Raw genomic sequence first — 144,179 nt, forward strand, 5'->3', positions numbered from 1 at the left:
AAAGCAGGAGAAGCCCCGCATTGTTGCCGAGTCCCTAAAACATCCATCTGGATAACACAATCGTGTTTAAGAATGAGAAATAGAGGGCAAAGATTATTTTGAAGTGCGAAATTAACAGACTCTTCACCTCCTGCCAGGAGAAAACTTTCAAGGCTTCGAGGAATAAAGAAAAGGACTCAAGGACCTGAGGCACCTGAGATCTGCCACCAACACAGCTCCGCAGATGCYGGAGACCTTGAAGCGAATACGTAGGAACCCAGCACCACCTGCGAGGAAGGGGAACGCTGAATCCCTTTGCAAGACGCCGGGATGCCATTGATTGCCAAGACAATAGCGGAGAAGCTCCCGGGGGTGGGAGATCACCGGAGCTGCCTGGGCGCCTGTCCACAGAGCATGCAGGGTGCGCGAGCCTCCCGAGCGGGACCGGGGCTCCCTCGAGCTTGGGCACTCGGGTGCATCAGCGAGGAGATAGGGACAGTGGAAAATAAACGCTTGGGGGGCTGCGTCATTAAGTCTGTAACAGGACAGTTGGTAAACACATGAGTAACCTAGCCCAAAATCTCTCGAAAATCTGAATGTAAGAGTCGCCATCTCTGATCCTCCCGTGGAGCATTTTTAGCACGCATGGGCCGCAGGCCCTCAAAGCTGCTCGTTTGCCCTTAAGTTTGTTCCTGTTGGTCTCTACAGGTATCCAAGCAGACCACATTCAACAGCAACATTGCAATGGTCTCAAAAATCCCACCGTTCATGGTGAAACTCTTCCAAACAAACATGCCTCGGATGTCTAGAGAATCGTTCAGACTTTACAACAACTCCGCAGCAGGTATCTCTGGATTAATCTTTTCTTGCATAAAATTTGGCCCTTATACCAAACTCCGCAAACAGGAAAAGCCTCAAGGGACAAGTCCACGACTGCAAGACATGGTGCTGAACTTGCTTGTGCATGCAATGAGGCTGAAAGTAAGGTAAGTTGAAGCAGCAGAGAGAGAAAATCAAAATAAAATAAAGACAGGAGCTGGCTTATTTCCATTGTTTGGTGCATTTGGGGATTTCTTTTTTCTTCGTGAAATGCATGACTTGGGGTAAAGGAAGTGAAAATAACAGATCAATACAAATCTGTCGGTTATAAGACATAGGTTTTGCAGTGCCTGCAAGAGGAGGCTGAAAAAGGTCAAACTGGGAAGAGCTGGCTGACACAAGTTCGGCTGCTACACAGAGGCTATTTTTCACCGAAAGTGGAACGTGTGAAAGGTGAAGCTACGACTCAGAAGACGCCGCTGCGGGACAGCATCTAGAAGCTCATGCTTCTCAGGGTGACTAGAAATAGGGAAGGATCCAAAGCCCACTGAAGCCAGTGGAAAAGCGCCCTTTAATTCCAGTGGTCTACGAACCAGGCACACATGGATTTGGCTAGAAAAATATTGTATTTAGCAGTGTTGTGTAACGGAGTAACTCAAAGTAAGCTATTGATGGCAATGGACCTTGAGGTTTTATGGGACAATGGCATTTCAGCTTAAGAAATGGAGTGCAAAGATCACCGTCAAGAGTGGATTTGACAGACACCATTTCACTAAACTAATTAGAAAAAGGAGGAAGGTAGGAGAATGACAGCTGCCTTTTAAGATAATAGGAAACCTGTCTCTTTAAATGTGCTGTTTTGTTCCATACACACCAGGCAGGGCTATAATCAGAGGAGCAGCGGGTCGGATTTAGGTTCAGTACAGTATAATTCCATTGCAGGGACCATCCAAGAATACTTTGGCAAGCTCAAATATATTGAAATTGCCTTGGCTAGTGGCTTGCAAAATGGCTGTGGAAAGTCAAGATAATTAGAGCATTGTGAAGAGGAGAGACAGTAAAATAAAGGGTAGAAGACAAAAAAAGACATGCAAATAAAAAAAGGATTACAGACATGAAGAAAGTTACAGAACAGAATAATTTAAAGGAGAAAGGCGTACACAGCAGATTGGAATCGTGTAATTTATATAGGAGGAAAAGGACAAGCACAAAGTAAAAAAAMCAACAAAACAAAAACAAAAAACCAACCCTGCAACATATTTAGATTAATAAATAAATTTAAAAGCACCAAGAAAAAATACAGCTGAGAGTGACAAGTTTTCTGAATGGTTTAAAATTAGAAATCGAGGAAGAAGTGCTACAGGAGAAAGTTGCTGCTTTTGGAAGCAACCTTTTAAGCTGACCCTCTCATGTTTGGCCTGACAGGGAGCAGGACAATCCAGGTAATAAAAAAAAAATCAGTTATGCAAAATGGAAAGTCTTTCRCTGTCGAAGCACCACCACGATCAATGTTAACAAGCCTGACCCCCATCCAGCAAAGTGCTTGAATCTGTGCCTAAAACATGTGCACATTGTAGACCCATCCACCCCTGCAATTACATGCTTACGAATCCTGCTTAGTCCCACTGTGTGTGTATCCTGTGTTACTAGAAACCTGAGATGAATATTCTTTGTAAAAAAACTCAAGTCAACAGGAATTTTGCCAGCAACTACAATGGGAAAAGTACTGTAGGCATCTATTTTATAAAAAATAGGCACGGCACTAAAAGCAGTGCGCTGACGACATTCTCCTGGTGCTCTCAAGCTTAAGAGTTGTTCTTCCTCCTATACAAAAGGAAATCATGTATTCATACTGTACTTTTATATAGGAGAATTAGCTTTCAACTCTGGCATGTGTTTGCCATTTAAGATCTAGTTTCATAGTCCTGGTTTTAACTTGCCATTTCTTTTGTGTTCAAGTAGCCAACAAAATGCATTTGCATAGGCTTTTGGGTCTACCCAAACACAGTAATAAAGATTTTTTTCTCTACACAAGCAAAATTGTACATACACATATACATATTACACGTACACGATATTTATACATATACATACCATCAGCACACATGTATATATAATCACCCTCCTAAAATTCAGTTTCCCACAGAGGAAGCAACTTTTATGATTAATGAGTAGCATTATCACGTATATTGTCATGATCAATTGCCAAAGCAAAAACGATAAAGAGTTTTTGAGAACTGAACATTGCACAGTCCTCAGAAAGCAGAAGTGCCCGAGTTAAATGTTAGAAAGAGTGGAACTGGATGGACATGACCTGGCAGTGTTTTCAAGAAACCTAACCTTGCCCCAGCCGCTTTCCAAATCTCCCTTGAACAGGTCCATGAGTTTGTTCATCGTTTGACATGAACCACAACTCCCTGCAGATGTGTAGCAGCCCACTGACTCCTTCCCTGAGCATCCACCGATGCATTTCCTCTTCTATATATATACACTGGGTAACTGGCATTTTCAGAGGCTCGTGGGCCTGATCCTTAGCTGCTGTAAACTGACAGTTTCACTAACTGCCAAGCAGCATCGCTATATCCTAGGTGGACTTTGGGTCTTGCAGATTGCTTTTGCTCACTGGCTGAAACGGGAGTAGGTGAGGAGCATGATCCTCCTCGTGTCAGCCTTCCCAGGCTTTTGGACGAGCGCTCACAAAGCTTTGGTTTGCTAATATTAACTTTTACACTAAAGCAAGAGGATGGGTAAAGAAATTGCAAGTCAAAATCTTCATATTGTGTGACATACATGCTCTGTCTTCTAAAACTAGAGGAGCAAAGCTGCCATCTCATCAGGAACTAGATGCTTATAGATTACTAACAGCATTCACTATTGCGTTAGGTAGAGTACATTTATGGAGCAGAAGAACTGCACACCTCCCCGATATACGACAACCACTAATTTATAGAAGTTTAGGAACATTAATTTCAAATTTGGCATTACTAAGTTTCCTATATCTTCCTCTAAATGAGATTGCTCTCACCATGGACAGAAGTGGGATACACCAGACAGGTTGATGGTCCTCCCAGCTTGGAAATTTCTCTTTTTTCTGATCTTACACTCATTTTCTATTCAGAGAGTGTGAGAAAGCACCAAACTAAAGACCTTCGCTCAAGACCAGCCCTGTGGCCTCCCTGCGGTCACTGCCCCGACACCCAACGCAGCAACGTCTGCCCAAGGGATGGCATCCCGCCGCGGGGTGGCTGCGGCTACTCGGTAGCTGTTTCCTTTCACAGGCTACGACAGGCAAGGGAACATGGGGAAATATTTCTCACCTCCCACCACGGCAGGGTTAGCCTGTGCTGAAATCTTAATGTGTTAGCAGGGAGTACAATGAAAATTTCATCGGACAGCTGTTCCCCTCCTTCCTTGCGACCGACTTGTTTCTGGCCCTCCTGCAAGCTCCTGCTGCCCGCGCCAGCGGGCACAGGGGTCCTGCGATGAAACGTTTTAATGTGCAATGTGAAAAAAAATACTACCTGAAAATGCCCGCACATGCAGCTACCGACGTAACAAAATTTCTCCCTGCTTTCTCTTCATCACCATAGATGTGCTTCATTATTAACTTTTCATGTGACAACTGTTTGTGCATTAAAAATGCTTCACAAAACATAAATATTGGAAGTGAAGACTTATAACAGCTCATATTATTGGGTTCAGCCTTTTAAACGATGGTGATGAGAAACTGGAACACAAAATAGAAAGGTCTGTTCTCACCATCCTATCCCCGTTTTTGATTCTTCAATTAAACCATTGCTTTTAGCTCTTCATTTTTATCAGTATTATATAAAACTAGGACAGAGTAAATGAAAATTTATAATTTATAAACAATCTGGGGAAAAAAAATCACTGAATTATTTATGGCACTTTTGAAATATGTGTTTGTTACTTGTACAAAAATTAGTTGTTAGGTCTTAATCACAGTGGTGCCACAAATATGTTGGAAATTAGGACTCTCAAACCTGCTTTTTTGGAGAGAAAAAAATTCTGTAACTCTACCTACAATTGGAAAACCAAAACCAAACTGATTCTGAATGGTCTGGTTAAACAAGTGCCAATTATTGAATAATTCTCTGACCTAAACAGAAAGTTATTGTATATGGAAAGACTTTTTTTCTTCCAGAGAATGCTTTATACCAGATGCCCTTTCAAATTGTTTTGAATTCTCTGTAGGCAGTAGATAACTAAACCTACAGACTGTAGTAATGGCAAAAAGGAAGCAATCAAGTTGGCCACTTCTAGTTAAGAGTCATGGAAAAGGCATCTGGTCTATATGAATTGCAGACTATAAGAACTTTGACAGTTCATAGACCAGACTTAATTTATTAAACTAAGTTTCTAATATAAACAGTAATTCGTTTCAGGCACTGACACTGAAGGTCTGGATTATGTGAATAAAATATCGAGACCTCCATCGGCCTCCTGAAAAAAGGGTAGTTTTGCCGTGCAGAAAGAAAACAACCAAGGGCGCCTTCATAGCTGACGTCCCCGACGTGACCACGTTGCACCGGCCCTGCCAGCCCTCGCAAGCAAGGCTCAGCGCCCAGGGCCAGGTCCCATCACAACGATGCGGGCATCATCAGTAACTGCCTTGATGCTGCACACTTGAGGCATTTCCAGGAAGACAGTTATTTTAGAATAAACTGGGGCACAGGAGCTACCTTCACAGTCATGCACAAAGCTCCTCCAGCAGAGCATGAAACTCTCGAAGTGAAGCCACTTAAACCAGGTGTCATCTGCGTGCAGACACGTGCTCCTGGGGAGCAACTCCTCAACGGCAGTGCAATGTAAGGCCTGATACGGATCAGTAAATAGTCCCATGAAAATTTAATAGCAAATTAGGCAACTAACTGGCTGTCCGTACTCAGGTACAGTTATACYATCACGGCAGCTTCGACCCAATTGCCCAATGCTTTGCGGCAGGATGAAGAAATTAGGCCAAACAGAGCACAGGTCCCACCGAGTCACTGCAAACTCTTATGACTGACGTTAGTGCCTTCCCTGGCCAAACTCAGACCCCAGGGAGAAACTCTGCCAGGATGGGGGGTCTCCGTGGGAGCAGCAAAGGGGCAGCCGAGTCAACTTGGGGGCTCGCGGGAATGAACGGGGCAGAAAAGCGAAGCTGTGTCCTGCTCTCCTACTACCCCATCATCTTCTCCGCTGCTTGGGAAATACCATGTCTGTGATTTTCCCAGGGCCTGAGCATGTGTGTGCCAGAGGACCTGCCTATGCAGGTACTGTACGCACTCGGTGTATGATTTACCAGAGACCTTCACCGTGTTTGCTCAGCCCCGACTTCAGGCAGACCCTGAAGGAGCCCAGATCAGGAGGCAGAGTCTGATTTCAGCAAGTGTTTATCTTTAAGCACTTAAGTAATTCAGGTGAATGCAATAGGACTATTTCACTGCTTAAAATTAGATAGGTACATAAACAGTTTCCTGGATCTAATCTACATTCATCTCAAGTTTCAAGCACTGGGCTTTGCTGTAGCTTTGACCAAAAGTTTGGTCATAACTCAGAAATCACACACAACTATTTCCTTATGTCATCAACGCTGGGCAAAGACAGAGTATGAAAAACTTCAGTTACTACCCTCCCTCCCCCCGAAACTTATAGGAATGAGTGATTAAAAGAAAGCATTTGGCTTCCTTTGCTATAGCAACATCTAACATAGACACTGGCCAGTGCATTTGCTGCTGGTGGGAATAATGAGCCAACCTTCCCGGTGGTGGAGGTGTGAATGAAATTGCACAGCCTCCTCGTGAAAAGCTGATGTCAAGCCCTGCGTTGCCAAGCGTGCTGGCAAGCAGCAAAAGGTAGGTTTTGCGATGCACTTTGCTAAGACCGAGCCCCTGCTGCATTGCCAAACCGAGTTAATTGCCTGATCCCATATTTCATTCGACTGAGAACGACTGCGAATGTGAGACAACACAGGGTCTATAAAATCATTAATTGAATTACTATTGTGAAATAAGTAGCGCATCAATTTGAATTCACCATCATCCCCCTCCTCTTTTCCCCCTTTTTTTAGAGACCAATCCTACTGTTGATATGTGCATATCTTGGAAAGGAGGCTCAATAAATAGATGTGCTATTCTAGCTAAACAAATTTATTTTTCCAGCTGTTCTTCTACTGAATTAGTAAATTGTAATGTTGACTTCAGACTAGCTTCCCCATAAAATATATGCTGGCCTGTATATTATATTGGCACTTCTTTTGCAACATCACATTAAGGGCTGATCCAATCTGTATCCAAATCAATAGGCATCTTTGCATTGACTGTAGTGAGCTTTGGACCAGGGTGCAGTATTGGTTCAATATATATTTTATGTTTCATCACTGGGTTGTTAGCAAGGTATTTGGGCTCTATCTCTTTGTCTGGCTTTCTAGGAGGTTTCAGGGCAGCACCTGGGGGTACGCGTGGGCCCAGAGTCCTGTGCCTAAGCCTGTGAGCGCACCTTGCGCCTTTCTTGTACACACGTGTGCGGTTGCTCCGGCATTAATTGAGCATTGCTCGTTCGGGAAGGTCAGCAAAGGAGCTTTTGTCCAGCATCAGTGCTGCAGGCAATGAGAGCTGGGACAGCTTTTTAAAGCTTGTAGATCAAAGAAGTTACCATTTAAAACAATTTGAGAGCAGTAAATGAAGACAAGAACGTTTGTTGATGCTACTCCTCCCAACCCGAGAGGAAAAATGAGTCTGTCCGCTGTAGCGTTGATAAATAAATGAGGATGTTCACACTTGGATGTTTAACTTTTTTGAAAGATTGGCATTCTCCCAGCATGAACAAAATCAGCTGTAATAATATTAAAAATCAAGTCTAATCAAAAAAAGTAATCAAGTCTGAAAAGTAAATCAAAGCCTAAAACCAGAAGCACTAGGTTGAGGAGAGGAACATGAACAGCTACCTTTGTGTCACCAGCTTTCACATAATAATAATAATAATAATAATAATAATAATAATAAAAATGTTTGAGATAAGGCTCACACTGCTGTGTTTGGTTGCATGGCTCTGTGCTGGGGGCTGCCACGGTGACTGGCTCCCTGGGGTGCCCGGCAAATAGTGCAGGTGCTGCAATAAGGGCAGTATTGCCTGGCCAGGGTGCGTATTTCAAGGGATACCTGTTGGCCATGGAGTTTAAGATCCCTCCTGGCCGTTCACAAGGTTATTGCACATTGCTGCCTCCGGAAGGGGCTCCAGCTGCTTCCGCGGTGACTGCCGCCGGGACGCAGCTCCTGACGAGCTGCGTTTGCAGCCATGGTTGCAAAGRGGGGCGATGGAGGCAAACAAAGAAAGCAAAGCCCTTCCTACTTTGTTCTCCGTGATAAATTAAAACCAAACAGAAATCAGAACAAAACTTAAAAAACAACAAATGTAGAACAGATAACATGCTTTTAATGTCCTGATGCGAAAGGGATCTAATACCATTTCAGCATCCATCAGACAGTGAATTTTGCATGTTCCCTCACAAAGAGTGAGCATTTTCAACAGCTTTTGCTTAAATTAAAATGACAGGTTACCACTGCACAGTGTTGTTAATCTTTTCCTAAAAGCCTAATGTTACTACTTAGTAGTTTACTAATAAATCAGAGAAAATACGTAATGTCATTTTGGTTTAGATAGAGATGGATGACTTTTTAGTATTTGCGAAGTTGTAAAACAGGTACTGTCACAGCATTCAGCAAAAGGAGTAATAATTTGTGTCGTAGCCGTATCCCTTTCTACCCTAAGGCCACGACGCATTACACTATTCACGTGTTCAACAACAATTCAACACTCTGTCGTACGTACTCTGCTAGTAACAGGCTTTCAGCTGTCTTTCATGCAAGATGTATTAAGGATGGCTGCTAATTTTCATATGTTTTCCTTTACTTCAATCCTATTTTTCCTGATTTTAACCTTTCTTTCCCCTGAAGACACCCTGGTCTTAACCTTTTAGGAATTTTTTTTTACATGCCTCACTGCTGCTGTCTCCCTGCACTTGCATTTTGCTGCCGAGGTCCCTCTGGCTCGTGGATTTACTGCTTTTGGTGCCGTACGAGTGCGTTTAAATTGGCAGCCGGGATGTAACCACATCCTCCCCTTCTGCGCGGTGGTTACAGGAGACGACAGCGCACCTTCGCTGGTGCATCCGGAGAGGCCGGGAAGCGGAGGAGGGCTTGACCAGCTTCATCTATACTGACTGCTGGTTTTATTTTACTGCCCAGGAGATGGCTGACAAAACCGGGAGCAGGCAGAGCCCCTGCCGGGAAGGGGATCTCGTCTGCCCTGCACAGGCGCTCGCTTGCAGGTCACCGACGATCCCCCAAAGCTGCATTGCAGCCCTGGCCGCCCCGCTCCGGCCGCCCGCGGCAAAACCCTTCGGGCCGCAGCACTCGCCCTTCTGGGGGTGTTTCTGCAAACGGCTCCTCTGCTTCGCTCGCGGCGCAGGTGACACCATCCATTTTTCCAAATCGCGGTGCCTCGCGGGAGGGAAAAGGTGCCCTCGAAAAAGCCACAAGTAGAGCAGAAAATCCCTGATGCTGCTGGCGCGCAGGCAGCGAGCGCGGCTGCTGCAGGCCAAGCCCCAGCAGCATGGTTTGTACCTCCCACGCCAGATCCCAGCTATACCCTTTGGTGCCTCCGAATTACTGCTTCCTGGTCATTTGTACCCCCCTGTATTAACTTATAGCTTTGCTGATGTGCGGAAGCAACTACAAGCATCAAGAAGCCCAAATTAAATGACTATTTTCATTTAAACTATAATTCAGGATTTTGTTCCTGTGAACTATGCATTTTTTGCTGCACAATAGATGGCAGCAGAGAAAAAAGGCTGAGACTAGACAATTTATAGTTTGGAAAATGCAGCTGATTTTTTCCCTCCCTCAAATCACCATACAGTATTTGTTGCTTTCTTCTCAACAGAGAGCTTTCCTAGAAAAGGCAGTCTGGTGCGGATGAGGCTAGATGAAATAAAAGATTCATGTATGAATAATTAACATATTGGAGGCCTCACTTGAACTTGTTGCCTTACCCAGATGAATGAGTTAACATGTTTGAGATTATTATAAAGAGGGACTATTCTGCTCCAGTAGATCAAATCAGCTGAAAATTATGAAGTATTGCTGCATATATAAATATATGCTCGGGACTTAAAAATAACCCTTCTACTAAGTGTAGCTGTGCTGGAGTTCAGCTGCGCTGACAGAAGCAGCAACAAGATAAGAAAATTTGGCATGAGTCATTCGGTTTGACTTTTGCACCGAGATGAGATGCAAGCCGGGGAACTTGCTTCATACAGGGCAGCCGCCACAGGCGCGGGTGCTTCTCGCTCCCCCGTCGTCACTGCGCGGGGACAAGCGGCCTTGAGCCAGGCAAAGCACCCTGAGCGGCAATGCCACCCTGCCAAGCGCCGCCGCGTAAACACGGGGGGCTTGCTGGCTCGGTCCCTGTTTCCAAGAGCCCCACGGCTCCCTGCATGGCTGCGACAGACTCTCTGGCTTTTTCTTTCCTTTTTCTTTCRTGTGCAAAAAGCACTGCCTGCACAGGTTTGTTCCGTTTTCCCCTAATTTGCCCCAAGAGCAGCTCTAGCCCTAACATCCCTCCAGCAAAATTTGCATTAAGCACAACCCCCCCCCCCAAAACAAACAAACAAACAAACAAAAAACCCAACACAGGTACCACAGATGGTGCAGAAACGGCCAGCTTGCAAAGAGGAGGGGCAAATAGGAGCCCCGACACCGGTCCTGGGCCAAGCTCCTGCCAGGCTGCAGCTCCCTTGCAGAGCCGGGCAGGGGAAGTAGGGCAAAGCCAGCTAAGGAGTCCCCTGGCTGCAAAAAAATCAACCCAAGACATCCACACTGAGAAGAAAGCGCTTCTCAACTGTAAATATTCATGGTTTACCATATTCTTTTTAATTTAGCAAATGCTTTCCATGACTGCCTATTTCTTTGAAAGCTAATTGCCGCAAAAAGGAGCCTTCCTTGTAAATCGACATCAAACTTGCCCTAACCACGGGAGGGGGAGAGAATTTAATTACAAACTTTAATTCTTACCTCGGCTCTACTAATTTTTAATTGTGCCTAATAATAGTGAAAACCAAGATGGGAAAAATGCAGGAGATTAAAATCACCGCAAAGAAATTGCTAGATTTCCTATGTGAAAGTATGCAGCGGCTTTTCTGCGCGTGCATATCTTGATGTACCCCGCAGCACTGCTAATAAAATAAGGTTGGCAACGCAAACCGTATCACGACTTCTCCATGGCCCCATTAGACGAAGCCCTGCTGATGCAAGCGGCACAGAGACGAACCGAGGCCGCGGGCTCGTGCCAAGACGCAAGGAGCCCGATTTCTCAAGAAGTTCAGCTAGCAGGACCCGCGGGGCAAACCGAGCGACGGGAGCGCGCAGCGCCATCCTGCTCCAGCCCCGCGCCGGCTCCCCGCGCCGCACCCTTGCTTTTCCAGCGAACAGGAAAGGTGCAGCGCGACCTGACGTTATCCAGGGCACTTTGAAAACAAAAATAGATGGGAGGTATTCCGAAGATGTTTCTGCCTATTATCTCTCGGCTTTACAGTGCTGTCAAGCAAAATGTCTTTTTTCTTAAGTCACTGTTTAAACATAGACCAGACATAACAGGGCAGAGAATCTGTGCGCAAAAACGCCCGATTTCCCCACACAACTCTAACTGGTTATCCAAATGCTGTGCTTGGGCGGGTGCTTTCTGATTAAACTCTCCTGTTTAGCAGATAGTTAAGGAATCCGGCAGGAAAACCTTCACCTGCTAACAATATTTTTTCACTTAGATCTGTTCCTAAAGCTTATTGCCACATCAAATCCTGCCATAGAAAATAAGGAAATGTTAAAATTAAGAACTAATGTTCACATGAAAGAATTTTTTTTACTATTTCCTTCAGCAAACCAATGAATGTTTAACAGTTGAAATTGCTTTGAAACAGCAATAAATTATTTCATGCATACATGCCAAATATTAAAACCAGAAGGTTCCTTAATATGAAGTCACTGGTACCGAAATTCATGTTTGCCTTTGTTAATTATCTACTTGTTTATTAGCTTAGTTTCACTGAAGAGCTGCTGATATCCCAGAGTTCAGGATTTTGGAGCTGTTCACAGGATGTAATAATACAGTTTTATTGGGTGCTTGTTGAGAAAGCGTTTTTGGTTGTTTGCGCTCACGCAGTAAAACCGCCGTTTCCCTGAACCCCCRGGTGCCGGGCAGGTTGGTCGCGGCTCCCATCCTGCTGCGCCAGGGCAGTTGGGGCGATTTTTTATTAGTGCATTGCGTGCCCTCTGCACAGCAAGCTGCTCTAGCCCGGGGCGCTCTCCGGGAGGAGGACAAAACAGCGGCGCAGACTCCAGGTGTATATTTTCGTTTACCGACTCATTTTTATCGCTGAGACTTCGGATTTATATCCTCTGACTTCGGCTCCTGGGATCAGGACAGGGCACGAGAGTCAGCGTCCTTTAAGGAAGAAAAGCTTCCCGTTACACCGACTGCAGGGAGAGGCTTGAAAATGTCAGGTGCAACACAAACGCCTCCACATCTTACCAGCTACAAAGGCCTCATGGTCTTTAACCCAGTCTAACCACTTGATGCTGCTGCGGTCCGACACGGAGCGCGCCGGCCCACGAGCCTGCGCCGGCCCGGACGCGGCTGCAGCCAGAGCCGCGCGTGGACGGGACCCCCCAGCTCCAGCGCGGCACCTGCCCGCGCCATGGCCCTGCTCTCGCACGTCGCTGCTGACCACGCGGGCGACGCGGGCAGCGGTGGGCGAGCCTCCGCGGCCGACGGCGAGCGGTAATAGCAGAGCGCTCCTGCTGCGCGGCTGCGTCAGYGTTTCCATACCAAACCCCTAGTTGGGGGAATTTTTAAACGTGACCATAAAGTTTTGCTCTGGGCTTTAAATGTGGCTTTAAACCAAAGGCTCAGCCAAAGCACGTTTTCTTCAGACTTAAGTCCCCCGACGGATCAACGTGGCCTTTCTTAAAGAGATACCAGCATGAAGCTTCTCCCTTTGCAAAAGTTTTTCCATTTCCTCAGCCAAGACACACTCCATCTCAAAGCTGCCGATTGGCACCAACATCGCCCGGAAGCTGGTCACAGCCCGATGTGGGCGCATGGCATCCCACCGCTCGAGGCCAGCAGGCAGCCAACGGGTGTCCCTGCCTGGTATTTTGGTTTTAAAAGCCTGAGACATGTTTTGAAGCCCAACTTTGTCTTTTGCTGTTCAAAACCCATGGAAATTTAACACAGCCTTAGAGCAGCCCAGCTCAAGCAACCCCCTGGAGAACAGTGATCGTATGGGACCTCCTCTGGTGCCTTCTGGAGGYGACGCAGGTCCCACACTGCCACCCCGGTGCAGGGCGCTCGCTCCCTCTGTGTGGGATGGTAACCAAGCCATAGGCTACTAACAGGCTTTGGGACGTGCTTTTATGAAGAGATAATCATTTTTGGGGTACACGTGGCAGATGGGAGTGTTAATGCACAGTAATAGGAGCTAACCTGACTGTATTATAATGCAGTAGCTCCACAGCTAATGCCCATCAGCACTGTGGGCCATTTACTTTATCATAAAATAAAATTAATTGAGTGAAAATAAATTGCGGAGGGAGACAGAAGAATTTGAGACTATATACATGAAACACATGATAGCTTGAATCTCCCGTGACACTTATCTTCATTAGGGAGGAAACTATTATTATTAATTCTCTCTTTAAAAATAAATACCCTGAAACTTGCAACAAAATTTACCGCCCGGGTCTCGGATGCTGATACAGCAAAACGAGCACTGAAATTTCTTTTTCTTTGAAGAAGGACTTTCAGACTCAGCAAAACGTTATGGTAGACATAAGGCAGGTCAGTCTGTGTCACCTTCCCCGGGTTGCTGTCCAAATAAGTGCCTGGCCCGCTCCCCTGCTCTGCCCGGCGCGGGGAACCAAGCTGCGCAGGTGAGTGCCGAAGCAGCCACTGGCCAAGGCCCTCAGCTGCTATAATTAGATAACGCGCTGCAATATTTCTAATGGAAAATGTTCATTTGAGTGTATACGTGCATTTGCCAAGTATAGTGAAGTAATGACTTTGAGACTTATTGATAATACAGTTATAATTCCATGTAATGACCAGCTAAGCAAAATGATACAACCATCTCCCCTTCATCTATTATGTTCTCGTCCACAGAGACTTCTCAGTWAAGGGCTGTTTATTTCTGCAGCAAGACATAGACCAGATATGCAGAATAGAAACCTTCCTATTAGGACCTCTCTAGGATACTTTTTTTCCATCCCCAAGTCATTTAATGGCATGTAATTTTGCGTCTCGGCTTTCGCTTTGTTGCTGAGAAGTAAGAGGCAGAGATTTTCCAGTGGCCACCTCTATGGAGCAAGACATAACACGCGTCACCTGGCCCCCACTGGGGAAACAAAACCTCTCTAAACTTTCAAGGAATCAAGATTACTCAGGAGAAGCATTTATTTGTTTTCTTAAAGGTCAGGCTGAAATTCTCATGAGAGAATTTCCATGTGCTTTAGTGATGCCCTTCCAGAAATCAGCACTACTTAGGGTTTCCCTGAAAAATAAACAGGCCAATAGATTTTTTTTTTTTTTAATCAAGGGATTTTTCACCCTGGGGATCCCTTGCAACTCATGTCTGGCTTTTGCAGATTGTCTTTAAAACTCTTGTCTATTCAAAGCAAACCACATAGGCGACTTCTCCATCCGCCAAGCAGCAGCTACAGGTCCGGCTGCCCGGCCTGTCCTGCACATCGATGCATATCTGCAATTCTCTGCTTAAAACCACTGCACTAAATTCCTCCTAATGTTTCCCCTTTCACTTAACTGGCAACAGGAATTAAATTAGTTGTCACCAATAGATGAAATATTCAACTTGGCCATTACAGGGCTGTGTGATAATAAATCTCTGAGGTACTGGGTGGTAAGTAGGGACCCTTTACACTTGAAGTTTTATTTCTTCATTGAAGACTTCATATACCTTTTATATTATGAGTTTGTTCCCAGCTTTCAGATACCTGTAGTGCTCAAGATTCATTGGATATATTTAACAGAAATAGCCCTATTTGAAAGAGTTTCATGCCACGCAACCAGGTGAACACACAGGTGTATAGAAGAAAGCCTAGCCTGGAAGAGCTAACAGAAAATGCAAAAATCAAGTCCTCCCATGGCCCATTCCTCACTCTTCYGTGCAGCCTTAAGCATTTTCCAGGCCTGTGTTTCTCAGGGTGAATCATTCAACCACCCTGCAGCTGCTTCCCTATTTGTAGGGTGGGAAAACCATCAAGCATGTGGCCATCGAGCACATGGCCAGTAGGTGTAAGGTACACTCTTGCAATGACTCCAGGTGCAGAGCACCCTTTGGACCAGGTTAGACCCTGCTGCACTTTATCAGTGCGCTGGCCCAGTCCCCTGTGCAGGTAACAGCTGTGGGACTATACTGTCCTAAGTACGAGCAGCGCGAGGTAACAGCTCAGCCGCGGCGGTAGCGCTGCAGTCTTTGGGCATCGTTCTGGACACGCAGGAAGACAGATAAGATGCAAGGGATGTGGTTTAATTAGGCCACAACTTTATTAAGTTAACTCATGTGGGATCTATCCAGCACAATTCTTTTGCTAATCACTGCCACATGGCGGCGGGTTGCCATCAGCCCTCCTCCTCTGCACAGCTGGTAACCAGCCCCGCGCTGGGCTCTGCCACCCGTCTCACACACCAGAGGTAGGCAGTGATGCTAGCAGGGAAGCGGCCCCCGGAAGAGGCGCCATCGCAAAGCTGCAGCTACGGCCGGTCCAGCGCTGGAGCCGAGTGCCCCAACTTGCTCGCATGAGGCGAGCGGGGGACTCCACGTGTCTCGCTCAGGCACCGGCTCTGGTGCCAAGGAAACACAAGACACTACTAACACAGAACGGCAGCGCACGGAGATAAGTGATCCCAAAGACACAAAACGGAGGAGAATTAGAGTCATGTCCTGGAATACGATTTTTAAAAATTATTTTGACCCTGAAAGAAGAATGCATCTATTTTAGCGAGGGAGATGTGTTTCAGAGGGAGAAAGGACCTAGATTTCTTCCAGCTATTGTCCTTACGCTGCACAGCGGCCAACATTTTTTCTTTTTTTTGACAAAAGGCAGACCACCTTTCTGCATTAGAGCATTTAAGTGACTTTAATCACCCAGTTGTGTGTGTTTGGGGCAGAAAAAGACACAAGCCTGAATGCAGAACAGATGTTAGGCTGCATTGCCAAGCTCAGTGCTGGCTACAGACCTGCAGCAGGTAAAGTTTTTCTTGTGCACACACTCACAGTTGCACCATGCAACAAACATGTCACCGTGGAGCAGTGGTGCTTGTACTTGGATACAAAACTATTGCCTGTGCACGGGCCAGGAGTGGCCAGTTTTTCACCCCTCTCTACAGGCTGAGAATGCCATTTTCCTGGCCAACAGTCAAAGCAAAAAAGTGTCCTCCAAGAGGCGTTGCCAGTTGGACGCTAAGCTCAGCGCGTGCTGCGCAGGACCAGTGGTCACCCGGTGAACACCAATACGCAGCAGATGACCAGAGAGCTTTCCAGTGATGATCTGACCAACATACCTTGCCTTGAGATACCTTATTGAGGTGGAACATGGCACAGTATTTTCAGTGTTGTAACTTCAACTAAGCATGTTTGTTGTGTTCTGGATGCTTCTTTTTCTATAAAACGTCTGCGGGCAGAGGAAAAAGGCATCATCTGTTGCACGAATTTGTTGTTATATGCTCATTGCTCTGAAAGAGGCAACATTTGAGCCTGTTATACCTCGCTGCAGTGAACCCTGGTTATCCTGCTTGTGATACTCTATGTAAAGGAAGATGAGTGGGAGTCATACATCTCTGAGAAGGTCCATCCCTCAACACCAGCCATTTCAAACAGAAGAAGCTGTTTCCTGTTTATCCTTTTGGATGTTTGTTTGGGTGTTTGGAAGACATGAAAGAAATAACTACTGCCAGTAAGCTCCAGCAGGAACGCATCTTACACTTGCTCCCCAAATCCTGCATTAAATTGGGCTCTCCCAAAGGTTTTGTGCCTTCCCAGCCATGCTTCCAGCCTCCTCATGTGCTCAGCACCCCGATGAACAGCCAAGCTGTTGGAAATACTGGCACTCGCTTGACTGCTGCACGTATTTGCTCAGTATGAATACAGTAATATGCCTGTCACGTTTCTCTAGGTGACACGCAGCTTTCTCCCATGAACAAATTGTATTCTGCTGTTTGGCTGATGAACTAGAATAATTTCTGAAACACCCAGAAACCCCCAGATTTCTGACCAGTTCAGTACTGAACCTGCTGAAGGACCAGAAGAGACTCTGCCCACATTTACCCAGCTATGTTTTCCTGCCCAAGAAAAATTCAAGATGATGGGCGAAGCAGAGGAACTTGTAGCCCTTTCCCTTTGGGACAGGCTGATGTTTGCGCTCCAGGGTGGAGCCATTGCTGATGGCACCCTCTGTGCCACCGTAAATACTAAGTGCCTTCTGCTCCCCTTTGACTGGGGCCATTTCCTTTTCTCCAGGGACTGTCATTAGCGAAGAGGAATAAGCGAGGAGTTTATAGATGTGTAGGGCAAGACCCCTGGCTGTGACGGCCTTTGAGGAGCGCAGTGGGACACCACCTGCCCAGGCCTCCTCTCCATCACTGCAGGTGTCCACAGTCCCCCTGGTGGCCCCACTCAATCTCCTGTTCAGAGGCAGCGAGCAATGCTGCAGCGCACCCAGCCCATGCAGAAGCAGGCGAGCAGACAGACAACGACACACGTGGCACGAGGAGGCTGCTCCTTGTAAAAACCACAAAACCACCATGCAGCCCTCCCCATCCTCAGCAATAACCCACCCACCAAATCTGCCCAGGCCAGCCACGGGCAGGCTACAAGCACTGCTTCACCCTGCGCTCATGACGCTGTTACCCGACACTCCCCTCTCTACCAACTCATGTCTCTGCGTCAGTGCAAGCCCTTCAGTGCAAAGACCATCACTTTATTATACCTTTACATCATTACAGTACTCTGTAGCAGCTTCTCAGCCCAAATCCACTCAACTACAAGTGCACGCATGCTTTGAGTGCTGCGCCTAACGCAACGTGGCCATCATCTCTCATTGATGCAATGCCAGACATGCACAAAACCAATAAATCCCTAAAGGTCCACAGTCACCATGACTTTATTCTGCAAAGAAGCTGATCTACCAGATTTGATAATCTGAATGCACACCTGCATCAAGCATCATTCAGAATTCAAGGGATAGCCTTGAACTCAGGGAACAGCTACTGTGCTTTTGACAGAAAGTTTTCTTCTTGCTGTAAGTACACATTTAGGGACACACGGCCAAAACAAAACAACAAGTTTTTGCAGTTTTACTCAATTGTTAACACCTTCTGCAACTTTGTTCCCAGACACTGTTTTAAAGCAAAGGCAAATTGAGCAGTACTAAATTGTGCAGATTTTTAAACGCCAATAATATGTACATCATGTATTTATCTTAAAGATTTATGGCTCTATTTTGCCCTCAGACAAGCAGAGCTAAACACCACGCATCTGGGGACTTTAACCACAAGAAAATTCCTTTACCCAAGGTCTTTGCAGAATTTGAGCACTGGAGGATTTTATACAACCCTTTCCCCTTGCTCAATTAGAGAGTGAAAGCAAGAAATTGCATTTAATTTGATTACAAAAGTTCTTCCCAGGATGGGCAAAAAAGATACATTCTTACACTCACTCCCCAGGAATGTTATCTTCCCTTCAGTCTAGAACCAAATTCAACAGCACAAAGTTTTACTTGGAACTTTTTTCCCCCTAATTCCTCTTAGGAACTTTTTCCCCTCCAAGTTTCTATCTAAATAAGGTCACTTGGCGAGCACACGAAGTCAAACTACAAGGATGCGAGACCATGAATTGCAAGCTAACTAAATTTTATCCTTTATCCGGACAATCCTTGGCATTAGCTTGTCGATCTAGTTATATTATTTAGATGTTTACTTCTGTTAAAGATGCTTAGGTTTCATAAGCCTGCCAGCGTGAATATAATGGAATCGAGCCTATGAATCTTTCTTCTGCATTTTTTTTTTTTTTAAGTGGTATACACCAGCATTTTCAGGATTGCATGACTGCTTTGCTTATACAGAGCTAATGATACGTGGCCAACATGGCTGCCCATGTTGAGGACCTCCTCTTCCATCCCAAGTGCTTGTTGCCAGCCAGAGCCCCACTCTGTTGATGAAAGGATCCCGTCAGCGTTCCTTAACCCACCACAAGGCAAAGCAAACCTGCTTAATGGCTAACAGAGGTCGTCTGAGCTAACCTGGCTGACTTTGCTTGAAGCGGAGCAGGGCCCGCATCCCAAAAGCAGAGCTATGGGACCAGCAGTGTCCAGGAAGCGCATGGAGGCATCTCCATCCAGGGTGGCTGTTTGCCAAATCAGTCCCATCCCCTGGAGGACAGGTTTTATTGTCACCTTCACACCAGCCTCTCCCTTTGCTCCTTGTGTTTTATGTTGATTCCACTGAGAGGCATAAGGCAATTGAACAGCAGGGTATTTTTATGTTGTGAAGACCTGTCCATTAGGAACAATCAACTCTTATTTTTAAAATTTATGCTCTGTACCTCCACTTGCTGGAAGTCAACAAGATCACAAGAGGTGAGAAGTGTTATCCTAGATCCTCCAACCAGTTCCCAAGACATCCAGTCCCTCCACGCTCATGTGGTTGAGGCAGAAGCTCAGGTCACCCCACTGCAAAGCAGTCATGCTGAGCCTATTAGCTCGCCCCTATCACATGTTGCACCACGGGTCAGGGCTAGGACTCTCAGACTACATCCAATGTGTTTTCATCCTTCAGTTCAGAGCAACCAAGATGAAAGCCCACCCCTATGTGTTGCGTGCAGGCAAGTGAACTGAAGGCCCTCAAGAAACATCATTGTTCCTCAACTCTAAACGTGTTTTTGCTCTGCTCTTTCATGAGGGTTATTTCTTCTGTGCCTCTGCTAACTCTTCCATCTCTCCCCAGAAAAAAGACTTCCCTGTGCTTTTGCCTGCTACCCTCCTTTGGGTTTGCTGCTCTGTAGAAGTCAATACAGCTAACTCCTCCACATCTATTTCTGTCTCTTAACAAAAGTATTCTCATGCTTGACCAGAAAGCAGAGATATCAGAAAGTGGACAGAAATTTTACTCGTACTTGTAGCATCCCTTCCTTTTATTTCGCACATAGTGTCAGGGATACCTCTTACAGTCCACACATTTCATCCAGTGTATAACAGCATGATTATTACAATATTACAACCCAAAGCAAGACGACACTAATACCACATGTGGTATCCGCAAAAGCGTACAGTCTCCTCTTGTTATAAATCAGCCTCTTCTGTGTGCAGTTAGCACTCCCTTGAATTTATTTTGCTTGTATATTTTCCTTCTGTGTCCCTCAAATACGAGCCTTCCCCTCTTACCATAATGGAGCATTTGCTGAGAGACAAATTAACCTTTATCTCCAAGCAATTAGAAATTCCCAACTCTCTCAGACCACACACTGTGAGCAAGAAGGACAACGAGCCAGGGACTTCAAACACTGAGAAAGTGAGGTACATTAGCTACAAGAATGTTTATATTTTGGAAGATCAAGATCTAATGTTGACACATCTGCTTATTACTATTTTTTTTCCTCCTCTAATGCACAAGTTGATGATGTAGTGGGTTTTAACTTGGGAGACATGGCTTCCAAAATAGAGGGAAAGATGCACAAACACTTTATTTGCTTTGGTCAGTGCTGTCATTTGTACACCCCCAACGCCAAGAGACACGCCACGTGCCCAAGCCATTCGTCCTATATTCCTCCAGCAGTCATTTTACTGACGCAATATCGGCAACTTGTCATTATGTAGGCATTTAATCTCAGCTGGCTATTTTATAACCATTGCTTTGTCCCATCTCTAAAATTAACATGCAGCATTAACGTTTTTGAACGTGACTTTAAAGCTTTAAAGCGAATATAAGCAGAGATAGACACATATAAAAAAGGTTGACTTGGCATGCCTACAAGCCTTCTGAAATGGCAAGCATGAAGCTGTCTCTTTTCATGGGGTACAGTACATGCCTTGGAACTGTTTGATAGTTTTAAAATATTTCTGATGCAACGGGTTGTAATGCTTTCCAGATGCTTATACAGAGTGCAAAAGGTAACAGCACAGACACTTCAGTGTTTTACCTCTCTCTGCGGTTCTTCCTATGTTAAAAGGAATGTTCTCATCTTATCTCTAGTTTACTAGTAAATACGGRTTATTCACTTCCCCTCGTACTAAACTGAAAATGTTGTTAAATGTACCATAAACAAAACTTACGAACTTTTTTTATGTGATTAAAATGGTCATAACTATCTGATGTTTCTTGCTGATTGAATCTGCCACTTCCATTTACTAGGAAAATAAATAACACATGTTTGCTGTCTTTCTAAAAGGTTCCTATTTATTCTGTGGTCATTTCCCACTTATGATATTTCCAGCTTAATTTCATAAAACAGCTTTTACATGGCTTAAAAACAAAAAAGGCTCTTATTGTACATTGTCTTCAAAATATTTTGCCTTTGAGCTGTGGGCTTTTATTTGTAGGAACAACCAACCACCCTGTCTGTGAGGCCTGTATTCCTCCAAATTAAAAAGAGAAACAGCTGTATGTCTTATAAAAGTCTGCAGAACTTCGGCTAGATACCGTCGCATTGTTTGCTTCCCTGTCTTCCCTCAGGATACGCCTCCCAAACCTGCGCGCGAGAGAAGAACACAGGTAAGAGCCAAACAAGCGTTCTCCTCTCCGTGTGTGCATGTAGACACGAGTCATCCATCCATCTTCAGCAAAGTGCTTATGGCTACTCCTTGGGATGCCCTTAAGATTTAGGGATGTAAATGCGAACATGGATTGTGCGATAAGACGTGATGGATTAACACCTGAGCTGATTCGATTTTCCAAGCAAGGGCTGCAGCACCTAGCCATCATCAGCATAACACTAATTATGGCCCATTCTCAGCATTTTACTGGGAGCCTTGCGACAAACAGCATTTTTCTTCCAGCCCCAGGCTGCTAAATTCAAGGGGTCACTTGAACATCTCAGTTTCACACCTCTCTCTCTTGACTTCCCACAGGTGGCACGAGGGGGGGAAGTGTTTGCAAACTACTGGGTCTAGCTACAAAGAAAAGCTTTGAGAACAGGAAGAACTGTAACCTCAAGGCTCAGGATTAAAAAAAAAAAAGGGGGGGGCAAATTTTAAAATAAAAGATTCATAGTTCTGTTGAAGGGGGAAAAAAAAACCAGTTTGATTTAGCAGCCTACTCGAGGATCTGTGAATGCTTCGGGCRGGCAGCCTCTGCCTGCTAGGCGTGTGCTCTCCAGCCTCCTCAGGGTCCCAAAAGGCACCTGCGGGAGCGCAGGCTGGCCCCGTCCGCCCGCGTGGGGACACAAGCCGCGTCCCAGCGCATCGGCCCTCGGCCRGGCCTACCTTGCGCGGGGCTGCAGGTTTTACGAGACGGGCTGTGTTGCGCTCGCACATAACAATGAGCAGATTTGAGCCCTAAATCTGGAGAGCTCAACAGCTGCCCCCAAGTCAAACAGGAACAGAGACAATGCATAACTGAAACGGCAAGTCATGGGATAATTAAATTATTTGTGACAGTAAACCAAAATAGAAAGAAACAAAAAAACTAAAACAAACAAACAAACCAGACACAGAGCCATATGCTCCCATGTGCTGCGTGCCGCAGAGCGCGGGGAGTCATTGCAACGTGACGCAGGGACCCCGCGGCCCCCAGCCCGCGGCAGCGCGCTCGGCTTGGCACAGCCGGCAGCACGGAGGAAGGGGGCGCGCGGGCGGCGAGCCCCGCGGCGCCCACCCAGCCCACCTCGCGCAACGAAAAGACTCTTTCCTAACATTGGAGGGGCACAGAGCAACACAGGTATCTCCTCTGCAACGACACCTCTGCTAGGCACAATGGGGTGGTTGGGCCAGCAATGCTGCATTATTAATATTAATTTTAATTTTGTCCATCCACCCAGGACGGTGCTGTGCCTTATCTATCTCCAGATTGGCGTCTGGAGGGCCAGACTCTGCTCCCGGGAGCGTAAACCCCCAGTCTCGCCACTGGTTAAAGGCCTCACCGGCCTCAATGCAGTCCTGCCTGCCGGTGCTTAGCACGTGGCTGTGCTGCTAGGTAGAGCGCTGCAAATCCCGTTACTGGTCCGGCTCCCAAGAAATGCGAGGCCTTCACGATATGCTCTTTCCTGTACATTAAACACCATTCAGCACTGAGCAGTTAATGCTAGCAGATGGTAGGTCTCCAAAAAGTCAGGTTCTTGTGATTAAATTAGAACGTTTCTATGATTTGTTAAATGAACTAAATTGGGAAAGGGAAAAAACAGCAAACCCACAACTAAACCCCAGATAACAAACTTGAGTTTCTGCAGAAGATCCAAACCTGTTGGGAGTCTCTTGGACAGACTCTTATGAACCTCTCACAAAGTAACGGTTCGCCCTGAACGAGGGCGCACATGAAGGGATCGCCTCGGATGCACAGCCAAAAGCGGCGGATAGCTCCTGCTGCTGCGAGGGCTCCCCAGGAGTTTCCAGCACCGTTGCTGTAGATGCTGGTGGGACTCTCACACCACATGGGCAAATGATGGAGGAACTTGCACTGGTGGGAGCCCGGTGCTGGTGCAACAGTTGCATTTGTACAGGTTGTGCGGTGTTGTACCAGCTCTGGGGGCCTTTTTAAGGGAATAAATGTCCTTGGGTTTGGGCATCAGCATTATGGGTTAGCTCTACCACATTTCCGAGGGCTGCCATGAGCTCGCTTGGCCTCACTCAAGTCCCCCAGATGGGACTTCAGCAGCAGCTAACGCCCGGCACACCTCTGCCACCAAGGCCTCAGCAGAGGGGCTACATCGCTCCCTAATCAAAGCGTATGATAACATGGAGAGGTCTGTTTCTATTAGACGTATCCACAACTACACGAAAGAAGTTGAGCAGGGCCACGGAGACCCTCCTGCTCACTGCCCCCTCCCTTTCTCGCAGGGCAGCGAGGGAAGGCGAGCCGGCGCCGGCGCCTTCTCCAGCCTCAGCCCTGTCCCCGGGGGAGCGCAGGAGGCCAGCGCGGAGGGACGGGCAGGTTGGGGGGGGGGGGTCGCAAAGGGGAGAGGACGCTCCTCCTGGGCACGCACACCGTTGCTGGGTCACACCGTTTGCTTCGTGCACACGCATGCATGTGTGTTAAAACAGATAGTTTGCAGAGTAGGAACATGAAAATATGGTAGTGTTTACAGGCGACAGCAGTCTCCACCTTCAGATGTTAATTATACATTAGAACTGGACAAATTATTCATTGGGAACAGTTTGGGCTGAGGGGAAAAAAAAAGCAGTTGTCTCCTCTAAATACTGCAACTAAAGCCTTTGTTAAGGGCACTTAAAAATATACAATGAATTTTTGTGCACACACTTCACAACACGCCTGTATTTAATGATCAGTGTGATCAGCAGACAATCTCAAGAGTTTATGTACGTACCAAATTTAGCTTGTTTATCAGTTGCTCAAAGTTGCTCAGATTTTTTTTTTTTTTAATTATTATTACTCCTAACGTTATCTCTGACATGCTGGACCTGCAGCCTTTGGCTCCAGTTTGCGGCCCTGGGCCTATCCTTGTCCAAAAGTAAAATTCACTGGGAGCTTGGTTACTATGTCCCAAGCAAGGATTTCTGGGTTTTCTAAGATAACTTCCAGCAGAATTGAGCATTTATCAAAGAGCATCTTCACACACATGAAAAAAAAAACCCCTTCCAAAACGCTGTCTGCTAATAAGTCAGCAGTGAGCAGCCACATCTTATTGTGGTTCAGGTTTCTTAATCCGCCGTGTTTTCTCCCACTGCAGGCTGAACTCCGCACTGCGCAGCGAGCTCCCTCCTCCAGCCCTGCCGTCCGCCTGCAGCCAAAGCCCTCCTCGTGTCGCCTGCCCAAGCGCACGTCTCGCATGCTTGGTTTCTGTTCTTCGACAGAATTTTTCACAAGTGCTGCAATCCCATTTTTACTATGAAGTGCACCCAGAATTATTTTTTCCATGGGAAGAAATTACTGCTTCCATTAAAATTTTTTTTTAAGTTTTAACAAGACAAGACCCTCATACGTAATTTGTTTGATGCTTTAGAGAAAAGAAGGGGAAAAGAAGAAAAGCAAACAGACGCAAACTTTGGGAGGAAACCTTTTCGTGAATTAAAACAAACACACACACACACACACACACACACACAAAAACAGAATGAAGTTAGATATTTACAACTTAATGTTTAAGTCAGCAGAACAAAAACTCTGGTTTTCCTTATTGACTGTTAACCACAATAACACAAGACTTGCTCAATTTCATCTTTGTTCCTTTAATATTGGGAACTTCTTTTTTATTTTATTGACTAGGAAACATCCAGTTTTCTGACTGGAGCCTATTATGTAAAGAAAGCATAAAAGGACTCATTACTTCTTAACTACTAGCAGGGAAGCGAGTAGAGTAACGGTATTATTTTCGGCGAGTTCAGCAGCTGGTAACATTAGTATTTCAAACAGCGCATTTATAGTATCCCATATCCCAGACGCTTTGAAACACCACTAATGCAGGATCTGACCAACACATCATGCATGCATGCACGTGTGTTGATACACGCTACACACAATGCATTTGCATAGTGGATTTTGCAGCATCCCTCTTCAATTAACTGGTAAGGTGTATTTTCAAGCACAAGCATTTGGATGTTTTAGGGATTAATTCAGAGTTATTTTCCATGTGCTGCTGTGGCTGTAGCCAGACCCAGCTTGGCACAGCCCCCACACAGGGTCCTCCCCAGGCAGAGGGGTGCAGCTGGGTGTTTTCCCCAAAATCTGCCCCGCCAGGGAAGCTTCTTGGGGAGAAGGATGTTTGGAGTAAAAAAACCCAAAGAAACAAAAAAACAAAAAACCCCAGGAAAATATGGGGAGTACTCGATGAGACAGCACATCCTCCCCTCCCTCAAAAGCAGCCCTGGTGCCTACCTCCTGCGTGCATGCCTTATGCCAGGGCCTCATTTTTTCAGAGGCTGTCTAAATATTACATAGGTTTTGAATACAAAATTCAAAGTTTTTCTTTTTTTTTTTTTCTTCCCCTCCTTTAAACCCGCACAGTAATTAAACCAGCGGGTTAAACAGTGAAAGAGAGAATTTGCCTTGGGGCTGCAGGCGTTGGAATACCATCCTCACCAGAGACTAAACACTGTAAACCACACGGCGGGTAGTGGATGGGCATTTTAAAGGAGGTAAATGATAAACAGCGCTGAAGCGTAATTGGGGCTGTTTGTTGTGCAGTCGCTGATGAAATGCCAGCAAAACTGAGTCGGTTCAAAATGACATGTTTATGTGACATCAAAGAGTCTGAGCTGACTTTACATTATATCTGTGACAAATGTATATATTGGATCACTGTTTGCCATTTAGACCTTCTCTGATTACTTTTCATTGTAAAGAGAAACATTTGCGATTCTGCTCACTTGGTAAATCTGCAGAGTGACTTGTTAGCGACACATGCAGAGAAAGTTGTTGAAAAGCCCTTCTGGGCCTACCAGAGTAAATATGTATTCACACACCCGATAATGTGCTGCTTCTTGTTGCCTTAAAGACGAATGCAGACAGGGAGGCAGAGACGGCAGTACGCAGACACGCGCTCTTCGCCAAGTATTTGCACTTTAGACGTGGGAAAAAACCCTCCTCTGGGCTGTGCAGCCCTGCTTCGCACCCCTCTTGCCCTTGGGCGTTGTGGGGGCTCGCGGCCTTTATGGAAAAGGGTCTGGGGGATTATCCCTTGTCCTGGAGAGCCATTTTCATCGCTGAAGCTCCCGAATCCAAGGGCCCTGCGGGATGCAGCACGGGCAGGACTTAGCAGCGGGCCGAGAGAAGGCAGCACAGATGCGGTGTTGCAGCTGCCGGCTGCTCCGAGAGTCCCTGCTCAGGGCTAACTCCTGCATCTCAACTCTTGCAGGATGCCCGGTCAACTGAAAGCCTGCAGCATGGACAGCCTTTCCCCTGTCATCTCTCTAATATACCTCAGTGAGGCAGGGTAAGGGCTAGTGCCTCTATCCTGCCAACTATAGGGTAGTTCTCGTACTGAAAAAAGTCTATTTTCTGGACGGTCTGAGCCCATGGGGGATGCCGAGCAGCTGCAGTGTTACAAGAGTGTGCTGCAGAGCTGCTCCGGTCAGGGCTTACAGCTGCGACTTCCCCGGGAAAGGTCCCCGTGCCGCACTCATCCCTGTCCCTCCAGAGCCACGACGTGCCCTTGCTGAGCACCGACATTAGGCAGAGCTGGAAATTGCCTGTCCGGCTTGCAGGGGCTTTTCCTGGCCCAGCACGACCTTCACTGAGCCCCATCGAGGCAGCTCCAGCAGTGCGCTGCACCCTTGCCGAGAGGCTCTGGCCAGCACCCCAACGCTCCTGCCGCGACCAGGCACCCCGAGGCACCAGCTCACCCGGCAAACCTGGCTGCGTCCGCGCGGCCCGAGGGAGTGGGAGGAGAGATCAGTCTGCAACGGAGCTGGCTCCAGATGCGGCTTTCTGCTCACAGCCAGCCAAAAGGGAGAGAGCTGCAGGGGCAATCTGAGCGCGTTATCTCTGCGATTAGTAGGAATATAGAGTATCAACAACACCCAAGCACCCAAATCAAACTTTAAATTGCTTCCTCAAAACCCCCGTGCTCTGACACAGGTGATGATTCACACTCGCACTGCTCACTACTTGCAAACTCTTGGAAAATGCACTCCAAGCCCAGGAACAAGCCACTTTAGGAGGGAATTGCACTTCCTTCACACGAGCCGCATGGCCTCGCCAGGGTGCTCGGCCATGGGGTGACAGGCAGCACCTCCGGGGCGCAAGGCGTCACAGAGCACGGCCGCAGCCCCGTGGGGAACGCCTGCATGCGGGGCTAGCAGCTCACAATATCTGAGCACGCCGCAAAGTTTTTCCTCCCTCCCTCTGCGGTTCAATGCATAAACAGAGAAGAGATTTTCAACCTGCTTCCTATTATTTCTGTTATGTTTTATTCTTCCTTTCCTTTCTGCCATTGCCAGCCATGGTCTTCTGGCTGGCAGGGAGCAAATGTAGCTGGTTGCTGGTCACCTACCAGCCAGGGACAGCACTGCTTGTCGACCAGCAAGTGGCAGCTCTGCTTCCCTCTGCCAGGGCAGAGACTGTCCAGGATGCGCAAATCCCAGCCTTGCGCGTTGCAGAAGCCTCTTCCCGTTGTCTGGCCAGCTTCTATGCTTCGTTTTGACTCTGTTAACTTTTTTTTTTTAGAGCATGTTTATGACTATCATACACTAGGAATGCACTAAATATATAGCATACTGGAGGAAGGAATTGTTTCTGGGGGAATGTATAATGTGCGCACGCAGCTCGGTAACACTACCCCCTTTCCATTGATAAACTCGGACAGATTTTAAAAGCAGATATATTAGTAAGTGTTGCAGGGAACAGACAGTTGCATAGCTGCCGCCCCAGAGCTGGGCTCAGGAAACGCACCTGGCTCTGCGACAGCCTCGCTGCTGCCTTGCATGGGGTCACCCCGCCACGGGGCACAGCCAGGAGCACTAAAGAAAGAGCAAGTTCTTAACACTGAAGAAGAGGCCTACCTTTGCCTCTGCTTACAGGCTCGCCCTTGTTACCGCAGGTCAGCAGCGGCACCTGCAAAACTGCTTTTGCTCAAGGGAGGAAACGAGAATCACGGCACTGACCGCTGGCTGCATTTCGCTCACTCAAGATGCGATTCACACGGATAAGGAGGACGGAGGCTTGGTTTGTGTATAAACTAATGGCCATAAAAAAACCCACACTGCAGCCTGGTGACTGAAAACCCAACTGTGCTCTGGCTCATGCATCATCATTAGCATTTCGGCAGGGCCCTCGGTGACACCTGCTCCGGGAGCGCTTCCTGCACTTACACCTGTGCCCAGCGATCTGCTGATGCCTGGCAGATGTCACCACGGTCCAGGCTGTCCTGCAGCCGACCGAGCCTGCAACAGGGCCTGTAAGCACAGACCCCATCGTCAGCTCTCCATTTTTCTACCCGTACCAGAGCGCGTATCCTTCTAGCCCACAGCATCATGTACCACAGGGCTGCAGCGCCACCAGCCACTGGCCATCACTGGCAACAAAACCCTGGGCTGTTGTGCGAAGTTTGCACGAGAGGCAAACAGCTTTTCCTCATCCTTGCGCTCCGGCACATACCCGGCACCCCACCGGGTGGCTCTCGGTGGGCGCTGCCCCTGCACCCAACCCTTCCTGGCTCCGCCGCCCCATCCCGTGGGAAACGCCACCTTCCCGGGCACACGGCGGCTTCTTGCCCATGCAGGGGACTGCAGGATTTGGCCTAATGGGAATATTTACTGGTGGGTTACAAATAATTGTGCATGTTGATATGCGATTGTTAATATGTCTGTTGATATTGATTAAATAAGGAGTAAGATGTTTCCCTTTTCTTTTGCGTGGCACTTTGCCGATTCGTTTCTGGCTGCCTGCAGCGCTGAGCGCTGAGCAGCCAGAGCGACTGCCAGCAAACGCTTGGCCAGGCCTTCGCCGAGTGAGTAAAGCACGCCGAGGCGGCGACCACGTGAGGCCGGGACTCGGGAAACGGGCTCCTGGTTTGATTTAGCAAGGAGAGACTGGCCTGCACCGAAAGCCTCTTGGGTCCTGCTGGGAGAAGCGTTTCACAGCAAAGCATTTTTCTGGGATTAGGGATGTTTTGCTAAACTTCTAGTTCTCCCATCCCCAGACAAAGCGGGGATCCAACGTTGATGCCTCCCGCAGCCACCTCATTTCTACGCGAGCTTGCACCAAAGGCGACGGCTCCTGAATAACTGTTTTCCCTCCTGGCATGTCACCACGGGTATGGCAAAATACAGGTTCATACAAAGCAGCATGCGAGAGAGCCACATGCAACTTCAGCTGGAAACATATGGGATGAAATGACACTGGCGTTCAAAAACATGTTTTTGTCCCCCACCCCAAGTCTGCTTTCATAAGGAGACAAGATTTATGCAACCATACCATTCACTTTTCTGTCCCTTCCAGTGCTGCTGGACTCTGCTGGCTAATCACAGGCAGAACAGATACACAGAGGAATCTCAGAGTTACTTGAATTCCTATGAGTTTTGAGAAAATAGGTGGAGAGACTCAAACAACTGTCCCCTCCGATAAATAAGACTGCAGCGTGAAATTACCTGTACTATTAGATACCACAGCTTCTACATGGGAAAGCAATATTATGAACACCCCAGCCACATGGAAAGCTTTAATCAGAAGGCAGACAAGATAATCGAGCCATGGGAGAGACAGCCAGAGGAAAGGAGGAAGAGGGAAAAAAAAAAAAGGATTCATAAGTTCTGCTGCTTTTGCAGCAATTTTTTTTCTTCCTCTTAAGAACTGAATAATCAAGTGGCTCCTTTTCCAGCCTTCTGTTCACATGCTCTTTTTGGATTGCCTTTCCCTGGAGGCTTGCACACAGCAGAGAGGTGACTGGCTTTGCACTGCGCAACGAAGAGGAAAGCGGAGGCTGAGCAGTGCCCAGCGGACATTTCAGCAGCCGTACGGCTGCCTCCTCAAGACGGACAGCGGGAGGGAGCAAAAGCCGCCATACGTGCCAGCTCATACCTGCAGGCTCTAGCTAACGCTGCTTACGGAGAGCCTGGTGTGAACCCAGAAGCAGCCCAAGCCCTTCCCCTAGCTGTGACCGGCGCTCCCGGGGATCGGGGCAGCCTGCAGCCCTGGGGCAGGCAGTGCAAAAAGGTGCAGCTATTAGCAACGTGTTAAGTAAAAGGCTTTTTGAATAGAGACAAAAAGCGGTTGCTGGACAACGGTAACCAAAGGTCCACTCCAGCTGTGCACGCACGGGGAAGGGGGCTGTGGTGGCAGCCCCCTTCCTGCTGTTCCCACGCCGGCTGTGACTATGGACTCCGCCAAGCAGTGGTGGCGTGTAGCATCCCACATTTTTGACGCGCTGCCCAGACGCATGGAGAACCGGATCAAGCTGCTGGAGCCAGAGCTCAGCAGCTTCAGGGCCTGTGGGGCCAGGTTGCAGATGAGGCCATGCGCCAGGCCTGCTGCATGCAGTCACGTCACCCAGCACCGCTCACAGCGCCAAGGAGACAGGGAACCACCGAGCGCCCCGTCCAGCAGGTCACACACGGCCCCCAAGCCCTAACACATGTTCTCAGTGGGGCAGCAACCGCAGCAAGCAGAGGGTAATTTTTTGCCTTAGCCCTGCATAGGCAGGAGCACAAGGAGTTTTTTGTCCTTCCTAGTGCCATTGACGCTCTTCTCCAAAATATCGGGCAGCCCTTAAGAGTAGCATATGCCTGAGAGCTGCCAGGACTGGTTTAACGGGGGAGTGCGCACCTCCCCTGCCCAGCTCGCGCCCCGTCACTGCATCTCCCCTAACCCGACCACGCTGGCACCTCTTCCACAGCCATCTCTGGGCTTTCTACGTGCTACTCCCTGCACCGCGACTGCTCCCGTTCCTCCTGCGCGTCCTTCCTCTTCTCCACCCACACACCGACTAGCCAACCGGTTCAGTCACCGCATCATTCCTCCTACCACTCACAGCAATTTGGGTAATACCATGGATATAGTGCACAAAACACTCTCACATATTGTGGTAACAACCCACTCGCTTATATTCCCCTGCAAGTTGTAAGCTCTTTGGAACAGAAATGCGGCTGCTCCTGTTGCACAATATAGACACGGCGCAGGACAAGAGCTTGCCCTGTACACTCAGGTGGAGAGCCGAGGCACCACCATTTCCACTAGGCGAGTTGTGCCATCAGACCTGCAAGCTACAGCTTGGAGAAGACCGATGCCATGAGCAATCACGAGAGCCTGGAACTCCGACTTCCCCCAAAATGCTGCCCAGCCCATCCGAGGCAGACGTGGAGGGCCTGAGCTCCCATGGAAAGAGGCCACCTGGGGCTCAGTCCCAAAGAGATCACTCACTTGGCCCAGGGACAGCAACTATGTGTTTCTCTTAACTGGGGTGTCCAGTAATCCCCAGCAAAGCCATAGTTTAAAGATAAAAAAATAAAATAATAAAAATAAATAAAAAAAGCGGCCTCTACGACTGATTTTAAATTAACTGTACTTTTCTGGTTATTTTCTTGGTCAAGAAAGTTGATGCAACTGGCTTACTACAGTTTTTTTTATCTGCCTCTGGAACAGAGGCAGTAATAGCTTTGCAGGTGTGGAATAGGTGTTCTTAAATAAGGCCCGTACCTTTTAACAGAACTTAATTGGTCCTATYTGCAGCTCCCCTAAGCTGTTGAACTCTTTGTACACCTATGCTTTATGCATAATGACTTTTCTTTCTGGTATCAGACAGTAATCATTCCAGAAGGCAAAGATCTCAAAATAACTACAGTATATGCATACAGAATACATTTAAGAGAAAATCTAAATTGACTGTTCAGACCTTCCCTCACTTGCCAGTGGATCTTCTCCAAACAGAAGGCTTTCCAAGTCGGCGTAGGAAATGCTAAGATAGCATGCTTTCCATATTGTGTTATCGGAGCGTCTTCCAAAAACTCAAGCTTTCCCATACAACAAAATGTCATGAAGAAGGTTTTACTCCAGTCTGCATATCGCAGGCTGTACATACTGCTTCAGCTACTGTAACGTTGGCAAGCAAAGCTTGTAATGACTTGAAGTACAGTTTAGGATCAGAAAAACTTTGCTTCAGAGCCACTTGCTCATACTGTCTGATTTTCATTACAAGAGGATAGTGCGTGTGTGTTTTTCCCCCCAGGAATGAAGACGGAGATAAATGTCACTTCAGAATATTTTGGCTTTATACTTTTACTACACAGCACCTGATTAATCGAGCTGCTCTGGTAGCTGTGTTGAAGGAAGGGGGGAGGTTACAGCATCAGGGACCAAGGTCAAGCTGACAGTAGCAATGTTTTTCAGAGCACAGTGAGAATCTCAGTTTAAAAACCACAATTTACACCCAAGTGGGTAGGCTCCCCCTTCCCTCCTGCTAATGTGAATATACTTGCTTCCACCTCTGTTTTTGCAGGGACAGTAAGAAGCAGCCTCTGCAATACATCCCTTCAGCACCATTGCAACCAAACTACTGGAGCTGGGTTCAAACAGCCCAAAAAGCAACAAACAGACCACTGTTCAAAAATCAAGCACAACAACCCAGCAAGAGTACCACAAACCAGCTGCAGACACACACATACATGCACACACACAGCCTCACCTGGCAGAGCCTGGGCTGCCCAGTGTCACCAGCTGGCACATGTCCTCCTGCAGCAGCAGCCAGGCAAGCAGGGACCAGGACAGGCAAACCAGCCCTCAGCCACACCGCAAGGCATGCAGCAAGCCCCAGCCTTGTTTCTCCAGGCCTCAGTTGCCAGCAATGGAGAAAAATTAGCTTGCCCAGAGGGTAACTCAGAGCACCTGAGGGCAGACCTGTCTCTGCTGCGCTGACACCTCATGCAAGGGCAGCCGGAGCTGCGGGAGTGCCTGGTCCTTGGGTCAGCACCTGAACACAAGGGGAAAAGGGAACAGCATCTCACCAGAAATGGAGTCTTTGGCAAACTGATTCAAGCTAAGTTTTGAGTGAAACAAAATATTCTTTAAAGGCTTCAGTAAAAATACACTTACCCAAATAAAGTCCTCCTTTTCCTTTCTTCATAACTGTCAAAGAACTTGACAAATACAATTGGATCATATCGGTCAGCCAAAAGTGTGTGTCCCGGGAATGAGCTATCTGCAGAAGAAAAGAAAATTACCCAGTCGGCCTTGTCCCTCCCCACTCACAGCAATGGGCTTGCCACGAGCCCCCTCTCTGCCAGCTCTACTACTACAGCCCCAGATGATCCCAGCTCAGGGCAGAAAAAGGTATTTCTGCAGACACAGCAGGCATTACTGCGTGGGCACCAGCAAAGTGGCCCCACGTGCCCGGGAGGGCCTCCCTGGGCCCCGCCGTGGAGGCAGAGCTGCTGGTTTCTGCTCTTTTGACTGCTTCAGCTTGGTGTGCAGCAATTCAGGGATTCGGCCCCCGGTTCACTTTCCGGAGCATTGGTCTCCAACTCCTATGAGTTGCACACTTAAATATAAGCACGTGTGCAGATACACTTACTTACAAAGGTACACACACATAATTTGGCTGAGTGACTCTGACCAGCTCTGATCAGACAGGATAGCGTAAAATAGATCTTTCTATTGGTAACACACAGTAATGAGTAAATACATGCTATTTTCCAAATGCAGGCACGATGCGCGAGATCTGTGACTTGTGCGAATCACAGTAATTTCACTGAAGTGGCTGGTCCTGCGGTGCTCTCCTCTCCCACCTGCCCAGATGCTGCTAGCCCTTCAGAGTTGCATTTTGGCAGCACAAACCATGCCAACTTCATGCGCGCACACGCTGCTCTCGAATTCAACTTTTACCTCTGTGAAACAGCAGGCGCTCTTCAGAAAAAAATTAGAACACCCCACTCCCAAGGAATAAATAAAAGATGCTCTTGTGAGGAGCAGAATATGTCCAGGCGCCAGCGTTTGTTCCTTGCCCGCAGCAAAGCCCAGCGACCTTTCCAAAAGCCAGGACCGCGGCTACCGTGGCTCATGAAAACACGGCGCTCGCCATCCTACGCTGTTATACCTCCGCCTGCCTGCTCAGTCAGCGAGCGGAGGAGCGCGGGAACGCCCGGCCGCGTGGGTGATGGCAGCACGAGTTTGGGGAGCCTAGATTATTCATGGGTGATAAAAACGTGGGCGAGTTATTCAGGCCATCTCCAGGGTGGGCTAACAAGGATTTATACCACTTTACACCATCAGGTAGTTAGCCTAAACCACAGTCTTCAGAACAATTCTGATGTAAAATTAATTTTTACTTTAGAGAGGAAAGCTCTTGGTTTCGGAGGTGGCGGTAGCAGGATGAGCCTAAACTCGCTGTTGTTTCAGACCCTGTTGCCAATAAAGCCAACGTGCCAAAAACAGTGAGTCCAACTGCTCAGGCCTGGCATGAAAAATTAGCGTGCATCCTTTCAAATCCCTAAGAATCCCCTAAAATGACTGTTTCTTATCAACTGCACCGTTGTGTTCTGGCGGCGTGAGGTCTGTCGGGTGCGAGATCCATCAAGTTACCCAGGCAAGAGAGAAAAGCTAGGGCTTTTAACCTGCGTCCCTTGCGGTGTGAAGAGGGAGGACGGCACGGCGTGGTGCGGCGTGGCCTTGCCCCAGGGCTGCCAGCTTCTCCCGCCGCTCCGCTCGCTCCTCGCCCAGCCCCACAACCACCCCGATAACGAGGAATAGCAGTCAGGCCTTTACATTCAGCAGAAGCCCACGTATAAACAAACACCGTGGTATTCTTCAGAGGCTTTTTTCCTTATGAGCCCAAACCGGGAGGTATTTTCATCAGCAAAGTCAGAAATTGCATGATACTACAGAGGCTGCTATTTATTATTCCTGCTCGGTAAATGGTTTGCTCACTCAGCCCCTCAAGAAGACCTGGAAAAAATTTTACAAGTCATTAAAATTGAGTTATAGCTTCCAATTTTTCTCTTTTACAAGTAGCAAACTCTTTGTTAGAGTAACTTTTATTTTATAAAGGGATCAGAAAACAAAAACAAAAGTAAAATTCTCCATGAGAAGCTCCACGTAGAGACATCTCCTGGGAGCTGCTTGAGAGACCATTTCAGTTCTGGCTCGCTCTTGGAAACAGGTTCTGCAGAAATCTAAGATCTGGTACATAAAGATTTCTCTGCAGGGTAGCATATAACCAGCACACATATGTGCGCACACACACAAACACACACAAACAAATAGCATATCTCTACTGGAGTAGGAATTGCGTTTCCCACTTTTGGGGAATTTTGAGGGGGTCTTCTACTTCCAAAGCATCACAAAACCCAGAAGCTTTGAAATGCACTGCGAAATGGGATTAAAATACACACTGCATTGTGGTAAATCTGAAACATCTAATGACAATTTTGAGGTTCTTTCTTTCATCTGTAGTTACTGAAAACCAAAAATTTCAATATGAAATATCAAAACATTCCCGTCCCCATCCACAAGGCTGAAACCAGCTGTCTCCGCCTGCTTATAACACTCTATTTCCATGAAATGTTTTCTTTGATGAAACAGCATTTTTGCGATAGAAAATTCCTGACCAGCTCCAAGCGTAAGTCAATACGTCACAGCAAAGAAGTCCAAGCTTAAGATACAAGCTTTCATATGCTGCACCGGCCATTAGGAAATACAGCTTTTACTCATAGGCTGAACTTGGTTGGTATGCAATTGTTGAAATCTACCCTAAAAAGCAACTATAAATATGGCATCCAAGCGGAGCTGGCTTGATCTAAGCTTGTTTACCTCCTGGGGCTGTTTCCTTTAGAAAGAGTTTTTAGCTAAGTTGGAAAACCCAGCCATGGATTTGCCCAGTTCCCCGCTTCCTCCCTGCACACATCCTCACCAGGAGCCTGTCGGGTTTACCACATCCTATGGGAAAACTTCTCGAGCATGTCTCCAGTTGCTATGTTAGCAGCATGTCTGTAACAGCCAGTGCAGCCTTAGAGCAATCATTTAATCCTTTCATGCCCAGATATAGAAAGCTTCCATTTTGCTTTCCAAGAGAGAAGTTTTTCAAATGGAAAAAAAATCTTTTTTTTCCAGTGCTGAGGGAGAGTGCAGGGAAATAAAACGTTTCAAAACAACGAGCTTGTGCTATGAGGTCAGTTCTGGTGAACTGGCCAGAGCGGTGGTTTTAAGAGCAAAAGTGGTCAAAAAGGCGCGTCTGCCCCCGAGCCACGGGCGGTTGTAAGAGCCCGTGCCCACACTGTACCTTTGCAGCTTGGAATTTAGATGCAGCATTTCAGGGGTTTCTACAGCGAAAGCAATTCTGCATTAATAGCGTTTTTGTTACTTGACCATGTGTCTGCATTGGGTATTGGTATGTGCACAGGACACGGAGAGTTTATTGGGGCACCATTTCGCGGTTACCTGCATCCCCTYGGCATTCGAACCGTTAATGCCTAAAACTTAGGTTGGCGGAGATCCTTCTTCTGTTTGATGGCTCAACTGAAGCTTGATGTTTATGGTGGAAATTGTCTTGATTTCTTTAGATGAGATGAGCATCCATGGAGTTTGAAAATGTGTTTTAATTAAGATTCTGCTAAATTCTACCAGACACCTACTTGGAAAACAAAGCAACTGAATAATTAACTCTGATGAGAGCAGATGCTGCTCTAATGACAACCTGTTACTGCTCAAGTGCATCATTAGTTGTTTTACTGTGTTCTTTTAATATGTCCAGAGATCCTCAGCTAATGAATATATTGGTAGCAATGCACCTAAAATAGTTCTTCACTGTGGACTGCTGCAAGGAAAAAAAAGAGATAGCCAATGAGTGGAAAAAAAACCTCAACTGAAATAGTGTTTTCGCTGGTCTGCGTTATGCGTGCTTGAAAGCAAACACTTCTTCAGTTATCCTTGTGGGATTATTTTAGCCATACATCAAGTGAGGCTTACAAATTGATGAGAATCTAATGATGCATTTATTTACAGATGTGCAGTTCTGTTCCCTGTTATGTTGCTGAGGGGTGAGACGAACGAAGGCTTTTTCTTTCTCCCATGTAATGTGCACAGTTGTGCATTTGACAAAGTGACTAGAAAAATACCACTGGCATGATTTTACCCTGTTATTTCTAGCTTTCAAAAATAAGTCTATATCATCTCCTAAAATATAGATGAAAGGATTCAAAAATAGAAAACAGGATATTTATAGCTAAATAACATATTTTAATGACACACTGGACTTCCTGCTTTCATAATATCTTGTGGTTTAATCTTAAAGCATATATTATTTTCATATTAAAAACTGTGGGATTCTGTTTTGAACTATCAGCATCAAGAAGGATTGGTCTGACCATGAAAGTAATGAGATGATGAAGTGCCTAAAGTAAGCAAAAATGTCAAATGGGAGGATCCAGTTCATATTTTTATATTTCCTTTTGCCCCCCATTTTTTTTAATGTCAAAGCCATCCCTTTTGCCTTGAAATAATTAAAAGAAACACTGAAGAATGCATTGAGGGCCTCTCCAAAATGTTATTCAGGGCCTGTTGAGCCACGTAGCCACCAACTAGCAAGTGAAAGGGCACCAAGTGCCACATGTGTGCAAGGCTGACAAGGTTTGGCTTGCCGTGGCACGCAGCAGCGTGCGGAGCTGCCGTTCATCCCATCCGGGCCCCCACCTCACCGCTAGAAAGCAATGCATCCACTGCCACTTTGTTAATGCTTTTAAGCAAGTTAAAAGAAAAAAAAAAAAGACACCAAAAGTATGTGAATATTCACACACGTTCAAGAAAAGAAGTCAGCCTATTGGTTTCACCCAGCATCTCACACTGCCTTTATAACAATGCTTTACTGCAAACCAGCTTACTATATTATTAATAAGGAGGGGGGGGCAGAGAAAAACTTTAGCCTTAACCAGTTTGCTTTCTCCCAGGCCCAGCTCCCAGCTGCAGGACATATAGCTTTATAGATCACCTTTCCTACTTAAAAAATAGAGGGGCCCTTTGAATTTATGGGACTCACAGCTGAATACTATGCCTTTTAGAGAGACCTCTTTGGATCTGATTAATTAGTAATTGGGGTAGGAGCTATGCACTTCAGTGACTCTTGCTGCCTTGATTGTAAATCGCAATCTGGAGCTAAATCTCAGCAGGTCACATTGCTGTTTTTGCTGTGCCCCAGTGACACAACTGATTAAATCTGTGTAAACAGTGTCTTTAAAGAAATGTTTTTGGGGGTTGGAGGGCTACGTTCTGTTCAGAAGGAGAATTTGTGTTATTTATTGCTGAGGATTCTGTTTGTTTTAAAGCATTTTCATCAATTGTCAGTTGTCCCCATAGATCATGCAGCAAACTAATGGTTTTAATTTGGACTTAGAAAGCTTGCCGACTGCGGGGGCTTTTAGACAGAGAGTCAACACGCCATTCAGACGTGCATAGCCTAGGATGAGAAACAAGCACTAGCCTGGGTAGCTTTGCAACGAAAGAAAGGACAAGGAGGGTACTAGAGCACATTTTTTTCTATATATTTTCCTACCTCCTGCTAGGAGACCCTGCAGGACCCAATGGGCTGGCTGCTCAGCTGGTGTGGGCAGTGTGGATTGGTTTGTCTCTGTATTTTCGGCCACGTGAGCGGGGAAATGCAGAGCTGTCTCGTTTGCAGGCTGTTTTGGTGTTAGCGGAGCAGCCTCAATGAGCCCGTGTGACCCCCAGCTCCCAGGCAGGGCTCGGAGGGCCAGTGCACAAGCGGCCCTGGTTTTGCACGGTGTTGGGTCCCTGCATCGCTTCCCCCCATGAGGCGCCCCCGCTCCTCCTCCCGGTGCTCGGCGCGGCCCTGGACCCTTCCCGTGTCCTGGCCTTCGCGCTCCCGCCTGGCCTTGCGTGCTGGAAGAGCCTCTCTGTGGCTCGCAGGCCCGCTCATGGGAAACGTGTGGCTGCGCCGCGCTGCGCACGGGGTCCAGAGGCCGGCAGTGGGAAGCCCTGCCCACGCGAGTGGAGCTAATGCTTGTGGCTGAACGACTCAGAGCAAACCACACCAGAAAGTGAAAAAGCAAATCAGGATTGCAAGGGGCTGAATGAATGTACAGCTTCTTCTCAGTGCCTTCAGCTTTTGACTTTTGAGCATCTCTCGCCTAACTACAGCTCTCCCCCCGTGCCAATCCACGCAGAGGGACCTGCTGTCTCCATCTCCCTTGGGAAAGTCCTCRCACCCAGAGAGAGCGAAGCAAGTGTTACCCTGCGGCTCTAGAAGAAATGCTCACATGGTGCCTGCCTTTGAAGTCAGGCCATTAAACACTTGATTCTTTTATTCCATTTAATTCTCAAATGTGTATTAAAAAACGTGTGAAGCAAACCACTGAGTCTGGCAAATCATTGACTTTTCTCTGCTCCAGCTTCTTTCTAGTGAGTGCACCTTGGTGCGGGTGATGGGCGTTTTTCAGACCACTACCCTTGGATTATCTAAAAACAACTGCCTTTGAAGAGACAAGAAATCACGTGCAATACACTGTAATACTGAACAGCTGTTTTCAGATGCTGTTCGGGAAGGAAGCATATTTATCTACAGTTTAGATGAGTTGGAATATTGTCCATGACCTTGTAGTGATGTTTTAACTACTGCTGTATGACGGAAAAGCCAGTCAGTGCTCTCCATAACATTCCTTAAGGTGAAAAGGAGAGGGGTGTTTACATCCACTTGCGTGCTACATACAAATCCATGGCTAGGCTGCCTATTTGCACTTGAATTACCTGCTGGCTATTGTGGTTGCACAGGATCTAACCTACTTTTAAACAACGTAACTAAGGTCTTTTAAATGCAGACGTTCAAAACAGTTCTAGAGAATCCAGCTGTGGCTTAAAAACAGGGACTTTGGTCATGGAGTTGAAGACAGAGTTACTGAGCCTGTGGACAGGACCTTGGTTGAAGATGGTACGAACACCCATCAGCTGGGCACAGCCTCCTGCAGAGCTCTGGGGCCTTTAAATTGCTTTTGGGAAAAGCAGTGGAGCTGGTGTAAAGCAGCATATCTCCGAAGGTTTGCACCTCTCTGTTTTGCTTTGAGCTGGCCAGGGAGGGCAGATACGACTGTCTGCTGTGTAGGCGGAAACCTCTGCTAGAGGGGAGGAAAAAGAGACAGCCGGGGAGCCAACGAGAGACAGCAACACCCTTGCAGCTGCGGGGTTCAGCACTCCCAGCCCCAGCCCCGGCTTACTGAAAGCAGGAGACCCAAACCAGAGAGCAAGGGGGGGAATGAAATGTTCTAACCCCTCCGCTCGGTGAAAATGAAACTAGTCAGGGAAGAGTGTCCAAAATCCCATTTCAAATTTGGAATCAGGCTTGTGCAGCCTAATCCAAAGTTTATTCCACTACGGACCTCTGGGATCTGGAACACAGAGTAAAAATCATGCAAGATCAGAGGAATGTTTTTGGGTGGATTTCCAGCAGTTCATGATTTTTTTCCACCGTGGTGTTGCCACAGGAACACTTTCCCTTGTGTTAATTTGTTACTTCCTCTTCTGAGTCCAGAAAACAGCAGTAAGCACAGAGCAGCAGAGTAAAATCTACTAAACTTTTAGAAACCTCATATAAATAAGTACTGGTTGGGTAAAAAGTCATGTCAGGCCTTATCTCACCTGAAATTTTTTGCCCCATCAGACGTTTCAGCACAGTGCTGCAGAGTGCAGAACTGGAGCGTTTGTGGTGATCTGGAGCGTCAGGGAGGTTGTGCGTCCCCCGCCGGGCTTGTCATGGTGAGTGGTGGGTTCACGTCAGTCAGCTCAAGTAGGGAACTAGATACAACTCCAGGAGCATTGTTTGGAGCCGGCATCCAGGATAGGTCCAATGTGGAAATATGTGCAATTTGCAAAGTTTAGCCCTGAATTTTGGTACCACAGACCTAAAGAGGGTTCAGATCCACTACTGTCCTCGGGACTGAGATTGCTTCTCCTCAGATCGCTGTCTCTTCAGATTGCAGCTTCTTATTGACATATATCAAATAGCACTTGATGCCACCAAGTGAGCCTAAATCCCTGAGGCCAAGACACTGTGGCCATGGCCAAGTGCAGTGATCAAGCCTTACTTCCTCCAGAGGCAACAACAGGTATGGCCCTGTGATTGAAATGTTATGCAAATGCCACTGATGCTTACCAAGCCCAAAGAGGCTGGTTCTGACCCTTCAGCAGGGGACGGGCTGAGGAGTTTCTTATTGAGATGCACAGGGCATACACAGTGTAAAAGACATAAAAGTGTCTGCCAGAGGGTAAAGAGCAGGCGACAGGCTGGGTAGGAAAATTGTTCTGTCTCCTGAATGCTTGAGCCAAGGCTTTCCCTGCTTGCCTCTCCAGCCTTTCCTTCGGCTCTTCAACGTGGATTCTTCTCTCTCTCCCTCTCTCTCTCATTTTTCCAGGGACAGAGGCCCAGCTGCTTCCACACATAGTAGTTTTTATGTGACTAACATCTAGGCTTTGTTGAAGACATTAGGGTTTTGCTACCGACTTCAGCAGTCATGTCTGGAAGAACTGGAGCATATGTTACACTAACTGCAGGGCAACTATTCACTGTGCATCTCTTAATTGCATCCATACAGACAAGATGTTCTACTGCACACGGTCAGTTCCAAATGAGCAGGAATCTGGCTAACGGAACTAGACTTCTCCAAAGCAACTGTAATTGCTAGTCCTTACTGAGAACCTTATTCTTGCCAAATTTCAAGTTTTTAGCTCTATCCAGTCCTGCAGGATCCCTGTCTAAATAATCATGGTTGATTGCTCCTGGAGTTGTGTGAACATTCACAACAGCATTTGTCATCTTCTCATTTAGTGTTTTTCTAAGAAAATAATTTTGCTGTCAACAAATCTCTTTCTTGAATGAAAAGCTGGTAGCTAAAGTAGCATGCTTAGAATAGGAATGGGTTTTTGTCCTCACATTTGCCAAACTCAGTGCTGCCTCAGATCTTAACATCTAAAGGATCACAGTCAATTAGGGCCTCAGAAATGTGTGAGTTGATACTCAGCCAGTGGCTACTATCAGTATCCCATGATAATAATAAACCATGAGGCTGCTTGATTTTTCTTCTATTCTATAAGAGCTGAGCACTATGAAAGACTGTTCAGATACTGGTACCTATCATCCAACTTTTCTTATCTTTGTGTATATGACCATTTCTGTTAACTCTCTTTTTTCTTACGACCACACCAAGACAAGCTTGACTCACTCAAATCCTGGTGTGCATTTTACGGTCAAGAGCTGACAAGAAGTTGCTGAATTCTGCGCAGCCTAGATTGAACTGTTGAGCTGAGTTTAACTGTGTTTCAGATTCTTTGTGAACTGAAATAAAAGCATAGAGCTAAACCTGGGGCATAGAAGAACAGGACAAATATTCAAAAGCAGCATGCAATTTTCATTGCCCCAGTTGCTGGACAGTTCAACAGCCTGCAGTATGAGGAAGTGTGCCTCATGTATTTGAGAAGCAAGCTTTTAAAGAAATTATTTCCAATTAGATGTTCAACATTTAAGCTCTTGCCATTCAAATCACTAGGGTTTCTGCAAAGATTAGACTCTGTAAGCTGTCGGTAACCATTAGATTATTTATTGTCAGCTTCCTGCAAGATTTGCTTTTTTGCTTCTATGTCATCTGTGGTAGCTGAATCCTGAAACCACACTCTTGCATGTGACACTTCGTTGTATATCAGTATAAGCCATGGTGCTTCATTCTTCAGCATATTTAACAAGGTGAATTTTATGTTTTTATGGCTTTTTTTCATGCTGATTCTTGAGAAAACAGAGCAAGCATTTTAACTGCAGAGTTTGTGGTAGGCTGCTTTTGTGAGTGAGAATTCACATCAGCAGACACAAGGATGCGCTGCCAGTTTGTTGCTAGGTCACACCTGGCTGGGGGAATTCAGCTGTACTGTATGTTTATTCACTTGGAGCAGAGAGTCAGCAGGAGGTGCTGCGCAGAGTGCACATTTCCCTTCTTTGGTAAAAGCACTTTTACTGTCATGTTATATCAAGTCATCCTGGATTAATATCTCAAGCAAATAGTTTTATAACTTTTGTACCATGCAGTTAAAAGCACAAGCTGTTTAACTTCACTGCTGAAGCAATAAATAGCTATCAACATTGGGGCCCGTTTGCTAATATGCTTTCAGAACAAAGTATAAATTAATTACTCCAGTCAGGAATGCCTAAGAAGAGTTAGATATCAAGATTTAAATTAAGCATTAATAAGAATATAGAAGAAGCCACTGCAGTTTATCAAGGGTAGTTTTCTGATATTCTTTTTTATATATATGTAAAAGAAAATGTAAGTATGTATATATACTTATTTTTTCAAAATAACAGGTTTGTTAATAAATAGCTGTGAGCAGTAGCAGCTCTAATGTTTTTTTTTTTAACCTGGGGGGTGTTTAGCAGGCAGGAGTAGGACACTTCCTTTTCCATGAGTGTGGTGCCAGGCTTAGTGCTGACATATGCCCTCCTGCTCTCTGGGCTTAGTGCAAAGAAAATAACTCAGAAAGAATCACTGAGGTGACCATTGGTGGTCCAGATGGGGACAAACTCCACGCACCTCAGCAGAAGGGCCACTCCCTGGTCTGAGAGGTTTTAAAACAGGTGCCATGTGCAGAGACTAGCAGTGATCCAGGTATTTTGCAAATCAAGAGATACTGGCTGTCGCTATGCAGGCAAAAGACATTTGACTGAAAAAGACTCATCTCAGCATGGATGGTAGGTTTCTTTGCATCCAGGTGACCTCCCACCTGTTTGAGGGGCACAGGGCTCAGCCTTTCTGGTTTCACGCAGCTTTCCGAAATCGCAGATGGCACTGTTGGCTGTGCAGAACTGGGCCCTGATCCTGCAGTAGATCTGCAGAGGATGAATTATTTGGACTGCAGATGGGTGTATGTCTCTGCTCACAATATCACATTACAGGATCACGGCCATCATCTGGAGCTTCTAAAAACAACGTTCCCTCATCTGTTTTCCTAGCTGATGCATGATATGTATTTACATAGGCTCTCATCTGAGGAAGTTTCATCATCTCTTGCGTAGGAGAATGCTGAAATGATGTTTGCACCAGATATATTCCAGATTCCACACATGCTTTTCAGTAGCCCAGCATTGTCCTTCTGCAGGAAAATATGTTAATACCACAGTGAAGTAGCGTAAAAGTAAAAGTAGTACATAGCTCAGTGGAGTTTTCCAGTTTATTCTCTGATTTAAAAGGTCCCAGGCTTCAAATATTGGTACAGTTGCTCAAGGACAAATAGACCCACAGAGAACAACAGGATTATTCGTGTGCTCAAAGTTAAATCTCTGCTGTAGTGTTTTTGGTACTAGGACATTAGGCAGGCTCACCAAGATGTCTAAGAGCAGGATTAACATTAAGGATGTGAACTGAAGAAGGCAATAGTACCATTTACCCACTTTGATTTCTTGAGTCAGAGTTTAACCACAGAGTCAGAGTCTAAGCGACAATCACGGACTCAAAATCTAGTCTGAAATTTAGGAAGCGTGTATCTTCGAGCTTAGTTAAATTGAGATGAGATACATGGGCTCTCTTTCTGAACTGAGGCCTGCAAACCGCTCTCAAGGTCCATGAAAGCTTGGAGAATTTCAGTCCTGCCTGGGTTCTCAATCCCCGGCAAGCAGAGCAATAGGGAGCCAGTGCACATGAAATCTCTGTGACTGCTGGCTGCAAAGTACGAAGCTTGGGAAACTGGAGAGCCACAGGGTAAGAGCCTGCTCCAGAAAGAGTGGAGACCAAATAGATCTGGCAAAACCAAAACAAACAGCTCCCCCCCACAACTGTTAATTTTCAACAAATCAGTAAGTTCCAGTATGTTCAAGCTGACTTTAGGCAGCCAGCTACAGCAGCAAGCACATTGCTGGAAGTACACTGGAAGTAGCTGTTAGAAGAAGCTACTTGCTGGACTCCGCAAAAAGTCATTCAACCTTCAACATTTTTTGACACATGAAAGTTTCATAATCGTATTTTACCTCCTTTAACCTAGGTACAATGGAATTTATATAGAGAGACTTCAGAAGACTCACAGAGAATGATAATTATTGTGTTTTTCGTACCAGTCTGGCAACGGCTCCCCAAGGACATGGACTTTGTCAATGGAAAAAAGTGTAAAATGACAAAAGAATGCTTAGGGAGGATATTTACRGTAGTTTCAGCCTGTGTCCCTCATACACCCAAATCTCCCAGTAATTTCAGGCCCAACCCTTGTCATCCAAGAACACAATAAGAAGGAATAATTTATCCTATGATAGCAGCTTGAGAGGGACCTGAATAGACATAACAGGCACCAAAATAATTTATTTTGACATTTGTCCTAAGTTTCTTGCTAAACTGTTCACTTCCTAAATTCTGAGGGGAAAGTGGCATGCACAAAGGCTGGGAGTTGCGATAGAGCTAAGGAGATGGACACTAGAGGAGGATAAGCACAGTTTGCTCAAGGAAAACTTTCTGAATGAAGTCATTCACTTATGGTTTGAGAAGAAATAGCTCTCATACTCTTGGTGCCCTAAAGAGTTCTGCAGGCACACTTTATTTTATTGCACTTTGAAATCTAAAGAACTCTTCAGGAATGGAAGGTTAAACGTGCACGTAAGTGTTCATGAAGCTGGAGCCGTATTTGACTAATTTCTCCTAGGCTGATAATCAAACACTAAATAGCCCTAACTCTTGGAGCAAACATTTCCCCCTAAGGACAAACCTCTTTACTGAGCAATAGATCAGGAGCGAGCTGGCACTCTGGAGTTCAAGGCAGACCCATGGTAATTAATTCAGTTAGAGCACAGCAATTCAGAGGGAGCAGAAGGATGGCAAATCCCACCCTGTTTCCTAACCTTCCCCAAAGGAACATATTTATTAAAAACCCCTAAAATCACCTTTTGATAACACTGAACAGCCTGTTAGGGGCCCATTAAGGCATGCAAGGCAGACCCATTTTAATCCTTAATACCACTTGAAGATTATCCATTTTAAATGGCCTTGCAGAGCTTATCATAATGCTGTAAACCATTAAAAAGTATTAAAAAGCACTGTTACATCTATCTGATGAGAAACATAGGCTCTTCTAGCCTGTCCAATACAAACACCATATCCCTGTGACTGACGGATGGTGATTCCAGTTATGGTGATCCAGATTCTCACAGCACAGAAACTACCTGAGTTTCACTGAGAGTAAAGACGATATTAGAGATGCTCGGGTTACTCTGCTCCTCCAGTTGAATGCATGGATCTCATTTTGCTTTTCTCCACAGAGCACTGTCAACCAAAACCCAGATGGCTAACTCACAACTGGCCATCCTTCGGATGCAGCAGCTCCACACTGCCCCTAAACTCAAGCCACTGCATCGCTAACATAATTTGGCTGGAAAAGGAGAGAAAGGAAATGGAGCAGAGTCCAGCCCTCACCAAGGTGCAGTGGAAAGAAACTGAAATGCAGGTGGGTCTGGTTGCCCGAGACTCCTGGGCATGAGGAGGACCCCAGCTGTGTTAGCAGCTCCCATGCTGCCTCCTCCTAACTGCTGCCTGAACAGCACTGGGGAGAGAGGAATGAGCTGGGAATGCTGTCCATCTGGGTCTTATTTGCCCTGCTGTCTGTGTCATCGAGCCTGCGGAGGAGAGATCGGCAGGTAAGGCATCTGTTGACTTGACTTGTTGACTTGCAGTTGCATGATCTCATCCCTTCTTGTTCCCTCAGTTGCCTTCACTAAATAAATGAATGTCAGATTTACAGAGCTAAATGATAAAGGAAAAGAAGCATGAACTCGGGAGGTAAGTGCAGCATTGCACGTCTTACCTTTGAAGTAAAGAAACCCAGGAGAGCAGCCACAATGAATGAAACAGCAAACAAGGCATGGGACAAGTGAAGGGGTGTGGAAAACGGGGGGCGAATTACCGAGCCTCAAGCCAGATAAGCAGGGAGTCTCACACAGCAGCACTGACAACGCATGTAAGGCCTGACCTGCAACACCAACCCAGGTGGGTAAACAGAGAGGCATTCAGGCTGAAATTGAGCAGATAAGAAGTGAGGGGAGGCTGCCAAACTCATTTTCGCTGGGGATCTGAACCACAAGTCAGTCCAGGTGACATTTTACATATTTTCACCATTGTTTTTGTTTAATTTGTGAAAGCAATTACACAGCCAATTGAACAGTGTAAAGCAACTGCTGCAATAGTCAATATTTCAACATGGTATAGAGCAGCTCAGCTTTCCCAGTTAGGATATTCAGGCATAGCCCTACGGTATCTGTACCATCCATCACTGACATTGCCATCTGGCTTACCTGAATCCTCCCCAACTACAGCTTGTGCTGAACAAACCTGACTTTTCTTCAGGCTCCTTTTGAGGTAAACAAGGCAATGAAACACCTTGCACTGCTGGCGAAATGGACAACATTAGCCAGCATTTCTAACTCTTAATTGAAGCGTGACAGGGGACAGCTAAGTGACAGAGGAGACCAAATACACTGGGCCTCTGGGTGGTCACTTTGATGTGGATAATTGATGGCTCACCCTGTTGAATTACACAGTGTAAACATGTAATACTAGACCCCTACAGGACTGCTTCGCACTCGTGTCACTTCAGCTGAACTACTCTGATTTTCATTGCTGTGACTGAAATCAAACCTGTGTCCATGGTCCCATTCCTCTGCTGGAACTGAAGGGTGCAATTCCAGTGACCTTTCCCCTCCCTGGACTTCCAGAGTTTAACAGCAATTGGAGATATTCCTGCTAAATTTTCGCCCACTAAAACTGGAAAGAGAGAAATTTCAAAACTAAACTTCTACTGTATAGGTTTCTGCACTGTATTTGTAACTATGGAAATTCAGGATCTAGCCAAGCTTCAAATCTCCTTTGCTTCTTTCTGTTTACTGCCAACGCTCCTCCTCTCCAGTCTGGTTGTCACTTACCTTGTTGTTGGTCCAGATCTAGATCACTGCTTCTTTCTGATCTGCTGTGGTACTTCTGCTCATGACCACTCTTGCTGGGAGGCAACTCAGGTGCAGGCAGACGAGAATACAGTGGGAAGGTGTGTGCTGTAAGTGGAGCTTCAGCAAGCGGGACAAGCTTCAGAGTGTCCCCAAACACCAAAGGAGCTCAAGTATATATTCCCATTTCGCTCAGTCTGGATATTGGCAAGTCAGGCAGGACAAGGAGAAGCAGGAATCAGACATTTTCACCACCCTGGAAGATGACACAAGCAGGGAATGCCATATTACTCACACAAGGGAGAAGCCAGGAAAAGGTGCAAGAAGTACTGTGAGGAAGTGCAAGGAGAGATTCAGGCCTACTGATGGTCTACATGATATATGGAACAATAACAATACCCAAGCTGTTTCATGAACAGTGGAACCAATTAATTTAAGGTCTCCAAAGGTTCAATATCATATTGAAGACTTTATCTGAAGGGGAAGGAAAGACTTATTGGGCCTCTCTCCTACCCAGCTGCCTCCTTTCATGATGTTTGTAGGAACTTCTTCCTCTTTCACAGCTGTGCTAAATAGTTGAAATCCACCATGGGGCTCTCAGGTTATTAGGGGACAGACACACACATCAAGTGCCAGCTCAGGGCTTCCCAGTAGCACAGGCAAAATGGCATCTCACTACGCTGGGGCTGTGGGACCATGGCCGGCGGGGCAGGTGAAAGGAGAAGGCTGGAGGAAGGGCTGGGTCTGGACAAAAAGCAAAGGAGAGCTCTGCATGGCTGGAGCAGCTGACCGAGGGCCTCCAGCCTTTGTCTGGGGCACAGGGTGGTGGGAGGCTGGAGGATGGGGGCAGGAGTATGCTGCATGGTGCTCAGTGCAGGCAGAGGACATGGGCAATATTCCCCAATGAGTTGAGCTGTGTGCAGGGCGTCGGGAAAGTTTATCTTGCCCAGTGCGAGTCCTTGCTGGACAGTGCTCTCCCAAGAGCAAGACTGGTGCAAGGTCAGCCAGGGAGCCTAGAGCAAAGCAAGAAGCTGAATCCAAAAGTGCTGGACATGCTCCCTTTCCTCCTCGTTCTGGTATTCCTTATCACTCTCCAGGACCCAGGCAGACATTTACCATAATGCTCCCCGCTCAGGAATATAAGCATCGTAACCTGGATGGGTTGGTATTTTTTGGTGTGCATCTGAGTTAGAGAATTTGTGCATCAGTACCTAACAGATAATAAACAATTTAGAGTGGATATCTAAATAAGAGCTACAATATTTGAGTTGGGCATTGTGCAGTATGACAATCACTAGTCAGAAAAGACACAAATACAACAGCACTGTGTCCCAAACATTATAAATACCGTACACAGGTATGTACGTGATCAAATCTTTCCATTGAAATTTGATTATAGCAAAATTGCAGCTGGCATTATAAAGCAAGTCTAACCTTAAAAAAATGCCCGTGCATTAAGTGTATCTCCTCAGGAAACAGACCTGCTTTTGTGGTGGGATCACTCTGTATCACTGGTTAGCATCCCTGCACAGCTGAGCAGGAGGGAGCTGGAATTTTTGACTCATACCTCAACACAAGCACTCGCAGCCTCTTGSAGAGCCCAAGCCTGCTCTTGGGTTGCTCTTAGTGAGCCTGTCATTTTCTGGCTCTCCTTTGGCTAGCAAAGTGGGGAGCTGGGCTGAGCCACCAGGATGCCCAGCTTGCTGCCAGGACTGCCGCGTGATAACTTGGTGTCACAGGTGAGCTGCTGAGGAGGCGTAACACCGTCAGTGGGGTAGGAGATAACTGTGCACACAAGTACGCTGGGAGCTGGCGGTAGCACCGCTGTGTTACCTATGATAAATAGCCTGTGTCACCGCAGTAGCTGGTCTCCAGATTGAAGCAGACTTTTGCGAATCAGCAGGGTCAGCATTTGAAAAGCATGTGAATATTGTGCACTTGTAAATATTTGAGCACATCTGTTTAGCTCCCTCTCAAAAACCACTGGGAAAAACTACCTCGCATTGTGCCATGCAATGCTGTTACCCTGCTCTAATTGTCAAATCTGTTGAGTGTTTTTCTCATGCACACAAAAATTAAAAATTACTATCCTCATTCATGATTAATTCAGCTGCAGTGCTGCACTGTGTCACACTGCATTTTTTAAAGTATTAAATTCCACCTCATAATCAGAAGAGTTTTAATTAACTTTTTGCCAGTTCATCTTTTTTTTTCCTCCCTCACACAGCCTCAGACAATCTCCGGAGCTGCTCTCCTTGCGAACATCTTCCCAGATATTACCAAGTGAGTGACGGAGTGCCAAGCTGCCACTGGAAAAATTGCCTGCACCAACCCAAAACTGTTTGCATCTTCCATGCTTTCCTGCTACGGGCCTGAGGCTATTCTCTGACCCTCGACAGTTTACTTTTCCAGGGGATGGCAGAGATTGAACCCACGTCATTTCTTAGTTGTCTGGGAAGAGCATCTGGGTATTACTTTCCTTCAGCCCAACTCTTGTAGCAGATATGGGACTGGCCTTTTATCTTAAATCTTTAAAGTCTAAGAGAGGACTTTGGAGGAGCAGTATTCCTGCCTGTCTGTCCATCGCTTTTCTGTAATAGCATCTCCCCTCTTCCCAGGAGCTGGAGTGCCCCTAGACTGCCCTGAACTGCTCACGAACCTCTTCTGGATTCACAGAGGGGCTTTCAGGGCAGGTAGGAAGAGTGGTCATTCCTTCTCTTCCCCAGCAGGCCCTGATGAGAAGGAAGGAAATTGGTGTCTCTTCCCTCATTATTTCCAGAACAGAGCAAAAGGCAAAGAAGACGACAACATGGAAAGAGGACACAGCAGAGACTCAGCTGCTGCCCACAGGTTTCATGAACCTTTTTGGACTGGAGTGGTTTTTAGACTGAACTCTGAAGTGATTAAAGAGCCAACAGCTAGGCCAGTTTGAGCAGGTTTGGATCTTGTTATAGGAGTTTTCCTTGCAAGTGGAGAACGCAGCAATATAGGAAAGCAGAAGGAGCTTCTCCCCCTGCCTCAGCCCCTGCGAGACCTGGGGGCTGCAGCGCTGACGGAAAACTGCCTCGGCAACATGACCACACTGCCTCTAGATGGCTTTTCCTTGCAGGACCAGCACTTACTCAGCGGATCTCCTTAGGTTTTTTCTGACCTTGGCAATATTACAAGGGTCGCATTTTCACACTGCTGAATTGTTCCTGAACAATTTCTCCAATGTATTAGGCACAAACAAGCTTCCTGTCAGCATAAGGCATGTCTAATCCCTCCACCTGCTTTCTTCCCTGGCAGTTACATTCAGTGTGTCTGTGGCATGGAAAATCCCACTGTCCTTTTTTGTTTGGCAGCAAATTCTTCCTTGCGGACTGAGGGAGCACTCACCCTTTGGAGGAGTGGAGGCCAGAGGGCTTAAATTTACTTTGCTTTCCACAAGAAAACTTCTTCCTGGGTCCCTGATTTAAAATAACTAGTACCACCAACTGGCCTTTCTCAAAGGGATGTCAGGCATCCTCTTCCGGACCCAAGGGCACCCAGAATACACCCTTACGTCACCCAGTTGGTGGGTGGTACCCCTCCTACAAGCACAACTGCACAGTGAACCTGCAGCTCTAGTCTCAAGTGTTTGAGACATCTGTATGGCCAAATGCTGCTTGCTTTACAGGGGTACAGCACCACCCATACGATCAGGTGGTATGAACAGGTATCCCAGAAACAGGCCAGCTCAAGGAAATGATACCACACCCTTCAGTGTCTGCTAAGGGTTTATATTCCCCTCCAGTGGCCGAGAAGGACTGGGCAGGAGCACGACCATTTAGGGCCACTCACTCAGCTGAACAAGGGTATGCACACATCACGGTGCTAGCACAGCTTGGGGCAGAAGTGCCCTTCTTCACTTTCCCCTGGGCTGAGAGGAGGAAGATGATGGCAGAGCATACAATACATATGACTGCTCTTACTGCTCCTTCCTGCCCATACCTAGGCCTCACTTCCCTTTAGAAATCAACACTGCCAGATTTTAGGGCAGAACTTGGTACCAGCTAGCCCCTGAACCATCCTTAAGGCCAAGGAGCTGCAAGGAGCTGCAGGGGGATCCATTCGCCTGACTTGGGGGGCAGAGCAGCCCCGCGGCGGCTGCCCTATTGTATTCGGCAGACATACTGTTTATGATTTCATAACCTCACTCTGCCTTATTTAATGTTTAACTTTTCATGTTAATTGCACTAGCGAGTAACTTATCTGGGTCATATAGCAGTGTCTTTTCCAAGCCTTGCTAGCAGGGTACCTGCTAACAAAACGGAGCCTGCACAAAACATCTGGGGTACCCAAGTGGGAATTTATAACTTTCTTCTCCTTTCATCCACAGAGACTTCCAGTTGTCAGGCCAGTCCCCTTGCACACAGCTCTGTCCAAGCCAGTGCTGTGGGTCACATAACACAATCCACTGAAAGCGCACAGAGAGGAGGCTTTAGAAAAGGGCTTCCCTGCAAGACACGTGGGCAATCTCTGCAAAGCGTGATGAACACAGTCTGAGGAGGTGTTTCTGGAGCCCATGCCTGCATTGTCTTAATAAACCAGCTCAGGGACTGATACCAACAGTATCCTTCACAGTAGCATTCAACACGACAACACACCATGAGTATTTCTTTTCACCAGGTGCAGGAACTGAAAGACAGAGGACATGTAGCTTTTATAGAATTAATGCTGATTGGTACGGCATTGAATAGTGGTTTGTTGCATATTTGGACAAAGAAAGATGGCCCCTGGACCCGATCCTAACTCACCAGCTGTGATCCACAGGAGCACTGGAGACTCTGCAAAGGTGGGGTGATTTTACTTTGCTGCTTACCCATGGCACTTTGCAATGTCCACTGTGTTCCCATCTATTCCTTTAAGGAGCATGTATCCCTTTAAGGATCACTTTCCCTTTGAAGCTCTCTGAGAGCTGGCAATCCTGTCAGTATTTGAGAGGATGTGACACTATTATAGCTGATATATGAGACCTGAAGAAGCAACTTCTGAAACAGTTGCTTTCCAGTAAGAAAACAAGTAAGGCATTTCTGGCCCAGGATTCATTTTTAATGGCATTTCCTTAAGACTTTTTTCCTATTCCCTCCTGTCCGCTTTTCCTGTAAGCACTACCCAGCTCTGTAGCCACTTGTGTGTTGCACAGGTTGGACTAGAACGATCCTGACGCCAGAGAAACGTAACCCTTGTTGAGGTGGGAGCTGCTCCAGGAAGGACTCCCTGTTCCCAGCTTGGCATTTCCCTGGCTTTGTTTCTGTTCGTTTCTGGAACAAAAGCTGTACTCACCAAGAGACTTTCATACCATTATTTCATATTGCTGCCCAAATAGCTGCATGTGCACAATAGCTTTACCTCAGCTCTTCCACCGTCAAGGCGCTACCAGTCATTTTAGGATAAACTTGTGCAATGACTAGGCCCTAGGCTGCTAGGGCTTAAGAGAATAATCCTGTCCACTCTGGGTTTTAGCCAGCACAAGTTTCCACGGGCTCAGACTATGTTTATCTGCAAAGGTAGTACTGATTTTAAAATATGCATCCAGTTATAGCTGTGAAGCCCCTACTCTTGCATGAGTGTGCTATTGCTGTAAATGAGCTGACATCCCTGTGACTGGTTGCTGCGCTGGAGGAAGGAGAACCTGTACAAGTTTAGCTGTTTATGCCTCTGCTACAGGCCGTATCACCCGTGCAATGCAGTGTAGCAGCCCTGTACAGAAGCAAAAACTAGCAGCACCTTGGTAGGACATCAGTTTGGCCTTGCTTCCTCCCACCCCCTCCAAAAACATTTATGAGAGGGGGAACTGTTAAGTGGAATATTATATAGGAGAACCTACCTTTTCTCCTTTCTGCCGGATTTCTTGGACCAACTGATATTAAAAGTGAACTCCTTCATTCCATGAAATGTTTTGCCCCCCTCTGCTGCACCCCCAGAAGACAGACAAGAGAGATGGGCAGGCCTTTTCTGGGCCTTCCTAGATAGCCTGCCAAATTGCATTAGCTGAGGACTTGCTCCCCTAGCCTGAAACACAGCCTTTCAGTGCCCGGAGTTTGCTTTGGTGATATTTCAGTGATTTATAATTTTTTACAAATAAGAATGCCCAAAAGATTGCATATACCTTTTATCATTGGGAACTCTCCAGGAAAAAGTTTATGCAGAGAGAAAGGGCCATTTCTCCCAGCTTTGAAATGTGATAGACTGAGAACAGAGATTAATAAATGCTTTGTGAAATAAAAATAGGAAGCTCCTTTCTCCGGGGTAGCCTTCTGAAAAGCATTTATGGTATGGGCTTCTATGCACATCCTCATGGATAGAACTGTATATGCTAATTTCACCCAAAGGATTGACTTACAGGCTTGTAGGACCACCCCAGCACCCTGCTTGTGTCCAGGCCTTCTGCAGATTCCCGTCCTGTTGGCCGCATGGCAGATGCCGGTGAAGAGGGTGCTGGACTGGTGAAACCAGAATGAAGTGCTGGTTAACGGAGCCCTTGGAGCACTGACCCAAACAGCTTGTGAACCATTACTATCTAGAAGTGTCAAGTAAGATTAGAACAAACATCAAGCAAAGACAAAATAAACAGCTATTGTATGGGCAGAAATGGATTTTCAGTTTCCACAGTAAATAAAATAATGTGCTGTCTTAGTCAGTGCCCCTGTGATGATACAGTTTGCAGGATTTTTGCTGGCAAGCTGCCATACTTACTTTCATTTATCTGCCTCAAAGCACCATTTCAAAAAGTGCAAAAGCATGTTGTTGATAGAGTAGATTGTTTATAGCTGAATTGAGTATTTCAGAACAACACACATTGTAATAAAGTGGGGGAGGGGACAGGGAAGCCAGCACAGCTGCAGCTTCTTGAATCCTTTGTCAAAAATCAATGCCAGAAAGCTGAGATGGATTTATTCTGTCTCAGGAAATGCAACGCGCAGCCCCTTCGCAGCTCCCCTTGGTGACAAGTCCTAACAGAGGCCCTGAAGGCCACTAGGTCCACATTACCTTCAGGGCTTTCCCAGTACCTTGTGTCCACGCTGCTGGTGCTTCTGGAGAGCTGAGCTCAGTCTGGCCCGTGCTCCCTGCTGGCTCCTTGGCTGCCAGTGAAGCCTGAGCACCGTTACCCCCATGCATCATTACCGCTTTACTGCTGCTGCACTTAGACAATTTGAAGCACATGCTACAGTAAGTCTTCCAGCAATTTCAAGAAAATTTGGGAGTGCGGAGGGAGTAAGAAGAAGGATATTAAAAATAATAGTGTAAATAAAATCAAGGTGTTTCAAGAGCGGACAAGTGCAGCCTTAGTAGCTGCCTGGGTAATCTACTGTTGATGGAGCGAGCCCGACAGTGAGGCGAGATGAAGCAACAACAGCCCATTGCAGGCAGAAAACAGTGACCAAAGCAGAACAGGAGCTTATCAGAGCTCACTGATCTTCCTCTGCATTCRCATGGTTTTCAAAAGGACAGCAAGTCAGAAAGACTGGTTTTCCATGTTGAAAAACAGCATGAAAAGCACATGCCTCTGGAGGTTTGCACTGCTAACAAGGGCTGGTTTCCTCAGCACAAACAATAACGGGCTGATGAGTGAGGAGTTGAATTCTCCTGAGACCTTTGCATCTGAACAAATAACAGACGGAAAAATATGACTGGAATTAAGGTAAAAAGAGAACATAACTTTATGGGAGGACAACCATAACTGCTACCCAGAGCTAGAGGAAGCGGGGAGACCATTAGGGTCTCCTTTTCCTGCCCTGCTGGCACTGGAAGCAAAACGTCTCTCACTCCCACCAAACTGGGGAGAAAGCAGCTTTTCTGGTCAAGGTTACTTTAGCTTATTGTAGATAACATCAATTATATTATCTCCAGTCTGGCCATGGAGGATGCCAGGACCACAGGGCCTGTGGAGATGTACAGCCTTAGTCTCCTCCTTCAGTCTGGCTTCCAAAATGACCTGCCGGACAGGGCCCATGGCGGCTGGCACAGTCAAAACTGGGCTGGAAAGACAACCCACTGGGATGACTCCAGCTGTGTGGGTGACTCTCACTTTGAGATGGCCCCCTCAGCTTGCTGAAGGGTGCTGAATGCTCTCTGGACGAACTTCGCTCTCCCAGGTACCACACGCTTTTAGGAGACACCACAGTTCCTCAGCTTCCTGCGTTGCAGTGGAGTTCCTGGAGGTGCTCAGCACCCCAAAGGAATGCTTGGCTCTTTGCTGAATCAAGTCCTATTAGCATATTTCCAGGCATATACAGATGCCATATTTTCTACATTAATATTTAACCCACCAAGTCTTTCAAAGCCCATCTTTCCAAACCTCAAGTTCACAGATGCTTTTTAATGCCCTTCTCAATTGTGCAATAAAAGTCTGATATTTTATTACTCCCATGAATTATTATCCTAATTTGTAATTTGCCAGACTTTTTTAAACTTCAAAATCTGTACTGTATTTTCCCACACCAAAAAAAAAAATGCTGTGTGCGACACATTTTTCACTAACAAGCTGAAGCCTAATATTTAAATAGACACAATGATTTTTCTGAAAGGGCACACTATCTTTGTCACGCTGTCAGCGAGGTTGTTTTATATCACCCCAAATCATGTTTAAAGGTTTTCCTAAAATAGAATAACCTAGAACTGTGCACGAAAGACTTGGAGCGGAATGAAATGGTTACACATTCTTCTGAAGTTTGATGTAATGTAAACTTCCAGGATGGTTTATAGGCACCTTTTTTTTTTTTTAAAGAAGTAAACATCTTGGTTATCTGGAATGCAGATGCTGGGCAAATTCAGAAGCTCTGGAATGTCTGCAAGCTGTGCTCCCTATGCAGTAGATGCCAAAGATAATGGGGCATAAGACACTTGAGATTTGATCCAGCACCTACTGAAGCCAACAAAGGCCTTTCTATCAACTGCACTGAGCTTCGGATTAAGCCTCCAAAGGGCACCTTCCCATCAATACACCAGAGACCTGATCAGATCCAGAACAACAATAATGAGGTGGGTCAAATCACTCAAAGGCAACAGAGACACTGAAAGAGGGTCCTTGGGGTCAAGCTTAGCACACTCAGCACGTGTAAGCAGGGCAAGACTTCTGAAGACACACGCCTAATGATATCCTGTTTCCATTAACATGGATTGTCCAGGAAAGCAGAGTGGTATTTATATTGAGACTGACTGATCTACTAACTTGAGAATGGAAACCTCCATTTGGCATGAAGTGAGAAATGAGATCTTAATAACGTACAGCTCACCAAAGTGCCTTCCACTGGCAGCTCAGTCTTAGGTTCTGGAGGAGCACAGGTGAAAGTTTTTGAAACTATTTGCTTTCTTCCTCTTGCAGTCCTATTAAAAATGAAGGCAGAAAACATCCACAGAGCCTTGTATAACACCTCAGAGTTTGCCACAGCTTTGTGTAGACTTTTATGTTTGCAACTTGACTGCTAAAAGGCCAAATACTTTTATTTTTCTAGGTAGAAACATGGCACTATACTTCTCAAAGGTACTGGCCATGTCATCTTGAAATGAGCAGCTTGATTACTTATGGAGAACTTTCAACCTCTGAAGATTATCTAAATACTCAAATCCTAGAGCATTTAAACTCTGCTATGGTTGGACAGATCTGTGCCAGAGATGTGAGAGAGATGTGATTGGCAGAATCTGGACCGGAGACTGACTGAACAAATCCAATAATTTCAGTATCAGTTTCCAGGATCCTTTTCCACCATGGGAAAGATCCAGTTGGTAGTGGACGTTTGATGTCCATTTTCAGATGGGCAAGAACTCTGGATATAAAATTTCCCCCAGGCCTCAGAGAGGAGTGATTCTTAGCGATGGAAATGGGCTTCCACAGAGCGTCTGTGCAAGTGGAATGAGAGGGTTCTTCATAGCGACAGATGCCCTACTAATCCTTCTTGCTCTGCCTTCGGTCCCTTCAACTATTCCCTATGCAAGGCTGCTTAAAATTTGCTTTGGGCTGAGCTCCATGTAATGCAGGCTCTCTTCTCCTCCATACTCACCTCCTGTTTTCTCATCCCCTTGGTTCCACTGCCAAGTGGGCTTTTCAAATGTTGTGGGGGATCTGCTTGCACCCACAAATTCTTGCACAGTGATTTCTTTAGGACACTTGAGAACAGAACTAAAAGCAGAGTCACAGAATCACCAAGTAGTTGGGGTTGGAAAAGACCTCTGGATGTCATCTGGTCCAACCCCCCTGCCCAAGCAGGATCAGCTAGAACAGGTTGCCCAGGACCGTGTTCCATTGGTGTCACACTCGTCACTCACTTGTTACAGTGTCACTCCACGGTGTCACGGTGTCACTCGCTCATCAGTTGGGTTTGAAATACCTCTATGCAGACTCCACAACCTCTCTGGGCACCCTGTTCCGGTGTTCTGTCACTTTCACAGTAAAAAAAGTGTTTTCTTATGTTGACACAGAATATCCCATATTTGGATTTGTGCCCATTGCCTCTTGTCCTGTCACTGGGCACCACTGAGAAGAGTCTGGTTCTGTCTTCTTTACTCCCCCCATCAGCTATTTTTACACATTGATAAGATCCTCCTGAGACTTCTCTTCTCCAGGCTGAACAGTCCCAGCTCTCTCATATGAGGGATGCCCCAGTCCCTTAATCATCTTTGTGGCCATTTGCTGGACTCACTCCAGCAGGTTCACGTCTTTCTTGTATTAGAGAGCCCAGAACTGGACTGCCAGAGTTAACAGCAAGGAACAGCTTCTTCCTACGAACATGCCGTGGAGTTCAAACCTCCTTTGTGAAGAACATGTGATTTTTGCAGGTTTCTGATCAGCCCAGTATTCCACATAGGACCAGTATTGGAATTTAGCCTTAAGAAGTGAGTAACTTGATCCCAGGAGAGGGAAGCAGGCAGGGCTTCTCTTTGAACTGCCTGGGATTAGTCCTGGCACAAGTTCAAGCCTGGGAGCCAATGCCAGCTCATTGGAATTACTTAGCCCCATTAAAGTCAGGATTTGCTTCAGGTGTGACACTGAGTAATAAACTACTAATAAAATACACTATGTGCACATGTAGCTATAGACATGCTATAGGCAATGGAATTCTTTTTTTCCCAGTTACAATTTCATTTCTATTCTTTTTCTTTTTTTTTCTCTTAAATACATTTTCTCCAAGATGTTCAAGACAACTCTCTATTTTGCTGAATCTGCACTTCCTAGCTTTGACTCTAACTGTGTTGACAGCTGACAAAGTAGTCATTTTTTTTGCACCTTACCCAGCCAAGTGACAGCCTCTGATCCGGGAAAAGAGAACTCAAGCCCTCCTTTGCATCACTGTGAATAGAGAGTTTTGGAGAGGTTCACTTCAAACCCAGGATTTCTCCCGAGGCCAAGGGAGCTGAGAAGGGCAAATTCCCTTTGACATTCAGGGACCCACAGTCAAGTTGTTAGTACAATACAGGACAGGCACACAGCTACACTACTGACTGAAGTACAAGCATGCACAGCGACAGTACTGCCTTGAAGAATCAGGTATTTTAAAAAGCATTCCAAAGGTGGCAAGGCGAAATTGTGAAAGCCTAGGAGAAAAGTCACATAAATTCTTCTAAAGGCCACTGAGAAGGAATTCAAAGACTGGCTCAGGTGTTTTTCAGTGAAGAGGATTGTGGGATTTACCCCAAAAGTCCTACCATCAGAAAAGTGCTATTGGGACCCAGGAAGTTCCATTGTCATTTTCCCCTTGGCTCGCCTTCCATCACCTCCTTGGGCTAATTCAAAGGCAAAAACGCAAGTCTATCTGCAGAGCAGGCAAAGTATTAATGAACAGGCAGAGGGAGAATATGCAAGAATCCAACTTAATATCCAATAGCATATATATATATATGTGATTGATGGCCCTTATGTGGCACTTAGCCTCTGCTAATTTCTCGGGGCTGCAACTTATTAACAATATTAACTTTTCTGATGAAATATCAGCATCATGTGTATACATCACTGACAGGCATTAATTGCAGACAATGCCTTTAATCAACAAGTGAGCATTAATAAACATAGACCTTGAGAATTAACACAATGAGACACTTGTACTTAATCACTAAAGAGTACTTCTCATAAAGAAAAACCTTTCCTTTTGTTCCTAAAAAGGTCAAAGCCTTCTTTTCTCTATTTGACAAAGAGAAAAACCACACATAGTAGAGCATATCTAAGCTGCTTTATGTGGCTTAAATTATTTCCACCCATGCATAAAAAACATTCCTTTTCAAAGATGTTCACCAAGTTTTTGTATGTGATCTACAGCTCCCAGAGCCTCTGTTCCTTAAATTATTAGGTTAGTTGCTGAAAGCAGCAATCAAGTTTTACTGTTAATCTTAAATGCTAATCCTTTTTATTGACTTCCCAGTCAATAAACTTGTAGCTCTGAAACTACTTTCAGGTTTACTTGCGTAATAAGACAGTTTTTGTGTACCTGTGCATGTGTTTGAAGCTGCTAATTTCCTTGCTGAAGTAGGTTGCACTTACGGTTAAAACTATAAAGCAATTTGCTTTATCTCCTTACACAGGGTCCTGCTTCCACTGAAATCAGAGCAACGCTTGAGCTGAAAGGACTCAGGGAGTAAGGTCAGGACCCTCATCTGGTCATAGCTTATGGAGAGTTATTGCGGGGAGTGAATCTTATTGATGACCAGGAAGGATAAGGAGAGAGATTTCCGCTTTTTAGAATTCAGTGGATATAGCCCTGCCCCTATTCTTGAATTAAAATCTAACCCAGAGAACTAAAGAAGAGCTAAGCATCCCAAACATTTATCATTCCTCAGCTTTAGCCAAAGAAAAGGGAATGGAAGACATGCAAGATGTCTCAGACTACTTTCAGCTGCTGTGCACCAGTTTGCCTGAATTCAGTAGCGCGCAAGCCTTGCTCTCAAGTTTCTTCTTACTCATGCCAGTATCCAGCTGCAAGGGACTCCCCAGGAGCCCCCAGCACTACCCCAACGCGAAGAGGGCACAGTACGGGAGAAGGAAAGCAGGCCTGCTCTCAGCTTATGTGCTGTGTCAAACACTAAAATATAAATAGTTCTGAGCAGCAGGGAAACGTGAAGGCTTCCTTGGGCTTGTAAGCTGTGGTGGGATTTTCTTGTGCTGAGGCGTATGCAGGCTCTGACTGCAGCTCTTCCCACTGGTGGGGGGCGCACAGGCGGATTCCCGGAGAGAAGCCTTCCCTCCACAGCAGCGTTAATGCTGTTTCTCTCTCCTCATCAACAATTTCATGAACTCTGCCAGAACTAAAATCTTTGCCATTTGTAGCCTCTGCTCAAGTTTAGCAGAGATCAGCCCTTGCATTCCAAAGTCATTAGGAGGAAAATTTTCCCCTCCCTCACTAAGCATAAATGTTTTTCCTCCAGCTAACCCCCTTTTCCAAGAGCCTAAGGCCCACGAGCTGAGGGAGCTGCTCTCCAAGCTTTGGTTGTGTTGGGCGGCTATAAACATCTGAGCACTTCTCACAACTATCATGTAGTAGAGGGCAGTGTTCCCTGCACGCACAAGCCAGGACGCGTTACAACTCGCAGTCTCGCATTTGTGATCAGGTTTCAGGTGGGCCTGTTCCCCGCCTGCTCTTAACATGTACAGCCAGTTTCATGCTCTTAACATTTCCCAGAAATTCAAAGTGACAGAACCGGAGGTATTGCAATCTGGAACTCTTAACTTTAGTAAACTGGTGAGAATACTGGAATGTGCATGTTCCTTATTTAACTACTCCACCAGCTTTTCTTATATACTGCTCGGCACAGCCGTTCAGGATACGTATTAGACAACTAACATCTGGACTGAATATCTATTAGGACCATATGCTCTACTCAGCTATAGCATCATGTTGGAGATTGGGGAAATCCAAACCAAATGGAGATATCAGAAACTTTCAAGGGTCAAAAATAAAGTCATTTTGGTTTTCCCAGCCCCAATGAATATGGTATATTGGCCTGTGCTCTATGCCTCATGCGAAAGTCTCGTTGTAGAAATAACCTGACTTTAAAAATGAGAAACAACTTGAGTATTGTGGTTGAAAATAGATATATCTCAATGATGTTTCCCCTAGTGAAGTTTTGAGTGAGACAATGCTGAATGTCCCTGTCCTCTAAATGAGACTGAACAGTAAGAGACCCAACCTTTGCTTTCCTGCTGATGCTTTATGATGCTGTTTTTGGTGTGGGTGTGATGGTCTCCAACAGGATTCTCTTGGTTTACAGCTGAAAAGGCTACATGTGCCCTAAATGGCCATGCATGGGAATGTGCTGCTTACATAAATAGAAGCAAGCATTTAAACGCCATAAAAGCCCCTCCCGGTCCCTGATGGAGCACAGCGTGACTCCCTCGCTGCTGAATGAGGAATTGAGAGCACCAGGCAGCAAAAATAAATTTGTACATGAAAGGAGGAAGGTAGAAAGAGTCCCTTTAACCAGCTTTGAAACCTGATCAGGAAAAAAAAGATTCCCACAGCCTCACAAATATCTCATATAGGAAGAGTCATCTTAGTGTGTTTACAATGTTACAGGTAAAGCCCTTAGTCACCAGAGGCCAACAGTCTCCTTTAGATAAGAGCATTATTTGTACCTACCCTAATTTCCCGTGACCAAGTCAGGGGAAACAATGACTTGCTCGAGGCAAGGAGCAAAGTGGAATTCAGGCAGAACTTAATACTTTGGCTTCTTGGTACTATTACCATTTCAAATGAATGTGCTTTTGAGCAGTGCACTTCTCAAAGGTGTCTCAGGCCCCAGATAAAGGGGAGTTCTCCCAGCTTAGTGGGGCACAAGGGGAACCATTGCCTTCTGTCAAATTACTATCCATACTACCCTCCCAGTTCAAAATGGCAACCCTCCCCAAAATAACAAACCCCAAAAAGCTTTGCAGGAGAAAACAGTTCCATTTTCCACTATCATTTTTTGTCACAAAATGAATTAAATAAGACCAAAAAAACTCCTATATGTAAAGAACATGACTTAAAAATCCTAAGCATCCCTTTTTAAGAAGCCCTTTTATTTTCTTAATGTTTTAGACACGGATCAACACAACAAGGGTCGAGGAAAAGAAATGTACATAGAGTGGATATTTCTGGTCGGGAGCAGGAGAACTGGATGAGCAGATAGCAAGGAGCTGGATGATGGGAGTGATAGAAACAGGATGGAATTGAATAGGACAAGGTGCCAGATCATATGTTTCCAGGACTTACAGCAGCATTTCTGCTATGCCCTGGGAACCAGCCAGCTGAGAATGGCAGAGAACGAGAAAGGCCTGGAGATATTAGTCGATCACAAGACAAGTGAGTCATCAGCATGATGCGGCCTTGAGAAAGGCAGAAGTCTAGTATGGATCAAGTCAGGTAATTCCACCAGGCATAAGGCAGTAGTAACAACCTTGTTCAAGGCCAGGAGACCTCATCAGGAGCTCAGCAAACTCTTATCACCACCCACATCAAGAAAAGATGAAACAGGTAGAGAGAGAGGCTACCAGGGTGATCAGGGAAATGCAGATCCTGAGGATCTTGGCTAGTTTAGTCAGCAAAATGAAGGCAGAAGGGGAACATCACCCTGTTTGTCGATTCATGAGAAGGCAAAAGGAAAAGGAAAAACAAGCATCATGGAGGGAAATTCTTTTAACTAATTGTAACGTCAAAAGATATTTAACAACAAATGCTTAACTAGCCATAAAGGAACATTAATTGTTCCTTTAGGGTGCTAAACTGAACTATGGTCTCAGCCAGAGAAAAAATGTAAGGCTTGATAATCCTCACAAAGCATTAACATCCCAGTGAAGTCAACAACAAGAAATCAGACTCCTGCCCTCCACCCCTGTGACTGGCTGCCTGCAGATTCAAGCAGATGTTTCTGAATTCCTTGTATTTAATTCCTTTTGGAAGCTCTTTTTTTTAAAAAAAAAACTCCGAGGTCTAGAGACTTCGTTTTCTTCAGATGAAAGATTAGATTCTGTCAGTTCTGAGTACATATGTGGGCTGATCTGGCCTATGGGCCGTATGTTTGACACCTCTAGGATACTGTGTTATTGTACCCGGGGGAGGTGATGGGGACTTATTTATAGAGACAGTGTCTGTCAGGGGAAGTTATAAGTGTGATTTGTGTGGGTTAAAATAGGAAGAGAATGTACTCTCTTAAGTGGACACTCCCTTGATTTTAGGCACTGTCTGGGTGAGCACCCTTAAGGAACCTTAACCGTTTTCAATTTATTATTTTTTTGTGGGAACAAGTGATATTTTTAGATTCTTCAAATGTCTTCTTTAAATTTAGAGAAATAGCAAGTCCAGGGACTTCCGGGACACTTGAATCTAACCTGTCATCTGTGCCTCATGTAGCTGCAGACACCACTGCAGAGTTAGTGCAAAACGCTACCTCCTTGCAGGGTCAGTGCTCAAGCACCCACTCAGTGCAAGGGCAACTCAGAATCAGGGCTACCGAGTCTTCAGTCTTCCTAACCCACCAAAGCACAACAAGCCAGACCCTCTCTTGCCTGCTAGGTGCTCTCCCTTCCTGCCACAGTGACATTAAAATATACTCAAGGCCCTGCACAAGTCTGATGCAATAACATCAGCCTCAATACCCCTTCATTTTTTTCTCACATCCATCTTTTAAATCATGTAAGCTCCTAAAGCAGAGATATCACCCACACCAGTGGCTAGGCTCCTAGTCATTAATGAACAGCATGGCATTGACGCAAGAACCCGCATAGAAAATCCTTAAATCACTGACCATCATGCATGGTCCGTAGTCTTTCTGTAAGCCACCACCACTCAGCAGGGTCTGAGACAAGACGTGGGATAGATGGACCTTCAGTCTGACCCACCGAGGCACTTCTTCTGGTCTGATGCTCAGCCCCAATAGTCCTGCCCACGACTGAGCCAAAGGACCTCTTCTTCCAGAACAGCTTGATATGAAACAAAAAACCACACTGGGTTAAAGAGAAGGAAAACACCTCCTCTTGACTTCATGACAGGGCCTGGGGTTTCGCCCTGTCTCACTGAATCTGTTCCTTCTCTAGTGTAAATTATTTGAGAAAGAAAGTTTCCTGATATTAGCATCTCACACATCACCAAGCAGCTTGCTGGTGCTTGAGAAATGGCCAAGAAAAATAACTTTCTTGCAGGGTGTAAGTACAGGAGATTTAAAGTAGCCAATGAAGTTTCCAGACTCCTAACACTTCAAACGGAAGAGCTCCAACAGTAAGTACGCAGCTTAAAAAACTTTAATCAAATGCACTAGTTCACAGCACGAGCAAGTAGATAAAACAGATGCAAGATTTCCAGACCAAGTCATTTTCACATATGGTAACACCATCCTCTCTTAGGGGAAACCAGCGATAGCAAACAATGAAAATATCCTTATTTTAAAAAAATTCCTTAGTATGTCCAAACTGCCATCTCTGTTTAATCTCAAACTTACATAAACCAATCCTCTTGGTTAGGAGTCTAGTCTGCTGATATTTTAGGTAAAAAAAAAAAACACACACACACCATTTTTTCCTCCCTGCAACCTACTGGAGTTGCTGTTACATAAGTTAGGGCAAGGGAAATTGTTTGAGAAGCTTGTGTCTTATTCTGATTTCTAATAGAGGAGAGTGGAACAGCATCCTTAAATGTGGAGTCCAGACCGTGTTACTGCAATGCCGCAGTTCCCTAATGCTTCACCAGGGACTGGCAATAGAGCTGGGGCATCCTGTGACCTCTGTGCAGCAAACACGGAACAGAGCGGCCCACTGGCACTCCCATTTCCCTTGGGAATCCTTACAGTTAACCACAAGCTTTTCTTTTTCTCTGATCYGGATTGGATGTGGCTCATGATCTCAGTGATAGAAAAGCCAGTAATTCACCTCACTAGTCAGCTCTCCATTCTCTATGTTCATTTATTAAATTAAGTTTCAGTTGTTACCAGCTATTCATATTCTCTCTCTCTCACACGTACACWTCCACAGGAACAGGAATATTTATTAAAAGCTAAAACTGTTCAGGTTCCCTTCCTCACACYCAGCTTATTAAGTACTGTTTTCAGGCAAAACCAAAGGCTGTGAAAGGGACACTGTTTAGTGCAAAGTTAGAAAAATAATGGACTGGTTTCTCAGGTGTGCAAACCAGCACAACAGCATGGGGTCGGGTGAGATTTTTCTTTCACATCTGCTGAAAATCTGACTCTTAGGCTGCTTTGGCTTGCAGACTTTGCAACAGATGGGACTTGCACTATAGCAAGTCACCTGATGGTGCTGAAGTCAGGAAAAGTCCAGTCCCTGGGGCACTTTGGCTGTCTTACACCCCACATTTTGACCACGCAGTTAGAAATAACAGTGGTGCTTTCTTGGCTTAAGTGGCTGGTGCAGTTTGCAGGCAGGATCATACACTCGGCTGGTGTAACCTGGTGTAGTAGCCACATCAGCTCTGGGGAGAGGTCACTCAGGATGCCCAGAGTGAAGGTCCGGCCCCCGAGGCTGCAGCTACGGGGCAGCAGGAGCTCTGCGTGCCAGCGAATACGAACTTCTCGCAGAATACATTATCGGGACCATCATGCAGCTCTCCAGGCTGCCGATTAGTAAAAACTAAATCCAGAGCTCCTCCTGAAACTGAAACAATATCAGCTTGGAGCAAACAGTTGTCCTAAATGAAAATTCATCCCATGCTAAATTTAACCAGGTTGCATGACAGCACATATGTGTTGATTTCAGTGAGGTTTCTGAGGCATGAGGGAGATCATAAATAGGCCCTAACATCTGAGAAAATGAGACAGAAAACACAGTTTTGCTTTCCATTACACTTTTGTTTAGAATTCAGCTCGGTATCTGCTCTTTCTTAAACGTTCTGGCATGCAGTTTAATTATTAGCACGGTTTCTCCTTCAAAGGCAATAGAAAGCAGAAATAGTCATTTTTCTTTCAGTATCATACACAAATTAATTGAAAAAAATTATTTGCAAGTTGAAAGTTTTTAACTTTTGCAAACTTTATGAACCTTGCTGCTGACATCCCGAGCATCACAAGCTTCCTGCATGCTTGTTTTGCTTGATGTCAGACAGCCACCGACATTGTCAGGTTAATCATCCTACACACAAATAATTGCCCGGACAATGCGGATGTTGAAGGACATGAAGCCCTAGCCCACACGCTTCTGGTGACGAGGGGATCTGAACTTAGGCAAGACCAGGACTGCTAGGCTGTGGCTGGACTATAACGCGTGGCTAAGCATGCACATCCACGCCGAGCAGCAAAAATGGGCTGATAGGCAGCAGGTGCTACAATRGCACTTTAAATATATTTAATGTATACCATTACTAGAAAGTAGGATCCATGCCAGGACTCCGCATTCCTGTCTTGACTAGTGTGTGTCCATGCACGCACGTGCATTTTTGTTCAGTTACAGATAATAGAAAAAATAATTTTCATTACGTTTATAGCAAGACTGGATTTAAGCCAAAAGTGAATTAGGTCTTGATCTCAGTCAAAGGAGACATGCTAGCAAGTCTGGCAGTCACAGGAAAGGGAAAAAGCTCAATACTGGTAAAATGATGTGCATTTAATTCTAAGCTATACTCTGCTGTTCTCCATTATGCTCGTGGATATATGGCATGTCTCAGTAGTTACAGTGGCTGATTTCCTCTTGGTATTTGCAAATAACATTGACTAAGTTCAATTTTGCAAGTACTTCATCTACCACATATGAACACAATAGCAGTTTTGATAAATCACACGTATGCTGAGCACTGGGCACCCAGTACATAAATATTTTCAGAATCACAGCCCCCGGGTGGGTGAGCAGCCGAGGCTGTGACCCCGCTACTCCCACATGGGTGGGTAAAGAATAAAACATCGAACCCGATTCTCTGATGTATTGTAACACCGTGCCGCTCCGAGGCACAGCAAAGTGAGGCTTATCGATTCACCGTGGGCGTAGGTGGGTGTCCCAGCCCCAATTCCTGCCCTGCTAACGGGGGAGTGAACGCAAAGCGGCAGCGGAGTGGCGGCACGCACTGCAGCAGCCCGTGGCAGAGGCTGCTCTCCGCGGCATCCCCGCACCGGCCGGCCGGCAGCCGCTTCCCGAGCAAGCACGGCGGGGTTGCACCCACATCCTCGCTGCCGTCTCAGGAGCAAACGTCTGGCTGGGACTGCTCCCAGCTTCCAGGTATAGGGAATACTCTCATTTTTCTTTCAAAGTCATTTAGCTGACTTCACTTCGGAAACTGACCCAGTAGAAGAGTAGAAGTAGGAAGAGAAAAAGAGCAATTTTGAGGGCAATTGCAGAACACTGTTTTTGTCTGCAATTTCTCCTAGACCTACTGAATTGTGTGAAAACAGGAAGCACTGTGAAGTCTTTGCCATCTACAAGTTTGCTTTTCCTCAAGCCTAGAAGAAGCAAAATCTGCAATAAACTAAAAAAGTAAAAAATACTTCTAATAAATGACTAATTATTACAAAAACGTGCATCTCATTCACAAATCATTCCCATAACTCTTTTCTTGTTTCGTAGAAAGCAATGACAAATGGGAAATGCTACAATATGTTTTTTCTCCTATTGTACGGCAGTTTCGAAGGAGCCAGAAACTAGGTGACTGATATGAAGTCAGTTCCTCTTGGGAGGATGGAGTGAGGGGGTAGCACATAAATATTGGCACACCACTTCCTCTTTTCCCCTTGGTCTCACTTAACATTTACCTATTGTTGGCAGGTACTTAATATTTTTCCACTACCCACTAAACATAGAGCAAGCACTAATCAAGTATAAAGTAAATGTTAATATAAAATAACATCATTGACCTTGTCACTCTGTAAATTTTTCCACTCAATTGAACTGCATTTAACTTAGGGTTATCAAACATTATTTGTAACTAATAAAACACCCTCTCATCCACTCAGGATGAACATAACAAGGCTTATAAAGCTCTCTTACAGTCAGTGTCAAGAAGAGAGGGGCTATAACTTTGCCACAGCAGAGGCTAGACTGCGGGGCCCCATTTGAATTCCTTTTTTCTAAGATTCTCAGATCCTAAGCCTTTATCTTTAACAGAGCAGTTGATTTGTTTACAAATTGTGAAATAAAATAGGTAGAAGAGTTTTATAATTTTTCCTTAAGATTTTGGGCAGTTGGAATTTTTTTTTGCAGCTTAGTTGCAAGTAACCTGTGTTTTTGCTTTCCCCAGAATCTGTCAACTTCTCAGGCCAAGGTCCTCACCAGAGGTGAGGTGCTTTTGGGCTCCAGAACGCCAGATGCCGTGCTCAGGTGAACCCTCTGGGTGCCCAGCGCAAGAGATTTTCCATATTGTGAGAGCATCACTTGGAAAGTTTTGGTTTTACGTGAAAATATTGCAAACCTGGAGGGGATCAGTCTGAATACAACCCTTTTCTCCTGGAGAATCTGCTGCCTCTTTGTCTGGCCCCGTTCACGGGGTCCCTGGAAGAAGGTGCAAGTCCTCCAGGTGCTGGAGACCACAGTCAAACCCTGAGACATGAGGGGCCTTTGGGGAGGCCAGAGGGGGCAGTGCAATGAAGAGCAGAGGTTTGGAGGGAGTGTGGGGCAAGAAGCTGGTGACCTGAGAAGGGAGCTCAGGAGAGGGGTGGAGGTACAAGAAGTGCAGCCAGGAGGAAGTAGGAGCCCCGAGGAATCAGCTCGCACTGGCGTAAACGTCCTGTGTACCCTGCACCCAGGCTCCCTTTGGACTTGGAAAAGCAATGTTGGTTGGTGGGCTACTCTAACTGTGCATAAAGATATTTCTTTTACATGCAATGCTAAAACTGAAATTTCTGAACTTTAATATATGAATTTTTGGCTAGGTTTCCTGGGGAAGGGAGTGGGGGAGTCTTATTTTTTCTTTATATATGAAAATCTCATAAAGCTTTTATCTGTGTGTATAAACTACTAATTTTTTTCTTTTGTTTCCCTTATCAGCTCAAAGTTAAAGAAAGCTTTGTCTGTGATAGGAGCAGAAGTACCCATATTTGCTGTCATAACACACAGAAAATGTTGTAGAAGGTGCATCTTGGAGGATGCAGCCAAACTAACGACCTATGTTCATGCAAAGACCTAAGTCCATGCAGGAGTAAGATTGTGGTTATGCACAAATGAAGCATAAAGTCAAACTGAGCTAGAATGAAAACCTCACTCTTTGGGAATATGAACTCTCCCTGTGTTTCTATCGGAAATAGCTGAATGAATGCTTCAGCATCCCCTATGGGAAGTTTCTGTTAGGGAGACAATGTTTTCTACTGAAAGCTTCAGAATAGCCATATAATTAAATTTAATTCAATTTCATTTCTTAAGAAAAAGTCTGAGCTACACAAGGACACACCAAAAAGAGTTGAAACAGTTTTGATGGAATGAAAAAAAAATTGGAATCCCACAGATAAATCAGATTGCACAGGGATCCTGCTGCYTCTTGCTTCCAGACCTTCCTAGCAATGTGCAGCTGTTAATGAGAAGATCTGGCCAGCTTCTTCTATGATACTCAGGATTCAAACACTCTGCTAATGGTGGGTACAAAGGATATTTACTCAGTGCACTTCATCCCCTGAACCAAGCTAATGTTCTTGGCAAAGAAACATGTCCAAGTTTAAAGGGAGTGCTCTCCATCTCCTCAGACTTCTTCTACATGAAGGAAGGAAAAAAGAATGAGAATTTACTCCTCCCCTGGCTCAAAGTCTCAGTTTACCCCAAGAAAACATATTTGCCTTCCATGCAATGTAATTACAAGTCAGCTGAGAAACTTGGAATGAAGGAAAACAGATCCATACATTGGCAAAGTCATATAGTCCCTCAGCTTTGAGTGATGCCAACAAATCCATTACTGCAAATGTATTTTGCACTGGGAGAATCCCACTTCAGGATTTACAGGCTTAATATAGGAAACTTAGACTGAAAGAAAAAAAAAATCCCCTCCCATTCACTATTTCAAATGGAAAATGATTTTTCCCAAGTGAAAAGTAAATTGCTGAGAACATGCAACTGAAATGATTAAAATTGCTGAAGGTTTTCCCTTTAATTTTTTCCTGTCCTTCCCCCCCTCCAAAAAATTCCCACGATAGTCAATGTCAGATTTCTCTTGCTCTTGAAATCCTTCTCCTGAAATCATAAATATTTATCACATGAATGGGGTCCTTGCAAGTCTCTCACATTTATGAAAGAAAGCAGTTTGCTGCAGGATTTGACCTTGAAAATCTTCCCTAGTCTCATTGACAGGAGCCAATGCTATTTTTCCTTTTTTAATAGCCTTGGCAACTTGTGCCAGACAGACAGAACAGCCAGACAGACCACACGCAGAATATTAAAAACAGTTAAGGGTGTGTAATTTTGATATACGGGCGTAACGGCCACTACATTATGGGCTCATGGGAGGTGGTAGGATGGGGGGGGGGAGATGTTCATTAATGAATGCAAATAATGAAAGTATGTTGGAATATGGTTCATTCAACATAAAAAGCCAACTTTTTCAGCTAGAAAAATGGAATCAATTGCCAGAGGTAACGGAGGAATTAAAAACCACCAGCAACCTTTAAGTTTTGGGTTCCTAAGCAGGTATTAGCCTTAGGTGGCAGTAATAACATTAGAGTGCTGCCTAAAGAGCAAGGGGCAGATTGTACAAACTATCACCATGTCGTTTACAAACCTCTATACCAAAATAACTAAAGTCCCCTTAGCCCCGCAACACATACCTCCAATGTAAATATACATCATAAAATGTACACAGGTAAATACCATATTACGTCTATGCTAGACACTTTACTATCGAGGAAGCAACACAGCCCAAGGCAAGGGGTGACCAGTTCTGAAGAGAGAGCTGCTTTGGCCAGTGCTGCTGCAAGAACCAGGAGGAGGCATTTTGCTATCCTCCGAGATATCTTCTGTTAGATCTGCAGGAGTGCCTGGTCAGGGAGCTCGCAGGAAACACCTGACATATGCCTAGTCCTCGAGATGGCCATGGAAAACACAGAACTTCCACAGCACTTCTTGGCTGTGCCCTGAGCACCCTCACCTTGCCCGTTGAATTCACAGAGCCAAGAGAGCGAGGGAAAGTCAGCAAGGTCCATTCTGCGGGACAGACGAGCTCCTGAGCCCAGGGCCAGGGGAGCTGACCTGGTCAGGAAGCCCATTGCCTGCCCCTTCTTTCCCTGAATCTCCTCCTGCCCCTTTATCTCCCCAGGGATGTTTTGATAAAATTTAGGGGGAAAAAATGTTCTTGTCAGATTTTTCCTTGGTTTCCCAAGGCTCTCTGGTGAAACACAAAGACGTTTTGGCCAGGATTCCTCCTTCGGCACACTTCTCTGACACACAATAGTCTCCCATTCTGGTGGCAGGGAGTGATTACTCATGGTATCTCTGGCAAAGGCACATTTCCATTGAAAAATGACTTTTGGAAAACTTGCTTGTTTTCCATTGGCCTTAAAAAGTCCATTGACTGAAAAAGCCTTTCCATTTTAAATTCCAGTTTAAGGTCAGGAGCCTTGTCTGAATTCAGTAGCATCTCAGCATCACTGAAGGAGGGGGCAGTTTCCAAAGGATTATTTCGACTTCTTATCACTTCTTCCACTTGCTTTCCCCAGCTTACCACATGGTCTCAGTCACATCCCAGCCAACTAATCCGAAAACAAGCCGCTAAATCAGTTCAGCAGCTGCCTGTGCATGAAAGTCCCATCCCAGGAAAAAAAAAAAAAAAGGCCTTAAATATTCTTCAGGATGCAAAAATGGGCTTGTATCGCAAAGCAAAAGAAATATTTTCCATCACCATGATGAAATATTTATTAATAGCAGACACTAAATAATCTACTACAGACTTGTTCACCAGAGTGCAGATTTTAGTGGGAGTCTCTGAGAACCAAAGCCCATTTAATTGTAATGAATAATAGCACAGATTTCCTATATTTGGACTTACATTTTGCAAAAAGCATTAGCAAGTAAACACAGATATTCCCAAACTGTGAATATTTAGTTAAGTTTTATTCTGATGTTTCTTGTTCTGAATATTACTCTATGAATAATTAAATTGCAACCAATTTTCATAAGGATGAATTTTTTTGTTTGCAAAAAATGCTACTTTCTTCCACCTGAAGCTAAATCCACTACACATGAAGACAACTAGAGGGAATATCTCCTTGAAATGGAACGTAACATCGGAGCCAAAGTATATAGCGGATGAAAACCAGAGATGCTACTTTTGTTCACGTGTYGCCCACCCATAATGGCTTCAGACAAATGAGAATTTTTACTAAATAGCTTATTAGTATGAGCAGAAAYTGTTTTAGTTCACCAAATGCTAGTATTTTCACGTTATTTACACCTCAGGACCAGGAGTATGCAAAAAAGTCCTATGCCAAACACCGGGTGTAGGGATGGAAGTGGGGCCAGGCAGGAGGCACCAGGTGCTCTCCGGGGATGGGGCACTATCCTCGGAGCAGCAGCCCCATCCCCAGCCACTAAGATGAAACCCAGGCTCTGCAATAAAACACCTTTGCCTTTCCCTCACCGCACTTAAAACTCCCCCATTCTTTTTTTCCTTTGAGGCTGGACACTTCTGGGAGCTGTGAGGCTCAGTATGGGTTTGTATGAGACCTAAGGAAACGATGAAGGCCTCACGAGAACTGCCTTTGTGCTCTGCTGCTCTGTAGAGATCAAAGGCGCACATTTTGAAGCAGGCACTAAATTAGCAAACTCAGACAATTAGACAGAGAGTAGACCTCCTGTAGTTGACTTCTGGGGGGGGGGAAGGAAGGGGTACATTTAAATTTATGTAACAAAAGTATAATCTACAGTAAACATTAAATGCTGATCACAACAAATGCGTAAAAAGCGCAGAGAAATAATTAATGCCAATACCATTTTACAGGGTGAGCACCAACTGTGCATGTTCTTGCTCCTACAACTATTCCTACAGTTGTTGCTCAAGTGTAATGCAAATGCCGTTCACTCCTCTAGTAAGTCTATTTTCCTAATACTGAGCCTACACAGAGAAAGGAGAAAAAAAGAAACACACGTATGCCTACAGCTGCGATTTGTCCGTGGAAGGCTAACTGCTCAGGCCTAATGATAGGTACTGATGCTGCTAAGTGGTCCAGCCTCGGCTGCTGCTGCTTGCACAGCAATTTGCATAGCTTGGCTCATAGTATTTCCTGAATTTGTTTTTTCCAAAATGATACTGTCTGACAGTGACAAGCCTATTTAACCACATGACTGCTGAGCAGCTTGCTCAGTGTGTTGGAAACCACAGCTTTTCCCAACAGGCTAGGTTTACAGGTACCTTACAATCGTCCGGGCTATTTTAACCTGCCATACACAAAGCTGCAAATCAGCCTGACAGCCTGGAGAAGCCTCTGATTAGACAGCAAACTTCACTTTCTGTCCTTCTTAAATGTAACATTTTCATTCTCACACACGTGCCTGCTCATTTGGGAAGCATCTGACTAGTTCTGGCATCAGATTTGGACACCTTAATGTGTGTATCTTCTTCACAGCCTCATACCACTGAATAACATATGAATCTGCATTTGCCTAGAGGTCTGCTCAGTTCAGCCTTGGGTGGTGAAATGGCAGATCCTTATTTGCACGGCTGCCAGCGAGGGGGCTGATCCCACTGGCTGGGTTCAGGGTGCAGAGAGGCCCCAACCATCCTGGCCACCTTAGCAAGGATTCCTGAAACGCTCCAGCGCTTTACTCGTTCGGAGTGAGTTAGCATAATTTTGGAGATGAAACCAAGCAGTGTTTCCAAACCTGAGCATATATTTACAGCTTTTGGGCATTTTGAGAGCAACACATTCATCAGACTAGCTTGCTCGTAAAGAAGAGAGACACTTTAGCATTCTGCATTAACATAGCTTTAGGTCAAGAGGATAAAGCTCTTAAAAAATCCAGTACTGAAATAACTCTCTTTTCAGAATACACAAGAAACTTTAAAACTGTTCCATTAGCACTTAACCCAAATGAAATCAGGCTGTCCACCGATCCAAGTTTCTGTTATACAATATTCCCAAAGAAATACCTCTGTAGGGTGTCCTCATTTCTCCAGAGAGAGTCTGTACAGGCCTGGAGCTTCGTTGGAGGAGCAAGGGGCCAAAACAGCTGAGGAGAAGCCTGAGGACATTTTCCAGAAGAAGCTGTCCACAGAGCACAGAACAGATCTGCAGGCACATAGCCCTGGGAGGAACCAGCCATCATGGTAGGAAGGATCTTCTGCTCATACAGACTGGCAGGGCAATTTTAGGAGCTCCTCCTGCTCTGGGCTAGGGGCAACTCCAAGTCAAGCTGGCTTCAGATGAGCTGCTCCGTCCTCTGGGAGCCAGTTAGGCCAGCAGGCACTGAGGAATCACTGTGTGACGCGTCCTCTGCTCCCCCGGACTGCCACGTGGTCACGCAGGGGTTTGAGGCTCACCATGAGATCCAACACACTTGTGATGCTGCAGAGGGCACTAAGGATTATCTAGGGGCTACTTTACTCAGTGGGGGCAGCAAAAGAGTCACAGCTTTGTTCATTTCAAAAAGAACCAGCAAGAATTTGAAGAGCTGCTGAAACTGGCTATCATGTCATAAAGTGATGGTAGGGCCAAGGACAAGCATGGACCACTTTCTAGGCTCTGAGCAATTGCAGAAAAACATGACAGCCAGGGCAAGGGGTAGTGGGTAACCTCAGGCTCATCTGAATTTTAGCCCAGCTTTCTGGAAAGGTTTATACATGTAGGAGAGCTGCTAGCCAAACTGGGGCTGAGTCCTGGCTTCCCACGATTGCAATTTACAGGTTTTCATCATTAAAAAGAGAGAAATTTCTATTCCACCTGGCAAGTCAATTGTTTTGGACCTTGGCTAAGTTTCAACAAAAGCAACAGCAAAATAATATTTAGAAATAATATATTGAGAAACAGAAATTCGCAATTTTGTTTTCAATAGTCTGGAAGAACAGCAGAGTAGAATAACATGAATTAAATCTTTTATATATAKAGAGAGAGAAGTTCAAGCAAAATCATCAAAATGAATTTATATCTCATCAAGAAGAATCAAGAAATTCAACTCTGTTTCAAAACTTTTCCACTGAAAATGACATAAGTACGCCATTTCCCACAATCCATTTTGACTGCAATGATACTGCATTTTCTAGTGGAAAAAACTGTCCTGTCATAGAAAGAAAATCAAACCCTTCCTCCAGAGGAAAACCATCCTTTAACATTAGACAGCTCAGGGTTAGGCCTGCACAGCCGCCTTCTCCCTCATAGCGATGTACTCTGCAAGAGGTACTGGGAGTGAAGTGCTACCTAGGTCATTCCTACAGCACAGAATAGATTTTGAATGGAAAATCCCATCATTTTCTTGTAAAAACAAGCCCAAAAATGCATTTATAGGATGGGTTTGGGTTTTTTCAACTTGCAGGCGGGTTTTAATTTTCTTTCCTCGCCACATGAACTGCCAACTAAACTGAGAAGCAGAAATCCTAAATAAAAGTTTGAAACCAACCACCAACTGTTTAGAAACCAAAAAAGAAACTCAACTAGGAAACCAGCCCTTTTAAGACAGTGTTCCAGTAAGATGCCAGGAACAGGTCACTTCCTTGTCTTATTGGAATAACCACATTTTTAGGTTTTCAGAATAAAATATATGAGGTTGGGCAGTCAAGAGGGTTAGTACAGGGCTCAGATTTTAACACAAACAAAGGGTAATCTGGTCTGGCGCAGTCTGGTCATTGCAGCAGTGTATCTGAAGGTTAGGTTTTATGTTTATTAGCATCATCCAGATGGCGTTTTATGTCCTTAATAACTTTGTCCCTGACTAAGCCATGAACCTACTGTTTGACAAACACTGTAGGAAATATCCATCAGCAGAAAAGCCATTTTGTAATGAGGGGTAGAGCCGGTATGTTTAAGATGCCCACAATTTACTTCTGTGTACCTGTCACCCTTTGCTGTGTACACTTAACATTGTAAAGCACTTTAAGCAGTCGTCCTTAAGCCAAGGGGTCTGGACAAATTAGTATTCTATGTTTGCTCACTCCTGACAGCCCTGTGGCTCCTCGTGGGCTCCCAGGGCGCCCGGAGGCAAGCCCCGGCGGGACGGAGGGCTGAGGGGAAGGCAGGCCGTGGGGCGGCACGGCTCGCTCCCGGCCCCTCCGCCTGCCGCAGTCACACCGAGAATTGTGAGCTCAGAGGTTACCCCTAAATTAAGGTAAAACTCCCCTTTTTGCCAGGCTGTTACGACAGTTCCAAGTCTCTCGGCTCACCGAAAGCCTTGAAATCCCCGAGGAGAGCGTGTGCTATATTTCAGCATCAGAAATGCCTTACCCAGCCCAGCTCCGCTCTGGTATTTCATCCCAAACACCTTATTCCTCACCGAACCTCCAGGATTTACTCTATTTCAATGACAGACACAAAAGCTCCACTTCTGAAGAGTGGGATTTGTGAGTTTGCGTGAAGCCCTGTTTTGGTTTCTAACTGTTGAAATAAAAGGGCCGCTGAYGCTGGTTGTAGCAGGGCTGCCCTTGCCCCAGCTGAGAGCTCAGCGTACCGTCAGGGGGGGTTCAGGTTTTGCACTTTCAGTCTAAACTGGAGAAAGTTTTGGTTTCTCCTTAGCTGCAAAACGCATGGTCAGGACCTTTCCCTGAAATGAGTAAAAGCGGCTTTATGTTTGCAGAAAGCCAAGAATCGAGGGCCTGGGGGAGTTTGGCGCGAGAAGGGCTGTCCCCGGAGCACAGCCCTTCCGGATGGCTCCGTTCCGGTGCGTGAGCGGTCGCACGCTCAAGGCACTTCGTCAAGTCACGCGAGTTCATACCCAGCAACTTGGTGCATAAATACCTATGTGATATTTCTAACCTGAGTTGTGTCTGGTTATCGCATGCTGATCAAATGCACGGGCTAAAAGCTAATGAGTTTAAACAATCTTGGAGACTCTAGATGCTTGTTCCACTGGTTTACTGAACTAATTTAAGTTAAATTGGTTCAGCCTCATGATTCACACAAGACCAGAACGAATGTTAACAGCACTTTTTGTGTTTCATGACACAATTCACTTAGAATTAAAGCAACTGGAAAAAGCCTTGCACTCAGGGAAGTACGTATGTATCGCTGCTGAAGCAGACACTAGCAGTAGTGACATCAGCATGTTTTTTTTAAGCATACGTTCGCCTTTTGCAGGGATATTTTGAGACCCTAAAAATGTCACTACAGAACTGTCCCAGTTTTTGATTTTGAAAATGTCACCTGTGTCATCATTGGAACTGGGCTGTTATTTCCAGAACTAACCATTTGGGGAATGGTTGTACGCAAAGCTGAAACCTTAGCACCAGGTCTGCAGCGAAACTGAGAAGGCAAAAGTGCTGGCGCTCTTACTGGCATCAGAGTCATCCAGGAATTGGCTGGCTTACCTCCGGCCAGCCTTTCCCTTGCCAAAATTCAGGAATTCACATTTCTTCTCAAATTTGCTATTTTCTTTAGGCATTCATTTTGAACGTGACCAGCTGTTCTCAGAACAGAGATCTGGAGCCATATTCTATATTTTTAGAGCAGGCATCTTTCCTGTTAAACAGAAAGATGAAAAACTCCAAATTAGAATATGGTTAGGAGGAACAGAAGAAAAATCACAAGCACAAAGCTGCTGCTGTTCACCCAAAAGGCTTGCAACAAAGATGCAGGGCGACTTTCCTGATAAATGCCATCATTTACCTGAAACTTGAACAGAAAAGGAGTCAGGGAAACCACTCTACAACCAAATAGTTCCCTGGGAGCCCCAGGGTTTGGTTTCACACTCAGCTGAAGATGCGCAAAGGGACAGTCCCACTCCGGCACAGGCTCCTGCCTATCCCTTGGGCCAGCATCAGCACCAACACGACTGTGGCACTTGATCAAGCTAAAGACTAACCTGACCAAAAAATACTCCGTTTTGAACAGAGCAGGTCTCTCAGCTGCCCTGAAGGGTGCACAACACTGCTGCCATGATGACCGGGGTAGGAGCAGGAGGACGGGACAGGGATGGACAGCAGGACTACCCCCTTGGGCAGCAGCCAAAGTGATGATGAACCTGCAACCCGAGTAAAAATGCCACCCAYGTGTTTCCGACGGCACTGGAAATAACACATCCTGGGCTTGTGGGCGCTGGGCTGTGAGCTGCTGGGCAAATGCTCCCTACGGCTGGGCACACGCAACATGGCTCCCCAGGCGCGCTCGGTGCCTCCCATGTTCGTGCCACATCCTATCCCTCAGTCAAAGCTTACAGGGCGTTTCTCCTCTAATCAACTGCATGTAGTCCTACAACTTGTAGGGACTTAACTACCCTGGAGGTATTTACTGCTTTGACCAATTTGGTTGAGGACAGCCAACAGCTTCAGCTGCTTTTGAACGTGGTGAAGGTACACGAAACAGGGTTACCAAACAAATCAGCCAATAAAAGAATCAAAACAACAACAACAACAAAACCAATCACCACGATTAAGGAAGATGTATGTGCAAGACCAGCTCTGGGGCACTCTCTCCATAACACCCTTTGCCTGCAGCAGCCTTCGGGTCTTTCTTGTACAGTTGTTTCCCTTGAGAGGCTCCGACTCCTCTGGAGGTCAGTAATTTCATCCTGCTTGTTTCATCCATCCAGTTTGTTTCCTCACCCACTAAGTAGCGCCACTTCTTTTTGCTTTATTTTTATGTTGTGTATCTTAAAATTTGAAAAAAAAACCCACACCAAACCCAAAATATTGAAATATTAGCTCATTCCCATAACCAAGACTCACTAGGTCATCTCTAATTGTCCAAGTTGTTCCTAATTCTCACCAGGTTAATCCAAATTTCAAAATGTTATGTTTTCATGAGGCCCTACGTCTATCAGGTGACTTGCACATACATTTCCTCCCGTGTTGCTATTGTTAAATACTTCCCTCTTGGTGGAAAGCTTTGGTTCAGTCCACATGGCCACATTTCTGGAATTAATGCTAAAAACTCACAGCAAAGTAACCAATGCGAAGTTTCACTCATCTACCCTGTGCTGTCAGGATATACAAATCCAAATTAAATTCTCCATGGGGCAGAGTACCTCTATTTCATTGTTTAATTGAAGGAGCATGCCTCTACTCAGCGGAGGCAGGGCCCTTCCCGGTTCTGCTCCAGAAGGATCTGCACTTTGCATGGCACCTTAGAGAAGATCCTTGAAAGGATCCCATGGTGGCAGTGGTGGCAGAAGTGGGGGAGGCTTCCTCGCCCTCACATGCCCCCGGCCAGCTGCGTGTGAGGAGCACTGAACAGGCAGGAAATCTGTCCCACTTTCTGTTCTAGTCTAAGGGCCTGTCCACACTGTAACCAGAGCCTAGACAAACCCTTTTTTACAGGAACTCAAAGAAGAAGGACTCCTTCAAAGGTTTCCCTCAGGACGGAAGGAACATAAAAATTCTCAGTTGCATTTTATCAAAGGAGTACCACAAAATTTCCCAGATTCCTCCCATCTCTTGGCTGAAGGAGAGCGTTTAGATGAAGGTGAAAGGAAGTCTCGCACGCGAGCGAGCGGGTGCCTTTTTCCCAGCGTCCTTCAGAGCAGACATTCCTTTGCAGCAGTGCAGGAGTCTCAAACAACCGACTGCGCTATCCTACACCCTGTCCTAAAGAAAAACATGGGCTCCGGTGAGTAATCTTGTGACAAAACAGAGTACATTTACTTTCCATTTGTAATTTTAAAGATGAAAGGGTATGAAACACCCTTGGCTTGTTATTAGGAAATGCCTTGTTAGCCGCTTTCTTTTGCATCCATTCAGGGCCATTTGTAGAAAAGCCATTTCTCCCCAGGAACAGCTTCTTTTCAGATCGTTTTTTCCCCTGGTTCCCAGCAATTTCTGTTTTCAGAGTAATGAAGACCAGTGTAGCTCTCTTCTACACCATTTCACTACATTTACATTTTTTTAAATAATTGATCATATCTCTGTAATTTTATACTTTTATTCTAAAACATAGGATACATACAGTCACTACTCAGCATGGCCAGTGAATTATGGCTTATTTGGGATTTTAAATACAAAGATTATAAAAGTGCTGGTTAAAGTGCTGCCAAGTGAACGAAACTTAGTGTTCATGGTATCTGGCTAAATACATGTTTTTTAAGTAATAAGAAGGAGTTGTTATTGAAGCTGCAATCATCTTTCACAATAAATACTGTTTTACTTGAAGGCTTCTATACAATAAAGTTATATCAGTACTTGGGTATGGTGTACTTATAATTAACGCAAATATAGGGAAAACATACTAATGTTTCTTGAACTGCATTTCTTTTGTTTATGCTAATACAAAGAATAATTCAGAGTGCCATACGCACCATGGGCTGCTAAAGGCATGGATGAATAATAGGCAAAAATGTCTGCTCAGAGACTATCAGTTTGGATAGCAAATGTAATCAATGTATTAAAGAGAAGGTAAGCCTCACAGACTCTTAATAGGCAAAGGTTCAGGGCTGAATTATTGTAATGATATTGTTTAGACTGACATTCCTATTTAAAAAAGCACAAATACAGCCTATATGAGCACTCCTGAGATCTGCTGAACTCATATGACCTCTGCTAGGATGAAAATTCTACAAAATTAGTGACTATTGTTAAATTTCAGACATGGGGACCAATGGAAAAATAGGCTTTATCTGAGCTCACGTGAGACCTACCAGCAAGACTCATAAAAATTTAAAAATCAAAGTTTTGATTTCCCTCATTTGTAAATAAGATTGAAAAACAGGAGATCTTTGCTTTAAAAAATATATATATACATATATATATAAAATATATATATGCTTCTTCCTGAAGCAGGTCACAGTGATAAAGTACATGTGGCAACAGGTTTGTTTGCAGGATTGGAAATGCAATAAGAAAAAGTTAAAAATAGCCCATTATGTGGGGGACAAATTGAGCTCTTACATGTAAAAAATTCTAGCTGTGGTTTCTGTCACCAGAACTTGAACTTCACTTTTATAGTGCATCCTGCAAACGTGCACTCACATATTTTATTAAAATCATGTCAGTCATCCTGTTGAGATCAATGAGGCGTTAACCACATAAATAACTGCAGGATGAGGATTCTACAAGGCTTTTCATCGTAGTGACTTGTGTGGGGTTGGGGTCGGTAAGTCCCTGTCTTATTTTCAACACTTGGGCAGCAAAGGAGCTGGTTCCCTAATGGCACCTCTTCTGCCCTGCCGACGCGCGCGGCCCACCTGCGTTTGGAGTCTCGAGGAGGGAGAGAACGCAAGGCGGTGAGAGCGGCGGGGGTCCGCGCTGCGCAGGACGGCTCCCTGGCCCGCCGCGCGCCCGGGCAGCTGCCCCCGCGCCGCGGCCTTCCCCGCGCCGCGGCCTCCCCGGCCCGCGGAAACGCCCGCCACAACGGCCCCCGCGCGGCGCCTCGCCTCCGAGCGGGCCCGGCTCCCGCCGTCAACAAAATCCTCCCCCCCCCCGGCTCCCCCCCAAAAAAGGTGATTTTTAGAACTTGAAACTTTTTCATGCGAAAATGGCAGTTTTGACAAAGGCCTTTCATTCTGTGATGGAGATAATCAAAATGAGAACTCTCGTCTCGAATCGAACTGAAAAGAAATGGAGAACCGAAACAGCTACACTTTCTGTTTTGACATTTCCCATTCAAAACTGCTCAGAATCCTTTCCCTGCTGTGAGAAAATGTTCCTTTTCTGATTTCTTTTTATTTGCTCCRCTGGGGAAAAAGAATTTGGAAATGCGGGCATTTCTCACATGAGACACTTCACGCTTTATCTGGGGAGGTTGTGCCTACAAGTGCAGCGAGTTAGGCTTGGGTCCCTGCACCCCACCCCACAACACGAGCGCTTTAGAAGACTTGTAAAATATCATGTTTAAATAATATCCTTCCTCTATTAAAAGAGAAGTTAGTGGGTTATATTTCTCTCCTCAAATCCAAACGCTTTTCTGGGATTTTAACTATCAAAAGGTAACCAGATTTACAACCAATTTCACAGCAGAAATCCCTCCGTAGAAAATGATAGACCAGCTGATGCAACTGGCAAAATTCACACTTTTAATTAAAATGATTAAACACAAGAGACCCCATTGCCTGTTTTATGTATAAAACAACAACAAAGTAGTGATTTATGAAAGAAATATCATGTTGCTGTATATCTTAAAGGAAAAGCTGAGAACTGAATTTAAACTGAGGATTTTTTTGTGAGGTGTTTCTACTCTTTTTCCTTCTCCAATTTACCAGTACAAACCTGATACCAGCCCAACGTTCAAACTTTATGCTATAAAATGCAGTCTGCTGTTATATACTTCTATAAAATGTAATTATGTACATACACTGGATGACTGTGTTAATTCCAGTGATATTCCAACAGTAAACAGAACACAAAATGAACCTTTTCCTCAGTGGTCAAAAGTATTCCTATTGCAAAATCCGTCTCCTCTGAAACACTACATATTTTTACTGTGCTCTTTTATAGAAAGTGTTACACAATAATGATTTGTCATGTTTTATAATACACAACTCTGAAATGAGTAAACAGCTTTCATGATAAAATCAAGAGAAATCTATATTTTTAGTAATATTAAATATATTTATAGAATATTTTACAGTCAGGTTCCCTGCAAAAATAATATCACATTCTTTCTGTAGAACTGCCTCTTAATATCATCAGTAGAGACGTCTTATTCATATCCTGGGAAGCAATGCTCTTATAAGAATTATTTGTAAATGCAGTTATATTAAAATCTTCAACTGCTTTTACTCCCCAATCATGAAAATAACTACATCCAGAATCATTTCACTTTAAAGAAGTCATTTTAGTCTAAAGTTTGGCAAAAAAATAAACTGAAATGCTTGGAAATTTACATTTTTGTCACTACATAAATCAAAACTTACTTTACATATTAGAACAATTTTTGTGAGAATTTTGGATCTGAGCTGATAACCTTTTGCCAAGTTTTAACGAAATGCAAATTGAAACATCTGAGATATTAAACAGACAATCGAGGTTTATGGTTACATCATAAGATTATTGCCCAGTAACACTGCATACTATGGCCCCAATTCTGAAACACTTGCACGCTTCCTGTATGCAAGCAGCCCTTGTGAACACAAATATAAGTGCTAATATAACCTCATGGCATCAGGAACACAATGTTGTATCAGCAATTGACTTGCAAACTGTTTTGCTAAGGGAACATTCCTCCAAAAGATGTAGGAGGGTGTATGTGTAGAAAAGGGCAGCAAACCATGGCAGAAGCTTAATTATAGTACCACTAATGGCAGGAAGAGGATAGGGCTTCAGCGACAGCAAGCACTTCTAGAGCAGAGCATATAGCGAGCACTCAGGACCGGCTCCTCAGATGGACTGGGGTCACTGGACTCACACTATGTGGATTTTTTACCAGATCAGGATCTGACCCAAATCTGTAAATGCTGTATGAACCAAAAAGCCCATTCATTGACAAAGAGCGAAGGCTCAGGACACTCCTCGTAGGTCACCAAGGAACATCCTTGCACTAACGTCTTCTCCCACAAAAGTCCCTGCTGTAAATGCACACCATAATGTAGACCTTATGTAGTGATGAGGGAAGTGTTAATTAATATCTTTAATCTTTACATATTACGGCAAGATAAGAATAAGAGGCATGCTGGATGCAAAATCTTTCCAGACATGGCACACAGACTCAATTCCAACCATTCCCCACTCCCACACCTTGCAGAGGCAATCCTGATGTGTTCCTGAGTAGCCTAGGATTTTCACAGTAGCCTTTAGGAAGAGTTAARCATCCAAATCTTAACGCATTTATGGATCATATTAATTTACCCTTGGCTTCTTTGAAAACCACAGACAAACTTCTTACAGCAGAGAACTGACTGTTTTAAATCCACTGTTAATAAGAGTACGCAATATTCAAACGGTAAGAAAGATCTGATGCGAACAGCAGGAATTCACCTGGTCTGGTCTGGTGCTCAGGGAGATGCCTAGACCAAGCCCAGACCTGCAGAGGGCATGAGCAGTTGGGGTGAGGGTGGCACCAGTTTCCATGAGCGAAGCGAGGTTCCCCCTCCCTCAGTGTCCAAAGCATAGGAAGCAACCGCAAGTCCTTTGCAGGGAGGGGGACCATGTATTTATGACAGGGATGCCACACGCTGAAGGAGAGATGCCCTTCCAATGGTCCACAGTCAGGTTCCTAACCAGTGGATGCTCCAAAGTCTTGTTGTTCTGCTCCTCTAACCAAATAATCTCAAACTAAATTGTGGGCTGAGCTTTTCTCTGGCAGAAAAATGTTCCCACTCGAATTTCACTGTTCTAATTGCAGAAGCTCGAAATAAAAATACTTTCATTCAAATAACCAGCATTCAGAATGCTTTCAGCTGGACTTTGCTTCCCAAAAGAAGCTGAGACTCACAAAGGATGTTCTTTATTATCATTTTTATTGGCATTATGGGCCAGGACCCCATAGGTGCTGTCCTACCACAAAACGAAGATGATTATCCCTACTCCAAATCATGGTATTTCTTTTACAACAGTTTATAGTTCTTATTTAATCATCTCAGCATGCACTACATGGAGTCTGCAGTGGAATCAATTCATTTCTAGCAAGCATTGGGCCAAATTGTGCTTTTAGTCCCTGGAGGACGGGTGGGGGTAAAATATACAGAACAGCTGGGGCCACCCAGTAGTTTAGCAAGGCACTCTGACAGCAGTAATGGCAGATACAAGCAGAAAGCATCTTTAAAGAGCCCTTAACTCCTCAGCAAAGCCATAATTATATTCTGAACATTTTCCCCATAATCATTTTCATCCAAAAATTTGCCAAAAAAATTCATCGTGAAAGGCGTAGAAATCTACATTTTTTGACACTCCATAAATCAAAAGCTTATTTTACATAGCAGAACCAAATTGCTGTATATTTTACCTCAGCTGCACTGTCTTCTAGCATTACCTGCTCCTCTTCCAGACTTCTGGATTTTAACATATCATTCCCCTGCTCCTCCTCAGATTTTTAAAATTCATTATCCTCTTCATTAAAACATAAAGAATATAATTTCTCAAAATTCACCTCCTTGAAATACAATGTGGCCCTACAGCTGAACTAGCTCAATCTTTATTACGATGACTTAGAGTAACCTGGGATCAGTTACCCCATACTTCTGTCTCTCTAGGTTCCCATTTGGCAATTCCCAATGGATTAACAATACTCCTTCTCATGCCAAAGGTACAGTAGAAGTTTTGCAAACACGCCCAAGCTGCAAATCAATGCAGTGTTTACTTGCAGTGCAACTACTCCTGCCAGGAGGGCAGAAGGTGTCCTCTGGCGAGTAAACATTTAGGAGCCCTCATTCTAAGAGGGGCATGAGCATGCCCTGGTTTTGCGTTAGTACATAAAATACGATTGTCCTGCAGTTTCAACTCTGATTTCTTTTTTAAAGTAGAGTGAGCCGCCTTTTTATCTGGGGAACTGGATCATAAGCTCATATAGTCCAACCACAACCAAAACAAAACAAAAATACAAGTAAATCTGAGAATAATACTGACTTTCAGACATGATCAAGCTGGGTTTGATTTGTGTTATTTATCAAGGGTTAAGAAATCTTGTTTCCCTTTGTCATCCCCCTAAGCCATTAACTTTCACATTGTACCACATTCTTATAAGATTATGGGAATTTCAGTTTAGAAAATCCAAAGCATTCTGGAGCTGAGCATATTTAGTTGCATTTTCCAATTCTATTTTAAAATAATACCACTACATCTGATACCCCATACTTGTCTGTGACAAATGTAATATGCAAACATCTTCCATTGCATAAATGGCATAGGAATGGCAATAACAATACACTGAATATCTAAGTTCCATTGTCTGGAGAGCAGTCTTAATGTTGCTGAGTTAATGAGTGAAATGAGTATTGTGGTCTAAGTGTCGCATAAATAATGGTTTCCATTACAAAAAAACTGTACCACCACACCCTGGCCATCTCAAAAAGCAAAGCTCTAGAGGTTTCCCACAGACAAATATATAAACCAGTGCCGAATTTCCTTCCCTTCCTCCGCGCTAAGGCAGCTAGTTTAGCGGCCTCTCTCTCTCTCTGGAACCTATTTTTTGTGACAAATGCAGTCAAAATATTATGTGTTTTTTCTATGAACAGGAGTAAAATGCACTCAGTGTAGACCATCCCCTTCCCTGGTGTGAAGGTCATCCACCAAAGCTGCTGAGTGGCAATTTGAGCCATTCCGACAGAGATATAAATCTCTCTTTTACTATCTGCTTCTTTTCACACATAGAGGAGCAAGGCCCAAGTTCTCTCTCCCTAATCCTGGCTGCATTATCCCACCCATGATCGCGGTGGGGAACACACGTGCAGAAGGGTATGCAGAATCATGCAAGCTACTGCTCAGACACAATGCCATTACCCTCGTGGCTCTGCTGTCAGTGATGAGCTGAGGATAACTTTCAGGCAAGTTTTTTAAAGGGAAAGGGAAGGAAAAATACACAACAGAGCTCTTGGTTATAACAACAATACCAGTTAAAGTGATATATAAATGCTAAGCATTTCAATACTTGGATCCGTATCAGCACAACCTTTCTGCAGATAGAGAAAGCACAACAGAGAGGAAAAGAGTGAGCTGACCAAACTCATGCAGGAATTCAGCCTTGCATAAAACCAGGCACCCAAATTACCTTACACAAGACTGTTTTCCTGCTACCACAGATGCAGAAGTAGATGCTCTAACTCCCAAAACTCCTGCAGAAGTGTGAAAATTACACTGACAATCTTTGGATAAAAGTATTCGCGATCTCCGTCATGGGCTTGGTATCTGACATCTGGCAAAACGCACAGTCAACCACAGAGCATTTTACAAGGATGCAGGGGATAGTCTCCAAAATGGTAGTTTGTCTCAGTTGTTTATCTGGGCTTTCCTTTGGTTTTTTGGTAATTTCCAGGTGTGGTTTGTGTCAATGGGGATCCACAAAAGGAACAGAGTCAGGTGCTCTAATTGCACTGAAACCAAACACAAGGCAGGTACCCAAATGCCCTGAGCGCATTGGGACATCTCAGCTGTGCCACTTGCAGCGAGTCAAGTGGATTGCTGTCTAAGAGGTGTTGACTGTGAGCAATGCTCTTCAGCTACATCCAAGTAGTTTCCTTCAAACTAGGATAAACTAGCACAAAACCTGGGTTACTGGTTTCATTTCATAACAAATACATGTTATTTTGGTTTTGCTGGCATGGGTGACTCCCAAGTTTACAGAAAGCTCAGAYGAAAATTGAGTTATCATTTCTATGAAAACAGAGAAGGTTCAAGTAATTTAGAGCGGGGAGCACAGTGGCAATTTAGATTAGGGATAATAGCAATAAACCTTGCCTTAATTGGACACTCCCTTTTTATTATGATGTTCCAGAACTACTTTTGGAGCACCTGGAATTAATAGTCCTTGTTAGAACGGCAGTAGCAGCTCTAGCAGCTTTGGCTGTGAGTTGAGACCCAGGTTGGTTTGCTAGTCACTGCACCAAGAGACAGCACGGCAGCTGTCCTTGCTTCAGACTATTTGCAGTCTGAATCTTAAGTGAAAGACAAAAACAAGTCCAGAGAGAGGGAGCACAAAAAAGGATGAGTGAAGACTGGAGTGTACAGTGCTGAGCTGTTCCCTTTCTTTCATTTCATCTGTTGAAACATCTGGAGCTTTTTATTTTCTTTTCTTTTTAGCTGTACAGCATACCGATCTGTAGGGTAGAATTCACTTTGTGCAGACAGTTAACTGGAACAACGTGATGAAGATTGTTTGAAAAGTCTGCGACATACAGACTCTATCAAAGCTGTTCTCCCTCTCGAAGTGAAAGGTAAACTTTCAGTCTTTTTCAAGGTGAACTTACTCAGCACACAAGTTACTTGAAAAGGTCCTTCACTGACAAATGTGCATATGACCCTAATAACAGTGGACCTGAGAGCAGCAACATCAGATACACTAAATACGAGGATGGACTTCTGTCTTCTTCAATTGAAAAGTGAGCTTCTTTATTAAAGAACAATATGTGAAATTTTAAAGAGAAGGCCTTACTTGAGAAAAAATTGTGGCAGTTCTAGATACCAGGTGTGCAGTATGTCCCCTCATTTAATATACATTGTATTTACTTGAATTTTTAGATGGATATTCCTAAAAAAGATTTCAAGAAGATAAAAGATATTCCATCACCAAAACTAAAACTTGTTTTGTTCTGAATTAGTCTGGTTTCTTTTGCCCCACCTTCAATTTCTGCAGTTCATTTTTGTGAGACAGGCCAGAGTATTAGCCTTTACAACACTTTCAGCTCCACCATGGAACCAAAGAGTAGGTATCCAGTACTCATTTGAGTCCGAGTCACCTATAGCCTTCCTGCATATGGTACTATGCATGGATACATGGCAGAAGTTATGTTAATCAATGCAAACAGGCAAAAGACTGGAGGTTGCCAAGTCCCGTCACACAGGTACGACTCCTTGGCACAATGGACCAGGCACTGGACATAGGTTATAAAACCATGCTGAATATGGTCAGCAGCTCTCCACTTTATTTCTGGGCACACCCAATCACTTTGTTTATCCATGCCCCTGATTCCTGTTTTGCCATGTTTTGACTACCCACTTCAGGGCAGAGAAGCTTTTAGGATGTTCTGGCATTGTACTGAAATCATTTTCAAGTCTTTTCAATTTGCCAACACTGAAAAAATTCAGTAGAGAAGATACAGACTCATTTATTAGGGATTTATGCCAATCAAATATAGACTTGYTCTTCTTAATTACATCGTCCATGCCTCTCAGAAAAGGCCATGAACCTCCAGGCTCCATTCATCACGGGCTGTATGACAGTATTCTCATTTCAGATGGAGCTATCAAGCACAGCACCAATGTAAATATAATGTTTTCATTTGGGTTTAAAGACATGCGAGGCTAACCCATAACATGTTTCTCTGATACTAAATCTGCTCCCATAATGCCTAATGGATTATCAGCGATTGATAGGTCTATAAAACCACAGAGAAGATAAATCATTCAGAGGAGCTGACTGCTCACCATTTCTTCTAAAACAAGAGATGAAGGTGGGGAAGGGTATCAAATAAGCCTAATGGGTTTGAGTTYACAAGTAAGCAAAAGTAATATGTCTTCACACAGGGCATAGCTAAGCTGCAACCTCCTTGCCGCAGGATGTTGGGGATGCTAAAAGTTAAATGGGTTCAAAAAGTGACAAGACAATTTTTCTGACTCAGAGTCACAATGAGACCCTTCCCGTTCAGGGAGTCTCCGAGCCATGAGCTGCTGGAGGTGCCAGTATCATGTATCCTTACCCAATTTTTACCCTTTCCCGAAGGCTACCGTCCACTGCACTGTGTTACGCACACCTTTGGTCTGACCTGATGTAGGCATTCTTATGTTTTTTAACTTGGTTTACAGGGAGGGGCTGATTCTGAGTCATGTTTGGTCCAATTCACATCTCTGCAAAGGGAGGGCAAGCAGGGCATCGAGTGCCACAGGGTTTTGTCTCTCTACTGTAAAATAGCACAGGGCAGGACCCAAAAATGAAAGCATTTCTTACCAGGAAACAAAAGGCACATTGTCCCTTCGTGACATACAAGCAGTTTGGAACAAGTCAGTGTATCTAAATCTGAAGTAGTCATTTCCACCTTCTTTCAGAAAGCCATTTATACATGATTTACAGAACAGTATCTTAAAGTTTACTTCTGTAACAGAAGCATGTTGGGAAATTATGCTACAGGAGCTGAGATACCTTTTAATTATTGTTCGTCTCTCAGCTTGTGCATGACATTCCCTTCTCTCAATTGTCCTCAATGACTGAATGCAGATAAACAAAAACTTCTCTTGACATGTATGAACATTTGTAGCAACTACTGCAATCTTTTATTTCATCTGAGTCACCTCTGAGCTCTGCTTGCCTCAGGCCAGCAGCTACCCAAACAGAAATGGGTCACTAGCAAAATAATAGTAGTAACAGTCACGAGTACGTGAATAGTGAGGAATGGCAAAACCCTTTCCCAGGAAGTTCACATTTTGAGATGTGCAACAGCCTGGACTGAATGAGGGTAAATCCTGTCCTATCTACTAACATTCCTTCTGCTAGAAGCAGAGGATCTCACAGGACTTGTAGGTTTTCTTACCCCAGAATAACTAATATCAGACCGCTTCTCCCAGTCATCACTTCCTGCCCATCCTTGTGAAGGTCTGAACAAGCCCCATTATCAGAAAATATGGAGACCTGATGTTTTTAACACATCTTGCAGCTAGATACTGTCCCTCCTTTCCTCCCACCCATATGCTCGTCCTTGGGACCCCAAATCTCCTTTGCGCAAATTCAGAGCCCTGTCGTCAGGGTGCTGGGTGAGCTGCGACGATCCCTGTGCTCCGGCGCTTGGCTCCTCCAGCCTCTCCCTGCCTGTCAGTCCTCCTGCCTCGGCTCTGGAGGCACTGGCACAAGGTTCATTTCCAAATGGGTTTTGGTACAAAGCAAAATAAACTCATACTGCAGAAGACAGCATCAATTGGCATTACTACAGGCATTGGGGAAGACTGTGTGGGGCAAGCAGGAGTGATACRAAAGGGGTAGATGAGGATCATGGGGAGACATGAAAGTTTCCTTCATGACATCTTTCTAAGTTTGCAGGGTTTCTCAGCAGTTGCTGTCTGGGATTTTTGCTTAGCATTCTGACAAAATATTTGACAATTCAGCACTCTGTTCACCACATTCACCTGAGATTACACAACTGTTTCATTGAAAAAGTACAGCCTGATCTTAAATGAGTTCCACCCCAGTATTTCCCTTCTTGTTGCAAAGCCAGGCCAGTAGCTTCTTCCAGGTGCTATACCTTCTTGAATTCCCCTCTGTTACTTGAGAAGTACAATATACAAGTCAGATATTTTGGATCCACCTCATAAACTGTTAGTGTTGCTGGTAAAGTCTTTTACTCAGATCCTAGGATCTAGGTAATATAGACTGCAGAATACTGTAGTTTGTTCGTGGGCATAGAAGCTAATTTTAATGCTTTTTTATACCTGGAATACTGTAAACCAGTATCTTCAACTTATATTACCCATCGTAAACTTTTTTAACCTGTGAGTCATTTTCAAAATAATAAACGTAACTATTCCATAAAAATATCTCAACACAGAAGAGCCAGAAAAGTGAAGGACATGAACAGATGGCACATCAATCTTCTGCATTTATACAATTTGTTTTTTAATGCAAATAGTGTGGGTTGCCTGCTCTTGCCTTGGATATTGTTCCAAAGACRAGCACATTTTCTTATCTTTCTGGATCAATGTGACATTTGCAGTTATCATAAAGTGGGAGCCCATTTAATGATGTTAATGCTTCCTTAATGTAAAAATAAAATCACCTCCTTTATAAAAGCAAACAGTTTAAAAGTCCCAAAGAGACCATTGAAATCTGTGACATTTGCAGTTACTGGTGGCTAGATGGCTTGATTATATGCAGGTAAAAAATATCTTAAAAGCATTGTTTACGCTCATTAATCAGAACATTAAATAGGAATGCTAGAGTCTCCTCAGCTAGAATCAGCCTTAAAAATGTATTAATAAAAAAATGAGGTGTGATTTGATGCAGCCTGTTTGGATGGTTCAAAAAACTAAAAACCCCAGACAACCAAACTTATGGCCTTATGTCAGCTTGGTAGATCTTCAGACCCCAGCTGTAGTACACCRTCTGCATTTTTATTTGCAGGCATTGAAAACTGGCTCTGCCAGAAGCCCCTGCTTCATTCCTATGCTGTGCCGCCACGGTGCCACCAAGCTAGCGGCACATCACTAGTATTTGTATTCTTGCTCCCAGAGGCAAAATTTGAGTCTTTAGTTTTTGTAAAGGATTTTGAGGAAAACACCCCAATCAAAAACAATTCTCTTTTTTTCCTGGATTCTTATGAAAATAGAAATTAAAAATAATTAAAATGTCTCACTTGAAACTATTCTAAATAGTGATGTGGCAATGGCTTCTGTTGAACCAGATCACTTTGAAACAAGAAAACAAACCCAGAAGAACCCATTGGAGGTCCACGCATGATCTTGCTCAGGAGAGAGGCCACCGCTTCCTCAGCAACAGCCAAAAAGCTCTGCATGCCCTGGAGGTCCCGGGAAGGCGGCTGTGCTCCCACCAGCAGCTGGAGCCTCTGGAGCGCCTTGAAGGGAGGGCATGAAACCGGGATCCCTCGGCCTCAGCCTTCGCCCTGGGCAGCCTCCATGGCTCCGAGGCTACGGGCTGACCCACGAGAGGGTTTCCTTAACGTGCCAAGCAACAAATCTGCTGCGGCAGTAGCAGGGCCRACAGCTGCCGGAGAGGAGGGGGCAGCTGAGGACGGCCACCCCATGGTACGCTATCCCCCACGTGGGGCGCATCTCTAAGAGTCTCCATGGGCACCAAGTGGGAACCGCTATATAGGGGGTTTAACACACTTTAACTCCTATATTGACTTCACACCTTAAGGTAATAGGTTCAGTTTTCCCAGGTGTGCTTGGACACCAAGCCCTAGCTATATTGAAATAGCTGGGGGATAGGAGAGAGGAGAGATAGAAGAAGGAGACAGTGCACAGGTGAGCAGCCTGTGATGAATAATTCTATATGCTATTTCTCTTTTGAGATTTTACAATGAAGGATGGATGAATGCCACAATCAGGAAGTGGTGGAGCAAATATTCATAGAATAAATAAGAGTAACTGGGTGATCCAGTTATTTCCCAGGTACATCGTATCCCTATCATCTCTCAGCCTTCCTTTCAGACCTGCAGCTTTTTGCAACCATCCCCTTCCCTTTGCTCTTCTGGGCAGGACTGTGCCTGAAAGAGCCCAGCTCACATAGGCATTGGAATAAATCACAGATTTACACATTACTCGCACAATTACTCACACAAGGTAGATCTTCACAGTTATTCCCTGTACAGTACCTGTRAAGTGGGTTAGAGGAACAGTCAAGGTGGTAGAAAGCTGAATTTAACTTACAGCCCACAGATGAATACTTCTTTCTTACTGTTTTGGAGATGCTGCCCTCAGACACAAAACAGGGGTTTTGTTGTTGTCAGCGGGAACAAACCCCACTGGAAAAATCAGACTAACTAGAAAAGGTAATGAAAAAATGCCATTTAATTCCCTGTCCTTCCCCTTCTGAATGAGCTGTTAAAAGACCAAGAAAAACTGTTATAGCGATACCATAAAAAGAAAAAAAACCAAAAAAACAAAGAGCTCTCAGCTCCAGGCGTGTCCGAGGGGCTGGCAGGGAGAGACAGCGCCCACATGGGAAAGTTCTGTCACCCCATCTGAGATATCACTTAGCTGTGGCAGCTCTCCAGAGGCAGAACGGGTCCCACCTGTTTGCAATGTGTTTAGCTATTAATATTTATATAGTAGTTCAAGTGGGTAGAAAAAAAAGGGATGAAATTCATCAAATTGTATGTCATCTCTGGTGGTGTAAAATAAAAACCATTGCAGCAGGGGGAGAGGAGAATGGCTTGTTTTCTTGCCTTTCTGCAGAGAGAAATGTCGTTGCTCTCAAAATGTCTCAGTGCAAAGTGTTTGGCAATCTTCTCGGTGTGATCCACACCTTGACAGCCAGGCTAAATACCACGACCACAGGCTGGCCCCAATATCACAAGACTTTGAAGAGCACCACACAAATAACACATTTATCAGCTCTAAAGATGGACTTACAACAGCAGAAGAAAAAAATAAAAAATATTCACTTTGATGGGAAAGTCATTTCCTTAAGCTTCTCTTACTGTGCTGAACCCCCCCCCCCCAACATCTAATTTTTAATTTTTCTAAGGTACCAATCTACAGATTGCTGTGGGGGTGAGGGGTCTTCAAGGGGAACCAGCCTTCCAAAGAGGTGGTGAACTCCCAGAGATGTTTCCTAGCTACAGAGATGTGAGTATCCCAGGCATATTACTAGTGTTTGATCCTTTTGGACCTGTTCTGCTTTCTGAAAATACTTTAAAATTCATTGGACTGAAAGAGAGGACAGTGACTGATCACCCAGTAATAACCATATCCCAGTCCTTGCTATGTATTTGAGATGAAAAATAAATATTTTATATGAAGAGAACAACTTCAGCCTAGGAAAGACAGAAACATCCGCTCTGGGTGTCCTGTATCACAGACGACAAGACACTTTCCAGGCAGGTAAGAGGCCAGGGCTGAGGATGCTGCCCTAATAAGGAAGCACGGAGACTTGAATGCAAGTCTTGCACATTTTAAAAAGAATCTGCCTGGCATAATTAAGATCTAAGCCATAGGGAATGAAAAAGTTTCAACAGGAAAAAGCTAAGAGCCATTCTCACCTAAATGGCCTTTGGATGGTGGCTTGAGCGTTCATGTTCTCTCCGCACAAACTTGCCTACCTGAGGTGTGCTCCCTAAGCAAGAGGCAGGCAAGGGAGGTAGGAATCCAGAACTGGATTTTCTGTCCAATCTTGTGAACATTATCCCATTGTTTTTCAGAACTCAAGCCGGTTAGGAAATTCAAGTAAAATCTGTGAGCACCTTTGGGCCTGCTGAAACATCTTTTGGCAGTGAATTAAGTATTTGTCATGAAAAGAACAGAAATTGCCCAGCTTTTGTGCTGAATACTAACAGCGTGCAAGAGCTTCCTGAACAGCAGTGACAGTGACTGAAATCTGCTCTGACTGCTGGGTCAACAACAGAGAATTTGCACTCTATTAAATGAACTTGGTTTAAGAGATGATTTATCTGGAGATCATATACCCAATGAAGTGCCTTAGATCACGCCTGCGGTTCCCCAGTAAGATTGTGTATAAACACCAGGGCTTAATTCACAGGAGAGCTAGGACCCAGATTGGTCTTGGTGAGGTTTCTCTCTCCCCTCTCACTCGCACACGCACAGAAAATAAGCCCACACCATCTCTTTTGCACAGTACATCTCAGTCCGGGGGGGCAATTAAGCCAAAGAAATCTTAGAAAGAAGGAAATGATAAACCAGAATGACATATAGCATTCATAAAACACCTAGGTCTGACCATGCCGGGAAAGCTTGTGAGGGCAAGATTAGCACACATTTTATTTGACCTATCTCAAGTAACCAACAAGCCACGTGTGACAAAGAGAGTTATCACAATTCCTGGATAATGACATTTATCTCAGCTCTATCCAGCAAGTACAGCTACTTTCAACTTAGTCTTAATCCAAGCTCTCCAAGAGTTTTCATTCTCATCAACCTACTCAAAGCCTTGTTATTTGCTGTCACATGTGCCACCATATATTTACAGCACTGGATTTCATGAAACCTATATGAAAATAAAGTTCCRTACACTCCTGTAGTATATTTTAATGAGAGCACCTGCCTCTGCCACACAGACTTATTACAGCTATTTGGAAACCTGAGTGACTTCCTTCTCTCTGGAAATAAAGAGCAAGAAACTCCTTCCTCCGTCTTCAGCTTTATCCAGCTCTATCTAAACACTTTGTTTAGAGTTTTAAACAAAGATTTTCTATTACGCTTTCTCATGCCCCATTCAGCATATGGGAACTGCAGGCTCTTTTAAAATTTCACCCTTCTCAATGCCCTCTGGTTAGCAGAGGGGGTTAAGCAAATTTCAGTTTGTGTAAGAGAGCACGCTTGTTTGGGAAGCAGAGAGGACGTGGAGGCATACAGACAAGTCAAGATGTGGACGTGTGCAGCTGAGTCACTCTGCCCTTGTAGTGCTGTATCACTTCACAAGTGCAGAAGAACAGGGAGAGGTATGATCAGCCCAGGCAGAAATCCACTAGCAAGTTGCCAGTGCAGTGACTGAACTTCTGAAAGGAGCCTTTTCCCTGCCTCGCCCTAGCACGAGCTCAAAATTTACCAGAACTTTGGCTATATGGGGGAAAAGTCTTTTAACTTTCTCGTATTCTTAGTAGTTTTCTTCTGATAAGCATCTCTGGATCAAGATGCAGACGACTGAAATGTTGATCTCTTCAGACTTTTTGGCTTGACTCAGAGTAGAAATATCTAGAAAAGTCACAGGAAGAATATTTTCTTTTTAAGTGYCTACCCAGATTTAGGGGGATCTGTGAGAACACAGCACTATTTGTTGATTTGGGCTATTGAACTTTTTTAACACCTTTGTGTCAATGATAAGGACGCTCTTTGTGTAAGGTAGTCTTCAGTGAAACTTTCCTGCAAAGAAATAGCTGAGTTTAAAAGAGGCAACCCTGTGAAACCACAGATCCAAATCTCTTCCACATTTCCAGCATTGTACATACAAACCCCAACCTACCTGGATGCAAGAGAGGAAGGGGTTGGGTTTGCTCCCCTACAATCCACTTTGGGTGATTTTCTGAATGCAAAGATCTGCGGCAGACCAAAGCTGTTCCTCCTCCTTCCCGTGGGAGTGGAGTGATATGTCTGAAAGGGAAACGGGAACTGCTCTTGGGTAGAGAGCTCAGAGCCTGAGGAAATCTCTGAACTGTAGGGAAGGCAGCAATAAGTCTTGTTCCTTTTTCCTTCTTGCATGCACCCGAGCTTGGTGTTTCTATGGTTTTGACACTAAGGGGGAAAAAAACTCTAATTTTGTGGTCTACATGTACTAATTTACAACCTGGCATATCTTCATGTTTTAGTCTTTATCTGCAGGTATCTTCTACAGTTCTGCCTTGGGTCAAATCTAGAGCAGAAGGATCCACCTTCTGGCACAGGGATGGCAAAATTCCTCTCTGGATTCATCAGGAGAACTTGGCCATTGGCTGATTTGAAACAGATTGTTGCTACTGGCCAGTCTTGTAGCTACTTTGATTTACCTGCAGCTCTAAAGCCCAAATCTCTGGCTGAACCAATTTCAGACAGATTTCAAGTGCCTTTTCATCCTATCTTCCCACTTGTCCCTTTCAGAGGGAGCAAAGAGACTGACTGGTGTTGGCGCGTTTGTGTCAGAGGAAAGGAATCAGTTTTACCTCAGCAGACAGGTCTCACGTTTCATGAGATACTTTCATAAGGTTTTAAAATCATTTTTCAAGAGACAAAAGAGAAAGTAATGTTCAGCATAGCAGAGAACAGACCTAAAGGAATTTGACCCTCTGAGACATTTTTTTATGCTCATGCTGCTTTTCAATTAAAATAGTCCTCTATTCTCCAGAGATATGGAATTGTATATGAAACAATCCCAAGAAGGAACATCAGATTCAAGCCACCCATTACCTTTCTCCTGCCCACCTTGAATTACAGCAAAATCAGGTGGAGGTGTGGATTCATTTTATTATTAGAAAACCCTACCCCAAGCTTTTCATAAAACATGAATTGCACCACTGAAAAAATAAAAACACCAAAAATGAGAGATCAAAGATACAAGAATGGCACTCTAGATCAAATCAGGGTCCATTTAGGTCAACACTTTGTCTCCCATAGGGACTGGTAGTAGATGCCAAGCTAAGTCAGTGTTGTTTCTGTTTAAGCAGCGTGAGAATTCCTCAGATTGAAAAAGAGGATTCAAATCCTGCCCCTGTTTGGCCATCACATACTGAGATACCATCACTTCTACCCCACACCAGCAAAATGCCAAACCAGCCTCAGATTTGTTGCAATGTCATTTTTTCTCCAAACTACTCCCAATCTCAGGGAATCAAGAAACCAGATAAATGAAAGGAATCTTTGCTCAAATGCAAGCCCACCACAAAACCAGAGAGTGCACATCTGACACATTAGACCCAAAAGCAGAGGTACTTTCCCGTTGTGCTGCCCCCTCTGTTTCCCTCTCCAAAAGCATCCCACCAGCGCAGACTGCATGCCTGCTCCCATCTCTGCCAGAAAATACGGAGAGGAACAGGGCTCAGGGCGGACAACAGGACTGAGGGCTCAGCACATCTCTGCTTCTGATGCCTGTTTCACCAGCTCTCCAAGACRAAGGTACCTGAAACCTCCGTGGGGCAGCGATGCCGCGCGTTCTCCTGGTCTGTTGGAGACATTATGGCAACCATGCTGGGAAGCACTCAGCGCCTGTCACGCTTGCCTCATGTATCTGCTCTGTGGCGCAGAAGAGACACCATTAAACAGCCACATATATTACCACTTTAACATGTTTAAATCAATTCCACCTCCATTCAGATGAGTGTTGAAAACCTCGTGTGGCTGGCAATTCCTAGAAGAGGACAGATCTTTTCCAAAAGCTAGGCTGAACTTAAAGTAGATACAAAATAATACTATAGATTTTCTTTCTCTCTCTCACTCATCACAGCCCTAAGATTAGCATAAAAATGTGCTATCCTAACTAAGCAGTCTGTTAACTGATAAGCTATCAAAAAATCATCTGTTATTTTTATAGCTCAAAGGCAGATGCCATTTCAAGAACCAGAGTTGATTGAGTAGGATTTTTAGTGCTTCATAGATTTATCATTGTAAACTTGAGGTATTTTAAAACAGAATGATTCAAGTCTTGAAATATTACCTCAAGAGCAATCAAGCATTAGAATTTTTGCTGGTCTTAAGTTTTATCTGGGGTGAAAACATTTAATTTCATATCATAAAGGATTTCAGTTGTTTTCTAATGCTTGCTCTAAAAAATCTTTCCTGCATTACGGTCCAAACCAATGTAATTACTCAGAAGCATGGATGTCAAAGCTTCCCAGCTACTCCTGCAGGGCCCCCTTCTGCATTTTCTATTCATATTCCCCTTCTAAGGAGCATATTTGGTGAGGACCTCAGACAGCAAGTTGTAATCAAGCTTACTGTATCAAGTTTAATGGTTTAATTGGCTTGGCACTGATGAGATGCCTGCCAATATCTGTCCGATTATCCTGCTCTGTGTTGTACAGACCCTTCATTGTAAAGCCAAAGTATATATACCATTGCAGGAAAAGAAAGCGACTACCAGCATGCGCGTCGCACATGGCAATTCAAGTATGCTGACTTTTCGAGAGTAGGCAGAATGGAAGTGGTCCAATATGCAACTTGCAGAAAGAGCAAGGGAAATGTGGAATAATGTTAACCCACGTTACGTGTGATGTGGCCGCTGCATTGGGAAAGTATGTCTCACTGYGGAGAAGCAATCAGCAATACATGTAGCATTGAAAAGCTCCACTGGAGGGGTTTGTTCGTTCATAATGAGATACAGGTGCCGATAGGAATTAAGGGTCTGCAATCAGTTATTGCGATTAATATTGAACTTCTGTGAGGTCTGTGAGCTTTCACATCAAGGCATGGGCAGACTGGCCTTCCAGGGCAGCTCTTCCACATTTTATACCAGTCAAAACAATTAGACATACCTCCAAGCTGATATCCTCCGAGAAAGAGGCGTGACATTACCCCCAAAAGAGGATTAACAGGAGTGTCATAACATGCACATCACCCATTTTCAGAGGAATTTGCCTCTGAAATACTTGGTGCTTACAACAGCATAAGCTTGCAGTGTTTGTTGGGATGAACCTTCTTTCTCACTAGCTTTGGCTCAGTTCAGGGTTCTCTGCCTGAGAAAGGAAATTGCTTCATTCAGAAAACAGACTGTGGGATTTTTTGTTTTTTTGGAGCAAGAAATACTCAGCCAGCCCAAAGAGACAATGAAGAGCTACAGAGTACCTAGATATAGCCTAACAGACAAAGAATACATTGTTTTTTGGGCTGGTTCAATGCGACTGCCATTTCAAAATGCCACATAACTGTGCTTATCACCAGTTAATCCCAGCACATGGTCACTTGCACTGATGCTCTGTGTAGTGACATGTATGAATAAGGCTGGCTAAGRGTTGTCCTCATACTCTGTAGACTTCTGGGAACCCATTGCAAGTTTCCTGAAAGATCCCAGTTATCACGTGCTCCTGACTGCTCCTGCAGGCTCCCCATAATTGAGATCCTCATTACACAGCAAATACACACCTTTCCAAAAGCACTCTGCCTCCCTCTGTGCCACACAAAGAAGTGCAGCCAGGGGTCTGGTGGATTTGAGGAATACCTAGAGCTATGGAAAAGAGAAAAAAGACACTTATTTTCTCTGAGTAAAAGATGCATTTTTCCTGCAGCATCCCTGACAGAATGACTTTCACTACATAAGCTCGCCCTGTCCTCACTCAAAGCCAGCCCATGTTGTTGTGGTTAGTGCTGAGCTCAGGCCCAGTCTGTACACCAGGCTGAGAGACAGAGCGCCCGACCGTGAGCCTCCCTGGGTCCCAGCTAGCACAGAGAGCGCGCAGGGAGAGCCAGCATCTACTCCAGCAGCCCTCCTTGATGGCCCAGCTGGTGTCTGGTGGCTTGGAGAAGCGAAGCAAGGGGTCAGGACAGTCACACTCGTCTCGCCAAGCTACCTTGAGGTAAACATTAGAAGAGACTGCCTACTTTTAGGGTTTTACAGCCACCATGACATTCCTTATCATATGGGAATTGAAAGAAAGGAAACCAAGAAACAAACAAACAAACAAACAAAATATATCCACTAGCTTTTTAAACAGCAATAACAAAGCTATTGAAGTAGTGGCAGCTGCCTTCCAAACACGTGATGGGCAGGCTCGCCTTCTCACCCTCTGTCGCCCTTGGGAACTGCTCCAGGTTTCAGCCTCTTTTGGGTGTGTGCTGACGTGAATTGGTTTTGGGAAAGGTACAATATGCTTCAATTCATGCTATCAAAGCTCTGACTGAGCTAGTGTGGCATCCTGCAGATTATATTCTAACAAACAAATTTTAAAAATCAAGCACAGCAAAATACTGGAGCAGGTTAAAAGCTGCTGTGTCAAAGCTGACAGCCATTAATGGCACAGGGACACCTCTCTTCGTGCATGAATTTGCTCCATCAATTTTTAGCAACCAGTTCCCTAAGGGGCCTCAACATTTGTCCCCCGTCTCCCAAAGACAAGGGCAGAGATGTTTTTCTTGCCCAAAAGAGTTAAAAGTCATCAAACAACTCTGCACTCATGAGGCCAACCTTTCCTGACCTCTCTGGCTAGACCAACTCCTGTTACATTAACCTCTGACCTCGAGCCTCCTTAATAGCAATATTCCTGGGCACTGTAATTTCCCTCCCACTGCGTTGGCTCAGGGAAATATTTACTATCTTGGCTTCAGAATTTATTTTTCAACAGAAGTGGCAGGGACCACCCTATTTTACCCTGTCCTCATGCAGTACAAGAGAAGTAATTCCTGAGATATTATTTTACCCGAACAAATGTGCTTCAGAGTCTCCTTAGCTTTGTATGAAGCCCTGACTTCCTATCAAAATCAAACAGGGACCTTGTCAGATTTGAGATGGATATAAACAAGAAATGGGAGCCCATAATTGGTGATGGAAATCAGATAAGCCCCTTTTAAATACAACCATTGATAGAGAAATGGGAACTCAAATTACGTTTGATTAAGTCTCTTAAGAAAATAAAGTGAGGGGGGAGGAAAAAGAGGGCCTGACTTAGTAAAACCACCCTCATGGATAAAATCACTGGGAAAGGGGTGAAGGAGATGACTGTAGTTTGTCAGACTGCCAGGTTAGAAGAAGCAGAACTGGAGCCAAGGAGAAAATGCGAATCACTGGGACCAGACCAGTTCCTCACCCACCATAAGCAGTGTCAGCACGTGGGATGGAGGATGTCCCACAGAAGGAACAATGACAGATGTTTCATCTGTCTTTTTGGCCCCGATGCCCTAACTACTCTTGCCTCTGTAGCTGGAGGCCATGCCGAGGTTCTGCAGGAAAGTCACCTGAAGGCAAATGGGGACAAGTGACACCAGCCTGCAAGCTCTTTGGACATACGGGGCTCATCTTACTGCTTCCAAGTTTGAGGTAAATCAAATGATTTCAAAACAGGACTATGAGCTTGCTTGTTGACTTCAAGGCAAATCACCTATGGATTTAATAGTACATCTCAGTGTTGCTCTTCTAAACATGAGGAAAGGACAGGTCTGTTGCTGTCTCAAGAGGTCTCACTGACCTCTTGAGCTAATCTGAATTTGTCACCATTTAATTACAGATAATTGTGGTGACTAGGGACTTGCAGATGCTTTATCCAGATGAGATGAAATTCCCATTCCCACCCACATGAAATGTTTGTATATACACCAGGTAGGGGATGAAGAATCACTTCCAAAATGAGGCTGAAACAAGTAAAACAAAGCATCGTCCTATGCACAGTGTACTATTTTCCAAAAATCCTCTTCTATTTTTATGACTTGCTCCCTCTTCCTGTCTTCTCCACACATGGATTTTTACATGCTATAAAAAAATTCTCCTAGCCTGAAGGCAAACCCCAAGCCTAATGTACAAATATGTTCCAAAAGAGGACAAGGCAGGTTCACTAACATCTCCCAAGAACTGACCAGCTCTTCAGTTGTTCAGTGGATGCAGATTCCTGGTCACAGTCCTGTACGGAAACCCCACCAAACAGTTAGCACAGGCACTTGACACCTAGCCCAGGAGAGCAACTACCACCTGTGTTAAGCCCAGCAAACAGGGACTGACACACTCCTTGCAAATCTGCTTCCCAGAAAGTTTTAGAGCTCTGTCAGTGCCAAGTCTTAATTACTCCTCCTGCAGAAAATGTGCATCAGCAGTGACACAACCACCACACATTTATTAAATTACTCCACTTCCTGTAGGGTTATGAAGGGCTTTGAAAAGGAGTGGGGTGGGGTGTTTGTCTGCTCCCATAGGCAGCACGGTTGGCTACTCCTGCTGGAGACAGCAGGGCCGAGCTGTGCACAGGCTGTGTGTCCTGACCTGGAAGATGCTCTGGTACCATGTGCCTCTCCTCCTCGCAGAGTGACTGCCCCATGCAGGGGGAGGAAAACAACCCGAGTGTGGGCCTCTCCTGCCCAGGGACGGAAAAGGGGCCGTGGGAAGGAGTCTGTTGGGAGCCCAGGTCTGAGCAGAAGAGGGAAAGGCAGAGAATGAGCCGCCGGACAAGAGGGAATCGCACTGGCCCTCGGAGCAGTGCTAGGGGCTGCACGGGGGATGCCTGGGCAGAGCGAGGCTGGGCTTGGTTTCATTGACAGCGAGGTAGGACGTAGGGATGCCAAATAAGACTGGGTTTCCCCTGCACTGAGCAACATGTACTCATACTCACGCACAGACAGCCTGGCCCCAAAGGCCTCCCCACCCAAGGAGGCCCAGCAGGAAAGGGAGCACCATTTTGCAGCAAGGCTGGGCAGTTTCCCCGTGCGGCAGCAAGTGCTGTCAGCTCATATGGGAGGGAGCCACAGCTACACCTGCCGTCCGGCCGCCCGTCTGCACAGCGTGCTCCCTTGGGTGCGCAGAGACACGGCAGGCACCGCAGGAGAGTGGGGCGAGGGCCTCCTTCCCCTACCTGCGCAGCCTCCACCAGGCATCGCCAGCTCGCGGAGCTGAAAGGCACCCACCCGGGGTACCTCGCAACTACAGTTAAAGGGATGCACATGGTGTTAGGTGTCAGAAGCACATTTTCACACAGCGCACACAGCTCTGAACACGATCCAAAGCGGCATCCTTCGGCGGCGTGTATTGATGCCGCTCTGCTGAAGTCAAGGTCACCCCCCAGCCTGTCGCTGTGGCACTTCACCCGCAGCCACCAGCCCGGCTGCTTCCACACTCCCGAGTTTTGGATCAGGCACCTGAGGCTTGGGACAGGTACAATTACTTAAGCTACTGTAAGTAATACCTTTGGCTTAATTACACACCAAAACCATATTTGCGGGTCAGTACTCTGTCAGGATAAATAAGCATTTTCACACAGTATTACATTTCTCTATTTCTTTTGGCTGATAATATTGGACACTGCCCAAGTCTGTCCCTAATGACCACAATAATCATTCTTATCTGGACTCTAATCAGTGTCATATGTAACCTTATCACGCACACATCTTTGTAAACATGCAGTGTTTAAACAAGTGTAAGGTCATAAGGAACTTGAATATTTTGAGCAAGTTTGTAAAACACAAAGTATTTATTTTTTGAACACTGTTTAAAACTAAAACTTCTGACTCTGGAAAACTGGATATTTGGGGGCTATTGGATTGAAATACAGCTGCATGCAAAATTGATCTTTATAGTGATGGATGGGTCCCTCTGTGCAGATAAAACCCAGATTTTAAATATTTCTTTTAATTGTTATTGTCTTTGTGCTCAAGGACTGATTGTGGGAAAAATGCCATTCTCTGACCATAAAAATAAAAAGAAAATATAATAAAGCAGTAATTGGTCAATGATGATTGAACTAACGACTTTACAGTGCCAGTCAAACACACATAATAATTGCTCTTTGGACTCTTTATGAAGGTACACCACTGTTTCATAAGACTAATCCAGCATTATAAGTTCTCCATTTTATGTCAGTTTCCACCATTATCACACAAACCTTATGATAAATTGCATACATTATTAAAGCTTCCTAATTTAGGCAACATAACATGTGACACAAATCATGGGTTATCTCCGCCAAAAGGAGGTCAGATGCAAGTTGTCACTGAGACRGCAATTTCTTCTCACCCCCACACCTTTTTTTTCTAATCTGAATTACAACACGTTGAAAGTGTTGGGAGTACTATGATCCACACCCTCCACCTCCGATGGGAGGCGGAGAGACGACATCAAGTGCCGGAGCGTTGCAAAGGTTAATGGGCGCCGAGGCCTGCCGGGGCGCCAGAGCTCACGTGAGCTCCCCACCTTGCACGGCCTCCACAAAAGGTCAGTTCACCCGCAGCCCTGTGCCCCGGATGTGAACGCTGTGCACGGTACGGCTCGGCCACCCGAACTGCTTCGCAATACGCTGTGTTCACCCACCTCCTGCCGCCGTGGCAGGTGCTCGCTGGAACTTTGAAGCCTGTAAACACTCTCACGATAGCTGGCACTTCAGAGAGGCAACGCGCGCCCTGCAAGATCAAGTGAAAATGCTTCAGGGCACCCGAGTGCTTCAGGGACATTACTGAAGTTTTCTTTGCATCCAGCCGTGAAAAGCTGCTAAAGCAGATTATTCAGCTATCTCACTTCTGGCAGTCTGAGGAGGAGCAGAGGCTCGTTTCACGGAACAAATAATGGGGAGAATTTCCAGCTGTCGTCACTGATCGATATAGTAGGAGCACCAAACGGTGCACACGAAGACCAGGGCTCTTCTCTGCTACTGCACAGGCAGGTCCCCACCCTAAACAGCACTGACATCAACACGACAGGCAGCGAGGGAGGAGTACCCCACGGTTATCGATGTCTAAGAGGGACTGTGGCTGAGAGGACACAGCTGACCCTCCTGAGAGCTGCTTATCGCAAGCGGGGAGAAGAACCCCCTCCTTCCCCCCACATCCCTGGTAAGGGCTTACAGACAAGCCCCGAATTCTTAGTGTTACTAATTGAAGTTGGAAAACCTTTCTGTTTTCCTTGATGTAGCTATCTGGAGCCTAATGGTGCTCCCAGGACTCGTATTTTACTTTCTCTTTTCTCTGTCTTTCAAATGTAGGCTTGGAAGTGTATCAGGAGAAGACCATGATTTAATTTGCAACATTAGGATAGGCTCCTCTGGCAATTCTCCATCCTGGTTGCTCCTTCGCTCCCATGCTCGGACTGGTTTGGTGGGTTTTGCTGAGGAAATTGGCTCCCCACTCCAGTGAAATTGCACGGGGTCCTTTCCCTGTGCAGTCAATTTTGAGATTTCACAACATCTGTCAAGCATGCTAATAAAGTCTTCAGAAGTTGGCTTTGTGATTGTATATCCAATACCACCACAGCAGAAAGAGCTTGCTCTCCACAGTCACATTCAGTCGTTGCTAGCTAGAGAGGGCGATCTCCACCGCCCTCTGACCGGACAACCTTTTCCGTCCCTTCTGTAAACGACTGGCCAAAGTACAACGTGACACAGATGCTGACCCTGTACCAAAAATCTCTCTGCTATACCATGGGTGCATGTTAGGGTGGCTTCCTGGCATTTCTGTATTACTCAGAAAGCAATGCCAGCTTCCCCAAGCACAGGCTCTGCCATGCTGGGGAACTGTGGCATGAAGTGCCAGGAGGTGGAGGTGGTAAAGGAGCAGGACTTGGACCGTGAGCGTTCAGGGACCCAGGCAGGTCCCCTGCATGCTCCATGTTCTACAAAAATTTAACAGGAGATATCAGACAGAGATGCATTCCTCGCATGGAGTAGATAAAATGTGTTTGCATGTCAGTGGAATCTCTACAGCACCAAATCGTACCATACGTTTTACATATCCCCATGCAAACACGTAAGGAAGGAAATTAACAGAATTCTTTGGGTCACGGAGTAAAGTAACAAAACAATATTGCTCCATCATATGCTGTTAACACACATTGGCACTGCAGGGCTTACAGTCCAGGTTGCAATCACATCTGCAGTGGAATGGATGAACATACAAGCCAAATGCACAAAGAGGAATTAGCATTATAAGGAAAGCAGAAAGAGAAATTTACACTTGTATAAAGCCAAACACAGGGAACAATGTGCATCTGTGCATCCCCCTTGCCACTGGTGGCTCTAAAGCTTATTAGCTGCTGGGAATCTGTCCTCCCTGTGGGCTGCTGCACAGGCACAGTGTGCTTTCTCATCTGCAATAATTTTTGTGCCAGAAAAGCCAAGGCCCCTGGGGAGGATCCCACAATCCTCATTTGCACTGGCAGGTAGGCGTCCCTGACCTGCTTCTGCTCGGTACTCGGAGCAGTCAGCGAGGTTGGCAATGCTGCCTCAGAGCAGGGCGGCAGGACAGCTGGCACGCGCAGCCTGCCTCCCTCCCTAAGAGCACAGCAGAGGAGCCGGAGGTGAAATGCTGAAACGTAGTCTTTTTAATTAAGCTTTCGTCCACTGTACGTTACTTTGAAGAATGCACGGAGATCGCCAAGTGAAAAATATGTCTTAGCCACAGAGCTCTGAAAGGATAAAATTGTGGCTCCCTTCTGCACAAGAGACTTATCTAGAGACATTATCCAGAGAAGATCTGGTTACATGTTAAAAGAAAAACTCTAGAATTGGCCTGGACTGTAGAAGACAAAGCTTTTGTTTTGCTGCAGTTGACTCTAAGCACACATGAATGATAATGTTAGTAGTTACAGCTCTGATTCACCAGTCACGGCACCTGTTCCTCAGACCTGACCTTCACCTCCAACTTCTGGAGAGGAAGTTGCCTCAGTCAGCCCTCCCTCTCTGCAAGACCAAGAACAGCTGTTCAGGAGGAATTCAGAAACAGTAATTTCATCCCAAACTGCCCCAGACAACAGTGCTATCAGGCACAGGGGAGCTAGGCAGTGCCTGCAGCAGCACCCACGAAGGTGTCACGGCCTGTCAGCTGTGGGGCGCCCGCGGCGCAGGCAGGGCCACCCAGCCCAGCAGCACCCGCAGCAAGGGGGCTCCAGGGGCCGGCCACTGCCGCGCTGACTGGTGAACACTTACGGTACTCATCAACATTTATATTTGCTCTGGGCAGGCAGCAGTCTCGAGCATCAAAGCTTCTATTTCAACACTGTGCCAAAACCCATAAAGTTTAAGGCTTGACCAAGCATTGATTCAGCACTAAAGCAGAAGCCTGGACTCAAGAGACTACTGAATAGCAGGATTAAATAAACACCTTAAAAATACCTCTAGCACTGCTAATAAAACTGGGACTAAAGAAATGCATAAATGAACCTTTGTTTCCTGAGTAGAGTTTTTATTTTCATAAATATATATATATAAAAAAATATATTTACAATGGGAAAGATGTTTTCTAAAGTAACTATAAAAATAAACTTATTCACAGTGAAATTGTGGTGCTAAATATGTATATTTTAAGACAGGTAAAATTAATTGATGCCTGCTAACAGGGTTCAAGGATCCCAGAGACACTTTCTGTCTCTCTTAATGGAGTAAAAATCAGTTGGACCGAAAGAAAATAGACAAGGAGGAGAATGTAAGTTATAATGGCATCTGTGGCAAGCCAGCACTGCTTTAGTTTTAAGTTTCAAAAGATGGAATGAAAAATAGACATATTTTTTGTGAAGAATTCATTCTAGCTTTTGATCAAGCTAATTTAAATGCTAGCTAGATGGCGCTACCACATATATGCGAGCTGCTTTAATGCCCACCACCTGAGCTGGCCAGGGCACGGAGGGCAGACTTCTCAGTATTTCCACAGCCTTTCTCCTCGCCTTATCCGAGTGTAGCACAGACAATAGCACATCTTTAAGAGCAGAAAGGCCAAAAGTACTGCTGGAAATTCTCCCGACCTCATTCATCGTTTTGACTGTACCATCCATTTTTCTTAAACCTGCATTCCTGGAGTCATGTGATTCCAGGAAAATAAAAATTAGTAAACCGTATTATTTCATGCTTCGTGAATGGTATTTAAAGCCCTGGAAGCACTTCTTCTGGGGTAAAGGTATAGCAGGAGGGAGAGAGCGAGTGCTTACAGTGAGATTTAAAAGACTGGCTTGGAACTAACAAAGAAAATCTCATCATCGTACATGTGGGATTGTGCAAAGAGGACAGAGACCTTTCCTCCTTTCTTATCCTAGTCCACCTCAATGCTAGGACCAAGGAGATACAGACACAGCTGTCCAGGGGAGCTTCGCCCAGAGCACAGCTTGAATCAGGAGTGGGAGAGCAGTTATACACCATACTACTTGCGATCACCTGGCCGAACAGCACAGTCTAACCCGTCAGGAAGGAATAACTACAAATTTCCTATGAACTAACGACATKATCTGTTACCAGTCATACTCAGCACCAACTAATGTCAATGAGCATTGCGTCAGCCCAGTGCTAAATGTTTTTGAGAGCATCTCCCTTTAGTTTTTCAGGATTTAAAGATCAAATACAATCTTCTTGACTAAGCCATTTTACAAAGACATGCTTCAAAATATGCCTTTCTCAGAATTTCCTCAACTATCTTAGAAATGCCCCCATTAAATACCAACAGACTGAAAAAAGCAAAGCTCCCATTAAAATGAGTTCTAGACTGGCTAGAGTGAAAACCAAGGCGTAGCTTGAACCATGAAAGCCCTCCCATGGCTCTAGCACAGAAAGGAAGGGTAAGTACCAATACAAAGTCAAACAACAGAGTTACCCAAAAACACCCCAACAAAGATTCATTGTAAACTGCTCTACATAATAAAAGTAATGCTGTGAGAATTATCTTGGAAGTGATTATGTCTTTATTTGACTTGATCTTTCTCCTCATATTTACTTGCCAACAAAACGCACCCTGGGGAATATTAGCCAATATGTAACAGAACTACACTGTGTTGACCTGCCAATATTAACTTGCGACTGCATCACTCATGTTATCTGTGAGACTATAGGGGACAAATGGCTGCCCGAATCTACCCAAAATGTTTCCAATGCAACATTACTTATTTCCATACTTTTTCCATGATGACAAATGACTTTCAATTCTTTCCTACTATTAATATTTTACCTTTGGCTTAGATATCTTTAGGGCTAGAACAAGTGATCAGTAAAGGAAGTCAATGGAGAACAGGCCAGCAGCAAAGGAAAGAATGATGTGGCAGTTTCAATATGATGAAGTATAGTTACAAAACAGCGGCTACTCCTGCCCTCATTACTAAACAGCTGGGTTACTACAGTCTGAACATAGTGTGAGTTAGGGAGGCACTGCACTGAAAGTCTTGCTACGAGGAAATTATAGTAATCAAGTCCCGTGGTCAGAAGGACCGGAGCTGCTCCTCGGAGTTCACTGTGGGATGCTAAAGGGCTCACCACAGCCTGCGCAAACTTCACAACAAAAAAAATCCCTTTGATACCACMTCAGCCCATGACAAATTTCCAGAGAAGTGTGGCATCAAAAGCTGGCTCGGGCTGCAGATCGATGAGCTATCTCTGGGCTTCCCTTCTCAGTAGGGAAGGGAATCAGTGTAAGGAATGGTTTTCTCCTAAGGTATTCCTACCCAATGGCAGGATTCCCTTGGCTGAAGAGAAACTTGCTCTGACATTTCCTTCAGGTAAAATCTTCCAGATCACACTTATTTTATCCACAAATGAGAAGATACTGATGTAGAATGGTCTGTCAAAAGCCACAAAATCCAATTTTCTGCTCCTGAGTGACCTATCCACCTAGCTTCATACATATGGTGAACACAGGAGCTTGCATGACTTCTTTCTAGGTGTTGTTTAACAGACCCTTTTAAGGCACAAATGGACATCCCATGGGCCTTTATCTTCTAAGGAACAGGAGCCGCAGCCACATCAGTTAGGCCTGCTAGTCATCAGTACAACCCTTGACAGCAAGGGCTGCTGGGTGGTCCAACAAGGCACCAAGTGCTTCCTGTATAAAAGCAATRAGAGGCACTTTCCAAGGTTAAATCCCTGCCAAAACATCTCTGCTATCCAAGCAGGGTTGGTGCAGGAGAATAATGCCTTCTTGGTCAACTGGGCAGACAAGGGAGTATTTTGGAAAGGAGAAAGCTTGGGGTGAACCCATAGCAAACCCTTTTCCAGCATTAAGCTTTAAGGATAAGCTTGGGCCAGTGAGCACATTTATACAAATCTAGAGTACCTCTCTTTTATCTCCCTTAAACAACATGTAAGTCTTTTCCTAACGTACCTTTTAAATCCTTCAAGGAAGTAAAACCTGAGTACCTCACGGCTCCAGCCTACAGTCAAAACACTCCTGTTCTCCAAACATGTTTCCCTGTTTCTGCAAAGTCTTGAGACTCCTAAGATAGCTTGGTGCCAACAGGCTGCTAATTTTAGTAACTGGCAAGAGATATCGACCTTTGTTTTTCTTAGAGCACTGATCTTGGATTCAGAATGGTATCACAACTTGGATTTGAGGTTTGCTGCAGTCATTTGATTGATGAAAGATGTCAGATCCCTTTAATCTCAGAATGAAACTGCAATCCAAGTGCCAAACTGCAAGAAAGTCACTGATCCAATCTGGAGGAACTACCTTTCTGTACAGGAGCCATGATAGTAACATGAGAGGAGTTCTCAAAGGAGCAGCAGTGTTGTTATATGAACAGGTTGCAGGTGATCTAACCCAGTCACAGGCACTGCGATGTGTCCTCCTCCTGACACAGACCTCAGTGCTCTAATGCAGCACACAGTAACTCCTGCTAACACATGCCCCATCTGCAAATGGGCAGCTGTGAGTTGTCTCTGTAAGCAAACAGGAGAGGATGTGCTGCAACTCCCTTAATCAATCTGTGGGGAAGCAGGATGACCCATACTTCTGATCCAGGAAATGGTGTTTAACCTATCCATTCACTGCTTTTAATACCCTGCTACATACATCAAGCTGCAGTTTGCACAAAACATAACACAGAAGAAAAAACACATAGCAGAAATCTGGGATAAAATGACCTCTTACAATATTCAGATGCCTTGGATATCTTTGACTACCATCTATTCAGGAATAGCCTGGTGTAGGCAGGAAGACCACAGTGGAGAAGATCATGGGACAGCTCCTGCCCCCCAGGAATACTGTACCCCGGGCACCTCTCTGGAGCCGTGCATTTCTGAGTGCCTGTGCTAAAGTGGTTTCCAGTACAGCCTCCCTTAAAGGAAGGAGGGATTTCACTCGGGAACTCATCTGTTTTTAATTTCGCATGTTTGCACAGAGATTGTCAGATAGCTTTGGTTACCTTCAGTGGACCTACATGTTGAGAGGGTGATGAAGCCTCTGAGACAGGCTCGGCAGATGCCACCCACCGGCTTTTTCATCCCTCCTGTACAGGATGAGTGCAGTCACCTTCTGTGCTGGCCCCAAGCATCCTCAGCATGGGTTGACTTGCTGTGCTGCTTAATTACTCAACAAAAAGAGCTGCCTGGGCAAAATGGTCAGCTTGCCTTTAGACTGGATAGAAAGATAAAGAAAATGTGCATAATGGAAACAGTCATTGAGTGCACATCTTGATTTAAGATAGGGATCCACCTTCTGTCTGAACTATCACAACACTTCTCCCTCCTTCCATTACTGAAACTCGACCTTCTATTTCATCAATTACAGAACTTGTGAACTTCACTGCCTGTCATGCAAGGCAAAAAATCCTGACCTGGAACAACTGCCTTCATGTCTAGGCAAGCAGCGCAGTCGCATAGAGATGTACTGTTTTATAAAGCTATGCAAGAAAAGAGTTAACTACACAAACAATGAAGTTAACACTCCACGAGAACTGCTGCAATGCTCCCCACAAGGCCAGCAAACACACACATAGGAGCCTTGAACAGAGAAGAAAGATCAAAATTAGCCCTCTGGGGCTTGTGGTTTGTTACTTTGCCTATTTAAATAAGCCTAAATTTTCAAATCCACTAACAGGAGACACCTTCTGCCAGCAATTTAAGCATTTCATTCTGAGGGCTGAATTTCTGAGGCCCTCAGAGCCTGTAACACAAGCGCTCAGCACCCCAAAAAGAAAATTAGGCTGTTTACTTGCCTGCCCAAGACCCTCCAGTCCTGAGTCCACAGAAGCAGAGTCCCCATGCTGAAACAGAACTGCACTGAAATGATGTTTTATATGAGAAGGAAACAGTTGGCAAACAGATCTGAAAATGTTGTCCTTCAACCTTTTTCTAATATATCTGTTTTTACAACTATCACATCTTTTCATGGCTGAACTGCACTTTCTCTAGCTAGGATTTTATTACTCTAGAAATATTTGGGGCTTGATGTATTTGGTCCATGAATCATCTGTAGGCTCTGTTCCTCTGCATGGCAGACTGGTGTTTTTAAGCTCAGGTTCCTTTCTGGTACAAAACTGCCCCATCAGTGCTGTCACATCTGCCGCTTTTAAATCCATCAAGAGCTTCTCCCCGCACAGCTCGGGTGAGCCTCTGTGCTTGGGGGACCTTCCCTCACTGCCAGGGCGCAGTAGGGTCCGTGCAGCAGGAGAAGGTGCCATGGCCCCTCACCCTGGCCCCAGCCTCCCCTTTTCCCCATGGCTCCTGCCACCCCGTCCTCCTCTGCAAGGACTGGCTCCAGCAGAGCTTCACCATGGCCATGTGCCTTGCAGAAACCCCCAGCAGGTCCTCATCTCTGCTTCCTTTCCTTCTGTATCCTGCTGTGCTGTTTTGAACAAGCTAAAGGCACCTGCGCATATTTCATTGCTGCAATGAGAGGGCAAAAGGAGGCCAAAGAGCCTCTGCACCTCCCTCACCCTCTGTCCTGCCAGGGGAAACGGCCGGAGAGGGCCCCTGCCCCTCACTGCCTCTGAAAGGCCGCATGGGGCTCGATTTCGGCAGGACACCAGCCTGTCTGAGGGGAGATGCTGCCGTACAGCAGGAAGCCAGCTACAACAGGGGAAACCCAGGTCTCAGGAGCAGGACCTTCCTGGGAGTCGCACTGTTGGTGTGACCCTAGTGCTAAAGGCCCAAGCGTGCCCCCGGCTCTTCACCCACTAGGCTTCAGAGAGCAGYGGCCACTTTTCTGGCAAAGAAAGCTTGCGGCATAAACAAGGGAAGGTCCCTGTGCTCCCTGCCTGTCCCCACCGCCCACCGCCAAACTATTCCTTCTATTCGGTTTTCACACTTGCTCACTTACTGAAACCCTTTAACACAGTTTCCCAGAACAGGCAGAAACACTTTTCTTTTTAAAATGGAAACATCACAATACTTCTGACTTGCAAAAAAAAAAAACAAAAAAAACCCCCAAACCCAAAACAAAAACCTAAATTACCGTCAGATATGTTTGTGCAGCTAGCTCATTCTTCCCTTTTTATAAAGCCACAAGAGATATAAAATATAGAACATCCAAGGACCACATGAAAAGGATGTCTGGATCTGTTAAAACATAAAGAAGGCTCTACCAGCCAAGGGCAAAAGTTTAGCAACAATAAAAGTGTCTTTAGGATTTTTTTTTTATGCACAGAGAAAGGAAAAGAGTTTGTGGTCATGTTTTCCAGCTTTATGTATATTTGTCTATCATTTTAATATAAACAGGGTGTATTTATAAAGCCTAAAGAAATGGGAAACAGATTCACTGGTTTCTAAATGCCAAGAAGTCTCTTCAAGAATGATAAGCAATTAAAGAGAAAAGTCAGTCAAACTTTTATGACACTTCTGACCAAGGGTTTTATTTTTATTGCACAAAATCCAATGTGACAACAACAGATATACACAGTAGCAGCACCCACCCGTCCTTCTGTTGTGAGGGGCCTGCCAGCATTCCCAGTAAAATCCCATTTCTGAGGGGAAAATGATGTTTGAATTCACGTATCATTTGACAGAAAAGTTCTTAGTGCTTCTGAATATATTAATACACACAGAGAAGCACACAGAGATGGATGCATATGTACAGTTTCCATGTGCATCCACAAAAATCCTCTTAGAGCAAGTCTCCACAGAGCCCCTAAGGAAACATGCTCTGTTTCCTATAGCAAATGCTGCGGGGAGGCCAGCAATCCTTCAGTAGCCCTGAAAGAATTAAGTAGAAATGGAATAAAGGAGGAAAACAGACAATGCAGCTGGTGCCTTATTTTGCACGAGTCCCAAATACTCAGCTTGCAAGTGGTACAGACAATTTTATATTGACAAGGCAGAACTTCAGTTGTCAGGTTTTGACAGGCCATTTTGGTAGTGAAGAAGGTTTGGCTTTTGCCTGGGAGAGGGGGAAGGGGAGGGGAACAAAGGTGCTAATTAAAGACATAGTGCATGTTATGCGCCCAGAGAAAGCGAACTGGAAAGTCTCGTTAATGGTTCTTTCGATAAAGGATATCCAGAATGTTGACTAAAACACAAGGCAGTGGAATGATCTGTGTATTTTATAGAAGGCAGATGCAGTGTTGCATTTACTCCAAAATTTACATTTCCTCTCTAAAATAAGCAGTTAGAGAAGTTTTGAGTCCAACTCAGCAAGAATGAATTAGGAGGTATGTTTTGTGTCATTAAGCAACTGCAACTTATACCTCAAGTAGCCAGAAAAGAAGAAGCAGGATGGGAACCGGCAGAAATGAGTAACAAGCTTTTTAAGGTAAAGTGTCTTATTTTTCACATGTTCTCCTGAAACTTCAGTCTCTGGTACTGACTTAGAGACCAGGGACAGCCCCGTGGTATCACTTGCTACTGTGATACAGACGCATCCTCCCTGGATTCACACTTTTACCTGGAGCATGGCCCAGCCCTTACTTTTGTTAGAAATCAGTTCAAGCCATGCAAGCCCGGCTTACAGCACACACTAACCAGAAGGAGAAAAAAATAAAATTAAAAAAATTAAAAAAAGAAGGCTGCTTTCAGCTAGAATATGTGTTGCACTACACAAAGGAGAGCATTTATACATAGGGAATAAGGGTTGATTGTTAAGATCTTCATTTTTGTGGCATTTCTCATCCTTGCCACAAACTAGATGAGAGTAGATTTGAAAATGATTACTGTGCTGCGCTCCCAGAGACCTGGCACACGGGGCTTCCTAAGCTGCTGCGGCTGAAGGCACGGCTCGGCGAGCGCTCCGCTAGCTCCGCTCCCACCGAACGCACACAGACGCCACCGCCGCGGCTTGCCCGCTTCCTCCRTCTCGGGGAAAACGGAGTACAAGTTTGCTAACCCTGCTTTTAAAACCCTTTTAAACGGGCTGGCTCTCAAGGACTTGTAATGACTTGCTTCACTGTGCTGTTATTTTGCTCTCACCTCCTCCAGCTTACTAGCTCCTGAGTTACCTGACAGAACGCAAAGCTCCTGTATTTTTTACATCATCACTTGGGACGAGTGTCCTCAAGCGACTGAAGTATTTACATATTTTGTTGAGTTTTGGCACAGGCTTCTGAGTTTTATTTGATCTATGAGATGAAATTCACCCTGGTGTAAATCCAGAGGTGCAGAGTAAGCACCTCTAGTAAAACACGGAAATTACTCAGAATTTATACAAGGTGTAGGATTTGACCCTGAAATTGCAACAAGCTTTCCTTACAGACAAACTAAGCTGGGCTCCCTTTTCAGCCCATCAGTTAGAGCAGCCACCTGCGCTCAAGACTCAGCAACTCAAGGGCAGGGGAGGGTTGAGCCCTGCTAGMACAATTTGCTAAAGGTACAAATACAGCAAAAAGGCAAAAAACAATTATAGCCAAGGAACTGGCGGGGGGGGGGGGAATCTTTTGTCATCTTGGTTTTATTGCAGGCTACAAGTGCAATTTTTATTTTGATACAGGCTCACAACTCAGATTGACTTAGGAGGGATTTGTTTACACGTATCTGAGGACAGAAGAGCCCTCAGGAGCAGTCAAGTTATCAAATAACTAATGTCTCTCTGAGCTGTTTGAGCCAGCGCACTTCCCCTCACTCCCATGGTGCTATGTTCAGTTCAGGAATGCAGAAAGTTATATATATTGTGACATGTGAAAAATACAGGGAGGTATCAGCAATAACCTGATAAAGCAGACTGTCTCCCCTCTTAAACACCAGGAGATTGCTCTACATTAGTCAAGCAGAATTAATAATTCACATTGAGTAATCCGGAAAATTAAATCTCCTTCTAACTATGCCTGCAAGCAGCTTACAGTTCAGTTTTATTCATTATTCTTGGAAACATCTATGAATAATTCTTGGTCCACTAGAATTGCTGTGGGAAGCAAATTCAAAAGGGGGTATGAGCACAGCTTTGGCCAATACAGCCTTTTTTTTGTTCCGATGAATGTAGTGGTCAGCTGAACATAGTGTCAATGTTGAAGTATTTGCTTAGCTCCCCAGTAACTGCCTCATTTTCTTAACTAAGTAGGTAAAAATATGTAACATTTTCATATTTCGTCTAGAGTACCATGACAATATATAGATCTTTTTCATGCTTGTTTCAAGTTGCATTATGAAGAGAAAGAAGGCAGAGGAAGGTGGAGGAAATAAGTCATTTATTTTGCGGGAGCCAAGTCTGATACCATCTTTCCTTCCTTTGTATCGCCCTCACAGAGGGATGCACGCAGCAAAGCTGATCCCCTGCTGCTCTCCGCTGCCCCGCTCTGCAGTCCCGCGCACTGGCGGAGGGGAAGGGGAGGAAGGAGGGAGGCCAGACAGCACCTCCAGAGCATAAGGATTGGCACCTACATGGGTGAGGGAAAGGGTCATCTGGGAAACTTCATTCCCTGCCTGAAGCACAGTCCAGATTTCAGCTGATCTGATCCGAGTGGCAGCATGTTCAACTCCTGCTTGGTCCAAGCCACCACTGGCTTCCCTGCTCTGAGACCTGTGTGAGCTTTGTTCTTCCCTCATACACCAGAGCTACAGTATTTTATTGTGCAAAATGACATAGAGTTAAAAATCAGTCTGAAAGCCTGGGAACAGACACAGCAAATGAGAAGAATGAACCGCCTCAGTTTCTAAACACAATTTGGCTTGGATTTCTGACCAAAGATAAAGAACTACTAGGAAAAAGATGCTGCAGACTCTACTTTTTTGGAAGTGTTTGTAAACAAGCTTGACAAATGCATGCCAGTGATGGAGTATGCACGTTCAATCCCATGGCCTTGCAGAGGGCTGGATGAGAAGATCTCCTGAGGTCCTTCCTGCCCTACATTTCTTGGATTTTAAAAACCATCAGCAGAAAGGGTCTGATTCTGGGTAATACAGAGCCAAAGGTGAATTGCATCATCCAACATGCTGATTTCACTAATGAAAAACAGCATGACCAGCACTGCAGATGGAGTCTGCTCAGTCCTGAACTTCCTCGCTTTTCTGGGATTAGTCAGGCCCATAACAGTCCTTTAAACATTTTGTGTGTGTGTGTGTGTGTGTGTGTGTGTGTGTGTGTGGTTAAATTTTTTATATCATGCTTATCATCCGAGGGAGCTCCTAGAAATAATAGCAAACATGCGTGCATGAGGGTCACACAACCGCTAAAATGTTAATGCAGTTTATTCTCCCTGGATTCTGCAGTTCTCCTGACCCCAAAAGTTTGTACTTCTGCAAAGAACAAAGGAAAAAGGTTTCTAGAACTCTCTAGTAATTATTCTAAAATAATGAGGATATATATTTCTAATTAGGTGCAAAGATACAAAACACCAGAGCAACTAAAAGACAGACAGTGCTTATTTGGAAATTCAAGTACAGGCTAAATCTCTCTCTAAAACACTTTGCATTTCTACTGCTGAGCAGCTTTTGGTTTTAAGTTATTTGAAGTCCTTGGCTTCTCACTGAGGTACATTTCTGTTAGCGAGTGATGTCAGAGTTGGAAACTGGAGCTTTCTGCTTACTAAGAGAAACCATGCTGACAGTGCAAGCTTCTTCTCTGAGCCCAGACTGCCCAAGCAGCCGCATACGTCCTCAGCGATGAGGTTTCTTCCCATCTCCAGTTTTTTCCTGGGCTACAGCAATTATCTGAGGCTCCATGGAAGCCAGTGGAAGTTTTGCCATCAATTTGGACAGGGACTTTCTCCTCCACCACACTGCCCGTCCCAGCCTTTCTTTCTTCTCATCTCCCTTCAAAGCCTGAGTCTCATTATCATTTTCTGTCATGTCCCATCTTTCTGCAACCCCCCCCCCGCCGACTGCCATCGCATCACTTAGCACAACCTCCTGCGTCATTTGATGCTCATCCACACAAAGCCAAACGGCTTGGGCTGCTGAGYGCTCCTCACCAGAGGCCCTAATTCCTGCCTCACGAATGAGTCCAAGCTTCACATAACTCTTCCTCAGAGCCCACTCCTTCCACCTCCCTGCAGCACACATCCAGCGACGGTGTCTGAAGGGTGGCGGGGCACAGCATGTGCCCGTGGGAGGGAAAGGGATGGTTCCCCAGGGGGTGCACGCAGCTGGGCAGAGATGTTCCCTCACCAAGGCAGAGGTCTCCGCTGCAATTTTTTCTAAGCGTAGATTTCTTTCAGGGAAAATGCATGCTACTGATTTCAGTTAAAACCCTACCAGGCAAGATACTGCAAACACTGTGCTAACGCACGACTCGCATCTCAGCCTCCTAACCTTCCGCAACACGAATCAGGTTGACTATGTTAAAGAAACAGGCAGGCTGGACATTAAAAGGTAGGAGCTGTCGCAGAGTACAGACCATGAGCTGTCTGAAGGCAGCACCCAGCCTCCAGGGCAGCCGGTACCCAGCCTCAAACTGCCTCTCGCACGGCAGCTGCGCAGCATGCGAACAAACCTCAGTGCTCTGAGGACTACGCAATGCCGAGAAAAGAAAATAAATAAATAAGTAAAAAGAAGAGGAAAAATAGTAGAAGTCACCAACTCCCCTTTCTATTCTCGAAGCAGCCAAAGGAAAGGTGCAGCACCTGCATGGCTGCATAGTACCCCTGTGCTGCTGCTCGCCTGCTTGCACACTCATACACTTAAACTGAACAAAATGAGCATTTGGCAATATTTGTGCAGCCAGAATTAAACGTCTAAAGTTAGGCCTCTAGTCTGCATAGGCTCCACCTTCAGTCAGTGGAAAAGACTGGTGTCCACTGGATGGAGATGCAAAGTACCTAAGCCAGGATCTTACTCTGAGTAGACCTTTGAAGAAGCTTTATGCTTTCCATTGGCCTCACAACAAATGTTTGAAGTGAGTCACCTTGAGTCACTGTGAAATTCCTGTCTCTACCCCACAACAAGCTTTATTTGTAATATGTCGCTTGTATTTTTAATTAAACAAAGGAAAGGGAAAAGGTTCATTTTCTGAAGTCCCAAACCAAAAATTTCTATACCCCTCCTAACTTTATCTTCCCCAAACTTTTCCTTTGTTTTTTCTGCTGATAAAAGTGAAATGATTTTGGTTTTCTAACAGAAGGAAAAATGGAAAAATTACCGAAAGCAGAAGCTTGCCACATAAATTTTTCCAGCAAGTCAAAGCCATTTTTTTCAATTAAAAAAATGTTTTGATGAAAAATTACAACCACTTTTCAGTGAAGTGGCTTTATAGCGTCTCTTAATCTAACGGAGACGCCCACATAGAGGCTGCATTGTTTAACCAGCTGTAGCATCCCTCATACAGTCCCATTCTGCCGAGCTCCTTGCTGAGCAGTGAAGATATTTATAGCCTGGATTCCCAGAAGGGAAATCTCCAAGGTGCTGCTAATTAGTTCTCCTAATGCACTGTTAATAAAAAGGGGAAACACAACTTCTCTCACGCACAACAGGTTTGTTGCTATTTGTAATAGGAACTAGGCTATCCCAGAAGCGTTACTCAGGGAATGAATGCTACTGCCGAAGCTTGCTTCCCCTCTGGGGGTTTGCCTTCAGGCAGAGAATCTGACTGCAAAATTCATGGGAGAGGCAACAGCTACACCTAAACTGGAGACCTCAAAGCACTTCTGAGCTCCTGGCCATGTTTGATCTCCATGCTGGGGTGAGGCCTCCACTATGCATTAGTGCCCTGTGCCTGGTTTCCATGTGGAGCAAATCCAAGCTTGGGGCTAGCAAGGAGCCCTGGTGGACTCTTAGGTAGGTCTCCAAAGGGGACAGTCGGGGAGGCAAGCCACTCTGTCTATGGAGCTGGGCACCACGTGAGTCAAAGCAAACAGGGCAGCTGGCAGAAGTGGCGTGAGCAGGACTCAGGCAGGAGAGAGCTATGGCATGTCCCACTACGGTTCCCTTTGCATTGCACACTTTCACAGCTATCTGCCCTGGAAAAATTATCATTGGAGTGAAATCCTATCTTTATTTTCAATAGCAGGTGATTTGTGAGCAATTCCAACCTAAGCAAAACCACAACCATCTTTGCTGAGAATCAAATAGCAAGCCACAGTCTTCAACAAAATGTGTAGAAAATGTCATCAAATGAGAGATAAATTTGGAACAAAACCTACCTGCTCAGGGATGTTTCACAGACAGAATAAGAGGCTTTCTGCTGGAGAAACAGTGAATAGACAGTAAATAAACTTTAGCACCTCAGATGCCACTAACTTCTGGGCAAAGGTTAGGGATGGATTAAGATCTCTTACCATCCTGATACATAAAGACAGGAGCCCTTGAAAATTCTCCAGTTCCTACACTGAAATATTTTAGTACCAAACAGCCCTGTAAAAACGCCCACCACAAATCAGAGCTTTACTTGCCACGTTTTCTCAGCCCTCTCTCTGTACTACAGAATTAAGTGGCTGTTATCCAGTTGACTCCCACCCCCACAGGTACTATATATCTAACTCTTCAAAAGATGTTATGCCTTCACGTTGCCAAGAAGGTAGTCATTAGCATGCTGCCACTGTTCAGAGTGCTAGCCTGTGCTCATCCTTTTAATTCAAGTACAAATTCACATGGGTAAGCATTTGGACAAGTACAGCTCACAGCAGCCATGGGATAAGAGGCAACTAGGAGTAAAATTTTCAAAAGAAAGCAAGTTACTAATTGAACTCTTACAAGCCTATATGCCATTTCTAAGAGTCATTAAAGAYGCTTTTGAAAAGCTTACCTGTGTCTACATCTAGCTATATTTTGACTTTGAGTTAACTAGCTACAGACTGCTGCTTTGGATGAAATCACTGCATATTCCATCTTCTCATGAACTGTCCTATCAACTTATAAGAAAATTCTGGCCTTCCTCAAAACAATCAGTTCTGTTCTCACAGGATGCATTTGCAAGATGTCTCACAGCCACATTCTTGAAATCTGCTTTCTGCAATCACTTAGGTAGGCAAAATTCAGCTTGTAGAAAGGTCAGCTGAAAGGTTTGCAGACAAGGTTGAAGTGATTTTTCATTTAGATGTCACTGAAATGTTCCTGGATGCATTTCCTAGGTTTTTATATCATCTCAAGTAGATACTAATCATAAGATCATCTATTTTACTCTCCTTCATGCAGGTTAATGATGAGATGCAGGGAACAACAACTGGGCCCAGCTGAGAACGTGCAGGTCAGTGTCACAAATGAAGTGTACAGGATCTACCTGGTTCTATTTATATGCTCTTTACTAATTGCAACCTGAAATCTCAAAGTCTTGTTGGATTTTGCATATCAAATGTCATTACTTATTAAATGTTTTCAAAATTATATTCATAGTTAAAAAACAAGCAGAAACTCAGTCTAGTTACTTTATCTTAGAGGAACTTTCAAATCATAACAACATCAGCTGTACTTGAAATATTCTGAGTTCATGCTACTAGTAAAGTTTTTGGCATGTAGACCCCAATCTTTGGTACGTTACTATATTACATCTCTGCTCCATTTTSACCTGTTCTATATTCTTGTGACGTCTATATCCTTGCAGCCTTCCTGAAACAGCTCTGAGGGTCTGGTGGAGCACTCAAGTTAGGAAAATCTGGCATTAAAACTGGAGGACAGTCTTCGCAAAGGAAAAACTCTTCAGTGAAAAAAATATTGGAATAACTTTTAAAAGACTGCCAGTGTGATGTCACTGTACAATAGTTTTCACCTGCCATACATTTAGGGCTGAGAGAGAAACTTATTTGCCACACAAAAGGATGCCTTCCATATAACATAGTGAATAAAAATAATAATCATTTCCGATAAATTCAAGCCACATTCATTTTTGGCAGCTTTCCCATCATGCCAAGAATTTATCCAACGCCCCTTTTATTTATGATGAAACAAAAATGACATAACACTTTGTCATGAAAGAATGCTGTAAATGATGCTTTTTTAATTATATACACTGTTGTTCTTGAAACAACTTTCCAATGATTTATATTTATAGTCCTGCACACATGCTGCGGAAGTGGATATAAAATGCAGCTGTGGTCAATGACCATGTGATTTTGGTCTGACGCTAGCTGAACGTTAAGACTGGAAGAAGAAAGAGGGAGCAGAAGCTCCAACAAGTGCATTACTATTCTTACACTTCACTGTAGCCAGCATAGACAAAGATATGTCCGATGATATGAAAGACAATCTGATGTGATTTGAGGCCCTTGGAAACAATATTTTGGTTTGCAGTGCTAATGAGAATGTGTTTTCCCTCCCCTTTCTCCTGGTCATCTTTGTCAATATAGCCATTGCACTTTATTCACTATGAATATAGGTGCCAAAGCAATGAGCTGTCAAGTCCTTTGAATATGGGATATAAATAGCATAAAGCACATGAAAATTCAGAAATGCAGCATCTTTAAGATGCCAGCAACTCTCTAATGACCTCAGCCAATTCTCGTAAGTGAACACATCAGAGCAGAGCAAATAGAGAACACTAGTATTTCTGATTCGAGCTACCTACCCACACACTGTGCAAGCCAATGAAAGATCAGGGCTACAGAGAACTGAGTCCATGTATCAAATGCAGGGTAAAGATATTACACAGATAAATGGATGGTGGCGTAAATAGAAAGTGATGTGTGACTTTAAAAAACAGTGATGTTAGGACCACTTAGAACTGTTTGCACTTATGTAGGCTTAAGAGAAAATAACATGCAAAGGAGACAATTAGAGAAGAAACAGGCTTCTCCAAAAGTGGATAAATATGTATTCTGCTCTTTGCTTTTGGTGATAAAAATATATATAAAATTTTTCATTTTCTGTGTTTTTTCTGCATTCTAGTTTTCACATTTACAAACTTAGCACCTCAGTTCCTTTTGAAATTCAAAGCGCTACACAGTCCAAAAGTCTCCAGAGTTACAGATTAGTAGGCCAAATTCAATTCTGATCAAACACTTAGTTTGAGGATAAAGAAAGAACCACTATATCTTGCTAAACAAAATGTACAGCCCATAAATGATGAACCTTTTTATCTTTTTCCCTTACCTCCTCTCAACAAGCAGATTTGGTCCACCATTCTCCTTAAGATTTCTGACTTCCAGATAAAATCATCCTTTGAGTTCAGATGATTAGGAGAGCCAAAAGGCATTGTTTTAGTTTTTGCTACATTTAAAACCAGTTTGTTTTCCTTGAACCAGTCTGTCAAAGTCTTTTTGCAGTTCAGGCGTTATGTGAGAAACAGATTTGCCATTAAAATGCACAGTCGTGCCATCTGTATAAAAATGTATAGCACAGTAATGACATAGCCTTGCAAAATCATTAATAAAAAGAAAAAACAGGAATGACTGACACTACTCAACTCGGGGAGGGGGGAGAATAGAGGGGAGAGACATCGACACCTTTGACTGACAAAGGGGGGAAGAGACAGCCCTGTGAAGAGAAACAGATTGATGCTTCTCGGAGAGTCTTTGTCTTCCTGACAGAGTATGGGCAGCAGCACAGGCCACCTACTTGCTTAGCTAGAGCTAGAGCCTGCAGCACGCCAGGCCAGCAGCTTTGGTGAAGTTAGCTAAAATAGATTTCCACTATGCTTTTATTTACTTAGGGTGTGCTTGAAAGAGCTCGTTATTAAAGGCCTGCTCAGAAATCCCATTTTGTCTGGAGCTGCTCCTCTGCACTCCTGCACCGAAGAGGGACCCCACACCCAGTTCATCTGCAGCTCGCTCCCTGGCCGAGGCTGCCGCTTATTTCATGCTGACCACAGAGGCTTCAGCTCACAACAAAGCTGCTTTCAATACCATTGATTTTAAAGCTTTATATTGCCCACGCCAAACTCTGCAGTACTGACAGTCCCCCAGTTAGTTCCCCCAGCTGCCCTGCTTCCTCCACAGATTGCTACCTACATATCCCCCACCGGCCCCCAGGTCCCCCTGGTCACACCAGAGCCCTCTGTGTAAATCCTGGCAGGCATCCAGCTCTTCTCGCTCCCAACCAGAGGTGACATTATAACAGCCGTGTCTTTTGGGTCCCCCCTTATGGGGACTGCACCACAAGGTGAGGGAACAACAGGCAGCGCTCTCAGCAGCGATGCAGAGCTCCTTCAGTGGCCAGCTAAAGGAGCGCGGCCGCTGGCAGCCCTCACATCCCACCTACTAGATATGATTTAGATTCAGGGGTGATGTGTGTTGGTCCCACTCACACTCTGACAAGCCAGCAGGATACTGAGATTCACGGGGAGAAACGTGTTAGTCTCTTCCAGAAACCTGCCTGGGAGGAAAGAACTGATGAGGGAACTGGAAAAAGCAGCACATACATTTTTTGAGGCTAAGCAGCAGCCCGTTCTCTAGACTTTTCCTCAGGTCACCCAGGTGAATGTTTTCCTTAAGCTGCAGCCTTCTAAAAATACGATGGGGAAGCTTCATTTTTGGCCATGATGTGTTTGACAAGTGCCCCTTGAACTTTGTTTATTCATCATCTTGTCAACGTGGCACATCCAACCCTTCGCTATCAGCTACGTGCTCCACCCTCGGTGTTTGGCTGAGTGCTTACAGCCGGTCGCAACCCACAGCCTCTAAACGGCCCTGGGTCACGGCCTAGGTCTTTTGCTGATGCTAATAACATGTGCTGAAAATGCAAAAGCATCAAAACAATGAAAGCCATAAGAACATCTTTACAAGGTATTTGCTAGCATTTGCCCCAGAGACTTCACTATCATTTGAGAGAAAACATTGTAATTGTGGTGGAATTATAGATTACAGTTATACATGGACTTCCTAAAGTTAACCTCTACCATTACAGTCCTAAATTTGGAGCAGTCCATTGTGCCACTTGGAGGAAAGCCATTAGTTCAGCACTAGCAACTTCAGTTGTATAAAAAGAACTTTTTTAATGATGATTCTTGTTTCGTAAGTGTTGCACTATTTTTAGAAAGATGAGAAAGTAAAGTATGCCTCCTTTTAAATCTGGCTTTAACAGCACCCTGTAATTTATGGCAATATAATAAGTAATTTGAAAATAAAGATTTGAGACAACATTTTAGCATTAGTGTTTTTAAGACAAAACAAACATTCAAAATAAAACCTAAACCACAGCAATGAAATCTATCATTAAATGCCTACTTTCTGCTAAATTTGTAGTTATAGCAGCTTAAATCTCAAACATTTGTTGTGACCTCTTGCAAAGTAAAAATAATCATATTATTCATTGTGGTTCAAGACCAATATAGGGTATTATTTCATCCTAGCCTTAAGTATTCATGGAATTGTATAGCATAGCTTTTAAAACTGTATTAATTACTTTTTGTTGAGTCCAAGTGACTGCTGGCTTTCAGAAAGAAATGTATAGCACCTCATCATATTTGCTTCATTTGTGAAGACTAGCACTTCTTTGGCTCATTTATGCATAATACATCAGATGTGACCTGTTTAATCAATGCCAAAGTTCTTCTGAATTAGTATCACTGTACAAATTTATCAGATACAAAGTCTTTTGACTGTTCATGGAATAATTCAGAGACACTCTTTCCCTTGTTCGCTGTGTAAAAGCTGCTACTGTACTGTGGTGCCAAAACTCGATGTTAGACTACAGTGAATAATACATGCCAAGCAGTTCACCCGAGCCCATTAACTCTCTCAGACGGCCCCTACATCACACCCTGTAGCACCTCACATGTCCCTGCTTATCACAGAGGCGTCTCTTGGAGAGGAGAATCCCCCCTGCCCGGGCAGCAGCCCGTGGGGTGGAGATCTGCCTCTGCTTCCATTTCCACCTGGCATTAATGCCACTTGGCTTACATGACTGAGATGACTCGATCATATAAAAGTGTTTTCTTACCATGGCTTTAAGGAAGGAAATGCTCATATTGAAAAGCTGTCCAGAAACTGCTACACAGAAGTGCCAAGTGCTACATATTTCCAAGACCTATCCAGACACTACAGAAGAAAAAAAACAGGCTCAATCTCAGAAATGTTACTCAGGCAAAGAGGGGCATTACAGGAAAGGAAGTCTACCATTTTTTTCTTCCTCCTAGGATTTCTGAAATTATCTTGTCTGCTGGGACTCAACRTGATCGAACTGAGTTAGCATGGTTATTGGACTCCACCACTACCAGGCTACCCAGCAGGCAGAAACAGAAATGAGCAACTGAACATGGGATCCTCATGTTAACTCCTCCACAGAAGCACAGAACCATCACAGGAATGCAAACATTACGAGRGAGAAAAAGGCAATACTTAGAGGAGGAGGAGAACTGTTTTGCATTAAAATTTTCGTGTCTTTCAACCTTCAGCTCAAATGTCTGTCTCCCTTCATTCCCACAATCCATCGTGGACCACAGACCTTTCAAGTACAGTACCAAATTGTGCCTGTACCCATGCATGAACTCTAACTTTAACTTGTATTTGCATTTCAGGAGAGAAGGAGGTTTTTCTCATTAGAAAGAAGTGTCCTGATTCACAGAAATGTAATGTAATTGACCCTACATTTTGGAGAGCAGCTAGAATCTGCTCTGCTAACCAAATCTAAAAGTTGCAAGTGACCCCTACATTGTAAGGGGCCAAAAAAACAGAGATGGATATCTAAACGCACAGAGATTATGACCAAGATTGTCAGAAGTCAAAAATCACTTTCAGCTCAAAATTCATATTTAGTCACCCAAATCCTTGTCTGAATTCCAAAATGTTCTGAGGCTCTCATTGAGTTCACACTTGATAAGTGCTCCCCCCGTCCGACAGTCCAGAGCTTCTAGACCTGGAAATCTGGATTCAGACATTTGCTGCTTGAGATCCATCATCCACCTCTCAAACAGCAAGTGGGACCTCTCCAGCACAAAATGCAAAGATTGACATTTTCCCCCAGTTTACACCCATACCAGCTTGCTGACTTCAGTGTGGCTTGGCAGGTGCAAACAAGAACAGAGTTTAGCTCTTGCTCTTTATTTCTTGAGATTCTGAAGCTTTTTTGTTTTAGACCAAGGAAAGCATAAACATTTAGAGAGGGGAAAAAATCTTTAACAATTTTTTTCTCTATTTTCAACCCCTTTGCAAACAGCCTAAGTAAATAATAAGCTGAAACTTTTGCAATTAATAATTGATCTTCAGCGTGGCTTTTTGTGCCTGCCACATAGTACTTGTATCCACTTGTAATATTTTGTTTTGTTTTTAAATAGCTTTTTAACCTTGGGATCACTGGCACTGAGTCTGAGTATTCATTTCCTAGTGACATTTTTTCCATAACATTAAATATAATTTGAATTTGTGAAGATGATATAAAAGGAGGAGAGGAAAAAGCAAAAAAAGAGATAGAAATAAGTTTCCATTTTAATGGTGACTGACAACTCCAAGCAAGAATGAAATGGCCCATTGTCTGTTCACTTGAAAATGAAATTCTATGCTTATGATGAGCCCTCTCTAGAGAGGTGAACCCAGGAGGTGAGCGATTTGAGGAAAACAGCTTGGGCAAATGCACGAATGGCATTTGCTCAGTTTCTTCTTCGCCCTGAGACAAGATAAATTTGTTCTCAAGGGCCAGTGAGAGTTTGAGTTTGTCCCCACTGCAGCTGAGCTATTGCTCTCTGCATCTCGGAAGAGCTAGGTTCAGGAGGGAGTCAGTGCATGAATCATGTTACGTAGAGAGTGGAGCGAATTACAGTGCTAGCCCTCTTGCCAGCCCTGAACAAGCAAGGCTCGATGGAGAGAGCAGCAGGAGAGGAAACAACAAACTTCTCACCAAGGCACTTGCAAAAACTTACAGTTTATAGGTACTGGGCTGAAGCTAACATAGTAACAGCACATCTGTCCTCCCCTTTCATGTTGCGTTTAGGGAACACTTAAGATCTGGTAGCAAGAGGTTAAGAGGTCTCTGCTATTCCTATTAGCTCTTCCCCATTTCTTTTCTTGAAATCTGTGGAATCCTTCGTATTTATAGTTGTTTTTTTTTTCCTTTAACAAATTGAATGCTGCATTTCTCATCACTAAATAGAGCCTATGAAAAAAATGAGCTTTTACACAAAAAGTTGATGCACTTCACCAAAATATGGGTTTTGTGGGAGAAAAAAAATCTTTCCTTTTGTAAATCAAAAATGCTATTTAAACTATCACTGTACTAGTACCTGTTAAACTGGGGAACAGTAAAGAAAAATTTCCAACAAAAACTGAGGGCCATATTGATATCACTTTTCAAAACAAAAGAGGGTGAACAGACAAAGATTTGATTTTTTTTTCACTTTGATAGAAAAATGTCAAAAAAGTGTAGATGTTCATGAAAATAGATTTATTTACTATCAGCTCCAGATGAAAAAGCCATACTTATTCTCTTTTGAGTCTCACACAATCTACTAAGCCACAACATATCAGACACAAAGAAACAGTAAAATACATTCACAAACACAAGTGTTGATATGTATGTGTCTGAAAAAAGATAGTAATTTACAATTCTTAAGTGGAACTGTTCCCCAAATAATGTTATTACAAACTAGTGCAAGGAAAATAATGTCAGTAAACACCTTTATGATGAAATAATTGTATGGAAGGCACTGTCACATAAGAACATGGACCTACAGCCAAGGACAATTGCTCTACTATGCTTAATTCATTTATGAAACATGAGGTGTCAGTTTTATGTGGTATGGCTGAGATTGGTGCGGATTTTTTTTAAATTATGCCTGCAAGGCTAATGGATTAAAATATATTTTGCCAGAGACTGCATTCCATAGCACATATTTTATAAAGAGATTGTACAATAAATTCATGGCTTGCTTTCCCCATGAATCAATGAATCAACAAACGCCTTCCTGTTAGGTAAGATGCTATTGTTTTGCTGCATTTAAGGAAAGATTATTTGCAAGAGAACATTGTGAAGGTAAAGGAGGAGGAGGTGCTGTAGCCAAGGGATTCTGTTGTGATGATTCATGAAAACAGACTGTCAGAAGACCAAAGATGCACCATGGCATGGACAAGTTAACAGGTGGCTTGTTTAGAGTCTGCAGTGTACTTCAAGTCAACACCCAAGCAGCGCATGATGCAGAGCAGGAGGATTTTCAAAGCACAGGGTAGTTTAAAGGATACAGCCCTTTTTTACTTCAGTAGATCAAATTCAGCCTAGGAACATAAACCCTTGAATTAATACTGTTTAATGGCTGCATCATGCTGTACTTGCCTTGGGTAAGTAAGGAGACCTGAAGATGGGGCCTGTAGCTCTCACCTGAAACCCCTAGTGCAGGGCTGGTCTCRAGCCTCAGCTCTCTGCCAAACAAATAAAAGCTGAACTGGAGATCACGCCAGTGCTTCCAGTGCCACGGCACAGATACTGGAAGCCCCCAGGGTACAAGGTTGTGCTCGGAGCTGCACAGCAGGGCTGACTCCCTGGAAAACCCAGCAGCCTGCAGGTGAGCTAGCAGTGTCCAGGAGAAAATGCATCGTAGAGCTTTTATCCAAACCTGATCTGTAAGCCTCCAAGCAGATCATCACAACTGACTTGTTTCCACAAATGAGTTTGACATCTGCCAGGTGTGTGTATCGCCTGTGACTGTGCGCTCCATTCACCCTGCAGCTGGCTGTCACCAAGGGGAACGGATCACAGTGACTACACGGGGATGAGACAGTAGCATATTTCCACAATCCAGCCTTATTTCCGAAGTAGACACCCCTACCTAACCACCTGTCTACTGCCCAGCAGCACCTCGCCCCTGTCTCCTTCCAGCAGGTCTGTCTCTACGTGCTCCCGTAAAAAGGGCAAGGGACTGTGTTGGCCAGAATCAGATGCGTGCAGGTGAGATRCTGTGGCAGGCTCATCCAGCTGGGTTTGCTGTAAGCTGCTTTGCTCTCCCTGGTTCAGCACTGCCCTGTTACTGGCTTTGGCTGTTGGCTCAGAGGGGGCGATGGAAGGAAGAGCCAGGTCGTGTGATCCCTATTCTGGTGACAGGGGATGCAGAAAGCACATGCCTAAGGGAATGGTGACAAGTGCAGACTGCCTGGGAGGAGGACCATGGGTGTCAGCAGGGAGCCCAGCAAGGAGACCCCTGCCCTGAGCCGCGTGGTGCTAGGCGACATGTTTCGGAGAGAAATGCACAGCCCTTGAGCCAGGCCGTGCACAGGGAAAGCCCAGAGCCCAGCTGCCTCCAGCGAGCCCCCACGAGCAGTGGAGCACCCCTGTCCCCATTCCTCCACGTGGATGGCAGGGGAAAGAAAGGTACTCCATACTGGGATAGTCTCTTAAAACTGCAAATCACTTTTCTTCTCTAAGTAATTTCAGTGCTATTGTATAATACAGAGGGAGGAAACAACCTTTTCTTTTCCACTAAACAGGCTTTCGCACCACCTACAACACAGGATTAAACTTCAGATGCAGCTACAAAGAGAAAAGGATTTCTGTAAAGAAATCAATCAATCATTCCTCAGCACCTCTGAAAACCAGGCCATTTCTCAGGTACATAAAGACATGAGATCTACAATTTTAAACCATCCCTCACAGATCTCACTCCACGTCTTGAAAAATTGTAACCTAAATGCCTTGAAAGAGCTTGACTTTCAATGCTAGGCTCCGTGGGGCCCAGCCTACTGCTCCGCAGCATTTCCAGCTCACCTTTTCTTTCAAAGCCTGTTCTGAAAAGAGAACTTGCACCATCCTTGCACGACCCAGCCAGCTTTCGCCACACGAACTACACCGGGGGCTACAGTGGTTCTTGGTACTTAACCACCATCTTACACTTCAGGCACTGGAAGTTAAGGCATTTGGGAATCTGAACCCTTAGAAAGAGGGCCTTTGACCTGCTGCCCCCCGCCATAGTTTCATAAACCTTTTCTTTTTTTTTTTTTTTTTTTTTACATACTTTAAAGCTCTTTGCTGTAATTAACTGTCTACAACAAAGTGATCTAAAGTAAAGATAGTTTAAGTTATTTATAAACTTTTAGGACTGCACCTTTTTATAGGCATGGTCATAGCTCCTGAGCAGTCAGACAGACCCCACTTTCATCTATATTTTGTTATTTTTTATTGTATGTACACAAGCAGAGTAGGCGGCACCAATTCAGCAACCCCTGCAGTCCACCGTAGGCAACCGGAGAAAACACTGCCGTACCTGGAATAACTTCAGTCCTTTCCCACAAAGACATTCAAACCCTTAAATGCTTAATGATACACCAAGTCCAACAATCCAGGGAAATAATTTTATGGTTCAAACCAAAGGATCAAACCAAGGCTTTTCACCAATTTAAATACGTGTTGTTTAGAAGTTTCTGCCACAACAGAGAGTCTTCAAAGCAGGGAGGTGGTTACAAAGAGTGGCAATACTAGCGCCTTTGCAGCTACTTTCTTCTAAAGCTTAGCTCCAGATCGGGGTTGGTGCAGGGTCCTAATGGACCAGGACAACCACCCGTGCGAGCCCGTGGAGGCCCGCACGAGCCCGTATGATCCCGTAGGAGGCCCATGCGAGCCCGTAGAGGCCTGTGCAAGCCCGTGCGAGCCYGCACGAGCCTGTAGGGGGCCCATGCGAGCCCGTGGAGGCCCGCACGAGCCCATGGGAGCCCCATGTGAGCCCGTGGAGGCCCGTGTGAACCCGTGGAGGCCCGCATGAGCCCTGTGTGAGCCCCTAGGAGGCCCGTGCAAGCCCGTACGACCCCATAGGAGGCCCCTGTGAGGCCTGTGTGAGCCCGTGGAGGCCCAYGCGAGCCYGTGGAGGCCTGCACGAGCCCCTATGAGCCCGTAGGAGGCCCATGCAAGCCCATGCGACCCTGTAGGAGGCCCGGGCGAGCCTGTAGAGGCCCGTGTGAACCCGTGGAGGCCCACATGAGCCCGTGCGAGCCCGTAGGAGGCCCGTGCGAGCCCGTGGAGGCTCCCTCCTTTCTGGCAGAAGCACCTTCCCGCACACACGGGGAATGAGCTCGGCAGTCTGCCCATGTCACCATTTGCTCTCATTCATCAAACAGTGCAACAGAAGGGATGGACCGCTGCAAAAGTGGTGGTGGGAACCGCCTGCAAACCACCTCTCAGGAGAAGCGCAGCCCTTCCAGGCAGCTTCACAACTCATCTGCTCACCCAGCTGATGCTGAGCCCAAGCCATGACCGCTGTGTTTGACCTGCCCCAGTAGCACCCGGACCGATACGTGGGGGAAAAGCTGCAGCCCCAGYGCACACTGCCCTGCCCGGCAGGACGGGCTCTCACCCTCTAGACTTGTTGCTTGACTTGGGCCATGTCAGGGAGAGAAGGTGCCGAAGCCGCCAAACATCAGAGACCCAAGCAGATGCCAATGCTCTCTGTGCAGCCCCTGCTTACAAGAACATTTTTATTATCAGGCACAAAGTGTGCAGAGGCTCGATATTTGATGTTCTTTGCTTGCAGCTGCTGACAGAGGCATCACTGGAGGGCTGTGATTTACCACCTTCATATTTATTTACATTTGTGGCTCAAGAAAAGTGGCAATTTGCCAGATTTGAAAGTGCTTAATAGGATCTGATGGGCAGATTAATTAGTACAGGTTACAGCACTAGTTACCTTCCAGGAACATTACCTTTATTTATTTATTTAGTCAAGGTAAAACAGGAGGAGGTCAATGCCACCAGCACGTTTTACATTCCAATGGCTTAAGCCTTCATGGTTTTGCTGAATTTCCTCTAAGTAAATGAACTTTGCTTTTATCCCTACCACGATAATATACTCCAAATTAAATGTTGCGGGCACGCACAAAAACTGGGATGCAGAGAGAAAACCCTTATCTTACAGCCCCTTTCCTTCCATACCATCCATCATAACTCCCTTCTCTCCCCCCCTGCACTCCCACTATGGTTACTGTCACTCCTTTAATACTGCCACTACAGTATGACCATCTTGGCATCTTTCCATCTTTTCAAAAGGTATTTTGAGGTAAGAATCACTTACATATATATATGTATATTTATATATATACACACACACATATGCATCTATTTTTTTATGTGTGTATATATATATCTGTATGTGTGTATACACACACACACATATATATATATATATAAAAACACAGAGAGGCAGACACCATATCTGGACAACCTTTATACCAGATCAAGCAATTATAAGCTCAGCTGGATTATTCTTAATTTTCACTGGCCTGACGGAGATCTGAACGTGGCCAATTATATATGAACTGACAAACCAGAGAACATCGAGATTAATTTTTTATGACTACAGAATCATTTGCACTCTGTGACCTTGGGAGTGACATGCTGCCCGTAATCAAGGACAGGCATTTTTGTCCTGCCACCACAGTATATATGAATGGGCCTTTTTGCATCTGTCATGCCACAGAACGCAGGAATGGCATATGGAGCATCAGACACCCCCAGGACACTGCAGGCACCACGCTCAGTTTGAACAAAAGGGAAAAAAAAGGTTCCCTAGCTTTTCCCTTACAGGGAGGTGTTGCTTTGGACTTCATTCGTTCTAGAAGGAGCAACAGGGAAGTGCCCGAAGCGCAGGGGTAAYGCGGGTCACCGCGCCAGGGCTCCAGCAGGTGCCGCGGGGCGCGCTCCAGCAAGGAGCCGAGGCCGGGAGCCCTGCTGTCCCCGGGCACGCTCCGGGGCTGCTGCCACCGCAGCAGCTCCTGCCAGAGCCCAGCCCCTGCGCAGCCCTGACACGTGCTGCTTACCAACAGAGGACAGGATTCAACCCTTGGCGTTTTCCTCATACAGAGCACTACTCTGCATAAGATGTTCACGTACAACTTCTGGGGACTTTTAGCAGCCAGCAGGCCCAAAAAGTTGCACGCAACCAAGCATGGTCTTGTGCAGGAAGGGGACCCAGCAATTTGTTACGAAGATTTTCTAACTTTCTCCAAATGTACTTATTTTCCTTCATTCTGGCACTCTCATTTATCACAGCGTTAAGGGGAAAGAGAAACTGTCTCCAATATTGTCAAGTATCCAAGCACGCGCGTCAGCACTGTGTTCAGCAGGTAGACACGAGCTCCGTGCACTTGCACCCGCCGCCCTCAAGGAGCGGCCCCGCACGGCGCCGCAGGGCTCGCCCGCCTCACAGGAGGGCTCCCGGCTGGCTCCCGGCAAGCGGGTCCGTCTACAACAGGGGAAAAAACATTTGCAAAATCCTGGCCAATGAAGAGAGATGGGGTAGGGCTCCTTACAGCAATGAAGCTGAGCCATTTAGGAAGGATATAATTTTTTTTTTTTTAAATGTGTCCTCTGTCACACATGCATCCTCTCAGAAAAAGAAATAAAAAGCCTCCCACTAAAAGAATGACCATAGATCTAGAGCCAAACCCCTATTCAATAAAACAAGCAGAGAATGCATTTTCACATTTCCCTGTTTACTCTGACTCTTTTTTTTTTTAAATACACTGAAGACTGTAATTTTTTATGCACATTTATGACCATGTTTCCAATACACGTGGCATCCTATAAAACCTGCCACCGCTGCACCCCACCCAGGGCTTCACTCCAGCTCCTCAGGCATCCTGCTGTTCCTGGAAGGCAGCACTGCTGCAGCTCAGCTCAGGTCCATGGTCCCGTTCAAACCTGCCTCGGGCGGCTGTCCCAGCACACGGCTTTGAATCTAGCTGGGGTGAGATTTGTTACACACACTGGAGCAAATTCACTTCCCTTCCACTCTCTCCCCTCACTTTATTTAATAAAACATATTGTCTTATTGTGATTAGATGAAGAGGGAGTGCGGCATGGGAGAATAATTTCCTTTTGTTTGAACATGAATTTATCTTTAATTATATCCAGGGGTCTCACTGCAGTGGGGCAGGTGCTTACAGGATGCTAACTCCTCTCCAGCAGTATCGTTTACGCCCATTAAGTTTCCCATTGCTAAAGCTGATGGCACAGTTTACTCCAGGGCCACCTCCCCTATTTGAAAGGGCAATTTATAGCCATAAAACCTGCACCTGTAATTTTAAACRCATGTTTATAGTGTGGCAAAAGTCAGGTATCCTCTGTTGCTCACTACCTTTACGCGAGGTTCAGTCAGGCAGCGCAGTTACAGCACAGGAGCCACATACTCATCATTTACTCAGCAGAAGGGAAAAATGTTGCAGGTACAACCGGCAGGCTGCAGACTGTCCTGCAAAAAGGAAAGCAAGTTCCCAGCTATTTTCAGCAGCAGCGAAGTTTCTCAGCCCTCTGGTTACAAGGGAAACCTTCCAAGCAGGGACGTAATGCCAGACTTGGCTGAATCCTCTGGAATGCGAAACAATAGTGAGGAGAGATTTAAGATGCTGCCTCTAATCAAAAGGGAGTGTTTAGGCTGCAGTTTAATGATGACAATGTGAATGTCAACATTGTTAACAGTTTCACTGCTGATCTGATTAGCTAAAAAACCCGGCTCGTCCAGGCTTGTGGGTAATTTGAGTACTTTCCCACCCCTTCACACCCACTCCGTCACTTGACTCTAACTTAAAAGAACTGTTAACTTTTATATAAGCCAGATATTTCATAGGCTCAGTCCTTCCTTTGGAATGGCAGCAGCTGTTATGTATTTGTTTTCCAAAAAAAAAAAAAAGGCATAAGCGCTCACATCCATATTAAGTTTTTCTGGGCAGGGCCCATCTTTATGTTCTGTGCTTGTACTGCATCTAATTCAATATGGATAATAAATAACATGTAACAACTGTTTGAAAGATTTCTGTAGCATGAACTGACACAATGGGTCTATTTGAGATGAGCCTAAATATGTTTCCAGCCCTAAATGCCGGCTTCTCACTGCTGCATGCAGCATGCCCCAGAGCTGCTAGCTGCTATCACAGACCGGAACTCGCATGACGTATCCATGTGTGAATTTTTATTTAAAGAATGAATAACACCACTCATGGCACAAGCTGCACTATCAGTGCAGCTTTGGACCTACCAGATGCTGCCCTTTGCCTACTAGGCCAAGCTGCCTAATTTGAAATTCACTCTCTCCACAAATACATGCCTACGTATATGTATAGCAACTCTCTGAATCAACTGTTGGGGTGATATTGCTAATTTACAGAGAACCAAAACATTTGGGGACGCACCTTGCAAAACCTCACTGTTCCCAAGTTCTCCTAGAAGCTGGTCTCTGGTTCTCTCACAAGTGGGGCTTGTAGGTCTGATGAGTTAGAGTAGTAACGCGCAAGAAGCAAATCCAGACTCAGCCGCTGGGATAAGCTGGACCTGCATTTGAGTAACTAACAATTTTTTGCAGCCCATATTAAATCTGTCTGGTGCTTTTGTTTTGACCACCACGACACAAGGCAAGCAAGAACAGCCCTCTTGACTAATGCATTGCATAGAACAAACCATTTTCCTGCTTCAGGGTCCATGGTTTTGGTTTTCGTTATTCTATGATAGCAATTCCCACCGACATTAGCGCAAACCATGCATGGAAACTGGATAAGTAATCCCCAGAGGAAGTATTTTAAAAGCCACATTTTATTTTGGATGCATTTCCTTGGTACAAGGAAATCACTGATGCCTGATCAACAAGCAAAGTGCCTTAAATGCTTCAAGACATACATACATATTATATAGATATATATGCTTGCGTGTATATTTTATATAAAAACAGAAAGTAGAATGAAAGTATGTATTAGTAATTTAGGGGAAAAAATCCTTACAGGGATGTTAAAAATCTCAGCCCAGAAAAGATGATGGAGTTCAGCATCTACAGTCACCTTGGAGTCAACTACTCTCCATATAACTGGTATAAGAGGGTCTCCAGAACACCTCCACCTGTTGTGGGTCACAAAACATCTGCAATAAACTTAAAATCATGTAGTAAAAAGACCAAAACCCCTAACTGTAACAAGGCACAGGAAGAAAACATTAAAGACATTCCCTATAAGGGTACTTACTGGATCACCTTAGGTCCTGCTCTACAAAGTGTACAACAACAAYGACAACAAAAAAGGACAATCTGACCCAGGTGAAACATCCTGTCCTGGTCCAAACTCAGCAATTATTTTAGTGTTGTGAGTGTGCAAGCAGAGGTCTCTAACTGGGCATCGGAGAGATTGATATTGTCTGCATGAGTTCACAGCTTCAGCAAATGCAGAGTTAAATTGACAACTGAAAGTAACCCAGGTCCCCAAAAGCTCTAGAGATACCCAGCTACAACACGGAACTAAAACTGTCTAGTCCTCATACCAGGCAATAACCATATGATTAACATTTGTAAACTCTGAGTAGATGAAAATTGATTTTAAAGACATATTAGGTAGTTTTTTTTATTGGGGGTTGATTGCTTGATCCCATCCTTCCCTTCATTTTCTCCCCTTAAGGGACTAGAGTTGCTTCATTTCCATGCTCCTTTCTGTCTCAGAAAGCATTTCTGCATTCTACCCTGGAAAGATGGACAAGATTTTAAAGAGCGGAAGAAAACCCCCAAAAGAGAACAACAAGCCACACACCCGCTTAGACGAGTTTAAGGACAGGCCTTAGGATAACCACATGGCCACAGGAGTCTCAGTGCATGACCAGTGACCAAGGACTTGGAGTCTTCTGCATACCATAATTAATCTTCAGGGAAATTATCTGAGGACCTTAGTGACTGGACAGCCTTTCCTTCATAACTGTCTTGGAGTTGAGAGCTTCATCACAGACCTGATCAGTCAGAAAGGTAATATCAGCCTAACCAGACTTTCAAATGGAGCAGCCGGGTTCCTGTTTGCTGTTGTGGGCGAGATCTCATTTAAACAGCATAGGTTGGGTCATAGGTTTAGTTAGTGCTCCTTTAAATAAAAACATCTCGCAAATGAGCAGCATGCTGCAATGTATCAGATGCTGTCTCTTTTGTCAGGCTGGCTTTGATTTGTTAATTAGGGGCAAAAACATCCAAAAATAAGTGGCATCCCTAGTAGCAGATCTGCCCATTTCTTGTTGTTGACCTACTGCATTACCGGGCTGTATTAGCGAGGCTGGCATGGCCCAAGTTAGGAAGACCATCCAAAATCTTAGTATCCCTTAGTGTTAAGGTGACTCCACTTCTTCCCATAATACTTCACCTTACTCTGTCTCAAGGAAGCAAACATCATCACTGCAACCCTTCCAAGCACTGCTGACCCTGCAGCTACAGGGCATTTCAAGAACAACAAGAGCTGGGTACAATCTCCTGACAGGAGCTTTGGCAGAGGTACGTTGTCCCCTTGGTACCTCTGACTCGGTGCCAACATAACTCTGGTGGGAGTAAATTCAGAGCTGAGGAAAGGCAGCAAGTGGTGAACCACAGTTCCCTCGAGCAAAAGTTAAACTATCTGGAGAACACTGCTGTCACCTGCAAATCCACAGGATCAATTAGATAACAATCATTAATACGTCATCTTCATTACAGTTTCTTCAAATAGGGCTGACCACAAATCACTTGATGACACAGTTTGAGGCGTTTGCTCTGTTCCACAAACATTACCCAGAACAGAATGACAGACTGTGATTTAGCAAATGAAGACTTTTTGATTGTTTTTTTTAACAAACTAGCATATTCACTTGTAAATTCTCACAAAATTCATCCTACGTCCTTAGGGGAAGAATGGCACACTTAGAAACCTATTTTTTCCACAGAAAAAGCAAATGTTCAGCATCTTGGTTTGATACAAAGAAAGAGCTGAGTCTGTGCTGGGAGACGGGCCTGCAGTCACCACAGTCTCCCCAGCACCCATTGTGCCAAGTGTCAAATAGGAAAGGGTGCAACTGTGAGAAATAATGAAGGAAGACAAGGACAGCTTCCACCGGCTTTGGAGAGAGAGTATCCATTATCCATATTAAACTAATGCAATATCGGGGGTGAACTCAGGAAAACCTGCCTACCAAGCAACTCAGACAAACTCTTGCCACATTCCACATGCATGGGACATTAATTTAATAGGTAATAAACTACAGTAAATTAAATATATAGTTTTCTTATTACCAGGTTTGCATTAAAACGTTACCCTCCCTGTCATTATCAGTGGCAGGATGTCTATCATTATTTACTAGTAGCAGCATCTATGTCAGTGAAAAGGCAAACAAAAGCCAAAAGGTACATTTCATTTAATGGGAAGACTATTGCCGGGGAGCAATAGGGCGTTTAAGGTATAGAGGGATTGGACTGTCAATAAGGTGCTGGTGGACAGGGCAACAACACTGCCGGGAGAGCGCTACTCCCATTGCCAGTGGAGGCTGTTCAGAGAGGAGCTTTCTCTCAGGGAGTTTTTATACAAATGCCTTTCCACTGGGAAATGCACTGAGCAGTTATTAAATGGCACAATTATTTCTGGTGACCTACACTGGATTAAAACTTGTGTCTTGGAAATAATATCTGTGCCACTTCACCAATCTCCAGAAGTATATCAATCCTTCTTTAAGAAGAAATCACTAAATAAGGAGGAATTTAAATGACATAACAGTGAGAAACCAAAAGCACAGCAAGTCAGACATCAGATGGAACGCAGCCATAAAGGCATTCAGACTTTTCCAAATACCTCTGCAAATAAAATTAACTTTTGTCTAGGATACTTCAGTGATGAACCTGAGCGGCCTCTCCCAGCACTCTGCCCCAGCTAACTGCAGTGTTTGGTGAGACATCCAMGTCTGCCCAGGCACTGGAGTCAACTTCTTCCATACCTGCAATCTTCCAACGTGCCAGGGAGAAAATGCGTGCGTGCATGCACATACCCACACGCACACAGAGGTACGGTGCATCCTAATGATGCTCAAGGACATCCTGATTGCAGCAGCAAAGTGATACTGAACATCTGTTAATGCTAGAGAAGGCACTTCAAAGAATGAGGACAGCTGGACTTCCCATAAAATGAAATCGCTAAGTGCTTATTTGTGAGGCTGCAAGTGGGGCACACGGGCTACAGCGAGCAGGACCAAAAAGGGAGCCCCCGCTGCAGGCAAGGTCACTGCGGAGGGAGAAGGGCGCGAGCTGGCCCAGCCCCAACCTCCCAGCGGGCAGGCGCTGCGCCGTGCCCGCGGGAGCCCCTCCGCCGCCCCGCAGGCTAGCAGGCAGAAGCATCCGTCCTACACGGCGTTTAAATTCACCTCCGGTTTCCACTTTCTGTGCCACAGACTYAGTCTCCTCCTCTCTTTCCTCCTCATTCACGACCAACTGTGCCGTCTGCGATCAGCTGAATTTTTGTATATGACACTGCATCTAGCTGGAAACTGGAATTCACACCTTCCTCGACACCCTGCCAAGCCCCAGAAAAATTTGAATCTTCGTAGATGAAGAAGTATTTTAACTTCAGTTTAGCACAAGCGATATCATTCATACCTATATTGCTAAACCCTTTTCCTTCAGAAATGTATAAAAAAATCCAAAAACCCTAAGGCAGACCTCAACATTTACATTTCATGAAAAATTTGATTTGATTTTGGAATTTGGCTTTGTTGTCAGGTGGAGATAAAATGCAAAAATAAAAAYAATTTCAGTGACTAATACAGCTGTTGATAATGTCTTCAAAATATTTTGTCTTAAAAGTAACAAAATAAAACCCAAATTTTCAGTATTTCCTATGCAGTAAGTTTAAATAAACTGTGTTTTTTTGACCCAACATTAGTCAGAACAAAGACACAGAGGAAGGGAGTTGTGAGAAGAATGGACAATATGAGGGATTGTACAAAAATATTGAAAATATTTTCAATATAATTGAAAAATAACATAGAATGAAACATCCTGATTTTTTCTAGAAATTCTAGATCAAACATTTAATCAAAAGTGACAATTTCACACAGAAAAAATTGGTTTTGACAAAACCACATTTTTGAGTTTTCTAAACAATCCTCTGAAAGCCTGTTATTTTGACACTGTCAAAACAAATTTGTTTTGTCAACCACAGAGAGAAAAAAAATAAATTTCACCATTTTCCCCTCATAAATATCAACAATTTACCTGCACTCATGAAATGTTTTGATTTCAATGAAACCGCTCCATTGAAAAATTTAGGCCACCTCTAGTTATAACTCCCAAAAGTACCACTAACCTCTGTCTCCCCTGTCTAGTCCAGTAGTGTCAGCTTTAACCCCAGCTATCCTAGATAACACACCACAGAAGCAAGGCTGATGTGATAAAAATAAGCCAGTTCTCCAGCTTCTCTAGTGCTGCTCACACCATTGCTCCTACTGCCAGCTGCAGCTCCATTACTCATGCTCAAATCTGGGCTGCCTTCTCCAACTCTTCCTCTTTTGCCTTCCTAAATATTCACCCCTGGTGTGTGTGKGGGGGAATCTAGTTGAGCCTTATTTCACAGAATATCAAAATCTTCCTAATTTGAGGTCGTTTTTGCCAAACTATAAGATTGAGATTGTTTGTACTTAGTAGGTCTCTGGTCAACATTCAAAAAAAAAAAAACACAAAAAACACAAAAAAACAAAACCAAAACCAACCTGTCCCCTGTATCCAGTGTCTTTCCTCCCACCCAGGTATCTGAAAGGAACACACAACGAGGAAGGAAGGGAAAAGAAATAAATTTCATTTACTGAAAAGAAGTCCATGATAAAATGAAAAGCACTGAGCACTTGCAATATTAAAGCAGCACAGAGTTGGTGTGCTAATAAACTGGCAAAATAGGGTTAACTGTTTTAAGAAGGGCAGACTGCAGCCACCACGATGTCTGCGGAGCTCCTGCGCGCCAGAGGCTTTCGGCACTTCCTGCCCTGTGCATTTCGGTACAGTTGAAAGTTCATGCTCAAGTGGCTGGCTGAGCGAACGCGCTGCAGGGAAGCCGCAGAGAGCTACTCCGCTACGCTGCGCGCTGCCTCTTGCTGGTGCACGGCTCCAGGCACGTGCTACCAACGGCGTTACGAATTCCTTTGTCTGGTTGCTCCCCTTCAGAGCAACGATAACTTCCTCGTTATTCCGGCGCATGAGCCTGAAGTGATTATAACTTCCTCTAGAAACTTAACTCGCTGACTTTCTGATTTTTAACACCCAAATGGAACACAAATTCATATTATAAGAGTAGCAGAGATTAAATAAGGCAGAATTCATTAATGTGCCAAAAATATGTGCCAATGTGTCTCCAACTAGTTAAAAGACAAATACACAGATTGATTTTTTTTTCCTCCCAGTACATCCCACATTGCCTATTTCCTAAAACCTTCTGTCAAATGCATAATCGACTGCTATGTCTTCAAAAATAGCACTTTTTATAATCATTCATCTAGATATTTAGGAGTAGATGTTGCACTGTCTGTCATGTCCATGCACGATTGGGACTCGCAAAGCATGGGCTTCTCTGCTGGCAGTACTGGAAGGCGCCTTGTGCCAATGTACCCTGTGCAGGACAGGACAGCAAGGTGGAAAAGCAGCCTGGGGTCGTGGCAGAAAGGGCAGCCGCGTAGCAAAGGCCAAGCTGGCCGCATAACAGTGTCGGCTGCCTCTGTTTCCCTGCTTCTTGGAAGGGGGGGACTGACCAGCAGAGACCTCTCAGAACGGGGTACCTACAAGCAGCTCMCCGAGGCCCTGGAAGAAAGAGGGCAAAACAGAAACTC

Source organism: Apteryx rowi, unplaced genomic scaffold, assembly GCF_003343035.1.
Source record: "Apteryx rowi isolate R43461 unplaced genomic scaffold, aptRow1 scaffold_342, whole genome shotgun sequence".
NCBI lineage: Eukaryota > Metazoa > Chordata > Aves > Apterygiformes > Apterygidae > Apteryx > Apteryx rowi.